General features: G+C 45.9%; 2 protein-coding genes across 4 annotated transcripts; both read right to left on the bottom strand.

Moving 5' to 3' along the window:
• Window positions 1-47,747: 47,747 nt before the first annotated feature.
• On the bottom strand, window positions 47,748-87,503 carry LOC119391189 (tRNA methyltransferase 10 homolog A). 3 transcript variants are annotated; one of them, XM_037658865.2, is made up of 7 exons: window positions 87,092-87,501; window positions 80,455-80,617; window positions 72,150-72,221; window positions 64,141-64,212; window positions 53,081-53,227; window positions 50,396-50,501; window positions 47,748-49,161 (listed from the first exon to the last, which is right to left on the bottom strand). In XM_037658865.2, the coding sequence occupies exons 1-7, from the start codon at window positions 87,328-87,330 to the stop codon at window positions 49,007-49,009; spliced, it is 954 nt and encodes a 317-aa protein (XP_037514793.1). In that variant the 5' UTR covers window positions 87,331-87,501; the 3' UTR covers window positions 47,748-49,006. The 3 variants fall into 3 exon arrangements, with proteins under 3 accessions (XP_037514793.1, XP_037514804.1, XP_037514797.1); XM_037658876.2 differs by lacking the exon at window positions 53,081-53,227 and having other exon boundaries at window positions 87,092-87,503; XM_037658869.2 differs by lacking the exon at window positions 72,150-72,221 and having other exon boundaries at window positions 87,092-87,502.
• A 10,996-nt stretch (window positions 87,504-98,499) lies between these two features.
• On the bottom strand, window positions 98,500-121,137 carry LOC119391179 (MOB kinase activator 1B). Its single transcript, XM_037658856.2, has 3 exons — window positions 120,866-121,137; window positions 113,394-113,788; window positions 98,500-107,988 (listed from the first exon to the last, which is right to left on the bottom strand). The coding sequence occupies exons 1-3, from the start codon at window positions 120,877-120,879 to the stop codon at window positions 107,729-107,731; spliced, it is 669 nt and encodes a 222-aa protein (XP_037514784.1). The 5' UTR covers window positions 120,880-121,137; the 3' UTR covers window positions 98,500-107,728.
• Between the last annotated feature and the right edge of the window lie 23,042 nt (window positions 121,138-144,179).

Raw genomic sequence — 144,179 nt, 5'->3', positions numbered from 1 at the left:
TTTTTTAAGATTTATACTGGCTTATTTTCGTGAATAAAACAAGTACATCGCTTACTTGTAATAATTCGATGGTACTTTTCAATTATTTGTACCCAAATAAAGAAATTGGTATGTCAACCTCAAATTCTGGTTAAAGCAAGAAATAAGTTTGGACAATAGCACCACCAAAGCCGGGGACACCGCGACCAACGGCTCCTGATGAAGTAACACAATGTAACCGCGGTACAAAAACGGTATGTATGTGTTACAAGCTGCCACTCTAGCGTCGCCAGCGCGAAGTCGGCGACGGGAATGGCAGCAGGTTAGGTCGTTCCGTACGTAAGCAGAGACAGTGAAGAGATCAGAGACGTGTGAGGGGAGGCGAACCAGAATGTGTAGGTGCCATGCCACTCACCTTCCTTGGGCATTGCCCAGTGGTAAAGGCGTCACTTTGCCCAGCGTTGACTGTAGAACAAAGGTCACTTGGAGTTGCACTGCGGCCACCATCATTTCCCGGCGGCGCATGGGTGTCCTGCTTGTGTTCGTTCTCAGGTGATTCATATAAACCGGTGCATTCTCCTGAGTCGCTACAGAAGTTCGGACGCGCTTGGCTTTCCACCAGTGCTGAGGAGGGCGAAGTTTTATCCTTCGAAGGAGGCGGTTCTTCTCCGTCCGCTTCATCGGTTCGAACTTTCTTGAAGTAAGACGCAAGACTCCTTTGCTTCGTTGTTGCAGAGTGTCTTTTCATTTTGCTGCCGCAATCCTGTGCACGCACACAGAAGTGGCCAGTGGCTCCAAAAAGACGTTTGCGACTGCTTCGACTGCCTGGCGTGAACGGCGGGCGATGTTTTCTTCCTCTCTTATCCACTTTACAGTGGCTAGAATGTAGAAGTGTGATGAACGCGCCGGCTCCCGCGTGGCGCATGTGTTTTCTGAACGCCGCTACAGCTGGTGTGCATGCAGGCCCATTATTGTACTCCAGCTGCAGCAAACTGGATTAACGCTACTTAAAGACCTTTTCACAGAAGACTCCATGGGCACTGCATACTCCCCTTAATATACGTGAACCCCCAAGAATGCACTGCCGAGACATTTGCACTCCCGTGGTACAGTCCAGAAAGGAGGTGTTGCTCCATTCCTGTGAAAAAGTCACCTTTTCACAGACGGCTCCCTGGGTGCCTGCATAATTCTCTCTGGGCTGCGCTAATTAAATAGCCGTGACCCCCCAAAAATGCACTTTGTAGGCTGTGACGTCAGCCTCTGTACTCCCGCGCACAGCCCAGCTTGGCGGCGTTTTTTCTCTCCTGTGAAAGTTGACCGCTGGTGCCGGATTGTGTGCCGGCTGTATCCTCGCTTTGTGCGCTTTGTAGGGAGGTGCATATACCTTCTGTGTACAGAAGAGGTAGATTTCCTTGCGTGTGGTTAAGGTTGTTCGAAGTTGCTCGGATATGCCAGTCTTTCAGTAGATGTCATCTTCGATGATTCGTTTCGGTGGCGAGGACTACAGTTTGAGAAAAGTTTACCCTGCAGCCTGCGTCCTCGGAATGCGCCGCTGAGTTTTTCCGCTTAGGGGTTTCGTTCCCTGGCAAATTTGCGCACGTCGTGTTGGTGTTGCCGTTGCTGTCGAACTGTTTACCTTCACAGAAGGAGATGCGCTTTTCGTAGGAACCCAAAGCCGACACGTGCGGTCCGCACAGATGGATAACTTCTCCAGCGGCAATGGACAAGGAAAGCATCTGGAATCGATAAAGGAGCTGCTACGGGGTGAAAGACGAAAAAAAAAAAAAGACTCGAAGGAACGCGAGGGCAAAGTGCAAAGCTGTACAAATAGGGCAGGTGCGCGTGCGGGGGAGGGAGCGCTGAGGTGTTCTGGTAAAAGGGTAGGTTTGAAGAAAGGAAGAAGAGGGAAGCAATGCCAGGAAAGTTGCAGTGTAACTTTGGCAGCTGGTGGTCGCTGTGAAGGCGTGTAAATATTTTAGTATCACCCGAAAAGTTAAAGCATCAAAAAAATTTCGGGGGGGGTCAGAACCCCCTCAACCCCCCCCCCCCCTAGTTACGGGCCTGCCTTGAACTCGAAGAGTCCGTCTGGTGTTATAAAGGCAGTCTTCCCTCGGTCTCTCTCGTCTACTTCTATTTGCCAGTAGCCGGTCTGGAGGTCCATTGACGAGAAGTACTTCGCGTTGTGTAATCGATCCAGGGCATCGTCTATTCGTGGAATTCGTGAGTTTGTTCGGGCGGCGATAATGAACGCAGAAACATAGGGTTCCATCCTCTTTCTTCAGTAGCCTCGCGGGTGACGTCCACGGACTTTTGGATGGCTGGATGACGTCGTCGCTTAACATTTCGTTGACTCGTTTCTTTACGGCCTAGCGTTCTCGCGTCGAAACTCTTCTTTCTTCTATTATGCATGATGCGATGTTTTGCGACTGGGGTGTGTCGAATTCTTGACGATGACGAGAAGCAGTCTGAATTGTAGTAGTAGGGTTTTGAGCTGTTTGCTTGTGCTTCGGAAGGCTCGAATTGACGTCGAAGGCTGATTGGGAACCCTGATTCGTCGAAGCAGGTTCGGTAGCGTCGAAAGGGGCGAAAGTATTGCTGGTGTCAACGATTTTACCCATGTATGCCACCGTCGTACCAATGTTGAGGTGCCTGTACTGGAGCACTCCACGGGCTCGGGCCTACCCGAAAACCCGGGCCCGGCCCGGCCGGGTAAAGAAGTTTTCACGGCGTGCCCGGGCCGGGCTCGGGCATGAAGCTCCGGGCTTAGGGTCGGGTCGTCCTTGGACTTTGCTCAGTTCTTAAGATTCTTCCACATACGTTGTGCATACATATATGTACCGCATATTTTATCTTAAAAAACGTTTCTTATAATGTGGGACTAGCTAATTGAAAGTTTTATGAGGGACAAGTACTGAACTTCTTTCTTGCATATGGGGCTACTTAATAGTCTAGGCGCTTATATAGTTAACATATCTCACTATTCGTTGCTTTATTAATTGCATTCACTATTATTTTATATCCGGAATTTTATTTTGTAATCACTGTAATAAATATAACATAACTGCATATAATAAATTTATATCTATAACTTATCATCGGAAGAGCGATCACGAAGCTCCAAAGCAGGGAAATGTTCGTTAAAGTTTCGCCGCCGTTCCACCGCCGTCAGCAGAGTGTGCTGATAGCTTGCATCGGGACGACGAGGAAGGAAGTACAGGCGAGACGGCGTTGAGAAACAGGACAAAATCATTGCTAGAGCAAAGCGAACGTTTAGGTTGAAATAGAACATAGTACAAAGCCAAGTAGCCGAGGGGCAGCACTCCGTCAGGGTCCCCATCAAGTATCTCCTACACAGTTTCTTCCAGGGGTTTTAAAGACGTCCAGACGCTTCTGTGACATGTTCCTTCAGACAGGACCAAATATGGACATCATATTTTTCTCACGCCGCGGATCACGCCCCTGACATTCCGACGCTTAAGAGCCCGGCGCGGATGAGCCATGAGCTCGCCGCATTCCCGCGCAAAGCACAAACGCACGCGCGCACAAGTGCGCCACTTTTCACAGCAGCGTCTGCAGTTTCTCGGGTGACCGGACGTCCACTTTCTGCGCTGCCGGCTTGGGAAAGCCTGCAGGCCCTGAAGTGTCCGCACGCTGTCTGCGTTCTTGCCTCTGGGGCTAAAGGGGGTCACTTAATCGAAGCCTAACAAGACCTTGGTCGAGTGGCAGCCAGGTTCTATCACGAACTGAGTTTACAACATTGGAAACTCTTAAGAAATTTCTACCATTAACAGAATGCTGGCCCACTCCGTGACCTCTAGTAGGAAGTTTTGTTAAGAACATTATATAGGTGTCAGAAAATGCTTCTCTAAAATTTTGTAGCTCATTACAACAAAGTGTCATGCACAATGTCCAGATGTAGTGACATTTTTAATGAGTTGTTACACAGTATTCCAACGGAAGCCTCCAGTTTCCGTTTCAGATGCATGCAGAGTTAGAGGGGGAGGGTGGGGGGTCAAGTTGAAATCTTAAAATTCTTTTATCAGCAGAGCTGTTTAAAGGGGCCCTGCAACACTTTTCGAGCATGCTCAAAAAGCGCTGCCGATCGGTAGTCGAGGCTCCCGAGAACACGCGAGCCAAATATTATAGCGATGCGCACGGCCTGGAATTTACAATAAATTATCAAAGTCAGCTGAAAATCGCTCCCTCTTCTCTCGACAAATGATGTATTAGTCCGCAAAATATGACGCGATTGTCGGCAGTTCCACCATTGGCTGATGTTATAATCACGATAACACCCTCATTATTACTTTCGTTGTTAATTTTGAGTTCAATAAGTAGATAATATGTATGTTTATATTCTGTTATCGCGTTAAAAACACCGAACAAACATTAATATTAGCACTTCCGGTCTCACCGATAGCTCGTCTGCTCGTAGTTGCGTGGTTCCGTTTTCTTCGCCATGCGCAGTGCCGAAAACATGAATATTTCTGTGCTTTTGACCATCGCCAGTTGCCGTTGAGAGTGGCAGCCGTTCGAGTGTTGCCTCGTCAGCTGAGAACTGCATCGTCGGCACGTTCTCACGACCGACCGAGGCACGGGCGCAGCGTGTCTCCGATAACAATGCTGGCGTCCGGTAATGGCGGCGCTTCGGGGTCGTCTGCCAGTGCCGTCTTACGAGGCGGTGTATCGGAGTATGGGCCGAAACCGATCTCAGCTGTCATTCGTTCCAAACGAGCGCGCAGGTTTGCTTCCATGGTTGGCAGAGCGATGAAAACACTACGGCGTTCGAGGTGCACCCAACATTACCAAACCGACGCGCAGTTTTCAAGCACGCGCGATATCGGCTCCGCTCGACGAGAACGACGCAAGCCGACCGGAAGTGGCGGCACAGACCACGTGGTTGCGCCCAGACGTCAGAGAGAAAAAATTGAAGAAAAAAACTCCGCCGGCGCTCTTGGGCGAAGCCTCGCTCCTCTGCGCTGCCTCCCTCGACTCGCTGCCTAGCTTTCCGCGCGCTCGCGGTGTTGAGTTGAGGGAGAAAGCTGCGGAACGTGATCTCTATAATTTGGTAACACCACTTAGAGTTGACGGATTGGAAAAATTTTTGCGGCATATGACTCGTGAAGAGTCATACGTCAATAACGAGACTATTCCAATATAACTAAGGAAGGTGTTGCAGGGCCCCTTTAAGCTTGACTTCTGGCCGTGCTGAACGTTAACAGAAAACTATCATCGTCACGAACGGCCTCTACGTTCGAACTATCATCATCATGAATGGTCTCTACCTTGAAGGTTCAAATAGGTGGATCGCAAACGGCGTGTCGTCTGCTACGGTACTTCCGGTTTGAGGCCTAGCTCTTCGCTGCCTCAAGGTGGATGCTCTTCAGTGTAATCGGGGAGGAAACACGTACAGTCGCGCTCAATATGACTTGCAACACGGGAGCGCGTGGTCCCACTACTTCAGACATTGTGCATGACTTCAACTTCCCCTCATTTCGGCAACTAATTGCTGTTTTCTCACTTGGGGATAATCCTAAATAAAAAAAAATATTGTTTAGTTGAGGAAATGAGGGTAAGTTGAAGCCATGCGCAATCTTTGATATAGTGAGGCCACGCGCTCCCGTGTTGCAAGTCATATTGAGCGCGACTGTAACTTCTGCAACATGGTTGTTACCGGTTGTGCAATGACTGTGTCCTTGCATTCACTTACGAATCGATATAAAATATTTCGCATTGCACACAACGAAGCGGGAAGTAGAAATAGGCAGTCGTTTTGAATGAAACACGGGTAACTGTGACAGCTGGGTCCTGAGCGCAGCAGCCAGCGTATACGGTTATGCTTTAAAACAAGCAGTAATATTTTACCGAATAAGCTTGATTATGTATTTTCGAGCACAAACGACGGCTACCTCAGAGTCACGCACATATGAGCACGTACGGTGCCAAACGTCAGCATACGTTCCCAAATCACTTAAGGAGTTCTGACATCAGCACAGGTGCTCTGCCATTAAGTGCACCGATTTAGTATACTAGCACTGCATGTACCACATTGTCATTCTCTACTTTACGTCAAGTGTATAGGAGATGCTGAGCGCGGAAAACGCCGCCTAATGGAGCAAAACGGCCCCTCAGGTACTGGTATCGGCTAGAACGTAAAACGATCGACGTCGCTTTTGAAACGACGAGTGACGTAATATGGCGTCTCTAGTATTTCATAGGCTTGCAAGCGTGAAGCGCCGATACCTCAAAGTTGAACTTGAAAAAAAAATGTGTGGAGTACGCGGAATTTCGCATGCCTTCAAACACAAATTGCGAGGGCGCGAGGGAACAAACTCTCAGGTAAAGAAAGATACAGAGTCGTAAAATAAAAAAAAAGAAAGCCGCGAAGGTTGACCACTTTTACAGTAATAAGTATTCTACCATCTCCATCCACCATATCAAACTCAAGATGGTAACTTGAGATGGTACACAAGTATAGTAAATAAATCCCTTTACCAGTTCGAAACACGAAAAAAGAAGTACAAATCGTACATCGGACGGATATTTCATGACACCAGGAAGTAGAACGAATCGTTATATAGCCCAAAACATGCGCGAAAATACTCTCCGCTCTGGAACGACATGCATGTGCGAGTTCCATGCCACTTGAATGAAGAAGGGTGATTCCACGAGAGATCGAACATGCCTGCCCGGTCGAATTCGCGTTAAATTCAGCCATGAAATCCGAAAATATTGCGATTAGCTAAAACAGGACGCCCGCGCGGCCACATTCAAGTATCTTTTTGGCGGGCTGGGAGAGTTTCTTGGAAATAAAATTTTCGGCTCCTTGCACTTACAATGTGCCCACATAGCATATAAAAAACCCAGGCAAAACAAAAATGTGGACCGGACAGGCGTGTTCGATCACTCGTGGAATCAGCCTGAAGGAACGGCCATTCCCACCTTTTATTACTGTACAGTGGTGATTGAACATTTTATTCAACTAATTTGCGTGGCTTTCGAAGATGTTATGCGATAATTTGCATGAAAATTATCACCACGACTGCTATGTGGAACACGGAGAAAGCAACGGCATAGGTAGCAGGGCCCGTACGGCGGGGAGGGCTCTCTAACCGGAAGTCGATGCTGATGGGCGTCGTAGCCCACAGTCCTCGAGTTGCTCGGAGGATTTCATGAAGAACGGTCGCATCGTCCGCTATGCCCTGGACCTCTCACCGATCGTGGTTCGCCCGACCGTGACGTACTCGTGCCTCTAGCCGATCGACGCCCCGTGACGGTTGCCTCGTCCGCCATGCCGTGTGCCTATCACCGACCGGGGCTTCGCCGCTCCGTCACCGATGTGCTCGTGCCTCTAGCCTATCGTGGTCCCGTCCCTGAACTCCTGTGACCGACTCCCACCCTATCTTTCCTATCTCTTTTTTCTCCGTCGCTCTGTCCTACTTCTTTCCTTTTCCTTTCTACTTTTCTTTTCTCCCCATCCCCCTACCCCTATAGGCGCTTAGCCGTGTTGCCTATAGGCAGACAGAAATTAGCGCCTCTTCCTTTTTCTCAAGAACCACTACAACAGTCATCTGCAAGAGTCAGGTTTCTTCTATCCACCTATTGCCGAGCGTCAGAAGAAAAAGTAGTAGCAGTAGCAAACTTTATTTTTGTTCGTTTTTCTTGTGAAGTCCCAGAAGGTGAAGCGCTCAGTCCGGGCCCCGTTTGCTGCTGCAGAAAATTCCACTCAGCGAAGTGGAGAGGATGAAGAGGGATAGAAATAAATAAATAAATAAGACAAAGCAAGCTCTTTTGACCCGAGCACCCACGCTCCGAAGAGCGAGCGTCAAAGACATTAGGCTATGCACGCACGCTTACAGAACTTGCATTTATGAGAAGCATGAGAGTGCGGTGTTGTACGGGTTCAATGGCGAACTTGTTTTGGGCGAGAGAAAGAGAAAACGCAGCAGGAAGAGAGAGAGAGAGATCGAAAGGAAAAAAAAAAGTAATCTTTTCTGGCGAGGCGGCAACCTAACCCGGGAAGTCACTGTTCGAAAGTGAGCACTAAGAAATGGCACACACTATAACATCATCGTCAGCCTGACTGCAAGGCAACGGCCTCTCCCATTTTCCGCCAATGAACTCGGTCCTGTGCTGCTCACTAACAGTTGCGTGCTAAAAGTTGGCTGTGGCTGTGCTAAAAGATCGCTTCTCCTTTGCGTGTCTTTGCAATAGTTCGCTAAGCCCCCGCAGCTCACATGGTCTCTGTGTTTGCAATGGCAGAGCCACGCCTAATTTTTTTTCCTCATAGAGTTTCATGCCATGAAACTCTATGTCTTGAACAAGCAGCGTACTAACAAATAAAAAAAACGCAGCTTAAAAAAAAAACTAGGTCAGAGGTGCTATGCAGGATGGCCCGAGCTTCTCGGGCACACGAGTTTGCTCCGAGCTTGGATTACGGCGGTCATGACAGGAAGACAGTGCGGAGCACGCGATAGCAGCGTTGATAATAACGGCTACAAGAACGAGAATGGCGTTACAAACGCATGTGCGGCATTTGCGGCGGTTTTCAATGCCAACACCGCGTGCGAACGCGTCTGCGCCGCCACTCAGTCAACATTTTGACAGTGCAGCGACGTCAGCGTTATTGTCGCGCTATCTTTTTGCCAACTGATCGTCGCGCTTCCCACGGGCTTGTTCGACAGCGTTTGTCCTCTTTCGGAAAATTCTTTCATTCCACCTGCAGCATGGAAATTTCCACTCTCGAAGGCAACAAGGGCGCACACGCAGCACTCTGGGGCAGCTGGTTTCGCTTCTCTCGAATATTACAGATAAATAAATGGACAGGTTGCTGCTATACTTACATTACACGTCTGAAGATTTTTCTGTAGTAGCGAATCGGTAGAAACAATGTCTGCACAAACAAGTAAATGGTAACATTTCTCGCCGCAAATCCCACCAGGGCCGCTTGCTTCATGGCTGCGAGCGGTACGTCAGGAGAGCGGTGAAATCGAATGAGAGACATCGTAGCCACGTGATGATATAACCTTTAGTTCTTCGTGCGTGTGTGCATAATCTGTGCGATTAAGCTCATATATAGATGAATCGTGCCGCTCGCTGGCGTTGCGGCGTGAGCACTGCTCCTCGGCAAGAGGAAACGCGGTGGGCACACCCGCTCTTCATCGCGGGCGTCTGTCAATCATATTGATTGACGCGCGAACTCGGGCACAAACTCGTTGATTCTGAAAAGGCCCCAGTTCAACTCGTGACTGTTATAGTGCCGGTGTGCCTCTCAAGTGTTTCATGCGGTGGACGCCACTGAGCAGCTTCTTTGCATATAAAATAATTTGGTCAGCTTGCACTAATTGTGCAAGGCTGGGGCCATCGGAGCAGCTTGTGATCACCTAGCTTCCTCCAGCTTTTTACGTAGCTCGTCTACTCACTATGCTTGGTCTGCTTTCGAGTAATGACCGTGTCAGTTCGGTGTCAATATTGGTGCTATTGATTAGGAAGGTCTAAACTAACATGACATTGAATAGCCCTATCTTAATTGTTAATGTTTTAATTACCACGACATACCGAGGTTTAATTCGCAAGGTCCTGAATAGCACAGAGGTAATTAGCATAATACTAATTAGAACGACCTAATTAACACGACATCGGTGAGCAAGGTCATGATTATCTTGGTTTTAATTACACGCTCCTAATTAGCGTCGTGTTAATTAGCATTATTTACTAATATTTCAAATACCGCGCCAATAATTACTCAGGATTAATTCGCAAGGTCCTGAATAGTTCAGATGTAATTAGCATAATACTAATTACCACGATCCCAATTAACGCGATCTCGGTGAGTAAGGTCTTGATTACCTTGGTATTAATTACACGTGCCTAATTAGCGTCGTGTTAATTAGCATGATCTTAATTACCTTGCTCCGAGCTTTACACGACTTCATTAGGATGGACTTACTAAGACGTCGCTTAGTTAGCTCGGCCTTAGCATGATTTGGCCTAATCAGCTTCGTCATAGCACGTCCTGACTTAGCTAGGTATACCGCCCAGTCAATTAGCTAATCAGCCGGGCGCACGTGCTCTGGGAGCGAGCAGACGATGAAGAAGAGAACGACAAGGGCGCACGCCGCTAGAATGTACTGGCCGACCATGGTGATTATACACGTGGCCTCGTCGATTAGCCCTAGCCGCCGTGTTATAAGGCACTCGGTCGGAACTTATCTCAGAGGACACGGTGCTGCTTATCCTAAAGGATACTTAGTGCAGACATTAAACGCTTGAAAATGAATTCAAACTGCCCGCGCACACATAAAAAATATAGTTAGTAGAGCTTTCTGCCACTTTTCTTGCATGGATGCACTTCTGCACTCAATGGAACGACAAACTAATGAAAGAAGGTGCCTCTAGTTTGACGACGCCACCCAACCTTCTCGACCGCCCTTGACGTGACGTCGCGTTCCATCGTAACCAATGGAACGGAGCGCGCGCTGAAGGATGGATTTCACCTTCTCGTACTGTTAGCTCGTTCAAAAGGTGGTGTCGCCAGAGCTCGGAAAGATACCGAGTTTCGCCAAACTCGGGCCATCCTGCATAGCACCCCTGCTTGCATTAGTGGCACAAGGCTGGATTGGTTGTTTGGTTGATTGGCTCCTAGAACAACGGCTCAACCAGCACGCGGGATCGGCCACAAATCGTGCGGCAGCAGAATTAGTGAAAAGAAAAGGAAAAAAAGGGGGATATGCGAGAAAGATCATTTATAGGGAAGCAAAAATATTAGGAGTATTTTTGTTTTATTTATTAAATCCTAAGTAAACAACCATTACGTAATGAAATTAAATAAATATATGCAGATAAGACAGATATATAAACGAAATGATGACATATAGGTGTACTTACAATATTGCTACGGCAGTCTCTTTGTTTCCCTTATATAATTAAGTGCGTCATCACATTTGAACCAACAGCCGAGCTGGGTGGCCTTCCTTCTTTATCTCCATTTATATCTTTCTTTCTCTCTCTCTCTCTGTTTTTCAGTGTCTTTCTTTGTCTCCGTTGCTTGCTCTTTCTTTTTTTCTCTCTCAGTCTATTTCTCTCTCCCTTTGTATCTTTTTTCTTTTTTCCCTCTCTTTCTTTCTCTCCATTTCTCGCTCCCTCTTTCTGTGTCTATTTCTTTCTCTCTCTTTATTTTTCTTTCTCTCTTACTCTCCTATTTTTTATCTCTTTTTTATGTTTCTTTATTTCAATCTCATTCTCTCTCTATTTCTTTCTCTGTATTTGCCTTTTTTTCTCTTTCTTCGCTTTCTTTCTCTCTATTTCACTCTTTCCTTCTATATCTTTCTCTCTCTCTCCTTCTTTTTCTCTCTCTCTCTCTGTACTCGGTCTCTCGCCAATCCGAATTATTGCATCTTACACAGGCCAAATCGGCGGAGCAGGAGAGTTCGCGCCAGTCGAGTTGTTGCGTTGCACGCGCTAGGAGCAGCTGTGCCACGTGCTAGGCGAAGCGAGATACCATATAAGGTAGAGGCCGTTCGTGATGATGATAGCTTCCTGTCGAGGCGAACCAGGGGTTTGACAAGGTTAAAAAGCTGTGTTAAAAAAAGTCTGTTTCAAGGCGGCGACACACCTTACTCATGATTACTCAAATATCAATAGCGATGGTAAAACATGCCACCTCGTGTCCTGTCTCCCACAACGGCTATGAGCCACTCACGAGGAGGAAGAAGAAGTAGAAGAGAAGGCAGTCGTGCAGCGCGTTCGTCGTGCACGCGCATATGGCACGGAACTCGTTCCAAACCCAGGCGAAGCAATGGTCGACTGGCTGGTAGACTGCACGGCGATCCAGCGTGGGATGGGCAGCGACGACAAAACTCTCGAATACATCGTTGGCAGGTGCTGCAAATGGGAATGCACGCAGCACCATCAGCAGTCCCGTACCTCCGACGGTAGTGCACCGTCGTCCTACTCAAGGGAACCTGATCCAGACGCGCCTTCGCGGCTGGGTTTGCCGCAGGACGTGCCTCGATCGAGACGTGCTTGGACGTGCCTGGATCGGGTGGTGCCCCAGGACGACCAGGATCAAGACGTCGAGTGGCGCCTCTTCCGCAGCGTCTTCAACCTGCGAGAGCACCAGCTGCAGCATGCCCAGGAGGCCGACAGCGGTCAGCATCGGTGTCTACAGTCCCGTGCCTTCCCCGGTAGCGCATTGTCGTCCTACGCAAGCGAACTCGATCCAGAGGCGCCGTCGCTTCTGCGTCTGCCGATACACGACCTGGACCGTGACGACGAGTGGCGCCTCTTCCACGGCGTTTTCTTCCACCTGCGAGAACGCCAGTTGCAGCTGGTTTTCGAGGGCGCCGGCAACTGTCAGCGTTCGTTAACCGCCACGGTTGAATGCTGGCCGCCACACCGCGACCCACATGGGAACTATACAGCATGATGAGCGCCGATTCCATGCTCCCGGCTAGCCACCCAAACTCGGCGGAAGGCGACCTGCACCGGGACCTTTGGAAACGCGCTTACTGGGAAGCGGCCTCGACTTTCGCAACGACGCTGCACGAGTTTCCGTGTACTGTGTTGCCGTATACTGTGTAAACGCGCGGAACATTCCCCTTTTTTTTGTGTGGAATTTTGTTATGAGTGACACTGCCACTGCCATACACCTTATTAAATTTCGTTTTATGACCGTAAAACTGCACAAAGCTCTTTAATATGCGATGGCCTTTGTTGATGATATACTTGAGGGAAGATATCGCATGACCAGCCTTATGTGGTTATTTTTCGCGATTCTATATTTGTACTACTTTTAGCATTTTACGTAATATCTGACGCCTTATCACTACTTTGCAACAAAAAACCACATTAAAGTTTCGATCTTGTGTCACGATGTTCAAACGCAACGTTCTTCTAGAATACAGCAGAAAGACGAGTATTGATGTTTATGCATAAATAAAGAGAAAACAATGAACCTGTGACTGAAATGTCGGGTTTTTTAACACCGACAACACGATTGCTATGTTATGCAGAATGCTTTATTGTGCAAGCATTCTAAGGCTACTTTGCGAGCAATACCGTTCGTGCTCCTGAACCACCACTAAGTGCGAAGCATTTCTTTGCGAACCAAAGGTACTTTTGCCTTTATCTATCTATCTATCTATCTATCTATCTATCTATCTATCTATCTATCTATCTATCTATCTATCTATCTATCTATCTATCTATCTATCTATCTATCTATCTATCTATCTATCTATCTATCTATCTATCTATCTATCTATCCGCCTACGTCTGGGTAACTACAAGACACGGCGTACGCCGTGTCTTGTAGATAAGACCTGCAAGATCTACAAGACATGATCTACAAGACAAGATCTACAAGACACGGCGTACTACATGCACTGCCCTAAGCCAAGAAGTACCAAACATCTCAAATACTATATACTTCAAAACACCACACTTTCAATATATAATCAACACACTATAGCACATCACCTCCCAATGAAGTGAATGAACAAAAACGTGTAGGTGTCACGACTGCTTCAAATCTCAGATGGTGCGCCCATCTCTAACATTACTTCAGTTGCTCTGCGCAAGCTGTTTTATCGTCGCAGATGCCTCCGGCTGGGCCCTGAATCTACCAAGGTTTTAGCCTATACTACCTACGTTAGACCGGTATTAGAACACGCTAACACAGTACGGTTTCCTTACACTGTCAGAAGCATAAAAAAACTAAAAAATGTACAGAGGAAGGCTGCAAGGTTCATCTGCAGCAAATATAAGCGCGCCGATTCTCCCGCAAATACGTTAAGAAGCTGTGGACTCCAAACACTGGCGATTAGAGGAAGACAAGCGCGCCACAAATTTCTTTTCTAGCGACGTGACTATTATAAAATTGAGACGTCATTGTCATAGGCGTGCGCACAGGGGTGGGGGGCAGGGGGGGCGGCCGCCCCCCCTAATCACCTAAGAGGGGGGGGGCGCAAAATCTGCCTCGTACATTGACCCTTCTAGTCATCAAGAGGGGGGGGGGGCGCTGAATCTGCCCCATACATTAGAAGGGTGGGGGGCGCTGCGACGACCCTTTGCCCCCCCTAATGGGGAACCCTGCGCATGCCTATGATCATAGTACATCCGTCCATCAAAATCCCGCAAACCCGGCGCAAACATTCACACACACTAAAGGAGTACCGTTAACACAACGACTCTTTCAAGCATTCTTTTAAATGCGAAGCATAATTTAGCGTAACCATGCAAGGCACTTGAGCGTTTCTATATATATATATATATATATATATTCCTCCGGGGTCGAGCAACGCTTGATTTTGATTGCTGAATCATCTATAGGAATACAAATGTGATGTTTATTAGACTGCTATACAAGCGGAGCCAACACTGGAACCACAGACGTTAACCTGACATCACGCATGTATTGTAGGAGTACATATGTAGTGTTATTGTTATGGTTATCAAATTAGATAGCCAGCACATCAACCACAATTGACGTTGCACCGACATTACGCCTGCATATGGTCTTTTTCCAAAGCAGTTTCTACACCTGGTGTGGCTCTTTGGTAGAATACCAGATTGCCACGCAGAATGCTTGGGTCCGATTCCTGCTGGGGTTTTAATTTTTATTCTTTGCATTCGTCGGGCCAACGCTGCCGGTGTCGGTTTTTCTTAACGCTCCCTCATTTAAATGACCAATGTCTGTTCTCGCCGTTCCTGGGTAGATATAAACTGTCAGTAACCTCTGGCGCATACCTCCCCTCGCGGGGCTAGGATAGTCGTCCGCCGGATAAACAAATAAAGTCTTTTAACTAACTAACTAACCCATATACAAAGGCCCGTGGTATACGGGTATGTGCCACACGTGACTGGAGGAATGAGTTTGACGACGTACGCGACAGGATCTTCACCTTATTCATGTCATGACCAGATAGTCATATTCGTCAAATCTTCTTACCCTCCCATGCCAATTTTAGATGCGAAGCATCTCTTGCTCGGGGGTATGTCCCGCGGCCTGGTTGTCCGCACCCACACTACGCATGCGCAACTCTCCTCCTTCCCTCTCTCCAAGAGCTGCGCGTTACTCTCTCCACTTCTCTACCAGCACCTGCTTGCGCTTCTCCTGCGTTCTCGCTTCCGCTCTCGCAGCGCATGCGCTACTCTCCTCCTCTAGTCTCCTCTTCTTCAAGTGGTAGAGCGCTGCGCGCGTTCAGTCCAGCGCTTGCTTCGGTTGACTCCTCAGAAATGCGGGCTCGACATGCCGAAATTCTCTCCTGCGCAGCGCCGCGACGAGCGCCAGCGCATGCGCGTCCCCTCCCCCTCTCTCTCCTCTCCTACGCTGCCTCCCTCTCGCGCGCCTGTCGACCGCGTTCCCCGCTCGCCCTGTGAGAATTAACGGCTAGGCTAGAGGGAAGACACGACGCGCGTAGTGTTCCTCTTCGCGTTCCACGACGCGAGGTTGATAGCATGCCCGAGGTCGGTAGCATGCCCAACGAACGCCAGCGGAACGCGATCGTGCAAGTGCTCCGGCTTCGCATCGCCTCATGGTCCCCTTTCACTTTCACTTTCACTTTCACTTTATTTCCTTAAAGGCCCCGAGTGGGGTCATTACATAAGGGGTCATTACATAAGGGACATTACATAGCGGGAGATGGCGTAATTTTATTGTCTACACTAAGTTAAGGAGGCGATCACGAAAGCACCCAGACGCAGACGTGGCTGGCTGGCTGGCTGGCTGGCTGGCTGGCTGGATGGATGGATGGATGGATGGATGGATGGATGGATGGATGGATGGATGGATGGATGGATGGATGGATGGATGGATGGATGGATGGATGGATGGATGGGTACGCTCAAAGTGCCTTGGGTTTGCTAAGAAATGCTTCGCATTTAACATGACACGACAGGCGCGCACGTACTGAAACTCTTTCCCACGGGACCAACCGGGTACACGACGAGTTCGCGTCCTCCCCAGACCTCCGCTGAAGTTTTTTCACTTACTAAAAGTCACGTGCGACACATACCCGCATACCACGGCCCACGGTCAACTCTCATTTGCGTTACACACTTTCTTTCGGATTCACTATTGTAAAGAGCGTCAATAAAGCAATCAAAGCATCACCATGTTTTAATGATGTGCATAAGACAATGATGGTGTTCCACTTACCAATTATTAGGGTAATATTTGTCAACTTGCTAGATATGCAGGGGCCACGGTTTTGATCCGATGAACTCCATTTTATCGAAATTTGCGCGAGACATAAAGGCTACAGATATTATATCCCAATGTAAAATATGAAGCAGATTGAGAAAGCAACTAGAATTTAGTATTGCATGCTTATATACAGAGAGGGTGGAACTTTTCGGCCGAAATGGAGAAACTTTAGGCATCCTGCTTTGTAGGCAAATCCTGACTTTGCATGCTGGTAAATAGACCAGAACACAGCGAATTCCATGCGCAGCGCCATATTTGCGTCGCGCGTTGCGCCATCTATCGCACACGCAACGAAACAACATGCCCGGGCTGCCATGCCAGCAGACGGTACACATATCAAACGCGAAACTCCCGAAACTCAGCCCGTCGGAGAGCGTGTTTCGCGTCTTTTCTAGCCGGGACATTTTCGCTGTTTTTATTAGAACATCAAGAACACCTTGCTCATGCAAGTTCACAATGTATACAGTACGTGCTGAGCAGGCTGCGGAAGCAATCTCATCAGGTACGTACGCTGTTACATTTGTAAAAAAAACGTCCTCGCTGTAGTACGCGTGAATCGTAATTGCAGTGCATCTCAGGAAAGAGTGAAACGATGTTTTGTTGCCCCATGCTACAAGTTGTGCACAAAGTTTTGTGAAAACTCGTCATTTCAACATGAATCGAGTAATAATTAGAGTATGCTTTACGGGTAGCTTCGCGAAATGTAATTTTTGTTTCACGAGCGCTCTTACAATAATGCGTCTTGCTCACAAAAGCGTGCTATCAGAGAGTATCCCTTGCAGTATAGTTCATCGATCCATTTTCGAAGCTATCTACGCGATTTTAATCTTGTAACGATGATGCTTTACAAGCGAAACTGTGCTACTCTTAGTTAAGTCGATATTGAAATGGGCGGAATCCAGCTGTCTTTCATTAAATGTGTGCTGTGTAAATAGGCTAAAAATTTAGCTGCTTGAGCTATCGCAACGCCTACGACGTAAAGGACAATGGCGCGAGTACTGTTTACTTACGTGGCAATATATGTATTATGTGCAGCTGAATGACTCGTGTCCAAATAAATTTGTGGGCATAAAACACTGAAATGAAAGCACGAAATTGTGGCCAGCTGTTCAGGAACACCGTACCATTTACTACCTTTCGAAGACGAAATCTTGAAGGCGTGGATGCCATCAAAAGCACTAAAGCTTAATACTACGTTGAAAGTGGCAAAGCATGCCGATTGCTTGTGCACTACCTGCGCACTACCTGTAGTGCACTACATTGCACTACATTTTCGTCAAAGGAAACGCTCAAAGGTATGAAGTGCACCTCCACACAAAGCTCGCGCCCGCCTTCAACCCAGCTGCGTGTCACTCAAATTAGGTCCGTAAAATGAAATGGGTGGGCATCACGCTACAGAATATACGCAGTTAGTGTACTTACTCGCGAATTTTCATTCGGCTCCTAGTTTTTCTGCTTCAATCACAGTAGTATCCACTCGCGGCAAAGCTGAAAATACCGCAACGGCACTATTCCCGTGGCGCGTCATGATCGTCGTAGACAGCGCTAAGATCCTCCTGTTGCGCTGCTTGTTTTGGCATCCAAAGACGACGCAGTAGTGCCCAGACGAGCTCTTACACGCTGAAGCGGCGTGAATGGGTACCACAACTGGTACAAGGCAGAAGCCAAGATCAACGTCCTCATCCGCAGGGTGTACAAGATAGCTCTGGGGCTACCCGAGTCTACCAGCACGCACCTGTTGCTTCAACTTGGGCTTCACAACGTGCTAAGCGAAATCGCCGAGGCGCAGCGCACTTTTCAACTAGAAAGACTATCGGGCACGAGAGCGGGACGCCAGATCATGTTAAGTCTCGGCATCCGTTACCACACACAAGGCCAGAAAGTCGCCGTTCCAGACACGATCCGACAAACGCTAAGGGTTGACCCGATTCCACGGAACGTTCACCCGGAACACTACCGAGGCAGAAGAGTGGCCAGGGCCAGAGCTCTCCTCCACACTTACGGAGGCGAAATGGGGACGCGGTTCGTTGACGCCGCTGAATACGCAGAACGCTCACGATTCGCGGTCGCGGTCGTCGATTGGAAAGGCCAAACGAGAATATCGGCTAGTATACCGTGCGAGCACGCACAAGGAGCGGAGGAAGTGGCCGTGGCGCTCGCACTCACGGATCCGACGTGCTCGACGGTCATCTGCGACTCGAGCCAAGCGGTCAGAAACTTCGCCAAAGGATGACTCTCGCGACGAGCGGCCCGAATCCTGCGCAATAGCCAAGTCCAACGGGCGGTAGAATTTCAAACCAGACTCATGTGATTTCGGGCTCACATGGGAGAGTTTTCGGAAAACCAACGCAACCTAAACGAGACGGCACACGCCAAGGCGCGCGAGCTCGCGAACCGCGCCGGCGACCGTTGTCTATGGGGCAACACCAAAGACCGCTTGACGAGCTATAACAAAATTACCAAGGCCTTCTACCTAGCCCGCCGATCCTTTCCTCCGCCCAGCGACAAGCTGAACAGGACGCGGGCGGCGGCCCTCAGACAACAGCAGACGCGCACGTACCCCAAACCCGCGCAGTGTAACAGACTCTACCCGAGTACATACACACTCTAAGCCGCAAAGGTGCGAAATGGGAGTAAGTGCTGCATTTCGTCCCCGCAACCGGTAGTTCGTCCCCGCAGGGATTAACTGCAAGACGAGGGTGCCGTGTGCAAAGTGAGGGAGGAACTGTTAGACCACAGGGAGCAACGTTTACTCCCATGGAACTTTCCGGCGCAGTGGCGACCTCGAACGAATGGTCAGCATGCGCGTATTCAAAGAGTCCGCTAAAGAAATGAACTGTTAACAGTTTATTTAAGTGTAAAAGGTCTTGTCAACTACGGCAACTGCGGCAGAAGTAAAGTAATATCGTTCATATGGCATAATAATAAACAAATGTGAAAAAGCTTTCACACACACACACAAAAAAATGTGCTCGCGCCCAAGCTGTATCAATGCGCTGCGTGGTGTTCTCGTCGTATGCACGGCAAGCTAGGACTCGGTGGTTTTGCGGTGTGTTGTGGATGTGTTCTCGTTTCGTGGTTGCGATTGCTGTCACTTGTGGTGCACTGAACCATCTTCGCGTTGTGGTAAACGTGATCTGCTACTGGAATGAGGTGCTACCCTATCGAAATGCTACGCGCCGACTGGGACATCGCCTGAGAGGTGAGTCTAAACAAGGCTGCCATCACTCCGCGTGATTTTACCTGTGTGCAGTTGATATGTAACGATCACCGCTTGTTTAACGTTCTGCGCGAACAAAACACGCATGATTAATGAGCTCGCGCGATACAGCGTCGCGAGTGCGCCCCGCCTGCTATAGAATTACAAGCATGATGGTTGGGCCATCGAAACATGGTAACCTCGGTGAAGGCTCAACATTAGCTGTAGCAAGTACAGCTGTTCAAAAATAGGTTTGTTTTCAGTGCTGCCCAAATAAGCGTTGTTTATCAGAAATATTCGCGACTTTTTAAAAGAACATTCACGTAAACTCCGCACAATATCTTCCATAGCAATGTAAACAAGTCATTTGGGAAGATTGGCTGTTAAAATAGTATGTCTAGCTAAAGGCTTAGCACCGCTAACACGGGCAGTCGGCGACGGCATCGGCGATTTCGCTCGTTTGTAGCGATGCTAGAAATCATTTATTTTTATATCTCTCAAATGAAGAGCAAGCTTCATTGATGAATAAGTGGGCCCACTAGCGTGTCGCTGTGAAAGCGTGAAACGTTAACCCCCCCCCCCCCCCGAGGACGGGTTTTTCGAACTTCATAACACATTCTGAACTGTTCCATTGCACTATATGGCAGGTTTTGTGAAAGAGCAGTTTTCGTCTAATTTTTACGCATGCAGCATTTCTAACAGGCGCCTTGTGACGTAACTGCAAGTGCACGAACAGTTCTGCCGGAAATATTGATGCTTCTGCAATTACTTTTTCAGGAAATCGATGAATGAGAGCGTTGCGCCTCCTGAGAAAAGTCAACATCTTGCTGCTATGAACACGCTCTCAGCAGCTGTCGATGGTGCTGTTGCACTTCCTGACGTCGGCTGGACAGCATCCATTCGGATAAAACATTGCACTTTTCATTGTCTCTTCTATAATGCAGAGAAGCCATCCTATCTTCTGCATTCAACAAAGTTGCTCAATTTATGTGTACACACGATGCTGCAGAATTGACACGAGTCGTTGAATAAACTTGGTTGTTTCTTTAGACGTTTTCGTTTTTTTGTCATTAAACAGACATTTTCACTGAACGATATAACCAACCGTGTTCTGTACAGTGAGAAGCGAGCAAACTTGGCACGTCGACGGGAGCATACATGAGACCGTTTATATATACATACATTCATCAAGCGCCCAAATTCGCTCGAAACACGCGCGCAGGAAAACCAATCCAACGCATTTTACAATTTCATGAACGTGATCACCGAATGGTTGCTTGCGAAACACTGAAGGCTGAAGTCTAATATAAGGAATCTTGCTACTTTGTCTAACATGGCAGAACGCGCAGCTTCCAGACGGTGCCTGTACATATATAGCCCCGGTAATATTCACTCTGCTGCGTACTGGCATGTGGTATAGTGGTTAGCGTACGCGACTGCTGATCCAGTGGTCACGAGTTCGAATCCTGTGTGTTTGTTGTGAATTTTCTGTAGTTTACTTCTGAATTTATTTCTGTATATTAATTGTGTATGTCGTCAAATGCGTGTATCAACCTCCAAATTCTCGGTAATTCAACCAGAAACTGTAATAAATTGATTTTTTTTATCCAGAAGGAGCAACTGTTAGTCCCATCAGGGGTAACAGTTCGTCCCTACGCAGCTACTATGCAATAAATCAGTTACTCCCTAAAGGGGTAACTTTTACACCCCGACATTTCGTCCCTCAAAACAACTGAGGACTAACAGTTCGTCCCCTGGCAGTTACTCCCTAAAGGACGAATCGTTCATCCTTTAGGGAGTAATGGTTGTGGCAGTGCAGTTACCCCCCAAAAGGACGAACCACAGACCCTTTTTCGTCCTTTGCGGCTTAGAGTGCACGACAAATATATGCAAGGTCCGCCACACTAAGCTCGCCACATTAACTCGCATGCTCTGGGACTGTTACAAAAACCGGAAAGGTGCTAACTCCGGAACCCTTCCGCTGCGGTGGGCCGCTGCCTTGCGCAGCCCCATCCTCAGCGACCAGCTTCGGGCTGTCCAGCTGGCCCGCGAGGCGGCGGTGAGGCAACGCATCGACGTCCCCACGTGGGAGACCTGAGGCCCGGTCGGCGAAAGCTCGGCAGGACTATCAATAAAGTTGTTACCAACCAACCAAAAGCCCCGGGGAGCACGTTTTGCGCGCGCGCAATGGGAAAACCAAGCAAGCGCGATCGCTCTCAGCGACCGGAGGTTCGGTCTTTCTTGGCTGGGGCGGTCGACGGCGCTGCGAAAACTTAAGCGTGGGAGAGGACGAATAGAGCGCGCGCCGGCCGAGTTGCTGCGTTGCACGCGCCAGGAACAGCTGTGCCAGGCGCTAGGCGACGCGAGATGCGATATAAGGTAGAGGCCATTCATGATGATGATAGTTTCTTGTCGAGGCGAACCGGGGCTTTGACAAGCTTGACAAGTTCCGCCGTTAAAAAAAGTCTGTCTGAAGTTTGCGACACAGCTTAATCATGATTACTCACATATTAATAGCGATGGTAAAACAGCCCGCCTCGTGTCCTTTCTACCATAGCGGCTATGAGCCAGTGAAGGCGAGGAAGAAGTAGAAGAGAAGGAAGTCGTGCAGCGCGTTTGTCCTGCACGCGCATATGGCACGCAGTTCGTTCCAAACCCAGGCGATGCAATGGTCGACTGGCTGCAAGACTGCACCGAGAACCAGCCTGGGATGGGCAGCGACGACAAATGTCTCGAATACATCGTTGGCAGATGCTGCACATGGGAATGCACGCAGCACCATCTGCAGTCTCGCACCTCCGACGGTAGTGCACCGCAGTCCTACGCAAGCGCACAAGATCCAGACGCGCCTTCGCGGCTGTGCCTGGATCAGGTGGTGCCCCAGGACGAGCAGTATCAAGACTACGAGTGGCGCCTCTTCCGCAGCGTTTTCTTCAACCTGCGAAAGCACCAGCTGCAGCACGCCCAGGAGGCCAACAGCGGTCAGCATCGGTGTCTGCAGTCCCGTGCCTTCCCCGGTAGTGCCCCGTCCTCCTACACAAGTGAACCAGGTCCAGACGCGCGTTCGCTTCTGCGTCTGCCGATACACGACCTGGACCGTGACGACGAGTGCCGCCTCTTCTGCAGCGTCTTCTTCCACCTGCGAGAACGCCAACTGCAGCGGACTCAGGAGGCGAACAACGGTCAACATTGGTGTCTGCAGTCCCGTCCGTCCACCGGTAGTGCACCGGCATTCTACGCAAGTGAACCAGGTCCAAACGCGCGTTCGCTTCAGCGTCTGCCGATACACGACCTGGACCGTGACGACGAGTGCCACCTCTTCCGCAGCGTCTTCTTCCACCTGCGAGAACGCCAACTGCAGCGGGTTCAGGAGGCGAACAACGGTCAACATTAGTGCCTGCAGACCCGTCCGTCCACCGGTAGAGCACCGGCGTTCTACGCAAGTGAACCAAGTCCAGACGCGCGTTCGCTTCTGCGTCTGCCGATACACGACCTGGGCCGTGACGACGAGTGGCGCCGCTTCCGCAGCGTCTTCTTCCACCTGTGAGAACGCCAACTGCAGCGGGCTCAGGAGGCCAACAGAGGTCAGCATTGGTGCCTGCAGTCTCATGCCTCCACCGGTAGCCCACCATAGTCCTACGCTAGTGAACCAGGTCCAGACGCGCGTTCGCTTCTGCGTCTGCCGATACACCACCTGGACCATGACGAGTGGCGCCTCTTCCGCAGCGTCTTCTTCCACCTGCGAGAAGGCCAACTGCAGCGGGTTCAGGAGGCGAACGGTCAACATTGGCGTCTGCATTCCCGTCCGTCCACCGGTAGAGCACCGGCGTTCTACGCAAGTGAACCAAGTCCAGACGCGCGTTCGCTTCTGCGTCTGCCGATACACGACCTGGGCCGTGACGACGAGTGGCGCCGCTTCCGCAGCGTCTTCTTCCACCTGCGAGAACGCCAACTGCAGCGGGCTCAGGAGGCCAACAGTGGTGAGCATTGGTGCCTGCAGTCTCGTGCCTCCACCGGTAGCCCACCATAGTCCTACGCTAGTGAACCAGGTCCAGACGCGCGTTCGCTTCTGCGTCTGCCGATACACCACCTGGACCGTGACGAGCGGCGCCTCTTCCGCAGCGTCTTCTTCCACCTGCGAGAACGCCAGCTGCAGCGGGCTTTCGAGGACGCCGGCAACGGTCAGCGTTCGTTAACCGCCACGGTTGAATGCTGGCGGCCACCTTACGATTCACATGAGAGCTGCAGCATGATTCCATGCGCCCGGCTAGCCACCCTAACCCGGCGGAAGGCGACTTGCACCGAGACCTTTGGAAGTGCGCTTACTGGGAAGCGGCATCAGAGTCTCGCAACGACGCTGCAGGAGTTTGCCGTGTACTGCGTACTGAGCGACAATGCCCTGCCATTGCCGAATGCGCGTACCACTTGGGAATGCCAGCAGTGGGAGCTAATGCGCATTCTGGTTGATCTGTGCATTGAGCAGGAGCTCTGCACTGCCAAGAAGCATTTAGGCGCTGCCACCGGGATACGCTTTAGGGTTCCAGCTGCAGTAATAATGTTGCTTATTGTGCTCGGATTTGGCAAGATTGAATAAGATGGGAGCGAGATTACAGTGAGCGAGTGAAACGCGCGAAACTTTCCCCCTTTTTTTCTCTGGCATTTTGCTATGTGTGACACTGCCACTGCCATACACCTTGACATTAAATTTCGTTTTATGACCGTAAAACTGCACAAAGCTCTTTAATATGCGATTGCCTGTGTCGCTGATATACTTGGGGGAAGATATCGCAACACCAGGCTTATGTGGTTATTTTTCGCGATTCTGTATTTGTATTACATTTAGCATTTTACGTAATATCTGACGCCTTTTTGTGAATACTTTGCGATAAAAACCCACATTAAAGCTTCTTGTGTCACGATGTTCAAACGCAACGTTCTTATATAATACAGCAGAATTTGGAGTATTGATGTTTGTGCACAAATAAAGCAAAAACAATGAACCTGTGTCTGAAATGTCGGGCTTTTTTAACACCGACAACACAATTGCTATGATATGCAGAATGCATCTATCTATCTATCTATCTATCTATCTATCTATCTATCTATCTATCTATCTATCTATCTATCTATCTATCTATCTATCTATCTATCTATCTATCTATCTATCTATCTATCTATCTATCTATCTATCTATCTATCTATCTATCTATCTATCTGGTTAAAAACAGCGCGAAGAAGACGCGGACAAGAAAGAACACAGGACTAGCGCTGTCCTGTGCAGCGCTAGTCATGTGTTCTTTCTTGTCCGCGTCTTCTTCGCGCTGTTTTGAACCATGTATTCTTACCAACTGGCTCGCATTCACTCGCTCTTAAATCTATCTATCTATCTATCTATCTATCTATCTATCTATCTATCTATCTATCTATCTATCTATCTATCTATCTATCTATCTATCTATCTATCTATCTATCTATCTATCTATCTATCTATCTATCTATCTATCTATCTATCTATCTATCCGCCTATGGTGCTCTCGTGGTCGCCTCGTTAGCTTGGTATAAAAGAAAATTGGCATAGGAGAATAGGCATCCATGGCGAACATGACACGTCTTGACATGAATAACATGACATGCCAGGCGCGTACGCGATGAAACTCTTTCCTACGGGACCCGCCGGGTGCGTGACGAGTTCGCGTCCTCGCCTGACCTCCGATGAAGTTTTTTTCACTCACAACAGTCACGTGTGGCACATACCCGCATGCCACGGGCCATGGTCAACTCTCGTTTGCGTTGCGCGTTTTCTTTCGGACACACTATTGCAAAGAGCGTTAATAAAGCAATCAAAGCAGCATCATGTTTCAATGATGTGCACAAGGCATTGATGGTGTTTCACTTACCAATTATTAGGGTAATATTTTTCAACTTGCCAGATATGCAGTGGCCACAGTTTTGATACGATAAACTCCTTTTTATCGCACAACCGTGTGACTATACAATGCCAGGCTGAAAAGCCAAAACAAATGGTGCGTAATGCCGGCTTCCCTTTGAATGCCTATAAGGCAGATTACTTACAAAGCTGCGTTTCAGTCGTCGCCAATATGGTACCTACGCGAAACCTGACAAACCAATAGTAACTCCAGCAATAAAAGCAGCATCGCGCCGAACTAGAGGAGCCTCGATATGCTGCGAAACGAAGCGCTCCTCTTTATGTACATTCCAAGAAAACTCCTTGGGCATACTGAGATATTTTTGATGATGCAACCAATATTCTAGGCAAAGGTTATCTAAATTATTCATTTCATCAAATTGCACAAGCACTAACTTCAGCTATTCTTTCGGCGTCTTTATGGCTTCTGTCGCATACAGATATGCATTCCGTGCCGTTTGAAACTACTAGAGCCCCAAAATGGTCCCCTTGGAAACTTACTAAGTAACTCATCACGAAGTGACCGTGAGCGTTACTTTAAAAAAAAAAAACACGGTGAGCCACCGTGAAGCGAAAATTGCATGGGTCTCTTACACTATCGTTAAGACGACTTGAAGGTGAAGCAAGACTCGATGGTGGTGGTCATAAACATTTTATTTAAGAAATTAAGGAGGAGTTGCTGCGTGCCTAAGTGGCAGTACCTAGTCCGGGACGCCATCGTAGACGGCCGCTGCCCGGGCGCGCGCCACCAAGGAGCGTTGCTCATCCAAGGTAGAGCAGCCGAGCAGGTACTCCTCCCAAGCCTCTCTAGTTGGGATGGGGCAAAGGGAGTGGAGTGGCAGGACACGAAGCCACGACGCGAAAGGTTTTGACGAGGACCTGACAAGTAGGGCACGGACGGGCATATATATATATATATGGTGGGGCGAAATTCTATGGATCCGGTGGAAAATGCGGTAGAAAAACAGGTCGACAAACGTGCGAAACACAAGTTTTACTAACGTAAAACAAGTCCATTGATAGCTCGACTATAGCCATATTACTTGAAATGATTCTTCAGTACAACAACTTTGAATTCAATGGAGTGCATTATGTTCAAGTAAGCGGTACGTCTATGGGTACTAAGATCGGGCCAAGCTACGCGAATATATTTATGGGATCTCTTGAGAACAAGTTCTTGTCGGGTCGTTCGCTGAAACCTTTTTACTATAAAAGATTTATTGATGATATATTCATGATATGGTCACATGGAGAGGCGGAACTGTTGTCTTTTATTTCGGACTTTAATAATGCTCACTCTTCCATATCCTTTTCGCACACATATTCACCAGAGACCATTAACTTTCTCGATGTCACAGTATGTCTGAAGAATGCGAAATTAACCACTAAGCTGTACCGCAAGCCGACTGACAGACAGAGGTATTTACATTTTCAAAGTAGCCACAAAAAACATTGCAAATCCAGCATACCTTACAGCCAGGCCTTACGCTTTAAGCGAATTTGCTCTGAGCAATCTGACTTCGATAACAACTGTAACCAACTACGCACTGCACTTCTTAAACAAAAATATCCGGCCAAGTTAGTCGATGACGCAGTGAGGCGCGCCGACGCACAAGACCGTGCAGCACTCTGCGTCACCAAAGAAAATCCAAAAAGTCATTCACAGGTTAACTTGGTTTTAACCCACAACGCATCGGCGCCTAACGTCGCATTTATTTTACGTAAACACCACAACATACTTATGCAGAGCGAACGCCTTACAAAAGCGTTTCCAGAACCACCGCGTGTTGTCTACAGACGAGGCAAAAATTTGCGGGATTTGTTAACTTCCTCCAAAACCAAACAGAACAATAACATCCAAACGGTTGGTTGCCATCCTTGTAAAAAACCCCGCTGTAAAGTGTGTGCGCACATGACCACGACAACACTGGCAGTCAGTACTGCGACTAACTTCAAATTCAAGATTAAGGGCAATTTTACTTGTGATACTGCAAATGTCGTATATTTGCTAGAATGCTCAATCTGTCATGTACAATACATAGGTCAAACCGAAACTGCTTTTCGATATCGTTTCAATAATCATAAAGCTCATGTGCATGCCCTTCCTAACTTACCAATTTCAAGGCATGTCACTGAGACAGGTCATTCTTTCAGTAACATTATGGCTACAATACTGGAATCGAGTTTTAAATCACACCATGAACGTGAAGTGAAAGAGTCATTCCTAATTCATAAATTCAAAACACTTTCTGACGGCATGAACCAGAGTCCGGGTACGCTTACTTCCATGTTGCCTTAGTAAATCGCCGTTTTGTGTTACTGGCTAGCGTCTATTTTTTGCATGATCTTGACCTTTTGTCAGTTATTACGTACATGATGTCCGTGGCCTTTATCGCTTCATGATTTTACTCGTATCCATTTCGCTTTGCGTGCTTTTTGATTTTCTTTTTATCTCTCTAACTTTTTTTTCTTTTTTAAAGGCCTGCTGAATGTCTTTCGGCTGCGATTATCCCGCTGCATTTATGGTCAAGTGAGCGACTGCGTGCGCAGTTTATCTTGTAGACCTAGTTAATTGCACACAAGTTCTAAGGTATCTAATACGTGCCAATTCACTATTGTATAATGATACGCGCGTTCAGTTGTATGTACTCTAAAGCCACGTGCCTTTGGTGATGTATAATCTTGTTTCTTAAACTAAAACGACTGATAACGACTTAGCCGTGTGATACGCAAATAAGCGGCTTATACATGTGCCCTGCGTGGCATCTGTAACCATTCACTCTGACGAAGGCAGGCCCTCCTGCCGAAACGTTAGTAAAACTTGTGTTTCGCACGTTTGTCGACCTGTTTTTCTACCGTATATATATATATATATATATATATATATATATATATATATATATATATATATATATATATATATATATATATATATATATATATATATGAGAACTAACAGACAATAATGCCAAGGAAAGTAAGGGGGTGTTTTTCGTAATAAATATAAGGTAATTGTGAAGAAAGAAAAGTGGACGAAAAGATAGCTTGCCGCGGGCAGGGACCGAACAACGCGTCCGATGCTCTACCAACTGAGCTACCGCGGCGGCCATCCCCCCGTCCACTTTATGGGGTATATGTGTGCATTCAAACGTGGGAGCGTCAGTCAGCGCCGCCAGTAGCATTACGGCGTGTGTGGAACACTCTTTTTCTGCCTGTTGGCGTCACGTAGCACGTGAAGTTATTACGAGCTGGCAGCTGACCAATAATCCCTCGCATACTACCTGAAAGCATCAAGTCTGCCAGAACGAGACCCTCGCTATGAATGAAGGAAAGAAGTGTTAATTTCAAGGGCTCGTTTTCTTTGTTATACACAATATTAATGAGAACTAACAGACAATAATGCCAAGTAAAGTATAGGGGATGTTTTTAGTAATAAATATAAGGTAAATGTGAAGAAAGAAAAGTGGACGAAAAGATAGCTTGCCGCGGGCAGGGACCGAACCTGCGACCTTCGAATAACGCGTCCGATGCTCTACCAACTGAGCCAGTGGCGCACCGACGGGGGGGGGGGGTTTCGGGGGTTGTAACCCCCCCCCTGAGGCCGACCAACCCCCCCCCCCCCCCCCATAACTGCCCCGCTGTCCTTCTCACCGGTAGTCCAAGGTTCATATCCAAAGGTGTCCTGAGGTCGACTTTTCCGGACTGGCTCTAGAAATGTGTTGTATTCACTCATCTACTCCTGAATTGAGGAGTGCTCTATGGCGTGCCCTATGGCTCTGCGTTCCTAAATTTCCCGGGAAGCAGCTTTCCAATAATAATATCTGGGGTTTAACGTCCCAAAACCACGATATGATTATGAGAGACGCCGTAGTGAAGGGCTCCTGAAATTGTGAACCCCTGGGGTTTTTTAACGTGCACCTAAATCTAAATACACGGGCCTCAATCATATTTTCGCCTCCATCGAAAATGCAGCTGCCGCGGCCGGGATTCGATCCCGCGACCTTCGGGTCAGCAGTCGAGCGCCATAACTTATCACTAGACCACCGTAGCGGGGCGCAGCTTTCCAAGAAAAAATATGCTTTCACGGGTTGTCAGTCTGGCCCCTTTTTTATTTTCTTGACCCTTTGATTACTACAATAGAGCATATGCCACGGCAAATATAAGAATGGAACACATCGAAGGACGAGCTCTCATTTCACTCCAGCCGCAACCAAAAATATTTCTCAGATACGTCTAAACGACTGTTTTTCGATCGCCAAGAGATCCTACGTCATAATTTTTCTCTCTCATATAAATTTCATTGAACGAGAATTCAATTCGCCCTTAAAACATAAGACTCTCGGCCGTGTTTGGATGTTCTCGTAGCCTGAAAATAAAACTCTGCAAAAACACCTACACAAGTCGATATCTTCGGTTTTCTTCAGACCCCCCCAAAAAGCGGAATATATTAGTCTTAGACATTAATACGAAGAGCCGGAACATACTGCAGCGCACAACGTGAAAAAACAAAAGAAAAACAGATGATATATTCAAGAAACTCACCAAGAACAGCTACGGAAAGTCATTTATTCAGAAAGCAGTTCACTTCCAAAAACACGACGCAAGCTGATAAATCCAGCAACACCCCCCCCCCCCCCTCTTTTCCAATCAACACCACCACAGAAATGCATCAGTCTCTACTATCCGAGTAGTGATCGAAACCATCGCTCCCAATGACCGGCCACCGAAAGAGAAAATTCAAGACACCAGCTGAACCGAGAACCTGAAAGAAAGGCGGGAACCAATTTTGCAAGAGATCGCAACTCATAGCCGAAGATTCCGAGGACGCGGACCGCCGAATCAATTTTCCTGAAACAACAGTTTTCGCAGTTGAAACCAACTACCGGAAATGAATCCTGACATATGTTAACGACCCAAACAGAGTGAACCGCGCTCAATGCAACCTAGCCCTTGTGTACAGCACACAAAAAAAAGAAAGAAAAAAAGAGAGAGGCATCTGCGTACCCACTTCGACGCGTCCGTCTAAAAAGCTCCCCACCCCCTTCACTGTTCAACTCATGCCTTCCGATCAAGCCCTTGCACTGCCACGGCCGCTCGATCTCCCGTGGCACTGCTCTGTTCTTTTGCCGACAAGCACCGCCGCCGCCTGAAGCACCCTTCCATACCCGCCGAACAAGAAAAGAAGCCCTATTCATGTGTTTCCCTTCCTCAAACTCCGAAGAGGGAACCGTATGGTTTCGGGACAATGCTCACTCAAATTTTGAAGATAAGAAGGCGTCGGCGGCATCTGATCCATCCGCCAAGCTTCGACGCACGTGTTTTCTATTTTCTTCGGAGCTGCTGGTGAATGGTACCGTCTGTCGCTTAATGGCTGCAACGGAGTTGTCGCGCATTTTTTTTTTCTGAACCTCGTTGACAGCGGACGAACGAGACGTGTTAGTGCGGCGAGAAGAAAGGCCACCTCGCAAGCGGCTCGTTCATCAAATCGACCGCGAACCCACGGAGGCTGTTTCTGAGCAAGACTTGGAGCAACTAGTGTGTGCGTCGCCAGCCATTGTCGCAGCATCGCACGCACCCACGGCCGGTCTGGAGGCGCGCGCCGGCCGTGGCATGCCATGCGGAGTCTGGCCGTCACAAAGATGGGAGGAGCAAGAAGCCGTGGCAGAAGAAGTAAATGTTTTTAACGACGTCTGCTAAGAAAAAAAGAACCTTGGGAAAGTGCAGAAGGTCTGTTGGGGCGGCACGTTTTCTTTTTCTCAGTAAACGTCTCTCGCCCTCTCTTTTTACCACTTCTTTTTTGCATGTACATCGGACGGAAACTACAAAGTTTGATGTGAACACATGCGTGCACGTTCAGTTTGCTTGCTAGAACTTGTTGCTGTGTTTGCTGCGTGAATCTGAAGCCCTCTCTCGAAGCGCCAGTCGAACGAGGCTATGGTCGAACACGTCCTCACCTACTACCCAAAAAGGATTTCGTGTTCATATTCAAGCGACGCAGCAACAACACCGGAATGCCCGATTACGTCCATAGAGGAACCGGTAACTCAGCAGATATCGTCGTCTCATGCGTCCATTAACCAGTCAATTTTTACTAAGGATGGTTCAGCCGCCGAACCTATATGCGCCGGAGTGACCTGGGAATCTACGCTGGAAAGTCAGTAAGTGCGGCTCTAATGCAGTTTATCCGTGAGCTGAGAATTGTACTGTACGTGTGCTGCATTGAACTGTACATGCTATTTATAATCAATACTATGTAGTTTATAAGTAATATTTATGGTGCGCTTTGAAATTTATTGTTTGGTGAGACTCCAAGGAAGCGTAGGAAATTATCAGCTGCAGCGTTTTTTAAGAGTTAAAGTTGCCATGCATGCGGGCTTGTTCGTATGGCATTTTCTTATTACACTGGTAGTGCAAATACACGGGACACAAGAAACGCACACGAAAACACACACACGGCGCTGGGTGTCTTCATATTCCTTTCTTGCGTCCTGTTTGTATGCGCTACCTACCATAATAATAAAGTTTTAACATCATTGCGCGACCGTCAGCCAGCCGACATGTCGGTTCAATTTGCAGTTTATTTTCCACGTGCACTGCTCCACTGAACGGTTTTTTGGCCTTGTCAAGTTATTTCAAGACCTTTCTGTAAAACGCTGAATAATCATCATCATAATTCATGTTATTATTATTATTATTATTATTATTATTATTTATTTGGTATTTTATTTGTTGTCGCATTACTCCAGCTGAAGCAAGGAAATGTCATATCATGCAATGTGCTTGCCCCCCCCCCCCCCCCGCACTCCTGTAATCTTGTCAGAAGTTCAACCACCCCCCCCCCCCTTAGAGAAATCCTGAGTGCGCTAATGAACTGAGCTACCGCGGCGGCCATCCCCCCGTCCACTTTATAGGGTATGTGTGTGCATTTAAACGTGGGAGCGTCAGTCAGCGCCGCCAGTAGCCATTACGGCGAGTGTGGAACACTCTTTTTCTGCCTGTTGGCGTCACGTAGCACGTGAACTTATTACGAGCTGGCAGCTGACCAATAATCCCTCGCATACTACCTGAAAGCATCAAGTCTGCCAGAACGAGACCCTCGCTATGAATGAAGGAAAGAAGTATTAATTTCAAGGGCTCGTTTTCTTTGTTATACACAATATTAATGAGAACTAACAGACAATAATGCCAAGTAAAGTATAGGGGATGTTTTTAGTAATAAATGTAAGGTAATTGTGAGGAAAGAAAAGTGGACGAAAAGATAGCTTGCCGCGGGCAGGTACCGAACCTGGCGGCCATCCCCCCGTCCACTTTATAGGGTATATGTGTGCATTTAAACGGATGGGGCAAAGGGAGTGGAGTGGCAGGACACGAAGCCACGACGCGAAAGGTTTCGACGAGGACCTGACAAGTAGGGCACGGACGTGCATATATATATATATATATATATATATATATATATATATATATATATATATATATATATATATATATATATATATATATATATATCCCATTGACCGCAGCGGTAGCTACATGGTTGAGAGTCCGCTTCCAATGCGGGAGGTACTGGGTTCGATTCCCAGTGCCGACCGGGAACCCACCGGTTTTTCTAAAGGGGTAGAGGAGTACACCTACCTGGCGCTCGGTTCTTAATGGGTACTCATCTCGAAAGGTGGCCCCATAAGGTTCTGCAAAGACCCCTGGGCGCACCTTAAACCACCGCAGCCTTGGTGAAATAGTTGAGCATCCGCCTCTGCTGTGGAAGGCAGAGAATTGCTGCCGCCGGGTACCTACCGGTAAAATAGGGACAAGCGCACTTCCGGCCTGGTGCTCGGCAGAACGAAGTCGCTTGGGAGGGCACCCACCCTGTGGGAAATTGGCGGCATGGGACCGCCAGACCTAAAAATAAGGTCACCCTTTCTTTTTTTGCACACATATACCCTATAAAGTGGACAGGGGGTTGGCCGCCGCGGTAGCTCAGTTGGTAGAGCATCGGACGCGTTATTCGAAGGTCGCAGGTTCGGTCCCTGCCCGCGGCAAGCTAACTTTTCGTCCACTTTTATTTCTTCCCAATTACCTTATATTTATTACTAAAAACATCCCCTATACTTTCCTTGGCATTATTGTCTGTTAGTTCTCATTAATATTGTGTATAACAAAGAAAACGAGCCCTTGAAATTAACACTTCTTTCCTATATATATATATGTATATATATATCGCCACTCCCATTTTCTTTTTGTGCGATTTCTCGCTTCCTAATCGTCTTCTCGCAGCATGCGCGGTGTTTCTGGTATCGTGAAAGAGTAGTTTACTAATATGAGAAAATTCGTTTTGCGTTTTTCGACGTGTGTCTTCTTTTTTATTCATGTTATTTCAGGCGTCCAAGAAGTCCCTGCAATTATATATATATATATATATATATATATATATATATATATATATATATATGCGGTCCAAGAAAAAATCCTCATCATGTGGCGTTTTATAGAAGACTTCATCGTTAAGTAATGAAGAAATTCTAATCACATAATTTTTTGTTTTAAAGAATAAAATAAATTTTTTTGAACTTGGCCCTCCGAATGCGCCCTGCATTTCTTTTTGTTGCCACTTCTCCGCAAGATTACCTCGCATTTCAGGTTAAGCAGAAGGACCTGCCCTTCCCCTAGTCCCAAGTTGAATAGGGCTCGGTCGGTCACGCTCAGGTTATTGCAGACGTGAACGTATCTCACCCACAGAGCACTTAATCGTCTTGATCCTGACTTTGCGCTGTCCTGCTCTAAATGCGAACACGATTCCTGCTCTCTTGATCATATGCTCTGGCTGTGCCCATTCAATGTAGGCTGTGGTCTGCCCAATAAGATGAAGTGGGACGAAGCTCTTCGAAGTTCACTCTTCAACTACAGGCTGTCCAGAGGGCCCGGGCCGTCGCCGAGAGTCCCCGCCTCCCGGTTCCGTCCTGGGTGGAGCCACCGCCTTCATCCTTTTCCCTCCCTTCATCATTTTCCTCAGGACTATTAAATAAAGTTCTTGTCACTGTCACTTCGCCGCAAAGCGCGTTGTCGCCTTTGCAGCTGAAAGTCGTCACAGGCGGCGGCAAGATGGGAAATGTATTTCAGTTGCTCGTGAGTGCTCGAAAGTCTTGTCGCGTTGATGTCAGGGCGACGAGTAATGAATTCGCGTTACAATGTGATCTTGCTTGGCGGGCCCAATGGGAAGTATGGAAGCCCGAGAGCAGCTTGTGGTATCGTTGGCACATTGTGCTATAGGGCCGTCTGCACAACACGTATACCCAAACAAAAAAGTGTATACAATGTGCATTATTTATTTCACTATGTGTATGCTGGTTGTGCAGACGGCCCCCTACTACAGGGCCGTCAGCACACTGTGCTACGGAAATTTAAGGGAAGAAATAGAAAAAAGATAGAAAGACCGAGAAAGAAATAGACAGAGAGAGAAAGAGATAGAAACAGAGAAAAAAGAGACAAAGAAACAGACAGCACGACAGAGAGAGAAAGGGAAGAAAAAGAATAAGAGCGAGAGAGGGAAAGAAAGGGAAGAAAGAGGAAAAAAGATAGAAGGAGCGAGAAAGAAATAGAGAGAAAAGGAATAAATAGAAAGAAACAGAGACAAAAAGGAGATAGAAAAAAGAGATAGAAAGAAAAAATAAGGAGAAACGAGGAAGGCCTCCCAGCTCTGCACTTCCTTCAGGCTTGGCACCACTAGTGCGAAGCTGCCTTAATTTTTTTTCATTGCAGATGCGATTTTGTTTCGCTACTTCTCCATACACCTAGTCAAACAACGGGTGTCAGCGGGATATTGGAGAACAAAATGGCAGAGGTTACCAACGTCCTGCAAAAGACTCAGATGAACACCGAGGCTTTTCGTGACCTATCGGCCCTTACGGACCGAATTATAAGCTGCTGTCGCCTAGTTAATCGGGGGCGCCCTCCGCCTCGCTAGCATCCTTTCAGGAATGGCAGGCAGTCGATTCAGTGACCCCGCGAATCTTGCATTTGACCACCGGTGGGTGCCCTTGACGCTGCGGTGTGCTGATTGCGTCCTTGACCCACGATTTCGCCATATATGAAACTGATCTGTACGCTGTAAGCTTTATTGCTAAGTGCGTGGGAACGGTTGCGGGGAAAATCTCAAGTGAGCACAGCTACTGCATTCAGGGCTGAGCTTGTGCGCAGCGCGTTAACGCATCCGCGACTTCAAAAAAGATAGTAATCAGTCGAGTGTACAATTAGTACATATTCATGAAACTGGTGATAAATTTTTATTTAGAGCTAGACGAATTTGTGGTGCCTCGAAACAGGGGAGCGCCAAAAGGGGGGGGGGGGTTTAGGGGTCTGAAGGTCCTCTTCATGCAGCCTCTCTCCCCCCCCCCTTTTCGGGGCTACTGTCTTGGAGGTTGGAGACGCGGGATTTTCAAATGAGCCCCGGTAGTTCGTTTGTTCAGGAGAATCGCTTTCATTCGCATTTTCGCTTTTGTTAACCGATATGCACTTTTTCTGGGCCTTTGTGCATGTACAGAATATATAAAGAGGGAACTGTGAATTCTACGCGATGGACGCAGTTCATAGCCGATCCCTCCCAGTGTGTGTTGCATGCATATATTTCACAGGCTTAACAATTAACCAACCGAAAGATTGCGCGATTGTCTCACATAATCAAACGTTTTACTGTCGAGCTGTCATTTACAATCATGGAACTCAAGCGTTTCCGATTCCATATACATATATGTTGTAAACGTACCAATTGGCTTTCACGGGCGTAGAATCATGTTCATCAAGTTAACCAGTTGTATAGTCGAAATCGGGAAACTATACGAGGCATGTACTAAGGAGAATGACTGCGGCAGCATATTCTTCGAGTATGGCCTTTTCTTACCTAATATGACGTACGCTCCCAACAACCTTCCGTCGACTGTTTGCGCCCACGCTTTATTCATCGTCGAGAGGCCGTATTTCCGATATGGCTTACGTTTCTTAATTACGTGTCCTCATTTTTGCAGTGTCCGAGGGCATGATTATTGAATCTAGCCGTTTCCAACTCCGCCTTTCTTCCTTAATTACGCGCTTATTTATCTACTCAACCAAGTATTTTGACGATTTTTAAACCATGCATGTGTAAAACATCTATTTCTTCGTTAGTTACGTATCGTATATGCCCTATGCTACTACAACAGCGTTTAAATGGCACGAACGCAGAGATCACGCTGTGCGCCGTCGATCCCTGTTCGTCGTAGATATCCCTGAAGTTCCCTTAGCGCACGTGTGTCCCTAAGTGCGCCATATATTCCCTGCACCTCACTTGGCAATCCACTCTACGATATGCGCACCAAGTTTTTGGAGCGAACGTGCATATCTCGGCATAAGACGCACGCATTGGACTGGCATGCGGATTGGTTCGGCGGCTCCCCTCCACCCACATCCGCGAGTCATGATTGGTGACGGGGTACTGGTTTCGATGCAACGGGATCGATATTTGGGCTAGTTGGTACGGTTACATGTTGAGTGCAGCACGAAACGACGAAGGCAGAGCAAAGAGAAGGTCGAGCGCTGGCGCAAGAACGAGCGCTTACAGCTTACAGACCCAATTGTGTGCACGACGCACACACAGCTACGCGAGCGACTCACACGGCTTCGAATGCACGCATAAGTAGGCGCCTGTCTCGTGCATTGCACCATTGCTGACATATATGACCGTTCGCTAGATGGAATATTAATGTTGTGTGCGTGCGTTTGCTAACAGTATAAACTAAAATTTTCTGTAGTACATATAGTCCCCACGAGCAAAAGTTGGAGACCAGTTGGTGGCGCAAGTAATTTATTTTGTTTGCACTCCGAGTATGTCAGTTGAAATCGAGTGGCGAAGCCCAAGTGCGCATGTTCGACCAATGCAATGCATTCAAGCAATTCTACGCTGCGTAGCTGTGCTTGAGGAAATTGTTATTTCTTGCTGGTGCCATGGTCCCCAAACTTTGGCTCGCGACTACGCATTACAATCCTCGCATGTACTATACTATTCAATTGACTATGCAGCTGAACCCTGGTACAAGTTTTCCACCTTTTTTTAAGTTAAATTAAAAGCGCTGATGAACATCCACTATGTCCTGATGTAGGCTGAATGTAAAACTTTTCGGTTACCATAGCTCTGGGTGCTTGAGAACCCAAGAAAGCCAAATATATCCACAGCTTGCCACTAGGTTATTTAGCCTGTGCGTTGCTTTGGAAATCATTAGTTTCGTCAGTCAATTTTATATCTACTGCAGAACGACGGCTTTTCTCAATGATCCCCATTAGCCTGTCTCATTTACATACACAACAAATTCTAAGAGATTGATATTTCTGCTGTTTAGCTAAAGTTTTCACTGTGTGCAAATCTATGAGAATAAAAGAAAAGTTTATTAAAACATTACTACGTCTTCTTTCTCTTCTGTCAAATGTACTCGTGTTTGTGGAAGTGTCTGATAACTACACATTCTAACTGTGCTATAACTTGGGTTGCAACATTGTGGAACCAGCTCTTGATCAGAGTCAAAAGAAGCATGCATGAGTCAAACGTGCAGCTGCTCACCAGAGCAACTGAAGGACAGAAGAGGAAACATGTCAGCTTCTCCAGCAAGCAAACGATGCACAGGCACCAAGGTGCTGTGGCCATGACAGAAAACAACCAAATGACAAAAGCTACAGGAGTCACCATGATAGTAACTCCACCAGATTTTGCGTTCAATCCCCTGTTGAAGGCAAGAGTGTTTCTAAGCACTCTGAGAGCACTAGCTTAGTGCGTTTCTAGAACTCTGTTTTAACTGCGCCATAAGTGACGTTCCAGAGTTCATGTAAAGTGTCACTATTACTGAAGTCATAGCGTCCCCAGCAGCATAGAGCAATGTGTCACGCACAGCTCAACATAAACCACGCACTGTAAACTGATGAAGGATATGAGCATTAAGAAATTTTTCTCTATACTATTATACTAAACCCCTCTTTAGCTGCTACTCTTATGTGTGTCTGCACTGTTTAACAGAATGATTATGTTTTTAAGAATGAAAGAAGGGGAATGGATCAAGGGCTCGTTTCCTTGTTAGACCCAACCTAATGAATCAAGCTGCCCACCAATACATAAGCTGCCCACCAAAGGTCACATGCTACTGCATGTGACCTTTGGTGGGCAGCTTATGTATTCTATAAAAGGTCCCAGAAAATAATTTGACATTCCTTCTAGGTGAATAACAGTTATCTCTACTACTTCCCAACAATAACTGAATAGTAAATTTTGACATTTTCCCTGAGCTACACAGGACTATGGTGATCTCTGAAAGCAAGTCAACACAGGGAAGCTGCCAATTTTTTTTGTGAATGTAAACCCTGAAAAATGGTAACCAAATTTGAACCTTTTGACAAGCTGTATGTTTCTTTTTGTCTGGCCAATCGTTGTCCTGTGAAAGGTTTTCTTATTTTGTCTTTGCATGTTGGATCAGCAGACGTACAGAGAATCTCCTACTTTGTCAGTGCTTTTCATTGCTTTTGTCTAAGTTCATTGGCAGTGTACAAATATCTTCATCTGTAAACTATGGATAGACCTGCCATGCTTGCTTGCCATCGCTCTGCTGCCAAGACAAGTGCCACCTGATCTGTGTGCTTAGGTGACATTTCTGTGGGTGGCACGATGGGTCAGCAATATTATTTTTGTACAAGTTGCTTCAGGAGAGTCAGGCAGTGTCAAGGCTGGGATACATGGAGTGATTTTACACCGCCATGGTGGGGATCTTTGACCGACAATGCACACTCGACGTCAGTACCCGCCGCTACCAATCTGAACCCTCCAAACATCTGACACACGTGTCTGATGCCGCCAGAAGTGGCCAGCAGGAAATGGCCAACATGAGGTGGGATGATTCTGTTCACATTTGTCTCCTATGACAGGAACCGCCTGCCATTTTGCACAGCATGGCCATACCACTCATTTCCTAAGAGCACTCTGCACCAAATATACGCACAAGGCTACTGAGGCATTCTTAAAAGTAATTAAAGTAACTTTCACACAAAATTTTTAAGATTCCTCCTCTGCATTTTTTTAATGTAAAACAAAAGAACAATAATCTCTAATCATGTTGACCAACGCATGTTCAGCTTGTCTGGCCATACGGAGGTGGTGCCTGCCACACATTCATTCCATGTATCTCCTTCAAGCACATTGGACATCACACTGCCATGACATTTACTGCTGCGCGAGCTTTGTCAAAAAGATTGCCACATCTAACCTGGCCTTAAGGGTCAATGAAGCGAAATAAAGTCAGCTGGTATCTGCAGTATGTGGTTGTGCACCACAAACTTGATGTCTCAACCCCTACATCTGCTGTGGCCATCACATTTTGATATCTTCTCTCTTCAAGAAGGAGGAAATTAAACAAGTGTTACCATCTTCACAAATAGGCATTAAAGCAACCTCATTTGCATTCGCACAGAAAGAATTCTGTGGAAACTGGAAACAGAATTTTGGACTTGCTCAAAACAAAGCTGCAGGTAGTGTTGCCTACATTTCTGTGTAGTACCGTATTTGTCATCAGAGAAAATTTAGTTTCATTTTGAGCAAGTGCACTTTGCTAGTAATGCCGTCTGTGCAAGCTGTCATGCAAGCGAGCATGTTCAGCAAAATCACCTCACTGAGTCAAAATTTGTAGCCTCAGTAGTAGAGGCTCAAACAAAAATAAAAAATTCGGCAGATCTCACGTACCCTGGGAGTCGATATTATGCGAAGCATGCGGCGGGTAGGTGACTGTGGCGTAAGTTTTTTACATAGCGACACGTTATAAAATGATGCTAAAGATATGTATAAATTTTATACGCACACACATATATATGTTGAAGAGCCTCATATGTGTTATATAACCAGTTGTTTACGGTTGGGTAACGCTGCCAATGGCAACGTGGGTATTACCAACACCAGAAGCGGTAAGCTCATATGTAGTTCTTATACGTGTCCCGAAAACGCACGCATGTTTCACGAAACCGTGTGCATGTGTACAAGAAGTTCTTGACAGTTCTTGAACAAGGGCATCATCACCGTGATTAGTGAGCACCAGCAGCTGGTCATGAATTGTTATAGGATCCGGTCGTGATCGTGATGACGAGGGGTCCACGTGTAGTGAAGTATGTGGTACAGTAGAGCTGTTGGAATTCGTGGATGCCTCGGTCATTGTGTCGACAAATTGTCTGTCGACAGAGCCGGCGACATGTTGGTACCTGAAGCCACCCTTCGCGTTGGTGAGGTATAGGCAGTCGAGGCTGGTAGGCCTGGATAGTGGTACGTAGACCAACATCAGTGGATGGTGTTTGTCGTATTCGTAGACTATAGCTGGGCGTAAGTGGCCTACGTAGCCTAGTCTACCAAGCGGCTGTCAGTCAATCTGGCATCGTCCTCGGTCAGCATGAGGCCATTGCTCAGCCTCGTAAGAAATGAAGAGGACACTGCGTCGTTCTGGCGGTCTAAGTGCACTTTACGGTGCGATGATGTGAATATCATACGTAACGTTCGTTGATGTATTCCTCCGGGGTCGAGCAATGCTTCAATATAGCTTGCTGAATAATAGAAATACAAACATATAGCTTATTAGACTGCTATAAAAGCGGAGACAACACTCGAACTACATGCGTTAATCTGATATCACGCCTGTATCGCAGGAGTACACATCGTAAGAGTATCATGCATTGTTTATTGCTTTCTTGTAAAATTAGATAGCCAGCACCACAGCCACAATTGACGTTGCACCGTTATTACGCCTGCGTAGGCTGTTTTTCCAAACCACTTTACAGACCTGGCGTGGTTCAGTGGTAGAATACCTGATTGCCACGCTGAATGCTTGGGTTCGATTCCTGCTGGGATCCTAATTTTCATTCTTTCCATTCGTTGAGTCAGCGCTGCCGATGTTGGTTTTCCTTAACGCTCTAGCATTTAAGTTACCAATGTCTGTTTGTCACCCTTCCCGGGTAGATATAAAGTGTCAATCACCTGTGGCGCATACCCGTACACCGCGGTCCGTGGTAAACGGGTATGTGCCACACGTGTCTAGTGGAAAGGGTTTGACGACGTACGCGGCAGGATTTTAATGTTATTCATGTCATCACCCGGCAATCATATTCGTCAAATCCTCTTACCCTCCCATGCAAATTTTGGTCTACACCAAGTTAAGGAGGCGATCATGAGAGCACCCAGACGTAGGCGGCTAGATAGATAGATAGATAGATAGATAGATAGATACGTAGATAGATACGCTCAAAGTGCCAGAGGTTCGCTAAGAAATGCTTCGCATTTAACAGCAGAGTGGCCAGTATTTTTAAGTAATAATTCTTGTTATTGGGAATGTTGGTATGTAACAGAACATGCTCAAATACAAAAATTATTTAGTATTCTTGCTCTCATGCTGTTTACAGCTAAGGTTTCCAGAGGAATGCCACTGTCTGTGCCATGTAATGGCCATGTTGTTTACACCTGAGCAGCCGGTGTCATAGCACTCATTCACTTCATTTGCGCTTAAGCTTATGCCCAGATTGCACAGGTAAATTTAGTGCCACTTTGAGCGAGTGCACTCATACTCCATAAATGTCCCTTTGGCGGTGCTGCTACACGAGAAAGGGAAGTGTACTTTGGAAATGATGGTAATGGCGATGAGTACTTAAGCAGAACAACATATATTTGTTATTTCAGGCAATGTTTCTTAAGTAATAATGTGTTATAGCTTTCTATAATCAGCCCTTAAGATGAAAACGCAGTGGATGTGGCCATTGCACGGCACGTGCTGGGTCGCCCATGGTGGCTGTGGCTGTAAACTGCCTGAGAGCAAGAATAGCAAAGTAGTTTCTTGTGGTACAGTATGTTTTAACATATAACAATATTTGTAATACCGAAAACGATAGTTTACGAAATACTATGAACTCATCTTCCGATAATAACTTACTTATTTTAGAGCCACTACAACCGAGGCAAGACACTCCGTCGCAGCAAAGTGAGTTTGCCAAACGCACTCGCCGGCAAGTGCGCTTTACAGCGAGTGTCACTAAGCGTTCCTGTGTGACATTGTGCAAATGACACAGGCAGTGAAGTGCACTCCCTCAAAGTGCACTTAACTTGGCCTGTGTGACAGGGGTGTTATTCTAAATACTGTTTACAAATATGGCGCACTATTATTCACGCAACACTGCCTAAAATAAGAAACATATATTTTACGTACCGATTCATCCATTGCCGTTAACACAAATTCTAAAGGATACTTTTCTTTCTTGTGTAGCAGCATGCTGCCAAAAGCTACATTCAGTGCCCTAAAGTGCACTTGCTCAAAATGTCACTAAATCTGCCCATGACAAGGGCATGAGCTGTGTTCAGTTGAATGTGCAAGCACAGTAAGGAAAACAATCCGAGGCCAAGCACCTCAATTTCCAAGGTCTGGTTCAATCTGACCTTTTCAATGTTTCAAGGCACAACCGTTTCTTGTCCAAATGAAGTTCAGATGCAACTGTCCTAAATAAATTTTCTCTGTTGTAGATAACAGTCTGTTATCAGTAGTAAGTCCACACAAAGTGCATTCCTTTACCTTGGTCAAACAAATGCACAAAATTGGTCAATTGCAATTGCAACATATAATATGAACTGCCCAAGATCTAGTACGCACTGTGAAGATGCTGACCTGTCACAACTGTATTCACATCTTTCAATTTACGTGAGAGCATCTTGGCCGCAAGAGCCAAACTGAAGGCTTGTGGTGTGTCGTTTAAGGGGGACTTTAGTACGACTACAAGAAGTGTGCGCAAAAAGCTTTTTGAATGTGGGAAAGCTAGCAAACAGTAGTTTTACAGTACGTTATAACAGACTATATATAAACAAAAAGTGCCTCGTCTACTCAAGAACAACCAATAGTACCTGTGAACTAGAATCTGACAGAGAAGCAAGTGCAAACGACTCTTTGTCTGCTTCTACACCTGCAGGTCATGGCCCTTCCTTGTCCTAGCACAAACATCAAATATTGCGACCTCTGTTTTGGGAAGCGTGTCCTTCCTACAAATAAACGTCAGAAGCATAATGAATAAGTGAGATGCGTTATCATCTGTCATTGACTCATGCTGTGCTGACGTGGCACTTACGAAAACATGGCTTTCCCCCGATGTAGCCAGTAGCGAACTATTTGACTGCGACAAAAAGTACACCATCTATTGCTGCGATCGTAGTACCGGAAAAGGGGGAGGTGTACATACTTATAGCAGTAGCGGATAACATAGATGAAAGAATCCGTAAACAATGGGTGGGTGCTCGAGCCGACGTTTCGACAAGTGGACTTGTCTTCTTCAAGGCTGGAACTGATTTCCTTAGCACTCGTGTGTATATGCTTCGTGCCCACTCCTCCACAAGGGGGAGGGCAACTGCGAGAGTGGGAGTGGGGGGGAAAAGGCCGCCGTAACGAACTGGGTGAATCAGAAGGAAAGGAAAAAAAAAGGAAAAAAAAGAGGGGGGGGTGTATACGTTTCGCTGAATAATGATTGTCAGAGGAAGCACGTGCCACTTAATGGTAGATTAGAAATTCCTACAAGAAGGGCTTAACTCTCATTGGTTTTCATTGTGTATGTACCATATCGAATGGATTCAAGAGCCCCCTTAGATTAATACTAGGGATGGGCGAATATTCAGGCGTTTCGAATATTCGAACGAATATTACAGTATTCGAATTCGCTTCGATACGAATTTAGATTATTCGAAATTTTCGAAGTATTCGAAATGAACGAATATATGTATACATTGGCCGGACATAACCCCCTGTAAAGGTAGTTTCACTGCAGCGTCTGGTTGCTGTGCCGTGAAATAACCTATCCAGGGGAAATCTGCACTGCCGCGAAGCCACACTTCAAGGTTAAATGCACATATTTTTTTAAAGTTTAAAAGCGTGTTATAAGGGCTTATATGCGCTAAGTATAGTAATTTTTAAATTGTAACGTATTGCACCACTTATAACTTGCACCCTACTGCTAATCAAATCTTGATAATATTCAAGCTTGCTTCCACTTCATTTCAAACCAAAAAGGTGACATTCACTCATACCTAGTTCCAATCCTTATGAATATTGTGCAAGGGTAATGAAAAAAATCCTCATTTTTCTTAATAATATGCGGTAAATACTATTCGAACTATTCGATTCGAAATTACTCGACCAAATCATTATTCGCTTCGGATTCGCTTCGAACCTCAAATTCACTATTCGCCCATCCCTAATTAATACATAAAACTAGTCTCAAGGGAAATTCTGAGCCCAACTAAACAGAGCTGAAAGCCGAAGGACTTAACTTATGCAGAACACGACGTCTTGAAACAACTTTCAAACAGAAAGGACACTGTTATAAAACCTGCAGACAAGGGTGGTAATATAGTAATCTGGCCTATAGAAAAATATAAAAACGAAGCCATCAGACAACACAGCAACGACACGCACTATCGAAAATTAGCCTCGGACCCGACTCAAGAATAAAGTAATAGCATACAACATACGATAACGGATTTTCTAGCCAGGGAATTAATCACACCGAGCACCGGTTCCTGATACCTAAAAACAAGCAAGCGGGCCGCTTCTACCTTCTTTCGAAGATTTGTAAGGTTTCCACAGATGAATTACTTATCGCGCAAATCCTGGGCAGGCCCATAGTATCTAATAAAAATACACCTACTGAGTCGCTATCAAAATTTCTAAATCATCATTTATCTAAAATACCATCTAACCTACTGTCTTTTGTTCAAGATACACCTCATTTCCTTCAAATAATAGATTAAAAGAAGGGCTTAACTTTTAATAGATTAAAAGAAGGGAGCCAGCTACCTTACGAGACCCGCCAAACCCCACTCCTTACAGTACACATTAAATGGAACTGAATTTGAGCAGGTTAGTACTTACAAATACCCTGGTGTTTACATGACTAATGATCTATTGTGGCATTCTCACATTACCTACATTATTAACAACGCTAACCGTTCTCTTGGTCACTTGCGCAGAAACTTTTGCCAAGTCCCAACGCACCTTAAGCCACAGCTATCTCATACATTAGTCCGTCAAAAACTCAAGTACACTTCTGCCATATGGGACCCAGCTCAATCAGCATTAATTGAAACTTTAGAAGCTGTCCAAAACCACTCAGCCCGCTTCATCCTTAACAATCATGCTCGTACTGCCAGCGTCACCCTAATGAAATCTAGTCTTCATCTTCCAGATCTGGTAACCAGAAGAACATTTTTCCGTCTGTCATTCTTTCATAAAGTTTTCTTCCATAATCAAGTACTTCGAGAGGAATTAACCCCAGAACCTGCTTACTTTTCATTACGTGTTGACCACCCGAATAAAGTTGCCATTTTTTTCTGCCGCACCAACCTCTTTTCATTCTTTCCTTCGAAAGACAAGCAGATACTAAAATTGCCTTTCCCCCTCCGTCGCTGCCACTAGGGACCAAGTGCTCTTCAAGCCTGCAGTTTTGGAACACTTTATGGTGCAACTGCAAACTATTGCTTTTTTTTCTAGTTTTTTTTTAACGATTGCTAGTTATTGTATTTGCTTCACTGTTGTTTTTATTTTCTGTGCTCATATTGTACCCACCCCCTCTGTAACACCCTCTGGGTCCTGAGGGTATACTAATAAATAAATAAATTACAATTATTTAATTATAACAGGCAGAAAATGGACTCGCAGTGCACAACATTATGACTGAGGCCAAGAGAAAGGCATGAGCCAGCCATAAGCACTGTCTGACAGCATCTACCCGACCCTGTATTCTGAAACCCTTTCTCATTGCATGGCATGTATTTCATCATTGTAACTGTCTCATTTCATTCACCAAAGCTGGGCATGTGCGAATATTCAAGCACTTTGAATATTCGAATGAATATTACAGTGTTCAAATTTTCTTCGACACGAACTTAAATTATTCAAAATTTCAAAGTATTCGAAATGAACAAATACATACTATTTACCGCATGTAACTTCCCTGTAAAGGTGGTTTCACTGTGGTGGAAGGGTGCTATACTGTGAATACACCTATCCAGAGAAAATCCGCACTGCTGCGAAGCCCCGCTTCCAGTTTAAATGAACATATTACCAGAGTCCTTCAATGCTTTTCTGGTCATGAAACTCCGCCCGCAATTTCATCAGAGAACATATATACAGTTTCATACAGGGACAGAGGCTGCCGCTAGGGTTGCTGTGGTCAACGCGGGCTGCACTCGGCGGTCAACGCAGGTCAACGCGGTCAACGCGGGCTGCACTCGGTCAACGCGGGCTGCACTCGAGTGCGCGCGAGCTGCACTCGGCTGAATGCTGTGCCGGTTCAAGGTGATGGTTTATCTTGCACCAAACTGCAGTAATTCAACTACCACTCATACTTCACCTGACATACAATGTGGTTGTTGCATACGCGTGTTAAAAACTTACTTTCGTGTACTTTTTATTTAACTATCAAGGCTGCGATAGATCCAGTCGTGCCGACGCAGAATACTAGCTGTATATGTTATTCCAGCGAGGTTCCTTACCTCAGGCAGTGGAGCACAAGAGTATTTCTTCAGGCACGGGATATTTACTTCGACTATTGACACTGCACAAGCCTTACAAACCCACCAACTCACAAAGTGAAGTCTCGCAGCGGGAGTTGAGCCAGCGCCAATCGCTTGCAATCAGGCTGTCTAACGCCGCGGGAGTTTAACACGGCCACATTGCAAAAATGAAAAGCTCTACATACCTGTGTTTACAGATTATAAAACCTAACTTTACTGCAAACTACCTCACAGAGCTTCTGCAACACTCGAAATCGGGAGTGACGGAGCTTTCGCAAGGTAACGTCTGTGTGCCGCATGAATCCGCTGATCTGTAGGACCTAACCTAGCCTTAATTCCGCGTTTGTAACCGCCTTTTGTCCATTTTTTACGAGTAACTTTGACAACTTCATGTTACGTGGACATTGCATGAGAGAAAGTGTGTCGCATTTTACATTGTGCAGAGTTGCAAGGGCACTCGGGTATCTCCAATCTTTGCGCTGGCGGCACCTTCACAAATCACAACATGCGTTCCTTTGACTGCTTAGACGGAATACGTCTCCACTGCGTGATGCAACGATTTTCTTAATAAAGACTGCACAGGGGAGACTTGATTAAGTGTAACGAAACCATGTTTCACTAATCTAGAGAAAATAAACACATGTGTTTACAAGCAGAGTTCTGTTGCGCTTTCAAATTATTGAGAACATATTTGGGTATTTTAGGCAAAATACCCAAAAACGTGTCAAGCTGAGGAAACACTCATTACGTCCATACTTCACTATAAATTGCTTATTTCAATGCACATGTTTGAGAACATCTCACTGTCAAGACACTAATTTACAGTAAATAAAGCAAGAATACAACGATTGAACGAGAAAGACAGAATAACTTTTATTGGAAAAATACCTCAGAAAACAGAAAGCTATGAGCGACATTTTCCTAACATAGGAAAACTCACTGCAAGGCAAGTACATGAAGGGAGCAAGCTATTGCAAAAAAACAAAGCGAACTCTGATGTACAATATAAAATTTTTTTAAGTTTTGCTTAGTTGACATTCATCAGTCAATAAAAATAGAAGAAAAAATGCCTTTAACAACGGCAAACAAGGAAATAATGCAACACACTTAATAAGCTGAAAAGAACCTAAAAAACCAACAAGCTGCGAAAGACACAGCGCCGGCCCACAACTTTGCCTTCTCACGTAGCAAAGACACATTTTCTCCAGTCACTATGAAGTCGTCCGTTCGAATAATGTCGGTGTTACAAGTGAAGTAACAAACGATATTTAAGCAGTCGGTGGCATCAAAATGTTTCTCGCACACTCTAACGTGTTCAGAATCGAAGGTAAATCCACCAGCTTCCTGTCGTGGTACTGCACATTTCCATTAATTTCTCTCATCGCCGTCCCTCGGCACACTAAATAACTACACCTTTCCGCTCATACCTCTGTAGCCGGAGCGACAACCCGGTACACAGCAAGCCTTCAACATCGTTGCTCATGTACACCATCCATATGTCCTCACACATTTCCCACAGGCGGCAGTTGCACAAATTTAGAAAAACAAGGAAAACTGAACGCCGATGCCGCCGGATTCCTCCGGCCCCCAGCTCTCTTTATGCAGCGAAGCCCTCCTAAATGCCCCCCGCGCGCTCCTAGCGCTGCTGTGCGGCAGCTGCGGTGCTAGGAGCGCTTCCGATAGCGTTATGGAAGAGTTTCGTGACCAGTAAAGCACTGAAGGACTCTGATATTACCCTCACGTCGATTCATTGTTTTTTTACGTTTAGAAGCTTGTTATACCTGCTTACATGCTCTAAGTATAGTAAATTGTAAAACGCAACGTATTTTACAGGTTATCACTTGCATTCTACTGAAAGTCAAATCCCGCTACTATTCAAAGTTGCTTCCACTTCCCTTTGAACCAAAAAGAATGACATCTGCACATGCCTTGTTTCAGTTTTAAAAAATATTGTGCAGGTTAGTTGGGGCATGACGAATATGCTCATTTTTCTTTATAATATGTGATATATACTATTCGAATTTGATTCAAAATTACTCGACCAAGTCACTGTACACTTCAAATTTGCTTCGAACCTAAAATTTACTATTCACACAAGCCTAACCAAAACATTTCTCAGGAGTCCTGCTGCTCGTCATTGTCACTGTTGTGTGGTGAAGACGAACTGGATTCCTGATCCAATGCCTTAGCACCCTTTCGCTGAGGGATGGCTGCCAACAAAGCATCTGTCCAAGACATCCCCTGGGTCTTGTTAAGCAGGATAGCAAACACTGCAAGGACAACGAACAAAAAGCGTTAGCTTTAGCACACTAGGAAATGTAATGGCTACATTATTTGTTGCACATTATGTTGGAAAAAGTAGTGAGTCACATATACATATTAACTTTTGCTACAAAGGCAAAAACATTCGTAGCAAGTTGCAGCCACTGGGGTGAATATTGAGGATTGTTGCAGAAGACAATCCTCAATATTCACCCCAGAGGCTCTAAAGAATAAAAGTGCAATAAGAATCAACTCTCAGTACCACAGAAAAGGAGCACCACCCTAATTTCTGTAGAGAAAAGAAATATGCTTCCAATGCACAATGCTGCTACATCTAGGTTGTGTTACAACACCAGCATCTGCTCTACTGTAACTCTATTAATAATGCAAAATGTATGGATTCCTTTCACTTTCCTAAAGTGCTACTAAAATACTATCAGAGCAACAAGTTTGAGACACAAAGCAATATTTAAGAATAGGTATTCTTAAAGAGAGGAACAGTGCATGCAAACTGGAGGTGCTTGTCTGTCTTCATGCCTCCACTGCACATAGGACAGTCGGGGCGGCGAGTGAACGTGTGCCTCAGGGAGCACCAAAATGCCCTTAAAAGGCAATGCGTGCTCTTCTTCACACTTGGCAACACAATGCCAAGAATGCGGGTGCACCGCAAAATTTGCTCAGACAAAGATTATTTTCCGCCACCCAGATCAATTGACGCATGAAACTTTTGAGGCCTACAGAATACAAAAAGCATGTCATAACTGTGTAAGTCAGCCTTCAATTGCCCTGTAGGATTAAGCCATTTCCTATTTAAACTACCCAAATTGTTTATAGCCAAGCACTTGCCAGCCAAGCAATTGTGGTTGTCCGAAGCGTCACAAGGTGTTGGTGCCATCGTCTGGCAACTCGGTATTCTGCAAGCACCCCTGCGTATACCGAAATGCCGTACACATTAAAATTCTCTATCAGGGAATTTTTGAGTGTGCTGAAAGCATCAGGCAGTTGCTCATGCGCACATGTGAGAGCAGACGACGCAGCGCTGTGTGCCTCACAGCTTTGTGGGCCCATGACGTCAGTGTCCAACTCGGCGCCCAGAAACCAACATAAGCCTAATGAACACAAGTGGTTGGCATACACATGGGCAGAATCAGTGGGCTGGCTTTGCACCACAAAAACTAACACAAGCAATGCTCGTTCTTTGGTGTTCCGATGACAGACATGGCTTGAATGTATTTAACTCACCCTGGTCAATTGTGAGCACTTGGCGTGTCTTCATAACGAGGCAGTTGCCTATGGGCAGCCGAGCATGTTCCACACCCTGTTCTGCAGCCAGCCTGTGGCACAAGCCCTGAACAATCAAGAATGAAAGAATAAAATATTAGCATTCTTGAACAAAAATCCTGCGCAATGTAGCTGTCACAACTTGCACACAAGTACCATGCATGACATACGGGGTGTTTTTCTGATACAATACAAATTTTTATAAACGTACTACAACAGTCGGGTACCTGTCGTCTTTACACACAACCTTTACATCAAGGCAGAAATAGTTTGCTGCAGCTAAAGTCATGTTGTAATGACTAATTAAAAAAATGATAATTAACTTTTAAATATTAATTTGAGGGCACTTGTTTCGTATAGAAAAGTTGTATGCCGTCACAATTTGTGGCACACCCATTTTTGACAAATCACATAAACTGCACATAATTAGAGATATTCGTAATCGGTTTAAGGCCCAGATATAGAAACCAAGCGTGCTGGGCACACAGGAACTGCAGCCACTTTGTTATGTCAGACTGGAACTACCCGCTATGAGGAAGCGATGAAATTTCAATCAAGGTGCGTCAAAGCAGAATCTGGTCAGGAAAAATAGCAAGTTGTCTGAAATACACAAGTGGGCTGCTTATTCTTTGCATGCGATGTGTGGTGCTTATGCATTTCTGGCACACACCTATTCATGATGATGATAGTTTTGGTACACACCAAAGTTTTTATGGCCAGCTTAAACAGCTTCGTTGTTAAAAAATCACCAGGCCTGCAAAGAACACGCAGCACAGTCACAGTGAAAGCTGGAAGGGCGGCCTTTCCAGAGCCCATTGTAGACTTTCTTGGGGCAACTAATACAAGTACACATGCAAGGTACCCACTACGCCATAAACTACCGTAACTTTCATGAAGTAAGGAAGCACCCACTACGCCATTATTCGTCATTCTGCAGATAAGGGAGGCACCCGCTACACATCTATAAGGCATTACGTGCACTTCATTTGTGCTGTAGCTGATGACGATGAAGTATTATGGCTTAGCTTTTTATAATGGTGTGGAAGCATACAACAACCCACTCGTTGTGCAATTCGCATTGTGTGATGCCTGGTTGTTATTTTACTCTTCTACAACACTATATTACATGTTAACACAATTCCTTTTCCATTTTGGTCAAACTGTGCGGTGGGATGAGACACGAAAAAACAAGTGAGACAAACGAGCGCAGACTAACAACTGGGTTTATTGAAGGATGGCTGCCTACCAATGGCTAGGTAAGTGGTGGGTGGAAACAAAGAATAACAGCCACTACCGGTGGTATTTGTCGGCCAGGTTGACGCCATCACTTCATCTTGAAAAGCGAGGTTGACGGCAAAGAACCTTACCCACTGCTAGCGGTGCTAATGCTTGGTTGATGATGATAGTAAGAGTGGCCGACGTTTCTAGAATTATTTTTCTCAATTCATTTTTGTCTTATTTCAGGGGATAGCGCTTACGGGCGGCGGCGGTGGACAACTACCCCACTGCCGCTGTGATCTGATAACAGCTTCCGCTGTAAAAAGCAGGCACATTGGTGTGTGCAAACCATGGTGCAAGAAATAGTTTAGGTGAGAGAATGCCAGGACTACCCGCTGCGCGACTACGTTCGGCTTCGCAAGCAGCCAGAGAGATGGCACTACCAACTTCAACCCGGTAGGCTGCCTTGATGACCGCACGCATCGAGACACTCTATGACCCGTCCGAGCGGACGCAACGCCACCGTGTGCACAGCAGCCGGAGCCTGCACCCACGGTTGCAGCTCTTCCAGTTAACCAGTGTGCATATAGCAAATGTGACAAATGCAACGGTGCCTGAAGTATTTAGTACAAGAAATAGCACCCTCTTATCACGTTCAGTCAACTGATACGGTCGCTGAGGCGAAGCACGTCCATTTGTCAAACGTTCACTACCGCGGCAGTTACATTTTGAAACGAGCAGAATGCAGAAATATCCCGTTTCTTTTGATTTCTCGTGCACCTAGGAATCCCTAGTAATCAATATTAATACAGAAACTCAAAATGCCACACCAGATCTGCAACTCTGAAGACCTTTGACATTAAACTTCGCAACTAGAATTAAACAAATGCATGCCAATGTTGGTTTCACTTTATTAAAGGAGCGTCCCGGTCCTATGGCTCCTTGCTTTTGCAAAACTTAAGTAAATCTCAGTCACAGGCACAACGCACTAGCCCATTTTTCCGCAGAGCAAAAACACTTGGCCACTATGAAATTTTCAAACACGAGCTCAAAAAGCGACGGGAGTAACAGGAACAAGTGCGCGCACTGCACGGCTAACGTAGCACGTGGACTGTGAAGGCCAAACCCCATATGCACGAAAATGCACTGTACAGTGACGAGCGGCGAAACGGGCCGTTCGTGCGACGAGTCACGTGGTCAATATCGCGCGATAACTCGGTTTTTTCAAATTTTGAAATCCACGTGCCGAAGGTGTATTGTGGAATTTGCCAGCAGCCCGCCATGGTCCTCAGTCCGGTGCACAATCTCTCGGCACGCGGAAAACGAAAACTTAATCCGCCTCTCCCCAACAAGCGCTCCCTCTGTGTCATTCGCTCTCCTAAAGTATTTCTTACACTGTGGGGCAAACCAGACAAGCAGCTGACAAACCTTGTTGCGGTTGTGGTCAACAAGACCCCCAATGACGTACGCCTTGTCTTCCTCAAGCTTGTGTAGCTCATTCTCCGACTCACTGGACAGGTAGACAACATTCTCTTTGCCAAAGCAGCTTATGTGGTCATCATCTGATGCATGCACCTGTCAAGAAATTACACGTCCAATGATAATGGAGCACACAGCCTTATGTGTTAAGTACCAAGTACACAGAACAGCATCATCCATTGGTGGCACACAATACAGTGAAACCTCGATGATACGAATCTCACGGGACTACCAAAAATATTCGTATCACCCGAAATTCGTATCACCTGAAAGCATGGAAAATTAGCATGCAACAAAAGAAAGCCGGCGTACATTTTCATTTATTGTTTTTCAGGGCCGCAGCAACGTCAGGAAGAACCCTGAATGATTGTCAGTTAAGTTTTTAGATGTCAGCAATCATAATAGACAAATATACGGCTCATATTCATTCATTCATAAATATACGGCCCAATTCATTTAATTAATGAACCAGGTGCGTTGTCACCCGCGACAGCAGTAGCCCCTTCCAAATTTTAGTATGCTTTTTTTGCAAGACAGCAGAGTGCTGCAGCAAAAGTAAGGAAAGAAGCGCTTTGACGCAATGAATCAAGGCTACAAAATTGCAGAACCACGATCCTGTGTTATGATTTTGCTATTGCAGAGGTGTTGGGGATGTTTTATGGGAGATTTATGGCCGTGCCCGCACAAGTGCGACCTCAGTGGTCGCACATGTTGATGTTGTGAGGCCTGACTCCTTTGCCAGGACCGTCCTCGCCTTCTTTCGGTCCTCGTCCACCTTTCTTAGGATGTCTGATGCACGAGGCAGGCACGTGTAAACACAGTACGACAGCAGCCCGCGTCGACGGGTTAGAAAAAGAAAAGCATGGCGCTAATGTCCTCTTTAATCTAAACGCGAAGGCACACGGAGGCACATAAGAGCCTCAAAGATTCGCGCACATGAACTCGGAGGCCGTGACGCGTCTCTGAAGGCTTATTCTGACCGTAAAAAAAGTGTTTTTCTTACACCGTGATTCTGGGAATTTGGCGATGCGGCGTGCATGCCTATGCTTGCGTTCCCACGCTCGCACGTGTTTGGCGCGTCTTCCGCGACAGCGCGGTCAGCACCTTTTCGTGCCTGGGGCGGTAGCGTACGTTCGTATCAAACGTCGCTGGGTGAAAATCAGTTCGCAACAACCATACTCTATTACATTGCAGGCCAATGGGCCTTGGCTGGGACCAACGAAAAATTCGTATCACCCCGAAATTCGTATGAGCTGTGATCGTATCACCGAGGTTTTACTGTATATGTATATATATCATACACACACACACACAACTAATGAAACCGACAGACAATTAAGCCAAGGAAAGCATAGGGGACATTATTTGTGGTTTCTGAACTGTAGTGTAATGATTCTCACTTAAATTGAAAGGACTTAAAGTGGACGGAAAATCACCCTTTCCGTCAGAGGCATCCAAACCCACAACCTTCAAGCTATGCATCTGATGCTCTACCATTTGAACTACGACGGATGGTGCTCCCTCGTCCACTTTTTTGTAGGATATTTATGTGTGCTTAATACCTGGGAGTGTTAGACAGTGCCACTCGTAGCCCAGGCGGCAAGTGTGGAACACTGTGTTTTTGCCAGAGGGAGTCACGGGGCATGTGATCTTTGCACAAGGTGGCAGCTGACCAATAAGCCCTTGCATGCTACCTAGGTTAATGTTTATAGATACTTTTTCAGTTCTGTATCTCCTCGCGGCGCGTGCAGGGGGGAGGCGGCCTGTCGCCGCACCGACCACCACAGTGCTGCAATCGCGCCTTGCACTAGGAGAGCGAGGGCCTTGCACTAGGAGCACGAAGGGTTTTGCATGAGTCTTTGCGTACGCCCGAATGAGAATTGCGCGAACACTGTACTTGGTCTTCCAGTTACTTAACCCTTTGAGGGATAATGGGACAAATCTGTCCCACTTTTCCATCTGCAGGAAGAATTTTCTCCCACATCACCCGTTGCAATTAGCGCAACGATAAGTCACTCATATCTTACCTAAGTCTTCATATTCTCAAGGAAAAATCTTTTACCACACTTTTGAAGGGCCGAAGTAGTGTTAAAATGGCACTTAATTTCGACAAATTTTTTTATGATAGGTTCTAAATTTTTCTCTTCTTCAGATAGAAAGACCAATCGAAACATCGGATAATTTCCTCTTTTTCTGGTTTTTCAGAGAGGCGATTTTAGCTTGCAGTCATCACGTTCTTTTGTAAATTTGCGCAATAATTTGACCGATAAATGCACCAAAACACAATACCCTGCGAAATTGCCACGCTCATCCCTCAGCGTAATTGCGGATATTGTCACGCTGTCGTGACGTCGACGAAGACAGCAGTCGGCCTTTGCAGGGTGAAACTGTTTATTTGGCCGAACTTGTGGCCGGAAAATAAGAACTAGAACTACAGCAATACACGCTGTACAATGATAGCAACGAACAGGGCGTCGTCCGTCGATCAACTGACAAGCGGTGAAATGCGTCGGCTTTTATACAGGCGCTATCGAACTTTCCAGCGATATCGCTGGTGGTTGCGCAATCTCTAGAATGGGCTCGAGCGTTCGCGTCTTGCGCGCAATCTTAACAAAATCATCTACAACAATCGTGAAGCTTCTCGAAGAATGAGGCGCGGTTTGTGCTGAGCGTTGCCGACAGCCTTTGTGGGCGAATGCAGCAAAAGTGATAAGAAACGTACGTGGCAATGCCCCCCTCTGAAAAAGCATCGTCCCGATGCTTAAATACAGAACATGAATACATGCAATACTAAAGAAAACTAAGCAGACAAACATTAGAGTCCTCAGGTGCGTTAACGAGCATAGTACGGTTTAAGGCGCACCACATGCACGACCTCGGGTCGAGCTCGGCGCCTCTGAGAGTTCGTACGTTTGCCACGTACGTTTCTTATCACTTTTGCTGCATTCGCCCACAAAGGCTGTCGGCAACGCTCAGCACAAACCGCGCCTCATTCTTCGAGAAGCTTCACGATTGTTGTAGATGATTTTGTTAAGATTGCGCGCAAGACGCGAACGCTCGAGCCCATTCTAGAGATTGCGCAACCACCAGCGATATCGCTGGAAAGTTCGATAGCGCCTGTATAAAAGCCGACGCATTTCACCGCTTGTCAGTTGATCGACGGACGACGCCCTGTTCGCCGCTATCATTGTACAGCGTGTATTGCTGTAGTTCTAGTTCTTATTTTCCGGCCACAAGTTCGGCCAAATAAACAGTTTCACCCTGCAAAGGCCGACTGCTGTCTTCGTCGACGTCACGACAGCGTGACATCTGGTGGAGGTGCTGCTTCATGATCCGGACGCCACCGCGGAGCGCTGACCCAAGCCCAAGCCGCGAAGAAGACGATTCTAAGGACAACCCGGATCCTCGAACCAGCCGCCGGCAGAAAGGACTACCCCCCCAATACGAACCCCTACCGGACAAGACCAGGATCACAGCGAAGAAGACAACAGCCACAATGACAACAGCCGCTGGGGCACCTACAACGGTCGTCATGCACCAACCGAGGGAGCCGCCGACATTCCGCGGATCACCATGCGAGGATCCAGAAAGCTGGCTGGAGGCATACGACCGGGTTTCCACGTTCAACAACTGGGACTGCAACGAGAAGCTACGCCATGTCTACTTCGCCCTTGAGGATGGCGCAAGGACCTGGTTCGAGAATCGAGAGTCCACGCTAACATCATGGGACCTCTTTCGCACCGGATTTCTCGACACCTTCACGAGCGTCATCCGGAAAGAAAGGGCTGAGACCCTTCTCGAGACCCGTGTACAGCTCCCCAATGAGAACATCGGACTGTACACCGAAGAAATGACTCGCCTCTTTCGCCATGCCGACCCCGCCATGTCCGAAGAAAAGTTCGATTCCTGATGCGGGGAGTGAAGGAAGAACTTTTCGCCGGACTTGTGCGCAACCCGCCGAAGACGGTCTCGGAATTCGTTTCGGAGGCCACCACAATCGAAAAGGCACTAGTAATCCGCACTAGGCAGTACAACCGCCGCATGCCGTCGACGAACTACGGGGAAGCGCATGCGCTGGGCTCCGACGACCTACGTGAGACGATCAGGGCGGTCGTACGCGAAGAGCTGCGAAGGATGTTTCCTGCATCGCAACCCCAGGTCCATTCCATAGCCGACGTCGTTCGCGAGGAGCTTCAGCATTCTCTAGGAGTTGCTGCACCGTCGCAACCTGAGCCGGAAGCGATGAGCTATGCTGCCGTTGCACGCCATGCTGTCGCCAATCCACGCAATCACCAACGACCCGTGCCGCCGCATTTCCGCCGCCACCTCCGATGCCATCCCGCCCGCCTACAGGCCAATGCTACACACCCCGAAAGACCGACGTTTGGCGTGCCCCCGACAACCGACCGCTCTGCTACCACTGCGGGGAGGCCGGCCACACGTACCGCCGCTGCCAGTACCAACAGATGGGGCTACGTGGTTTCGCCGTCAATGCGCCGCGCCCGCAGCCAGGCGAACGGCCTCGCGACATCGACGACTACCTCAACGGAACACAGTGGCAAGAACGACGACCTTCCCGCTCCCCGTCGCCCGGCCGCTACATGTCACCGCACCGCCGGCAGTACACTGACCCAAACCGGAGCCGGTCGCCTAGCCCGTATCCGGAAAACTAAGGGCAGCAAACGATGGAGGTGCGGTTGCTGAACGACGAAATGCTGAAGATCCTCCGCCGTCGACGACGACGCCGCGACGATGTTCTGAGCCCCCGCCGCACGCCGAACGACGTCCTGAAGACGAAACTTTGCGACCGGAAGCAGACCTGACAACGCAATGCGGAAGCAGCGGTGCAAACCGACGTAGCCGTGACCCGACACCGCGACATAACCGCAACGCAAGACGGCGGACTAGCGACCTCGACATTCTGCTCGACGGCCACAACGTCACCGCTCTCGTCGATACTGGAGCCGATTATTCCGTCATCAGTGGGCCGTTCGCAGCAAAGATGAAGAAAGTTAAGACTGCTTGGGAAGGCCCCGAGATCCGGACCGCTGAAGGTCATCTGATAACGCCGATTGGTGTCTGCACGGCGAGAGTCACCATCAATAACCAGACTTATCCTGCGAGCTTTGTAATCTTAACAAAATCATCTACAACAATCGTGAAGCTTCTCGAAGAATGCGGCGCGGTTTGTGCTGAGCGTTGCCGACAGCCTTTGTGGGCGAATGCAGCAAAAGTGATAAGAAACGTACGTGGCAATATTCGTGCGTGGAAATATTTTTCTTGATATCATGTAACTCTTGAAAAGTCAGCACATATGCAGGGACAACAGCAGTACTAGAAAATTTCGACAGCCAAAGCAAGGACAGGCAAATGGACAAAAAAAATGGTTGGTGCATGCGGTGAAGTAAGCTTTACAGGAACAGAACACGGCGCTATGAAGGCTCACAAGAGTCGCAGGTGCAGGTGGTGTTCTACTGCTGGAAATAATGTCAGCGCAACTTTCCTCAGCACAACTTGTGAAGTGCTACTCTGCGCCACTTGTTTCGGCCGTTGCCATCCCAAATACCCGTTGATGCAGTCTCGAGATGGTGCCGTCATGAGACAGTGGGACAGTGCTGTCCCACGTTTTGAAAACACTCTCATGAGTCAGTGGGACATATATGTCCCACTTTTTTTTCAGTAAACTACTGGCTTGATTTAGACGAAATTTGTTTTATACTATTTCTTTGTAGCGTATATGAATATACCACAGCTGGTTTTTATATCATCCTGTGAACAATATAGGCAAACCCACAAAGGGTTAACATTGGACATGTACTTTAATTTGTGCACGTTATATTGCTCACGAACTTGAAAAGACCTGTACACGCTTCGCAGGCATCCATTTTGTGCAATGACCACGTGCTCGTTTCACCCTGCACCTTTCCATGTCTTAAGACCACACTAGTTTGGCAACTGAGCATTTTCCAAAAATACGAATTTGAAATGTAGAAAACTCAGGGTTACATAACATCTCTCAAAGGCGGAGAAATTTACGGGCACAAAATTTTGTAGTACGAATCAAACATTGCTTGCTATATCAATATGCTCGAATTATTCACCAAGAATTTTTTGCGGTTGGCAAGCGTGTCCTGAATTTCACAAAAAATGACGTACACATTTTATTTCAGCAATTCTAGTGTATCTATTAACTTGAAAAAAAAAATGGTCTAACCAAGAGCACAGCATTTCCCATGCATAATAATTTCGCAACTTCGCGAATGTGATGTTTTCGAATTCCTTGCAGTGTGCTAAATGATACTGCGCATTTGGATTGTTCCAACACCCCAAGCAACTTGCATTTTTGTCAATATTAATGAGAACTAACAGACAATAATGCCAAGGAAAGTATAGGAGATGTTATTTGTAATAATTGGGATATACTACTAAATGTATCACATTTATATCCCAATCATTACAAATAACATCTATACTTTCCTTGGCATTATTGTCTGTTAGTTCTCATTAATATTGTGTCTAACAAAGAAAAACGAGCCCTTAAAAGCCATCTTCATTCTTTCATTCATAGCAAGGGTCTCGTTCTGGCAGACTTGATGCCTTTAGGTAGTATGCGAGGGATTATTGGTCAGCTGCCAGCTCGTAAAAAGATCACGTGCTACGTGACGCCAAAAAGGCAGAAAAAGAGTGTTCCACACTCACCGTCATGGCTGCGATCGGCGCTGACTAACACACCTAGGTTTAAATTCACATATATACCTTATAAAGTGGACGGGAGGATGACTGCTGCCGTAGCTCAGTGGTAGAACATCGGACGCGTTATTCGAAGGTCGCAGGTTCAGTCCCTGCCGGCGGCAAGTTATCTTTTCGTCCACTTTGCTTTCTTCACATTTATATCCCAATTATCACAAATAACATCTCCTATACTTTCCTTGGCATTATTGTCTGTTAGTTCTCATTAATATTGTGTCTAACAAAGAAAAACGAGCCCTTAAAAGTCATCTTCTTTCCTTCATGCACTTTTGTCAAGTAATTCAAACATGGTGACATCACAAAAAATATTACATTGTGAAAGCAAACCTAGATCCTTGGTATGTAAAATGAATGATGAAACTTTATTTACACATGTATAAACAGCATTGTTAGCAGGCAATAGACAGAAATTTTTTTCATGGGGGGGGGGGGGGGGGGGGGGAGGGGAGGATTGGGGTTCAACCATATTTTTTGTATGTTCGTGCATGTGTTTGTATGTGCACGTGTACATATACACATGCAAAACTGAAAAACAGGGGATGCCCCCCCCCCCCCCCAACAGAAGGCTACGCTTCTGTTGGTAGGTTCGCTGCCAACAAATTTTTTAAACTAACTTAGCTTTCTTGCGCTCTCTCTGTGTCCCAATGGTACTGCTGTTTTCCAAGCATTTGGCATAAGCAAAGAAGTGCATGGGAATATTATAACAGTGAAGCCAACAATGTTTGTGCCTCTCGTTATAAGAGCATCAGCACATCCCACAAAAGGCCACCCAAAAAAATGTGCCTTTGCTAGTATGCTTGATAGCATGCTCTACCATACGTGCTTACATGCAAGCAGTTTCCGTGATGGGTATGCAAGGCTGCCACTGACACATTCGCGCTCAGTGACCAGCATAGCCTCATGTGGCAAGGAATCCTGCCTACCAAGGGCATGTTCTTTGCAGAGCTCACAGCGCATTGTTTTCATCAATTTGAAAGACACGTAGCCTGCCAGGTAATACAAGGCTGTTGCTTTGATGATGGTACACAGTACCCATGGTAGTCAGAAGCACCCGAGAGGTCACGGAATAGCATGGACATAAGCTGTTGCTAAAATTTGTCTTTCATCCCACTTTTCTGGACGAAGGCCTCACAACGCTTTGCTCCGAGGCTTTCAAAAGCACTAAGCAAGGTACAAGTGGCTAAACCACTGTGAAATGGTCTTGCATGTTTTGTTCAGAGGTTTATCGGCGCGAGAAATAGCTCGCACCCAGCTTCCAACATGTTGCGGGTAGGTTTCAAGATGTTGCAGCGCGGCGGGTAAAAAAGGTGCCACTTCTCTGGGTTGCTTTTGTACCCAGAGCCAGGCAAGAAACAAGGTGGTATCGTAAAGCTTGAAAGCTGCCCTACTTCCTGTGGCAAGGAACGCTCGTTTGTCTGAATTCACCGAAGTCATCGAAAGTAACCTCGGGCATGCACAGCCAACACACCCAGAGAAAAAAATTCAATGCAGAGCATTGGGCACGTAATTCGAAGGTTGTGGGTTTGGATCCCACTGATGGAAAGGGTGATTTTTCGCCCATTTTAATACTTTTCCATTTAAGTGAGAGTCATTACACTAAAGTTAAGAAACCACAAATAATGTCCTCTAAGCTTTCCTTGGCTTAAGTGTCTGTCAAGTTCATTAGCTGTGAATAATAGAGAAAACGAGCCCCTTGGACCAGTCCCCTCACCGTAAGCATGAATGAGCTAACTGTGGATCAAAAGGGTACTCTGGTCATTCACCAAATCTGTATATCTTCTTCCTTCAAAGGGACATCAGGTCTTTTGTCAAACCACATGAACCTGAACAGGTCATGGTCCTCTTTTCGTATCTTGACTTGCAGGAACGCCTTCTCAATGTCTGCTGTCATTGGAACTAAATACCGTCTGAAACAGAGGAGAACCTGCAGTAGGCACGGGTTTAGGTTCGGTCCAGTTTCAAGGCAACCGTTCAGAGATCTCTCTCCTTTGGCGTGAGACGACGCATCAAAGACCACGCGGAACTTGGTGGTGAGTGAGTTCTCTCGAATGACCTCCCTGTGTCAGGGCCATCCATTGATTCATTGTCAAGTACAACTTCAGCATAGCCGGAAACAATGTACTGACGAATCGCTGTATCGTATCTCTCGAGCAATCCTCCTGGCTTCGAGGTACGTTTAACCAGATTTGGTAATCGGGTAAGTGCGACGCTGCAGTTGTCTTGCAGTAGCTCGATATCCGGGTGTTTACGTGGCACGGCTACTTGGTACTGTTTTCCGATCTTTGCCATCTTACTCTCGAAAACAGACAAGGTGTCTGTGTGCCCGTGAGTTGCTTCCGTTGGTGCTATTTTCATGGCATCCAACGTCCAAAAGGACTCCAGTATGGTTTGCTCCAACCTTTTAGTTTCTTCAGCTTGCACTCGCAGGACGCAGATCATCACCTCGGATGTTCCGCTTATGAAGCTCGTTTTTGTGACAGGACCTTGGAGCGTCCATCCAAGAGTGGTCTTGACCGTGACCAATCCTTGTACTTCTGTGCTGCGTATGATGTCGCCGCTCACGATCTTCCACAGTTGATCAGATCCTATGAGCAGACTAGTGCCTTTTTCGCCACACTCTCGAGGCACAGTTTGCTCGTCTGCCAGCCGGTAATTTTGCTCTCGCAATTCGGCTGCGAAGGAGCATTCCATAGCTGTGGCAGGGATGTCGTGGCAAATTATTGGCACAGCTATGGCTTCGATGACGTGCTCACTGTAATCAAACTGGCTACGTAGGCGAACCTCAACGACATTGCACTTTCTCACACGAGAAGGAGTCTGATGCAAATGTGTTCACCGCAAGGCAAGTCTCTCTAAGGATTTATAGTCCCAACCGTGTCACCAGGTCTTCCCTTAATGAACCTGCATTGGCTGCCTCCGTTGAAGATGCCTCTGACATAAGATGTCTCGTTGAAACCGACAATCCAAGAATGGAAGGTCTGTAAGTTGACGGCTTGCTACCTTGTCGAACGCCACCTTTTCACGGCAATGAGGTCAAGGAAAGGTTGGATTGCGACTAAAGGTTTGTTTATGAAACGCGTTAAGGTGCCGAAAAGGTAAGGAGGGCAAAAGATAAGGATAAGGTTGGTTTGTGAATACAGGCCTCAGACTCACTCATGAAATATATTTTGCCTCAGGGCTCACTCGGACTCAGACTCACCAAAATTTTCCTCATTCGGACTCACTCGGACTCAGATTCACGAAACTATTACACAACTCGACTCACTCGGACTAAAACTCACAAAAACATTACACAGACTGACTCAATCTGAGTCTGAGTGAGTCAACTCATGAGTGAGTTTGCCGACCTATGGAGCAGCCTAAAAAAAAAACTCCAATAATGCCCTGCTTCATGCTATGCTTGGGGACGAGCAGATTTGGTCCTATTTGGGCTGCAGTGACGTCGTCCGTGCGTTGGCAAACGCTGCTGCCGACCGTTGCGGGAGGCAGGAGATGGCCCCATGGCACCAAGTACATAAAATTTGAAGCCAGACACAAAAAGATGCACACAACATCTCGGTTGGTAGGTTTGTGGGATTTAACGATGCGGTGGTGGAGGGTGGGGGTTCTTTAACCTGCACTGACAGTACGCGGGCCTCCAGCATTTCATCTCCATTGAAACGCGACCGCCGCAGCCGTGATCGAAACCGCGTGCTTCAGGTCAGCAGCCGAGCACCATAACCACTGAGCAACCGCAACGGCAGAGAAAATGACACGCACAACGTCTTCAAAACATGCTTGACACACCACCAACGCATCCACGTGCGGAATGACAACCGAGAAAACAAATGCAAAAAATAAATAAATAAATAAATAATAATATCAAGTCTGAATTTTTGGAGTCCAAAAAAATCCATCGGCGACTTATTCGTCCATTTCGAATACTTCGAAATTTAGAATAATTTAAATCAGTTTTGAAGCGAATTCGAATACTGTAACATTTGTTTGAATATTCGAAGTGCTCGAATATTCGCACATGCCTAATAAATACGTTTCAGGCAACATCTGTTACTATGTTCAAGCATATAAACTGAAGCATTTCAAGTTGAAAATTGTCAGTCAGTCATATTGCCTCAAGCATGACCCCGTCACTGTTACTAAAAAGTAATGTGTTTCCCACTATTTAGTACTCTTACTGCACAGTCTAGTTGTAGAAAGTGAACATTGCTGGGCTGAATATGAACAAAAGGTGAAGCAAAAAAAAAAGTACAGCGACTTACATCCCACCTGTCAAAGCCATGCATGTTGGAGGAACTGTCCTTGAATGAGCCAGCCATGCCAGTAAGGTAGAACTGCAAGGGGAAAAAAAAAAGGGAATGGGTTGGGGCCTTATGGAAATTCTAGACTACCATTTCGTGGTGGCATAGAAATGAACAATTTACAGGAGGGTGTGTTGACTAACATGCATTTAATGTTGTTAAACAATCCATAACAGCGTACCATGGAGTTGAAGGTATGTTGAATGGAATGAATGTACGCTGTTTGCAGCGATGTTGAGAAAACACCAGTTTCTCATGTTGTGCCCAATAAGCTAATGCATATGCTTTGTGTGTCCACCTTCTACCATCCTGAATGTTTACATAGATATCTGTTACACGCAGTGGCGTAGCCAGGAATTTTGTTCGGGGGGGGGCTCACGTTGCAGCGCGACCTCCTCATTGAATTTTTAGAACGACTAAGTATATGAATAACATTTATTTATTTATTTATTTATTTATTTATTTATTTATTTATTTGTTTGTTTGTTTATTTATTTATTTATTTATTTATTTATTTATTTGTTTGTTTGTTTGTTTGTTTATTTATTTATTTATTTATTTATTTATTTATTTATTTATTTATTTATTTATTTATTTATTTATTTATTATATCCTCAAAGGTCCCATATGGGACTTTACATGAGGGGTGGGCGTCATAAAACGGCGGTATCGATGAAGGTGTATGTTAGGATGTGGTTGAGTCTGCTTCCTGGATGGCATTATTGAAGCGCGCAAAATCGCGGATGACTGCTGCTTCGTTCGGAAGGTCATTCCAGTCTCGGGTGGTGCGCAAAAAGAAGGGCTGCTGAAATGACGTGGTGTGGGCACATGGCGGAATCACAGCATTTGGATGACTTGTGCGATGACCTCGATGGACCGGCTGGATGAGGTGGTTGTCACGCGGGGTTGAATAAAAGAATCTGTGAAAAAGGCAGAGACGTACAATACGACGACGAAGAGCGAGGGTAGAAAGATTTAACTGGGATTTGAGGGCGGAGACGCTCGAGTAGCGGGAATAATCTGAAACAATGAATCTGGTTGCTCGGTTCTGTACTGACTCAAGTATTTCGATATGATTAGTTTGGTGGGGGTCAAAGACAGCAGCTGCATACTCAAGTTTTGGTCTGACAATGGTGTTATAAGCGAGTAGTTTAACGGACGGTGGTGTCATGGAAATGTTACGGCGTGTGTACCCGAGAGCGCGGTTATCGGAGTGAATTATGTGATTTATATGGTCGCCCCAAGATAGGTTACTCGAAAGATGGACACGCAGGTATTTAATCGAGTCAGTAGCAGCTATATGACAGTTGTTGATTGTGTAAGTAGCCGGCGTGTGGTTTCGGCGACGATGGAAAGAAATTAGTAATGTTTTTTTCGCATTAAGGGACATCAACCAGGTGGTACACCACTGCTGAATGCGTGAGAGGTCATGCTGTAGAGAGGAGACATCGGTGGGGTTATTTATAGGGCGGTAGAGGACACAATCATCAGCAAAAAGACGGATGTTAGATTCAACGGAAAGCGGAATATCGTTAATGTATATTAGGAATAAAAGAGGCCCTAGGACGATACCCTGGGGCACGCTGGACAAGACATGCGAGAGGTCGGAGGAGTGATCATTAACATGCACGAATTGTTTACGGTTTGTTAGGAATGCTTTAATCCAGTTAAAAACATGCCGATGAAGGTTTAGACGCGAGGTTTTTTGAAGGAGACGGAAGTGGGGTACCTTATCGAAGGCTTTTTCAAAATCTAAGAACAGTGTGTCAATTGGGATGTTACGGTCCATATGAAGGTGAATGTCGTGCAGGAATAATGTTAGTTGGGTCTCGCATGAGTGATATTTACGAAAGCCATGTTGGTTTGGGTGAAGGAAGTTTACGGATGATAAAAATGTAGCAACATGAGAAAAGATGGCGTGTTCCATGATCTTTGAACAAACACTAGTGAGCGAGATTGGTCGGTAGTAACCTGCAAATGAGCGGTCACCTTTCTTGAAGAACGGAAAGACCTTCCCAACTCTCCAGTCTAATGGGACTTCACCTGTGTCGGGTGACTGCTGAAAAATGATTGACAATATGGAACTACATACATGTTTAGTATTTTTCAGAATTTTGGCGCTTATGCCATCTATACCGCATGACGAAGAGTTCTTTAATTGGTTAATAACTTTTACAATTCCCTCTGAATTGAATGTAATCTTTGGCATTGGCGGAAAAGCAAAATGCGGAAAATCAGGAAGTTCGTTGTTAGGTTCGTTAGTAAAGACTGAACAAAATGCAGAGTTGACGGATGGAACGTCGCAGTCGGCAACTGGGGATCCAGAAGTGTCACAAAGAGAGGCTGTGGTTTTGTCGTCCGGTTTCATAATTTTCCAAAAGCGGCGTGGGTATGTACATGTATTACCATGTACATACATTGTCACTGGTATTACCATTAATATGTATTACCAGCGACAATTTGTATTAGATGCTGCAAATCACTTCTTGAATGCTGCCCTCTGTTAAGAACGAGTAAGAAATGTGTTTTTTCGTAAAAATATTATGTTGGCATGCCCGCAAAATCTTTCCAGGAATAACTGTCTTCAATCTTTTCAATATTTGTGTTTGTGTGTGTGTGTAACAGGTACGGCAAATATCACGTAAACTTCGGAACTGCATCAGCTTTGAACTGACAAAAAAATGAAGTCCACGAAATAACCAGGATTTTAATGCAGATTGTTTACGCAAAATGTTAATCTTTTTGCACAAATGATGCGGCCAGGGAAAAGCAAGAATGGGAAAGTACACCTCGAATACGGGCAAAATATAAGTCACCGGAAACAGTGCGCAGTATGCTTACGCAAAACTTCACAAATGTACATTTAAATATGCAATCAATAAACGGAACTAAGCAATGATCACTATACATAATGGCCAACTGATATGTCCTTGGGCCAAGCTGCTGTCTCGGACGCACCATGTAAACAGAACTATAAAGGAAGAGCGCAGAAATAACGAAAGAAACTACTTCAAAACTGTTTTAAATGTGCGAACCACTATTGTGCACTCAATTTAAAGGAAGGTTGCCGCTTCTAGTTCAAAAAGCAATGAAGAACAAAAACGACAAATGAAAGTAACAAACAATGCTGTTAGTACGGCTTCCCAATAGTTGAATTTGTTTGGTAACGCCGCGTATGCCGACCTCTCAGTGAACAAGGTGAAGCTGTCGATTGGCTGGTAATGTCCACCTGATGCCCGTATTCTTATGCTTATATTAGGTCACAGTGTTAACTGCTAAAAGGTACAAAATCCTCACGGCTTTAAAAGGTGGTGAACAATAATATTGCGTCAGAATTACGGGCTCATTGACCTGAACTCTGGAACAGTAGTGTCTTTTCCTTTCGTTTGCGCTGATTTTTGTCCTGCTCGGTATCAAAGGACAACGTTGACCCGGCGAGGAAGATTAGCGAAGCGGTCAATGACTTCCGACACGCTGATGTCGACATTTTTTCTGTGGGCGTACAGAAGTGCCTGGCCAACCATGCGTTCCTCAGACATCGTGGAGCGTAAGTCGTTCTTAAGTAACCTCATGCTTGAAAACGTTCCCTCTGCGCTGGCAGTGGTCACTGGAAGGGTGACTAGAATCAGGAGTAGCTTGTACACATTCGCACAGAACCTGCTGTCGCAATGAGAGAGGGCATCGGTTCCTGTACCGGGGCGCTGGTTTGCTGCTTCGTTCGCCCACTTTGTCCACCATAGTCGCAGTTCTCCAAAACCAGCCCTCGTTCCGACGTCATGCGCAAAAACGGTCAGGAGTTTTGCTGCTCCTTTCTGCTCCCGATCATCTTGCATTGATGGTATTGCGGATGGTACAATTAATGAAAAGTCCTTTAGAAGTACCCTGTGCTTTTAGAACCGTTGGTTTAACTGGTCCATGAACGGAATGAACAGGGTTCTGCGAAAATATTGTTCCGCGCTTTCGAATGCATTGCTCCCAAGGTGTTGCTTCCGGACACCGGCTCGACGGCTGGTGATCTCCACATTCAGTTTTTCTGCCAATGCCTGCATTTGTGCAAATATTTTTGAGAAAGAAACATTCGTGTTCTTGCGGTCACTTTCAATTGTCTGCTGTATCACTTCTATGTCGTCAATGGCAGCGCTCATGTCGATACTCCTCGTCTGCAGCTTCTTTGACAGTGGCAAAGTCAGTGCTAACACGTGTTCCGTCACATGCAGGCTTACAAGGAACGCTGGTGAAAAGAGTGCCAACATTAGACTGTTTGCCTGCACTGGACTTTCGCCATTTCCGTTAAACTTAGTCTCCTCTAGTGCTGCGATCAACGGCTGAAAGAGGCTCACAAATGAAAGCACTGCATCGTGCTTCTCGGCCCAGCGCGTTTCGCATAGTCCCAAAAGGCGCTGCCTTGTAGGCTCAGGACAGCTCAAACTTATCACTTTTCGCAAAACGTGTGAGCGGCTAGAAGATTTACACAAAAAGGCTGACGTCGCCTTCAGAGTCCCAAAACAGTTTCGAATGTCTGTGATGGAGCATGCTGCACACACAACTAGATAAAGGGAGTGACACGCGCAGTGAATACATAGAGTGCGGCTGGATATTTCTCACGGACAGCAGCTTGAACACCATTCGTTTTGTCAACCATCGAACTTGCACCATCGTAGCCTTGACCACGGAGATGCTGCATGTTAATTCCCATTTCTATAAGGAGCCTTATGATGGTGTCGGCCAGGGCCCGGCCATTTGGTCGTGAATTGGCACAAAGCCTAAGAACACTTCTTCGATTCCGTTCGCATCCTTATTAAGGTACCTTGCACAAACAGTAAGCTGCTCGATACCAGCAACATCCGTCGTTTCATCAGCAAGTACGGAGAAGCAGCCTGCAGCGTTTACTTTTGCGACTAGGCTTTCCTTGATGATTGCAGCAGAGATTTCTATAATGTGGTTTTGTACATATAAACTAAAATATGAGGCCTTATTTGGGCAACTTTCCAAATGCTTTTTTTTTATCTGTGTCGCCACAATCCGCGCGCATGCGAAGCAGCTCTTTGAAGTTGCCTGTATTTGTAGAGGAGGCTGTGCTTGAATCCATGGGACCACTGTCTCTATGTCCACGGAGAGCCACACCTTGCCACCCGCAAAAGAGAACTGTCTCAACAATAGGCTGTAACTTCCTTCGGATCTCTCTTATTTGAATTTGCCTGCCATGGTCCAGCTGATCAACAACACTGGGCACACATCCTGAGAAGGTCTGAAGAAAACTATCGGCTACCAGATGAGCGGCTGTGTGATATTTAGTGACTTCATGTGCACCGAAGACTTCGAGGGCGTGCTTCCACTTTTGAAATGGATTGAATACGAGGGCCTTAGTGCGCGCATGTTGGCCCTTGCCAATCTCACTTCTGCTAAAAAGGACACACACTCGGCAAAACGCACCCTCTTGAAGCGCTGAGAAGCTAAGCCATCGGTACCTGTCCAGCCAAGCCACGTAAACATTCATTTCTGCTTAAAATCGTTCATAGACTTAAACATTAGCATGGCGGAGGAATCCAAGGAGAAGCTAGCAGTTGATGTTTTGTGTCATCATCCACTTTTGAGCCATCTGTGTAGAGCCCGATATCAAACTTGCTTCTGCTAACATTTTGAGGGTCATAAAAAGATAAATAATTAAATAAATGATGATCAGGCTGAAGCCCAATAAATCCCACCACCCGGGTGACGCCGCTGGTTGGTGGTGTATGAGAGCACGAAAAATTTCGGGGGGGGCTGAAGCCCCATAAGCCCCCCCCCTGGCTACGCCCCTGGTTACACGGTACATTTTAAATACTTTTAGGTGCCTGTTTATTTTCACACTAAAGAGAAAGAAATACTTTATACTCGTGTACAAAGAGTGCCATCACAAGCCAGTGCCAAGGTGCTGCTTGCAGCATGTCTGAGTGGCTCAGTCATTGAAAACTGCAAGAAATTAGTTACTGGTCAAAGGAATAAAAACTGCATGCAATAATGAATTACTTCGTGCACTTCTTTTCCAATGGTCTGCCACTCAGTGGCGGGGGTTGCAAGGCAATAGATGTTTGTAGCTTTGTTAATGTGAAGTAGCACTGCTATCACTTTTCATCTTTCGATAACCTCCATGAAACACTTTGATTAATGCAAATTATATACATGTAACTCCCCACTGCCCTGAACACTCTACTCTGAAACTTCACGACTTCAACAAAATTCTTAAACACACATGTGCCACATTCCCACAATATATGACGTGCAATGTTTATGGCCAACCCACTTGTTATTTCTTTCACAGAGGGCCCCTAAACCACCCAGACGTCGAAATTTAGTTGTGGAGTTGCAGTTGTGTATGAGTCTTCAATAAATATGCAGCCGCGAGAATTTTTTGAAACGGTGTTGTAATAGCGGAGTTACACGCGCTTGATGACATGAAAGCGGCCCTTGCTCGTTTTGCTCTTTCCTTCGTTATGCTCTGTTCTTCGGCTTGTCTCTCCTCCTCCCCATGAGAAAAGGAAGAAAAATGAGCACGTGTACCTGCAAGCAGACAAACAGGTTCTTATTGTGGACGACATGAGCAGATGAGAATGTTGACGTCACGGCCAACTCTGAGGATTACCGAAAGGCCGGGAAAGAAGGAATTGTTTGCTGGAATTTGTGGCGTGCTCGCGGCTCGTAGCGCTGCCGCATTTGGCATTGTTCACCGTGACGGCATTTTGAACTCAATGTGCGTTTTAATTGAAATATTAAAAATTATCGGCGGTGGTTTAGGGGTCCTTTAAAACATAAAAGTGGCTCTCACAGGTAATTGACAAAGCTTTAGATTCCCCACAGTTTCACCAACCAACAGACTATTGCAACATTACCTTAACATCACCCACAATGTCCTTAAAGGGACGTACAACCGATTTTCATGGTACTTATTTTCTTCGGTGCAAAGGAAAGCTCACCGGTCAGAGTTCCTAATCACGGAATGGTAACGTGGAAAACGCCGCGAAACATTTGTAATCAGAATTTTTCCATCTGTGCTGAATATGAAGTCATTTTACACACGAGACAAAATATGCTGCAAACAGTGAGTGCGAGAGTAGTTCGTGTTCGAGCGCGGTGAGTAACTGCGCATGCGTGCACTTCACGCCCATGCGCCGCGGCTCGACATGGGCCACTGGCGGCCGCAAAGGCAGCGCCGCTTCTCACCGTGCAGCTCCTTTTACCTCGTAAGCAGCACAGAATTGAGTGGGGCTGGATAATAATATGCATACTCTAACTTTGAGGACTAATTATGGCACTCATGATAGCATCAGACTACGGACAGCAAAGTGATCGACTTCATAATCCAGCTTCAAGGCTCTTCCGCCAGGCTGAGCGACATACCGATTTTTGTTACTTTTCCACACGATTTAAAAATATAAATCCTACTCGCAACGTGAAAAGGATGTTAGAATCGGTCACTATATTTTACGATCTTTTCATTTATACCAGGATCTAATCCCATGTTCTGCCCAGTTGTCGGTCCCTTTAATATTTTTCCTGACTTTTAGCTTGCTATTTAGTTTGCCAGCAATTAATGCGGACACTTGATTGCCAGGCTTTCTCACAGGATAAGATTTTTGTAGAATGGGACAGCAAAGGGCACTTTTACTGCATTCATTGCATCTGAGAGCTTTGCCATAAAAGCCTATGGGCAGCTCACTTGTGTGCTTCAGTAGTGCTTCCCTCAGGCAAGTTCCAAGTGAACAGAATCTGCCTGACACTTGAATCAGCGACTGCACAGCTGTGACGAGATCCGTGCAATGGCATGGCTGACGTGTCCACGGTAAATATTGGTGTAGTTTGATGTGGCGTGGCAAATAAGGAGGGCCCACACTGTCAGACAGCCCACAACACAGCTTTGTGGCAGCAGTCTGCCATCTTTCTCAAGGTAATGTAAAGATCAACTAAGCATGAAAGCAAGCTGCCCACCTCACCTGTACAGGGGCTGAAGACCTGCGGTTGAGTGAGTAGCAGCGCTGAATCTGCTTGCGACACTTCACCTTCTCCTGAAATCAGTATACAGTGCTGCCGTTCAGTCTTCAACAATAAAATTCAGTCCAAATATGCATGCGAGTAATTTACATGCTAGTCAGTCATGCTAGCCATGCTAGTCATACCTTCAGCAGAAATAGAAACTTGAATGCAATGATACCTTATCGAAATACCCATTACACATTTTTACAAAGAAGCATGATGTGTAATCATTCCACAGCCTGTTTCCAAGCGTATATAGCAGTCCAAAATGTAACATACTGGAGTGTGAAATTAAGCCACTGCTACAAATGTAGTTGAACCTGGATATGGAAAAATGCGCTAGGACAGTTTCGTGAATGTTAATCATTAAGCTTATGCCAATAGTACAGTTTCCTCCTGACTAATTGCGCATGATAGGTCATACAGAAAAGACAGATGGAAAGAAAGCATGGATGTGCCATCAATATAACTGCACGAAACCGTTTACATAGGTAAGAATGAAATGCTTCTCTTAAAGGGGTCATGAACCACTTTTCCAAGTAATGATCTAATGACCTCAGTATCGGAGTTTACTGCCTCCCGAATCGATTGCCGCAAAAATTTCTCGAGTCCGTCAAGAATCAGCGGAGTTACGGGGGTTTGGCGCACGCTCCCAGCGCTTTCTCTCTTTTCTCGTGCCGACGAGCGCACTGGAAGCTAGACAGGGAAGGATGGCATGGGGGAAAGAAGTTATGTCAGCGCGCGTCACGAAACGCGATCGCTCTCCCGCTGTGATTCGCTTGCGCAAGTGCGGCTACCGTGTACTGAGGAGTGCAGCGCCGGCAAGTGGCGGCACCCCGCGGCAAGAAGCGCATCTGATCCGAACGCCGCTCGGCTATCGGCCAATAAGCATGCTATGTCTCTTGCGACGTAAACTGGCAGATCCCATCGTCAACGTGCAGACGCCCCGGCCACCGACGAGAGTGAGAACAGGCCTCTGTTTGAAAAGAGGGTGCCTGAAGAAACGGCAACTTCGCGCTCCGCTTGTGGCCTTTACGCGGCGCGCACGACTGTAATATTTGGCAGAGCAGTTCACAGCCGTGTCAGCTTTCCGAAAGATGTGTTTTTTCAACAAGCCCAAGGGGTGGTTCATGACCCCTTTAACAACAATGCATGTGTTATTTGCACGATCTTTCTTTTTACAACTAGTGGATCATCTTTCTCCTTTTTTGTGGCACCATCGTAACTGCCACCACCAGAATATGAACTCACTGAGTGTTTAAGAATTACCTAACATCTAGACCTATAAGTTTTGATGTTTATCGCCTTCCCACACGTGTCACATGCTTCATAAGTAGCAACGACCCCTCTCGAAATGCATACCTAACAGATCTGGATGTTCGATGTTTGACTTTTCACTCAACTAGTGGACTGCCCTCTCTTCCCTTTTCCGCTCATGTGATGACTGGTTGAGTTTGAGGGTTCAACCCCGGCACTACCAGTAATCGAAAAAGTTCCTCTGGTTTCTGCCAAATGGTGAAAGTCTCTGACGAGGTGGGCAAGAAAGTGAAATCAATAGCACTCTGCAAAAAATGGCTGCAACATGTTCCATGTTTGCTATAAGCATCTCGTGTGTAAAGGCAGTTCAAATGAGTGGCTTGTGTTTTAGTGCTCATCATAAAAAGCCTGGCAATGACTGAAGATAGTCCACTTCCCTTATTTACCAGGTCATGAGTTAAAAAGTCAAATCAAATTATGGGCTTCTGATGATGATCCAGCTGTCACGTTCTGTGTTACCTCCCGTGGGAGTGTTAGCCAGTGCAACTCGTAGCCAAGGTGGCGAGTGTGGCGAAACCCTCGCTTTACAGCAAGGGCTTTGTCCAGGCAGACTTGATGCCTTAGGTTAGCATGCGAGGGTTTATTGGTCAGCTGCCACCTCATGCGAAGATCACGTGCCACCCTCCGACAAAAGGAGTGTTCCACACTTGCTGCCTTGACTACGAGTGGCACTGGCTAACACTCCCAGAAATTAAGCACACATAAATACCCTACAATGTGCACAAGAGAGCGCCCTCCATCGTAGCTCAATAGGTAGAGCATCGGACACGCAATTTGAGAAGCGTGAAAAGCTGGGCCGGTTGGTTCATGTTTAGATGCGAGAAAAAAAAACAGCAAAAACTCAAGACAAGGACAAAGAAGGAGGCACATTCAAGCACACACTGTCGCCGGCATGTTGAAGGAATGAAACGGTTACGAGCCATTGTTTTGCCAAACCAGCATTCTAGGCAGGGGAAAATCAAAGATTGAACGTGAACTGCTTGAGGCGTACCACATCAAAAAGAATGGGCACGTTTGTATTACTGAACCTTCTGTGCATATCACAGAAAAAGAGTGGCTGTTTCTTTCAGGGTGTGGCTGATTATCGGGTGGATGACAGGCTTCAGCTTGTAGCGTGTGCGCGAGATAAGGAGGTTTAAGTATACGTGGATGCGCCAATCAAGTGGTTGGAAGTCCGGCAAAAAAAAAAAAGACGACAGTGTGTGCTTGAATGTGCCGTCTTTTTCGTCCTTGTCTTAAGTTTTCGCTGGTTTTTTTCTCTCATCTAAACACGTAATTTGAAGGCTGTGGGTTCAGATCCAACGGACAGAACGGGTGATTTTTTTGTCTGCTTCAATTCCTTTCAATCAGGGCTACCATCAGTACACTACGTGATTATATATGATGTCTTATGGTGCAAGAGCCATTTGATGGCCAAAGAGGACCAGTTCATGAGACAAAAGATGTGAACAATGATTATGGTGAGTGGCTATATAAGGGCCTAAAAAGTCTGCGCACTAAAGGTGCATAAAACATATAAGTATTAAAGTCATGAGAGTGACATGAAATGTGTGTAGTGAGAATGAGTGGCAAAAGGTCGTGATAATAAAACTATAAAGACATGGTATGAGCACAAGCCTCGTCAACGCCCTTGTGTCCAAGGGCCGCGAGACAGGTGCTTTCGGTAATGTAGCTACTGCAGCAGCGACCTCTGTTCAGAGGTCGTGCTGCAGACTACCTAGATATATCACGTGAAAACTATGCACATGTTTTAAAAACGCAAACAATGAATCATGTTTGAAAAGCGAATTTCTACCGATGAACATCGATGGGTGAAGTGGTATTTGCTCTCGGTAGGGTAATGGGAAGTGCCTTTTCCTTATAGGAACTATAATTCACTGCACTGAATGAGAATGTGAAGGACAGTAAGTGGTTCACCACATTTCTCACACTTGGGTGGATCACCACCAGACAGGAGGTATGAGTGTGTACTGTATGCGTGTCCTGTTCTTAGCCTTTTAAGTGTTACTTCTGTATGGCGTGACTTTGATACTGGCAGCCAGTTACCAAGGCGCGGCTTGAAAACGTGTAGTTTGTTTTGTGTGTGCCTATCCCATGAGCTCTGCCAGTAAGCCCTGAGCTTTCGTTTAAGGAAGGGTTTTAGGTCTAGTGCAGGGATAGCTATGAATGTATCTGCAGCGTATTCTTGGGCAAATGCAGCTAGCTGGATGCTCAAGCCACACGTCAGTCCAACTTAAGCAAGTGACTTTTTGAAACTGTTTCGAATCGGCTTTGTCAATGTGGCATTTGGGAACCTGTGGAGGACATTCATTCGCTATTTGTGTGCTCATAACTATAGGAAAGTGGTCACTTCCATAAGGATTGTTAATGACTTTCCATTTAACTAGGGGCAGAAGTGATGGGGATGTAATGCTGAGATCTATGGATGAGAATGTTTTGTTTGCGAGGCTGTAATATGCCGGCACTTCCTGATTCAAGAGACATGCGTCAGAAGGGAAAAGGAATTGTTCAATTAGATGACCTCACGCATCGCAACGAGAATCACCCCAGAGACTGCTATGTACGTTGATGTCCCCAAGGACCAGATAAGGTTCTGGTAGTTAATCTATTAAGGACTGGAATTCATGTTTTTGCAGGTGGTAGTGTGGAGGTATGTAGAGAGAGCAAATAGTGAAGAGTTTATTTAAAAGAACTGCTCGAACAGTCACTGCCTCAAGGGACGTTTGAAGTGGCAGATGTGTGCATGCTACTCCTGGATTAACTATAACGGCTACATCACAAGATGACGCCCCAGCATCATTCCAGTCCTTCCGGAATATAACATAGTGGCGTGGAAAATTGGTGTTCTTGGATTTTACGAGTGTTTCTTGTACACACAGCACTTTTGGTGAATGTTTGTGTAAGAGTTCTTGGACATGTCGAGGTTCTTTAGAAGACCTCTTACGTTCCATTGTATAATTTGTGTATGTATTTTGAGTGTAAATTAGTGCTGTCTGTACTGAAAGAACTGTTGCCTTAAGTCATAGAGCCCTTTCCAGGTCTTGTGATGCGAGTTTTTCTTTTTTGGCACGCTCCAATTGACACGCTTTTTTGGCATGCTCCTTCGGCGCCTGAGACGCTGTTAGGCTTGCCGTTGTGTCTATCGCCTCGACAGAGACGCTGGATGCCTGCTCGCGGGTTACGTGCACGGGTGTCAAGAGTTTTGGGGGCTTTCTGCCTGAACAGAAGGCCCTGGGCCTGCAGATCCAGAGGCCTGCATGCCTTTTGGTTGCGGAGCAGCACGGGCTGCTTCCGCTAAGAGGGCGGATGGTGCTGCCGCCCGTCCACTGTATGTGGTACGTGCGGTCGCCATGAACCTTTGTGGCACTGTTCACTTTCATGCGATGTCCGCGAACGAAGACCCCTGTACAAAAGCAAGGCATTTTCGCGCCTCCTTAAAGGAAATGTTCTCATTTAATTTCAATGTTATGATGTCTTTTTTTTTTTTTACATGCCGGACAGGCGCGAGAATAGGCAGGGTGCCCATCATCGCAGTTTGCGCAGAGTGGAGTTTTGACAGAGTCGTCTGTAGGGTGATCGTGTGAACTGCAGTTGACACAGGTTTGACGGCCGCGGCAGCTCTGAGAGCTGTGACCGAAACACTGGCACTTAAAGCAATGCCACGGGTTGGGAATGTAAGGTCTGACCTTTAGTTTCAGGTAGCCTGTTTAGAGATGCAGTAGAACCCCGCTGTTATGTTCCTCACTGCAGTGTTTTCCCTGCTGTTACGTCATTTTCTGCCGGTCCCAGCATAGCTCCCATAGGACACAATGTATGGGGAACCCCGGTGTTTCGTCGCAACTGCAGGACCGTTCCCGTACGATATGTCGCGAAGTGCGCTTCGAGCCGGCCGAGCGACCACAGAAGAGAGCGGCCACGTTGACTTTTCACGCCTTGCTTGGGCGTAAGATTAGCTGCATGAGTGGCACAAGCAACTCGCATAAAGTACCTTCTGTTGCCGCAAAGAGAAGCATAGCCTTCGAGATTTGTATTGTAGACAAGGTGTGTATGACGTAACTGGTTTTAGACTTGTTTTTAGCGCTTGCGAAAGTAAGGCCTTCGAGATTGGCTGTTTCCGCAGTCGCAATGGCATGGACTAATCATTGTTATTTGTCGGAGGAGTTCACGCGGTTTGCCATCAGACTCGTCACGCTGGTCATGTTACGTGTGCTTAGATCGTTCACGCCTACAACTGTTGGCGCCAAAAGAATCGCATACGTTGATTACATTTCTCTGCATGACACCGTTCTCAACTCCGTAGTTCTATCCATCAGCTACATCTTGGCTCAGTGCGCCAATGCGTGCAACAGTGACGAAGGTTAGAAGTTGGTGGAGCAGGGGTCATTTCCTTTGACGATCGCTTTCACGAGGCGTTCGACCGTCTAAAATGAGCCACGGTGGTCCCACACTATGCCAACTGTGCTACATTATTGCTCGGAGATACCGATGCATCCGGTGACAATCTCGCGAAGGTATCACCAAAAGCGATCGCTTGCCGAATGTCGGCCGCGCTGGTACTAGATTTATTAACACTGCAGATTGTCGAAAAAATTTTCGTGTTGCTTGGGCAACAGGCAACATAGTATGGTTTTTTTCAAGCGTAAGCATTGACATAAAATTCTGTACAACTAAATATTTTTTCGTTTTTCCTGTTTCTCAGCTGTTGTGTTTCCCAGCTCTTACAGTTATTTCTTACGCTCCCTTCAAAAACATATTGCGGGGTTCTACTGCATTGTGGTACGGTGCTTGTGGAAAATGTAACAATCAGGTGCATTGTCGGGATTTCTTTGTCATCACATCTGATTTTAATCAGCTGTACGTGTGTTCCACGATGTTCATTCCAGCCCTCAAGGACCTTACTCTCAGTCAAGTCGAGCAAGTCTTGGTCAGACGCCACACCTCGGGAGCTGCTGAGGGATCGGTGCAGCTCGGTGAGACAGGGGTGCTTCCAAAAGAGACAAGTTTTGAGAGGTTTTCATACCGAGTCTCACTTTGTACTTCAAGGAGAAGGTCCCCACTAGCCATTCTTGTGGCCTTATACGGGGGTTTCCATATAGATTTCCTTGTGGCTTCATGCTAAGAACGGGTGGTTGTCAGTTCCCTTTTCTAACCCTTCCACCACCTTGCGGGATTTCGCAGAACCAATTTGCACAATATGTGTCCATGTGCTTCGAGTTGTCAATAAATTCCCCCTCGCGCTGCCAACTGATAGCTTCCTGGTTAACTGAATGGGTAGAGTGACCGCCCCGGAAAGACGTTGGTCCTGGGTTGGATCCCCGACCAGGAGACATTTTTCGGCAACTAGGAAGCTTTCTTTCTGAGAAAACAGTAAGGATTTCCTTGTGGCTTCATGCTACAGATGAGTCAAAGACAGTTTGCCTTTTTTAAGGGACCCCTGACACAGAAATTTTTGTTTAAGTCTTTTTTACTGTAATTTGTAGCCTTGTGTCCAGCAATGACGAAAGTAAAGCGTAAATGCTCTAACATATCGTATAATTAATGCTAGCGTCGCTAATTGTGACCAATTTTAGCGTCACTTCGAAAAGCTCACCTAAAATTGTAAGAAACTAGCGCCCCACAGCGGGGGAGCGCCTAAGACCACGTGCGCTCAAGCTGTGGTGACGTTGGCAACGCAGTGTTCAAATTGTCGCGCGGTAGAGAATGAAACTATATGTGCTTCAGTACGAGTTAAGACTGTTAAGAGCATGTCCCCTCAGGAAAAAAAAAAGCATTCCCGGCGTAAGCAGCCAAAACCACCTCGAGAGCAACCCAACAACAGAGCGAGAGGGGCGAGGAGCAATAGCCCTCGTCGGGTGCCAGTCGCGGTATTGTGTGCGCCCTGCGAATAATATCTGAGGTTTAGCGTCCCAAACCACGATATGATTATCACAGACGCCGTAGTGGAGGGCTCCGGAAATTTCGACTACCTGGGGTTCTTTAACATGCACCTAAATTTAAATACACAGGCCTCTAGCATTTTCGCCTCCATCGAAAATGCAGCCGCCGCCGCCGGGATTCCACACCGTGACCTTCAGGTCAGAAGTCGAGTTCCCCGCGAATCTTCTGCTACGTCGACAATACTCACTTTTCTTGTGGAATGTTACACGGGGCCTTCATCTATGTCATACTAGTGGTGATGTCGCAAGGTCCTGCCAACTCAGGTGAGCACTCACACTTGCTTTAAAACCAAATTATTATATCGTAAAGGTAACGTTTGCCACTAATAATCAGCCAGAAGTGCCCACGTATGAAGGACAATCAAACAAAACAAACATCTTAAGGTCTTGATTTCGTGTCAGGAGCCCTTTAACTCAACATAGGATTGAGCGCCTCATGCTTGCGATGCTCGCTTTTCTTTTTGTGTTTTGTGTGAACATGACTGGTTAGGAAATGCACAAAAAGCACATTTTGCAAGAATAAATGGGTTTGCCTTCTGACCCTCTGTGCCGGTGACGAGCACCTCGACTACCAGCAGTCATTATGCTGCCAAATAAACAACAGATTGGTATTTTGGTGCGTAATTTGAAAAATAGAACTTTGACTTTCATTCCTTGTTCTAATAATGAACTTATGATTTCAAAATGATTTACAATACAGTTTCCAAAGAATAACTTATCAGTCAAAATTGATTTCACGTTTCTCTTTAGTGCCCCTTGAACAGTGCCAAAATTCCACTGCCAAGGATTCAACTATCAACATATGTGAGTTCTACAGTTTACCTTTAAAGCATTTATGGCACCATCAACAGCAAGCAATTGAGAAACACTGCCTTTATGGCTTTCTGTGCATGGGTGCACATGTGTGCCTGTTCATGTGTGTCTGTTCATGTGAATGTGTCCTAAGCCCTCAATTTAAGAGCTCAAACAATATTGTTTTTTTTCACACCCTTTTCACTAGCGCTTACTGTACCTTGTCGGTCATGTGGCTGTCCAAAGAGAGGTCAATGGCCACCCGAATCTTGCACAAGGATTCCTCCATCTTGGTGAACTTGGGCTTCTTGTGCTCTACCACTTCCCCATTTTTAGCCTTAGACTCCTCACGCTTGCGTTTTTTTTTCTCTTTCTCCAAAGCCCTGCGTCAAAACCAGAGAGTGACAGCACAGCATAAAAATGGAATGTAAAAACACTGAGCTTGAGTATACAATGGTAGCCCTGTGCCAACTACTAAAACGAGCCTTAGTTACAGATCTTTCTTAAACAGCCCACATATTTCCTTTGAAATCAGTCACAGGGGTTAAAGGGGCCCTGCAACACTTTTCCAAATAATCGTCAAATGGCTTCATTAAAGGAGTTCATTGCCTCATGAATCAACTGCCGCAAAAATGTTTAGAATCTGTCAGGTACGAGTGGAGTTACAGGGAGTTGTTGCAAGCTTGAAGCACTTTCTCCTTTCATACCAGCGAGCATGCTGAAAGCTAGGCAGGGGGAGGAGGGATGACAGGGGGGCAAGAAGCTACGTCCATTCGTCAGCATGCGTCATGACCTTGAGCACTTCCTTTTTTTTATATAGTAATCACCCTTCGCACCCTTTTATAGTAAGCACCCTTCGCGATACCTGTCTACCTGTCTTTAGCACAGTTGCGCATTGTCACAGTCAGCGAAATAGAAGAAAAAATCCAAAATTTATTAAGGTGAAAACCTTAGATGCCTCATCAAACGCAAAAATTGACCGGCGCCCCGCATCAGCGTCAACACGAGTGATGCAAAAAAATCACCACGTGATGACGTCACCATATGACGCCATCATTACGTCACATATCACCTGCATTTATGAAGTCATCATGACGTCACACAACGTCACATGGTGACGTTATCACATGACATCCTTGCTTTGTCAACAGTGGGCCCATCACGGAGGTAGCGCAAAACCAGCCGAGGTGTCTCCGATAATGGAGGCAGTGCAAAACCATGTTAGGCGCAGAAAGCTTTCAGAGGGTGGTGGGGCAGGATCAACACATCGACAGAGAAAAAGAAGTTGGCTTTCGCCTTTGAGTCGTTTTAGGTGAATGCATAAGGGAGCCTGCGAGTTTTTACCTTTGCTGTAAATAGACTAACCTAGATAAAAATTATAATGAACAGCGTGCGCCACGTGTACTTTTCAAAATACGTATAAATAGCCAAAAGGAAGAAACAAACTATTTGTCATATCATTTTTTTTTATATATCAAACCAATGCTAGAATGTACAATCTATAAGTTTTCAAACTTTTGGGGAGCAGCGCTAAAAAACACACGGACAGAGACACATAGCAGACACGACGGGCAGTGACTTACAACTCATCTTTATTGCAATCAGCAGTGCAAATATATGTGCCATAATCACTCAAAATTTGTTGTGTCAAGTCACGTTCTACCAGGAATGACAAAAAGCGACAAAAACAATCTTTTATGAATTTGTTTAGCTAGCAGAGGGTTCATATGGACCATGTGTGCAGGAATGAAAGAGCACTACGGGCAAACATAAACAAAAACGTAATGACTGATGGAAGCTTCGCGTGAAAAGGCAGAAACACGAAAAATCTAAAAGAGTTCAAAAACAGAGATCTGCAGGGGAAGTAATGATGCATTAAATAAAACCTCTGAGATAATCAATCTCTGCATCAGACAGAACAATGGAAGACCTGCTAACGCACTTGTCTCCTGCTTTATGGATTAAGAAAGCTTCCACAATTTCGCGCTGAACTTTATCTTTCCCTTTCTTAAGAAACAGCGTTCGTTGAAAATCAGGGGTGCAGCCACAGCACTTGCAATGCTCACCCAGAAAACCCCTCGTTTGATTGCGCACATTAAAATTATGTTCTTTAGCTCTCACATTAAAGCATCGGCCGGTCTGACTGATGTACTGGTGACCACAACTCAGGGGAATGCTGCAAACGTTCAAAACACGCAGTGTAAACTTGTTCCGGTGTTACGTGATGCAAACACAGCGCTTGTCTCCGTTAGTCAAAGCACGCAACTTTGATAGTTGAAACTTTATGTGGCATAGTTTACAATTTATTTCTTCACATGTTATTGTGCAAAAATGCAAAAATGAAACTCATATGTTATTGTGCAAAAAATGAAATTATCTAGACATTCCAGCTTTAAGCACGTCATATGCTGTTGCATTACATATCCTGCCACGCTAAAGTTTGCTGCACTGCTTCCGCCAGCCGCAGGGGAGCACACCTGCCTTGCGAATTGTGAATGCATCGGCAGACGTCAGACTTACACCTCTGGAACAAATTTCGGATGTCTTCGTGGAATAAACATAGCTGTCCTGCTGATCCCTTCATTCCTCTCGTTCCCAAATGTCGTGCCAATCTTCAATATCATCTATAAAACTCCTCTTTTAGGGCTTCTCCTTGTAGGTTTCAGCAGTGTATGTTATGCACCATTTGTACCGTGCTCTTTTTTTTTTCCATATTGTAACGGTGTATGCCTTTCTAACGATGTTGTACCTGTAGCAGGCGGCCATTGGACTATGCAGGTAGGACTAGCAGGAGGTGGACGAAGCGATTTCGATCTATTTTCGGGGTTCATTCCTGTTTGGAAATAAAAGCGCGAATAAGTTTCTCGATGCTTACTCATTGGATGCATATGGTTTGAGGTAAGGGGACATAACCCGGCATGGAATTGGTAATTGTCTTTTTTCAAGCCAGATATTTAGTCAAGTGAATATACTTTGCCCCATGCCTTGTTTAATGGATATATGCTATTCCTGCATATTCCAAAGCTGTTGCGGCAGTATCATGTAGCTCTCGCACCATATGGCGGAACAAGACAAAAGCTCGACCATCAACAATGTGGGCACACAAAGCAGGCTGTGCATGTACATGTCGCGTCACGTGACCACTGAGAGCAATGACGGAGCCACGGAAAAAGAATGTTTCTCTATAGTGATTCTATGTAACGAGACTGCGTGGTGACCTTTTGTTTGAGTGGACGGCTGGAAATTCCAAGAACGTTTCCCCGCTCTGGAGCTCTGCAATCGCTCTTGTGATGATAAGTTATAGGTACAAATTTATTATATTACATTTATTACTGCGATTACAATACAACATTTGAGATATAAAATAGTAACGACTGCAAATAACGCACAGAATAGCAAGATGTTAACTATATAAGCGCCTGGTCTATTTACTTGTAGCGTGCCCATTCCAGGTAAACCAAGGAGCCCTAGATGCAAGTAGCAAAAGAAGTTCAGTACTTGTGCCTCATAGAACTTTTATAAATAGCTTGCCCCACATAAAAAAAACTTTTTTTTCGAGATGACATATGTGGAACATATATATGTATGCACAACGTATGTGGAACAATCTTAAAGGGACACTGAAGAGAAAAACAATTTTTTATGTTGTCAGAAAACTACTCTTTTACAATTCCAAAATCACTATGCTCTGCACGACAAGACTCTTGGTAAGCGAAAAAACGCACAAAAAGAAAACGTGGGTGGCGATGCCACCTTGAAATTCGCGCACCAATGTCCGTGATGCCATAGATTTTGACGGTGTCTACTAGGGCCTATGTAGTTCCTAATCGGTAAAAATGTAGCGCAATGACCTTTGAGGGGGCCATAGACATAACATAACAAGTTTCGGAAAAGTCCGTTGAGTGAATGTCCCCGAAATGACCGTGCCGTCACGCGCGGAGATTTCGATCCGAAATTTAAAAATGGAACTTTGACCCTGACTTTCTGCTCTATTAATAAAGTAATGACAGTGAAATTAATGATATTAGAGTTCTCAGAGTACACTTTATCAATCTAAACCAATTCACTGTGTCTCTTTAGGAAATGAGCAAAGTCCCCAGCCAGAGCCCGCCACCTCAAGCCCGGGCCCGACCTAAGCCTGCAGGATCAGACCCGAGCGCGGCCAGGGCCCCTGCCGTGAAAACTACTTTACCCGGCCTGGGTTTTCGGGTAGGCCCAAGCCCGTGCAGAGCTCTAGTTTGCGCTTTCAGAATGGCAAACATTTCTCGTTCTCCCGCCATGAGCGTCAGAGAGAGCTGATGCAAGCCAACCGTGACGTCCGTGCACTAGAGGCCAAAGCTAAGCGCCAACGAAGGGAAGACTTGAAAAACATAGAAGTAGCCTGATGAAGGAGGGGCATCAGCTTCACTGTTTCGATAGTGTTCGCGAAGTGGAGCTGGCTGGATTTTTGTTCTGACAGCCCTCTCATGTCAACGGTGCACCTAGAATCGAAAGTACAACCACAGTCATGCTGCAACAATAAGTTAAGGAAAAAATTTTTCAACAAAAATGTTTCACAGTTGCCGCAAAGTAAATTCTTTATACATAAATGGCAGATAGATGTAAGCTGAACGGCGACATGGGCGTAAAAGTTGTGAGGTTATAAAGGCATGAACAAGACACAAGCTCCTTTTCTTGAAAATGCTATTCACTCTTGCACATACACTAACATGTCTCGCACAGCAATATTCCTGTGCAAGCAAATTTATAAAGGCAGCTTAAAATATTTCAATATATTATCCACGAAAAATCAGTATTTCAAGGAAATTTATTTACTTTTTATTTTTTTATCAATAAAATGGGGAGACAGAACATCCAATACGCAGATTTTGCAGTGTTCTTTGTAACAAGCTTTAAACAGTCCCAGGTTTCAATGTCACTGATGTTTACCTAGCTGCTAATGCAACTTCCGTAATTTACTCAGTCTGTGCAGTCACATACCTGCGGTTTCACATGCAAAAACTATATTATTGGGAAAGCTGTAGTGGGGGACTCCAGAATAACTTAGACCCCCTGGGCTATTTAACATGCACCTAAATCTATGTACACAGGGTGTTAAGGGCTGGGGGGTTTGCCAGCTATAACCTCAACGATCAGCTAAGGCCGGCTGTGAGGGCCCAGGACGCTGGCCGAGCTCAAAAGATCCTGGACTAAGGGCTACCTGGTAAATAAAGATGCTTATGCTCTCTCTCTGTAAGTACACAAGTGTTTTTGCATTTTGCCTTCATGGAAATGTGGCTGGGAATCGAACATGTAAACTCGTGCTTAGCAGCTCAGCACCATACCTGCTAAGGTATACTATGCTGGGCAAGCACAATTTCATGACTGCGCATACTCCCAACATATGTAAATCAAAACATCAGCGATCCAAGCTCATGCCTGAAAACATTTCTGCGTCCCAAGTGGTTCAAAGACAACTTGATTTAAAAACATACTTCTGTGCTTCCACAACCAGCACAACGCGCATGTGTTGATCTTTGGAAGCATGACCAATTTGTATGGCATCTTCGATGGGTATTTACACTGACAACTTCACCAGCTAAAGCAACTACACTGAACATTCACTGGCAATTTTTTTAGTTTTGTGCAGTGAGGACAATAATTAGTTTTTATTTTCTTCAATACGACAGGTGTCAGAAAATGAATGCATTGTCGCATTTTGAGCATGTACATAGTGGAATAACTAACAGCACAACAAGGTTAAAATACGGACAGTAAGAAGAAAAGGACACAGCGTTGAAGTCGATGAACATCCACCAACTAGCCCAACTCGCGATTCTGCTTCAGCATCTTTGTACATATGCTGAAGTCAGTCATTAGTTGTTGCCACTGCGCTTTGGGCAAGCACGTTATTTTTCGAAAATAGCATGCGTAACCAAGCAACATAAACCCTACACACACAATTCTAAAGCTCTCTGTTATTACTGGCATAATGATTTATTATGAAACGTAAACTAGTGTCTCTCGGCGACTGACGTGTGCCACTTGAAGGATTCTTAACAAATATTTGGCTATACCCCAAATTGATTGGCTATAATTATGCAGTTCCGTAATTGTGCGTCCTCATGTTTAATTATTATAATTTTCCAGATTGATTTGGGCGCACAAAATGCACGTTGAATGACCATTATCGGCTCCAATACAAAAACTTGTAATGTTCCCGAGAAACACGCAGCACATTCTCAACATGAAGAGATAAGAGGGCAGTGCTGGGACGAATACAAAGTACGAGATGAAGACAGGACATGCGCTGTACTCACAACTGAAGTTTTTTTATTGAAAAACGCCCTTTATATGCAACCAGGATCGGTCGCACAAATTGTCACAAAGAGTGCAAAGCGAACAACATCATGATAACAGCAGGGACACAGCTTTTTTTGAAAAAACATATACAGCAAAAAACTATAGCATAAACATGTGATAAAAGGCAGATAAAAACTAGAATATACGTGTGATATGTCACTGTGCTATACACGTGCAGATGAGGTAGTCACTCTTTAGGTGAGAGGGTGACAGAGGACTGGCTGATGCATTTGTCTTTTGATGCATCATTCGTCCTAGCGCTGCCCCCTTGTCCCTTCATTATGAACACAAACCAACTCGCCCACCTATCTGTGATTCTGCACATTCTCAACAGGTTTAACCAAGGTTTCGCGTTCATGACAGGAGGTTGTGGTTCGTGACATCAGAGTCGAGCATTGAAGGCCTCTGGTGATATTAAAAGGTAAATGCTGCCGCCGGCGCGTACCTGGAATTCGCTTAACGTTACGCTGAATTCCGTGAAACTACTGTGTTCTCAGTGACGTCCGAATACATACCTTCTGTCCGGTCTCCGCTTGAGCCAATCTATTCTTCGCAGAACACGTTTTCGGTAGCGTTTCGACACCGTGGAGTTCGGGTCATTTACCACGGCCTCCAGTTCGGAGATGGTCATCGAGTTGAACTCCTTTTTCACCGGTTTGTCACTTGCACCATTCGCATTTACAAGCTGCTCAACATCACGGCTGTCGGAGTTGTTTTCGAAAGCTGCGTCCCGTTCGCCGTTTTCATTCTCCATTGCTTCACTGATGCTGTGCGCACGCGGAGGATTTGTCCCGATCAAATACACTGCACGAATTATATTACTCGCAGAGGCAGGCAAACCACACTCAACACGTGGGTGAGCAGGAAAACACAGACCACGCGCAGCTTGCACGCACGCTTGCTCGCGCTGTCGCTGTCCATCGCGCAAGTAGCACAAGTAGCCCAAAGCAAGTTCCCATTGCTCTACGATTGCCGGTCTGTTTCCCCGAGTGACCGCGTGGTGGCGTCAGTTTATTACCCTCTCGCGCGTTCTCGCGCGGTCTCTCTCTGCTTGATTGCTATGGTTGAATTGGTTGGTTGGACCTTCGCAACCTGGCGCAACCCACTGTGGGGGATCCATAGAGTAATGGGGATCGGCCATGAAACGGGCGGCACCTTATTTTTGAGATACAATTGTTTTACATTTCAAATATGTTTGTAAAAAGGATATGTAGGGAAAAACTCACACTAATATTCAAGGCTAGAAAAACATTAGAAATATATATATATATTTCTTTTTTTTTTTTTTTGAAGCCAGTATGAATGAAAAATAAAATGAAATTAAATAACCTAATAAGCAATTCGCTTTGTCTCCCGTAGAAAATCGCATACGGCTTCGAAAACGTTCCTGTGGCTGTGGCCCAATTCAATTGCCCCAAAGGAAAGAACCATCGGAAGGGATAAATTTAATCCCATCCTTCGGAGGGGTTCCTCTAGCAGTCTTTTTCTTTGATTTTTGTACAATCTGCATGTTATAAAGAAATGGTGCAGAGATTCACTCTCGTTGCAGTGGTGGCATAAATGTGTCTGAGACAGACCAGACCTGTGCAGGTAAAAGTTCAGTGGGGGAACTCGGCATCGTAGTCTGGTGATAGATATTTCTGCCCTTCTGCTGGAGCACCATCGATTTTTCCACGAAAAGTCAAGGTGAAGGAATTCGGATGTTGACAAAGGAGATTTACCAATGTCAACCGACGTGGCAAACTTTTCAAATCGCGCCGAAGAGACAAAGGACAACGTCGGTAAAATAGAAATTACGGGACCATCGCGTGATGCAACTGCAAGCGCGTCCGCACATTCATTGAGGGTTAAACCTTTGTGACCTGGTACCCACACCAAGCGAATAAAACGTAAATGTCTTGGGACAAGAGAATAAAATACTTCTAAGGTACATGACATGTTAGGTGCCGTCAATGAAGAACAGACAGACAGACAGTCTGTTAAAATGACTACTTCTGTTATAGATAAGGGTAATTTACGTAAAGCTAGGATGATTGCAAGTAATTCCGCTTGATAAATAGGTGTAAAATCAGGCAAACGAATTGAGAAAGACCAATCCAAAGATAATGATGTAATTCCCACTCCTGCCTTTTCTTCACAAACTGAATTACACTGTAGTTGAATGCTGCGCAGCCGCTCGCATTTTCTAATTTTATGCAATCTCTTTCACATCGTATTCGGTACTTCCGAATTCGCCTATTTGTTTATGATAGCGTATCACGAAAAAGAGCGTCCTAAATGTGTATTATCATTCGAATGTAAGCGCTCGAAGGAAAGTACTCTGCTGACGACGAGATCGATCCCGATGAAAATGTAAATAAAATTCACAGGTTGAAGTAATAAAACGAGATATAGCAATTTCATAAAGACAAATGCAAAAAAAAAACGTCAGAACAAGTGAAGAAACAACCGGATACTGAAGCTTCAAAAACTTCCGTCTTTCCCCGTGACAACGGCTTCTTTTGATAAAGCCTGGCGTAGACAGCGTAGACACTAGCGCCAGATTCCCCTGTAGGTACTACCGATATTCTCTGGTACTACCACAGAACACTTAGTATTACTGTAAGAAACATAGCAGTACTGGCAAACGAGTCGTGTTTCCTCGTGTGAAAACGGACCGGCTTGAGAATCGAGCCCCGCTGCATCTATGTATGTTGACAAAATTTCACCGTTTCTTCCCAATTCTCTTGCAAGAAATTGCGATCGCATGTTTTTTGGATGCGACTCAGATCGAATGCCAGAAACAAACTGCGGCTTTTTCGGCGGGATGAGAGGTTTTCGGTTGCCCACCTGATAATATTTCCATTGTAGCGACGTTTATTTTATGGTTGTCAGTCACTCGAACTATCGCGAATCCCAGTTGTTCAGTTTCGTGCTTGGTGGTTTCCAAAGTAGTTCACCATGAAGTGCATGCTCTGGAAGTACGCCACTAAGATCCGCGGAACCGAGCGTGAAGGATCAAGAAGCACAAAAGCGAGCCACTAGTTCGCTCCTTTCCGAGGCCGGCATGTTTAGGGCGCCCATGTCTACATCTCCCAGGAAAAGATAAGCCTTTGCTCGATCTTTATTTCATCTACGACGAGGCTGTACATTTTGGCTTGCTCCGTCCCGAGGCACTCCATTCCAGTGTTGAGCTTTTGTTTCACTAGTTCAATGAAGCCTATTTCTCCGGCTGTTCCCAGGTATACTTTTGAAGCGTTCTGCACGGCAGCGCGAGGAGCAGATCTGTCCTTATATATTCATACGACTTTGTTGAGAGGTTCCGCAAAATTGCACACTGTCGTATAGTACGTGTTTTCCAGGGGCGTAGCCAAGGGGGGGGGGGTGAACCCCCCCGAAATTTTTCAGTTTTGCTTGTGTATATATACACGCACACACACAAACGCACGCACGAACATACATAAAGTATGGTTGAACCCACCCCCCCCCCCCCCCCCCCCGAAAAAAATTTCTGGCTGCGCCCCTGGTGTTTTCACACCACGTCGGTTTTTGCGCCTTGTAATTTAGTACTTGATATAATGACTCTGGCTTTAGTGCTGCCCTGATCTGAGTCCCTGGCGCGACTTGAAGAAATTTGCTCACGTTGCCTTCTTCCTTCAATTGTTGCAGCTCCTTCATCGACAGTGTTGCCTGCGGAAGTTTCTTTTTGTTACCTCCATGCGCTTTCTTTCTCGCGCCATTTTTTTTTTTTTTTTCGCTCCAAGAAGGCTGATGCGGAGCTCCTACTGTCGGCTTGAACACCTGACCTCGATCAAGGCACGCGCGCGCCTGCACCCTAGCTCTTCCGCTGGCTGCGCATCTGTTGGCTCAAGGAAGTTTGCGGGCTGACAGACAGTATAGTCACTAGTCGCTGTCACAAAAGGCAAGTCTTGGATGTCGCTGAAGAAACATTTCTGGTTGCTGCCAGCTACTGGGCTCAGTGGCTTCCTCCGGCGTGTTCGCGCGAACTTCTGGCACCGACGCAGGACGCGAATCGGTTTTTTGACTTGGCAGACTTAGCAACGCGTCCGTCGAGGAATCACACTTTCTCTTCTGCATGCTGCTGCAGCTCACCTTAGGTGGCTCCTTCTTCATGTACGATGTGGATAATGAGGAAACACACAGGCACTGCATCGGGCTTTAGCATACGCCTCTTAGTATTTTCGCGAAAGTCAGCTTCCCAAAAATGTAGGCTGCACACGGTCGAGTAATTTAAGGTGGAATTCGGCAGCCAGTTCTTTCTTGCGATAACTCGTAGCCATCGTTCACGTAGCTCCGTATTCGCTGGTATCTCGTGAAAGGGCACTCCTGATTCTTTCTTTCGCTGTCTAAAAGTGCATAAGAGAACGCAACAGCAGCGCATAGTGACCGATTAAAAGGCAGGAGGACATCACCGCTGAAGCAAACAGATGGACCTACAACTGCCTCTGCGACCAAATTTACGACGGGCTAAACCTGTCGTGTAAGGTGACTGGCACGCGATCGAATTATCACTCCGGTAAGAGTCATACTGACAAATTATTTCAACTTTATTTTTATTTACATATGAATACGAGTTATTTCAATGTGATGGCAACAATACCGAACAACGTTCGCGATTCTTTTTAGCAGACGACAGAAAAAGCACCAAAGGCCGGCGCGCGAGCGGCGGAGAGCGTCGTCTGCAAGAGGGTTCTCGAGGACAGAGCGTGGCGCCACCTACGTTGTGACGTCATTCATAGGATGCCGGCTTGTGTCGTCTGCTGGAACACTGCATATCTTGCGCTTTTGCCGTAACGCGTTTTTCTTGTGGGCACCGCGCGTGCTTCCCCTTTGTTTTGAAGCTCATTTGAAGCGATATGATCTGATAATCCGGGCAAGCAAACCATGACTCATTGCCCCCGTTGGCTCCCGCGTGTCTAATTAGCATGCTACAATCATGACCTGCCGGCACAGCTAGCTGACGCCCTGGAGGACGATGCAAGTGACGTCGTGAAAGCTAAGCTGCTAATACATTATGAAATACTTTTCCCGTAAGAATTCTCAGGAGAACGAGTGAACTTGCAAGCGAGTGAACTTGCAACAATAAAACGAACGAGTGAACTTGCAACAACGAGGGAAACGTACGTCGCACGCGCACTGGCATACACCAAGCAGAAGCTGCTAGCACGCAACTTAGCACTGTTTATGCGGCGATATCTCCAGCTGGCCAGCTTCACGCGCTGAGAATTGAAAGTGGCGCGCCGCAACTTCCCCCGAACGTCACGTTCCACATACGTTCCACATACGTAGATCATCCGTACGTCATAACGATCGCAGCGCCGGCCTCTCCAGTGGATGCCCTCACGGCCAATAGTAGCGTTGTAATTATAACCAACGTTTTTAGATGATTAGAACTATCGCCATGGCGCCATATCACAACTTTTCATTAATTGTTCCCCCCCCCCCCCCAAAAGGATATATATACACTTCGAGAATTATCGACTGTCTTCTTTTTAGGTATGTGTGTGTTTGTGAAATGAAGGTGTCACGCCGAATGTGCTGTGGTAGTGGATACGAGTCATGCAAAAGGTTCGTGTGTTTATGACATAGCGAAATCGTGCGCTCACTTTGAGTGCTTCCCAATGCACGCTACAGTTATTCAAGATCCTGCAGTTAAGAATCGCGCGTTCGTTGAGGTGTGACTGCTCATTATGTGACACGAAATCCTGACAATGCTGCAGACCTGAGTTTTTGAGCATAAAATACGCTCGGATACATTTTGTTTTTCCTTTAAAAAAAGACTTGCTACTTTCTCCACACTTCTCTTTAAATATAGGGACATTCATGGACAAGCGTAAGAACATTGGGGATTCGTAGGTACTTTTTGGCTTGAGCGGGGATTTTATGGCAAACTCGGTCGGCAACGCTGCTGCAAAGCGTGGCTGCGAAAAGCACAAAACACTGTAGTGCAAAAATTTCGTGCACTCTCGTTCTTTTCGAGAAGGTGCGAGAGTTATGCTTGAGAGCGCCACCGCTTCACTTTAGCGGGCTATTTGAAGGTCGTAAATTACAACGTTCGTTCGGCGACGATCTTCGTTTTGGCCGTGAATGTCATGTCGCACGCGGAAGCGTCAGTGAAATAGCGAGTGAATTTTGGGAAGCTGATGACCACGACAGCTTAAATATGTCTAAATGTTAACAGCGCATAGAAGGTTTCGAAAGGGACGAGACCAACAGGTACATCGACATTTATTGTCGTGACTGTGGGTGCACACCCCGTTTCAATCAGAGCAAAGTAATCGCGAGGCATAAGGTTTAGCTAACTCGAGAAGTTATCAAAGCTGAGTTGATACATAAGGTGGGTGATAGTTAAGTGCGTTAGCGCACCCTCTATCGCGCTTTCAAATCAATAACTGGATTACCTGGCTGTGCTTTAGGGCATACGTGGTGGCACGCTCGAAGCATTTCAGATGATGTTCGATGATGTGAGCATCTTTCTCTTCTTGTCTTGCACCCTCTCTCTTGCCTTGTATATATGCACCCTTTTTATCGAAATAAAGCTAGTTGGATGTCAGCGCTCTTTGCCTCTGTTTGTCTCGTCCCTTTCGAAACTTTCTATGCGCTGTTAACATTTAGAAATGAATCCCCACCAACTTGCCAAAGTGTCAACCCTTTTAAATATGTCGTCAAGTCTAGACAAACTGTTAGCATGGTGCTATATATCCAGCTTGACAAAAAAAAATAAAGAAAAGCCGGTGCGCGCGCTGTATCGCTTCAATAGCTGTCCCGCTTTCGGCAGAAAGCCAGTTCGCAGTCGCGGTCAGCTCGGCCGCCACATAGAGCACTCCATTCAGTGCAAAATACCTAAAGGAGTGTCTACAGCCGATCATACATACTCAGAAATGCAAACCTCCATGCAAAAAAAAAAAAAAAAAACGCATACATCGTAGGTTGCTGGACTCGCGCGAGTCCAGCAAATACTCCCCACTGCACGTCATAGGGGATATCATGACAAATGAGTGACAGTATTTTGACCTTTATATTCATTACAGATGATATTGTTTCAGGCTACAGTGAATGAGGTTGAAGGCATCATCAAGAAATGGCTTCAGCATATGTGCTTCACGCAGGCTCTGAAGCAGGAAAGATGTGAGAAGAGGGCAGAGGAAGCAGCATTTGAACTAAGGGCATTGCCTGTATGGATTCTGCATTGTGCTAGCTGGTATTTTGAAAAAAACAGCCACTTTTGTTTTTTGTGATTGTAGCATATATTAAGTTCACTTGATATATGTTTATGCTAGTTCTAATGTTTAGATGGAATACCTCATGGTAGTGACACTCATTATTGAAACATGCTGTTATTGCCTCGATGATGCTGTTGAGGTAATTTTTCCAAGTCCAGCTAGATTACCCCTAGCTAACATGCTTTTCCTTCATACACTACTCATTGAGCATCAATTTTACCCGCATTTATGTTAGCTGTGTGTCATTGTTAACACACACGCACATATATGCGTGAATTTTTATATTTTCAGGCTACCAGTGCACAGCACCACCATCATGAAGCCTGGGTGCTCTCGGGCCTTTGATATATCGAAGACAATAATTTGACTACGAAAGCAATCATATATGTATAACAGTCTCATTATATAGTAGCATATGGTACAACTCCCATGGGTCCCTGCACTTAAAAATAAATGTCATTTGTAGGCTTGTGCGAATAGCAAATTTTAGGTTCGAAGCGAATTTGAAGCGAATATAGTGATTTTGGTCGAATAATTTCGAATCGAATTCGAATAGATATCACATATTATAAATAATGGGGGTGCGCGAATATTCGAAATTTCGAATATTTTTCGAATAGTGTTTGCTATTCGATTCGATTCGCAGTGAAATTTTACTATTCGAACTATTCGCACTTCCCAAAAACAAATACAGTCAACGTCCAATTGAAAAGTGACCCCTACAGATTTTAAATATGCTTCACCTCATCACACTCCAGTATTGCGGCAAAGCTGTTTTTCAAGCTCCGTTACGGTCGAACTTTACAGTCAACCTCCGATTGGAAGTGGTCCCTAGATTTTCAATATGCTTTACCTCATCGCACTCCCGTATTGCGGCAAAGCTGCCTTTCAAGCTCCGCTATGGTCGCAAATGGATTAACTGAAGAAAACGCTGGTTCCAGCATGAAAGATGTGGCAGAGGTGGGGGCTCAGTTAGTGCTGTTTTGGACCAGAAATTTGGGCAGGAAGTTCGAAAAATCGGACGCTGAAGCTTTTTAGCATCCGAAATTTCAGATGTTCTATATATGTCTACGAGGCAGCTTTGGAACTCCGGACTTGTTGAAGGGAGCACATTGTCCGCCACATCAGTTGGACTTCCACAGAAGTTGGAAGAGGAGGAGAGGCTGAGGAAATGGCATCTTTGCCTATCACGTGTAAAGTGTTGTCAGCAACACTTTGGTTGCACCAAATCATGTACATAAATACAATTTGGCCTCTACATTCTTGCTAAGACAACTATGAAACACCACCCCGTGCCAGCGCTTCATCAATCTAGCAAAAAGAAACACTTTCATGTTGCTATCTCATATAAGAACATATACTTAGGGATTCTCTGCAACTTTTTCTGTAATTTCACTATTCGAAAAATGTTTGAGAAATAATTCGAAAATTATTCGATTCGATTCGCACTGAACATTTATTATTCGAATTCGCTTCGCACCCAGAATTTTGCTATTCGCACAGCTCTAAATAAGCATATTTGTCATGACCCAACCAACCTGCACAATGTTGTTTTAATTAAGGCGTACAAATGTCATTCTTTTTGGTTCAAAGGCAGTGGAAGTACCCTTAAATAAAAGCAGGATTTGGCTTTCGGTAGAATGCAAGCGATAACCTGTAAAATGTTACATTTTAAAATTTACTGTACTTAGGGCATATAAGCCGGTATAACGCTACCGCATTAATTCGAGCTCGGTTATTTTGAAATCCCGCATAATTCGAAGGATTTGTGCGGCCCCATATTTCGCAGTGTAAATTTGAGTGGATAATTTGAAGCGGCAGTCAGCACCAGTCCGGTTAATTCGAAAACTTTGCCATGTGCCACTTCCTGATCCTGATTTAGCCGCAAACCCGCAGAAACGATGGCCCTTAGGAGCCACAAGGCAATGCAGTGTAGCGATACTAATGAGTGACAAGTGAAGCATCCCAGCCTCGCTGCTGCCAGAGCAAGAAAAAAAAAAAAAAAGCGGTCTTGTGGTCAGCTGAAATGTGCGCCTGCGGAAAAGAATACGTGCTTCACTGCAACGTAGCGGTGACACGCGGGCAGCCTGACGCATGCTTCTGGCAACGTCGGCGCGTCATGATTTACCCATTCTTTCTGAGAAAATAATAGAGAAATGAATAAAGGACGATCTGACGGAATTCGCGAGGTATGCGAACCTCCGATTGGCGGTTGTTCCGGCAGTTCGCGCACTTGCACTGCTGGCGAAGTACTGCCTGCAACGCTGACTTCGAAAACTCAGTTTGAAAACTTCAATGGTCATTTTTTCCACCCAGAACACATCGCGAATTCCGTCTCACTGGTCATTATTAAATTCTTTATTTTACCAGAAAGAATGGGCGAATGGTAGCATCATGACGCGCTGACGCTGCGAGGAGCAGGTGACATGCTGCCCGCGTGTCATTACTGTGTTGCAGTGAAGCACGTCTTCTTTTTCGCGGGCGCGCATTTCACTTGATCACGAGACCGTTTTTTTTTCTTTTTCTTTTTTTCTTGCGCTGACAGCAGCGAGGCCCGCCGTTTCCCCGGTTTAGAGGCAAAACTGGGACCGGGGATTGCTGGAAAACATAACCCTTGGAGCCGCAAAGTAGCAGGCACAGCAAACAACCACCTCTGATTGCTTCCAGTAATTCAAAGTTCCTTGCATCCCACTTTTTGTATGTTTGGTTAATTCGAAAACCCATTTAATTACAAGATTTTTCACAGTCCCAGTGACTGAATAAACGAGGTTTTACTGTATGTTTATTTAACCTTGAAGTGGGGATTCGCGGCAGTGCGAATTTTTTTTTGAAAAGGTGTACCCACGGTATAGCACTCCTCCACTGCAGTGAAACCACCTTTACAGGAGGGGGTTACATGCGGTTTATATACATCTATTTGTTCATTTCGAATACTTCGAAATTTCCGATAATTTAAATTCGAATCGAAGCGAATTCGAATACTGTATTATTCTTTCGAATATTCGAGGTGCTCGAATATTCGCACAAGCCTAGTCATTTGATATACCAATGTTATATGTAGAACTGCTGTGGAACCTACGGATGTTCACTCTTGTCAAAATGGACGTGCTCTATTGTATTAATATTGCCGATATCTTATCAATGTTGTGTGTGGAACTGCTGTGGACAATCTATGTATGTCCACTGTCGTCAAAAGGGATACCCTCTAGATATTGTATAAATATTACATGAACTTGTGGACATCCTATAAAGATTAAATATCAGACGGTCGATATATATTTAATGTCCACTGGATATGAGATGGTTGGCTGGGGCCATTCTAAACATTCAGCAAAAAGCAATAAACTTCCACAGATCAAAGTTAAGTTGGGTTCTTTTAGAACTAAACCCCAAGATTGAGACAAATCTTAAATTGGCTGTTACACTTTTTGGTATACTGTCCGTCACTTTATTTGCTGGACTCTGAGATTAGACAAAGTTGTTTTAAACAGCTTGCCTGCATACTTTCCCTTCGAGCCTTTCTCCATAGCTAGATTCAATGAAGCAAGTGAGTCCAGTCATTTTGAATAACCATGTTGAATAACCAGAGCTTAAGTGAATCTTCAGAAGGTTGAACATTAGTGATGCAGATCTATCGATGGCACCATCGATAGTTCAGTCACTATTGAACTATCGATGGTAAAAAAAACTATCGATAGCGCTATCGATAATAAGTCTCATAGTACTACCCATAGTATAAAATCAGCCACGCGAACTCATTGCAGCATAAACTTGGTTCCCCAAGCGTGTGGTAGCAGGAGGAGCAGGCTGAAGGGCAAGATGTTAACATGCTTGCACACCTTCACCAGAATTCTTGGCTGACACGACAAGTTGATTTGTTCAGGTGTACAGGAAACAGATCGCGATACTAGACGGTACTGTACGACCTCAAAATTATACTGCATTTAGTGATTTCAAAATAAAAATATCAAGAACTAGGTTTGTTAATTGTAAGGTGAAAGTGGTTACTGTTGAATACGAATTTATTGATGGACATATTCCAGCATTTTCACTGCTGAAATAATTTTTATTTTGCCAAAAAATTGCTCATAAATTAAGTAAACTGGGTATTGCTGATTTTAGGCTATCGCATATGCTTTCTGGCAACATCGCCGGCCAGCAACAGTGCAATTTTTCACAGTGCTATTGATAGTTATGTTGGTAGTAATACTATCGACGGTACTGTCGAGTGCAGGGCTGTAACTAAGGGGGGGGGGGGTTGAGGGGGTTCTGACACCCCCCGAAATTTTTGCATGCTTTAACCTTTTGAATGACACTAGAATACTTGCACACCTTCGCAGCAACCACTAGTTGCCAAAGTTGGTCATTCTACATACAAACACCCCCAAAAAAATTTCTGGGTACGGCCCTGGTCGAGCGCACTATCGATAATACTATTGATAGTTTATCGATCGTTAAAAAAAAACTATCGATGCTATCGATAGTCGATTTGCCGATAGCTTTGCATCACTACTGAACATACAAAACTGCACTGCATTATCAGCCTTGTGTATGAAGTATTTTTACCCCTCACTCTGGCTTCATTTCATGCTCCCATCTGTGTCTCGATTACGGCACTTCAGTGATCTTTCACAACCACATTGTCATTCAGGCTTTTGGGATTGCAGATTGGAAGCAGTCAAACAACCAGGACAATGCAGTCATATATCAAATAATTTATTTACATCCTAGGTGCTCGTCAAACACATGTGAATGTCACATTCCATATTGTGCAGCGTACAAAAGGAAAGCATGCACTGTCAATGTGCACAGCTGAACACTGCCCTCAAAGGCAGCTGCATCATTGCCTTGTACAAAATTGAGTTCTGTAAAAAAATCTTTGCCTTTGTGCTGAAGACATTAGCAAAAAAGAGGAAACTACACTGTTCGTACAGAGTTCGAAGTTTACTGGCAGATCATGGAAGAAATATCAGTTCACGGGGCTGAACATTTCTGACAGCAGACATGTCATGTAAGGTCACTTCGTGCAGTATGTGGAGAAAAAAACCTAAAAAATGTGAGGCATGGGAGCTGACACAGCCATATGTCTACAGAGAATTGCCGCCACAGTTCAGCACTTTACTGTACACCGCATCTGCACTTTAACATAGTTCACTGCCCTTTAGCCAAGATTCAAGGAGGGGTCTTGTGTTGAAGGGCTCACACAACACACTTATTACTATGCTTGCTGCTGGGCTGGTTGGTTCATGCTTTCTTGTGACGTAAAAAGTGAAAACTATGAACAAAGAAATGTCACAACTGGAAACAGCTTTTCCTTTCATATTTTTTTTCTTCACATAATGTCCCGCCTTTCACACGACAAGAACACAAGGATTTTTAAGCTTCAATGAAAATGAAGAAGCAAACTATAACGAGAAAATTCATAAAGCTGGTGCAGTCCACATGCAAATTTCAGTTGGGTGCACATAAGCTTTCTAACATTGTAAGTTGAAGCCAGCTTGATGAGTGCTACTTGCAAGAAGAGATGCTTCTTTTTACGTATATCCCACCTGTACGATCAAATAAAGGTCTAACTGCAATTACTGTTCTTCCACATTCCAGGTAAAGCCTTAATGTGTGCGCATGTGTAGATGGTGTGGGCGGGGTGGACCTGAGAACATGAAAGCAAACAATAAGTATAAATGGTGCACATATACAATTGCTGCAATTTAAACCCAAGGCATGCATTAATTGCAAAAGCCAACTGCAGTAAGGAGCACAACTGCAGAACAGCCATGCCAAGACTGAAACAGCTCCAAAACTGCAGCTACACATGCTCCACCGACTGCGACGGCAGAGAAGGTAGGTCATTACACTCGCATACATACGAGGAGCTCAGAGTACAATGCCAGGAAAAACAACAAACATTTTGTGCATAACTCTGACAGCAAGCAGTCTACGCACATAAAGGGCAGAGACTCCCCAGTGTCCCAGTCATCAGCCAGTCATGCCCAACCTGAATTGCATTAGTGGTAAAGGTAAAAACGCCAGGAACAACTTTCTAAAACAAGGTTCACATCAAACAAAAACAACACAGCATACAGACCTTGCAACGATAACACACGAATCAAAACAAAATGACCGCACAACACTGATGGCCTGCAAGTACCCACAAGAAAGAACAATGAAAAAGACATGACATTACCATGGTGTAGAACGACTAAGTCCATTGGGAAAAAAAAAATTGCTCATAGGAGTTTACAAGCACAACACTTCATAATTAAAAATGTAGCACAGTACATATACCTTGGAACATGGCAAGACAAACAGTCTTCTATTAGTTTAATGCATGGTACAGGCAGCCACCGGCTATTCACTGAGGAACAGAGGAACCCATGCTTAAAGCTATCATAAGGCCTATAAAACAAAAAGCATTGCGTACTGCGTGGAAATGGGACCACGGTTATCACAAATAATGAAAATTGGGATTCAGCTAACCAAATCACAGCCACAATGGCAGATAGCGAGAGCAAAGGAATGGCAAGAAACACTACATGAGTTCCTGGACCGCTCACTGACAGCCATAACAAAGATCCTTGCACACAACTGACAGTTACCTCTACAGCCTTCCCATAAAGAAACGTAGGTGCAACAGTCACTTGAATAGTTAACAGTCAAAAACAGCACAATTTCCTTATAACGGAGAGCCAGAACCACACAATGGCCACCCACACTTATTACCACAACTGCTTCCCTATAAATAAAAACAAAAAGGTAAACAAGAAATAACAGCTTTTAAGCAAACAAAAAGCAGAAGTCAGAGGCTGGAAATGCAAAGAACGAAACATGCATTAGAAGAAATGGAGTATCTACCCTGTTGCTAAGGGCACAAGCACAACTTCAAGCATATACAGCCTGGAAAATAAAAAGCACCGAAGAGATGCACAGCTTTATACACATGCTTGTACTGCTGCTAGTATAGTTGTAGCAGCTTTTAGAACATGGAAGCTGTCAAAAACTTGGATTTCTTCATGGCCCATGTGAACAGCAAGGATTTTGAGATGTGCCTCTTCACACTTCTGTTGCCTACATTCCAACTTGAGGGCATCCACACAGCTCGCAAGAAAATGCAGTGACTGTGGTAGCCGAACGTTGCATGAAGCTTTGTGAACAGATGTGCACCATGCATAGCGTTACGCTTGGATCTCTTGCACACTGCTTTCCACACTCCTGGCACTGGCTGAATTTCAATCAGTGATCACTTTTTGGATGCACTGATGTTGATAAAATGCAGTACGCAACAAATTTTCCTTTCCTGCTTGTACAAAGAATAATTCAAATACAGAGCCACTATTTCGGAGCGATACCTTCAGCTCCATCCTGTGCTAGTCTTATCAATCGCTCACGGCCGGCTGATCCTATTGCAAATGTAGGCAGATGTATAAAAGCATGTATGTGTGTGTGTGTGAAAAGGGGTGGGGGACGATGCACTATTACTGCATAAATAAACCTCACAAAATACACACCGGAGTTTCAACATCATTGCATAGCTGACTTAATTTCTGAGTAAGGTGGTAACCACACGACAGGACCGCTTCATTTTATGCATTTTTTTTCTTTCTATGGTGGCAGTTCAGATTACTTCCATGAAAAGCGCACAACGTGTGCAAACCTTAGCGCCGTTTAAAAGCTCTACATGTCAAAGAAAACAGACAGTCAAGAAATCTTGTGACTGGAGATTGACCTTAAGAATGCTGCATGCACCCAACAATCAGATGCTCCCAAAGAAATGCCACTCATATTATTACTAAATATAAAAAAATATTAGTCACTTTTTCTGCATTTGCACAAACATGGTTCAGTCAAGACCACACATGAGGGGCACTTACAGCTTGGAAATACGGAATGTCACTGGCTCAAGGCAGTGACAAGTGGCACTACATCGAGCAATTTCCTTTTTGATTCCACATTGAATGACCACTGCACCACCTCCATATCTATCCCCTGCATCATGTAGTTCCTCAGCCAATCACACCTCTTTGACTAACTATTCATACCTAGTTCATGCTCCAAACTTTCACTCAGTGCAACACTCATGCAACAAGGTATTGATAATGTGTAAGGTCATGCAGTGCTTTCAATACACCCTCATCCATATGCCTGCAGTGACACGATGCACTTTCACTTTCTCGGCATTTGTTACGGTGTGAGGCACCTGCCCGAGTTTCATCAGGCCCTATGAATTTGCGCCGGTCACGCACAGCCATTAGGCTACGCTCCCCAGACACGAGTTTGTAAATAGGACAACATGCTACTCTGTACCAATGCTAGTGCTGCTATGCATGCGTTGCTACATGAAACTGCCTCTCAGCATAACTAAACACACTGGGAAAGGGAAGTGACCAGGATTACCACCTCAAAACTACTTGACACACGAAAAAAATAAAAATAAATAAAAATATGGGGAGTTACGTTCATACCATAATGAAACCAAGCCTCTGAGCTCAGAATAGGGTGTTCGAGCACAGAAACAGATTTATAACCATGACAGCCCACACGAGACCATTCGCAGCTGCCAAGGCCTGGGTGCACGTGCATTGTGGTAATGTCTATCCATTATGGTAGAAAAATGTTCCGTACGGAGCACTGTGCCAAGAAGAGAGATGTGTGTGGGCTGTAGAAGTTGCAGTCATGCGACAACATCACCGCAGTGGATCGGTCCATCAAGTCAAAAGCTGTTGCTGCAGTTGGACCCTTCAAAAGACATCAGCCCGCAGGTGGTTCGACCTGCCATATGTTAAACAGCTAGTGAATGAAGTTTACCTGGTGATAGAGGGGGAAGGGAATTGTGTTTAAAGTTTATAAAAAAACGTGAAAAAAAAAAGAACATTTCTGTAAATAAAACATACTTTGGAGAACCCTTAAAGCAAGATAAGCCATATTTCTCAAATCTATAGAAGTACTTTAAGCATCACACCTTTAAAACTATTCTGTAAAGCAATGGGCTAAGCTATATCAAGTAATCAGACCGTTTTAGCAACTTTTCACATACCAAAGACTTCAAGGGGAGCGAGTTATGAAGCAAATTCCCTGAACATATTTTTTTTTGTCATCTACACATGCGCTCATGCGCATATGTACAAGAACTGTGCAATGAAGCTACAGCAGTGTAGCGGCACTTAATTGCCATGCATAGGATTATATTGTAACACATGAATTGCATAATGGGATTAGCTGTACAGGCTTACAGCAACTATTCGCCAGATGAAAAAGCGAACATGAAAGCCAGCAGTTCACTGAAATTGCCCCAGCATGCATCTGGATCATCTCCCCACATGGCTGCGAGGTGAGAAGGACCAAGATGCACATCCAGCACGTAAAGAGCTCGAAAAATGGATACACCGACGCTTCAGGCAACAACAAACGAGAAAAAAACCTACCAGTGCTAGATGTAAGATTTGTCTAATTTAATTTCAAACCTAAGCGTTCAGTTATTTCAAGGCATACAACACTCATTACAAACACTAGAGGAAGCAGTCAGGCAGGCCAAAGTTTAGGGATTGAGCCAGAACAAAGAACAACAGAGCTAACACTAAGATAGCATTTAGGATACACCAAAGTATGATAAAATGCAAAAAAATTAGCTGGTTGGAGTCTAACCTTGTCTGAGACAAGTGATGAAGAGCACAGAATAGACGACAAGCCAAAAACACGGAAACAGCACACTAGTGTATGTGCCCCGCATCTTTTTGCACTATCCAATACCACCTTCATTCACATGAGACGCTGTGTCACTGCTGCTTTACATTTGGTTACAGCTACTTTCAGACAGGCGCACACCCAATCACACATTTCCAGTCTTCTGGAGCAGGTGATATTTTCACCCAGGAAAGACAACATAAAAGTGCCATCAAATTAAACTGATTCTACCCAATGAATGCTTATGACAGAGCTTGCAGGACCATAAATGTCAACATTCAGTCCTAACTAGAGGTTTTCAAGATGACCGCAATATATATGGAGTTAGAGGCACATTTACACCCAGTGTAATGACCCACGTAGGTGAGCAGGAGTGTTGGAGGTGGTGGCAGGCCTGCCAGGGCGATTGGACAAGAGAAACATCAGGAGCAGTTTGCCAAGTGCTGCTCCCATAAACTTTGTTACCAGCGTAACCTGAAGGGGCGACAAGCCAGTGACTTGTGGCATACAGGCACAGACGCTGGCAGTGTTTTGGCTTTGTCTCAGTTGCACTGCAGGCAAGCAATCTGCTACCACTACAGTCAGCACATTACAGTAAAACCTTATTAATACATGCCTTCTGGGAATGTTGTGTAAGTATGCAGTAAACAGTACTATGCAGTAACTGCCACGCACACCTTTGCATCTCTTGACGTACGCGATTGGTACCAATGAAGAAACAGATCCAATGCCACAGTAAATTTTGTCTAAAGTACCCATGACAAGGCCTCCTCTTACTATTTTACCAAAGTGCAGAAATTCTGGCCCTCTCCACCTGACTCAGCTACAGTGCATGGTTGCGAAGCCAAGAAACATTTTGAAATTGTAACAGGGAACACTCACCGTGGCAGATATGGCACCAAAGCAGCCAGACAACTCGTTCGATATTGCCCAGTACATATGAATAAGATGTACTGCGATCTGCTACTGAGCGAAAACTGGCGATGCTTATTACCCGCCGTATCTGCTGTTGTGCGGAGCCAATAGTCCCTAGCTAGTTGCGTGCAGTACGTCACCTTCTAAGCTCACACTGTCAAAGCCGGGGAGCTTGCGGTACCATATGTGCGCACTTGCCATGGGTGCGTTCATACCCACTCTTCTCATGACCATGCACGGATTATTTGGCGAGTATTTTGTTGGTTTAACGCAGCAATGGCGAGCTGCTTTCACTTCTGTGAGCAAAGCGCACTGCACACCTCCGCGGCACACTAGCGACCCTGTGGAAGAAGGTGATAGCGAATGGCAGGGCAGTCAGCGCAGCACGTGCGGCTTGTCACCTAATGAGAGTGTGCAGTTCACTTACTCAGCGCTACACCACATGCGCGGTTGAGCAGGTAGCTGTAAATGCTTATTGTGATAGGGTTGTTGGCATTAAGTCATACTGATGCATTTTTCGGTGGCTGCCATCAAGCCTTCATGCTTTTTCGTTCCTTGTCTGCAAAGTATGAATCTTCGGTGGACTGGTCTCTGCCCTTACCGCAAGTGCGGAAGACTTATTTGCAGGACATTCTGGCGCTGGCCACACCACGATTTAAGGGGCACAGTTAACATACAAGCGACAAAAAGCAATCATAGTATGCACAATGTGGTAGGCACAGGAAGAACTACTACAGCATACGTGGTCAGCAAATAAATTAGGCACAGTTGGTGATTCATCGCAACTGTGTTAGTGCATTTAAAGTGAGTATGTACTAACAAGGTTTTACTGTATTGCCACACAGCAGCAGCTGTGTTATTGTGCACAAACCAATATCAAGTACGAGGCTTCCAGAGCACATTGGCGCAGTAAAGTCTAGGGACCCCTAAAGCACAATAAGTTCAAGAACTGGAGTCAAGGCAAAAAGAGCATGCATCATGATGAGGTTTTGCCCAATTTCCAGACAACAAAGGTCTCCCTCAAGCAGTTGAGCATTTGTGTGCCGCAGTTGATGACCCACGCATTCCTAGGACAGGACAAATGCACAAGTCTCTTTAGTTTGCTGTGTGGAGTAATAAAAACGGCAAATTTTTAATACTGCCTTTCACAACGTGGGTCAGCATAAAAGACAACTCACTGAACACAAGGTTCTTTCAGCTTCTCTGTTGAGCAGACATTCCTGCATGGTGAAACACAATGGCAACGATTTGCAGGAGAGTCCATGAGCAGATTCTCAATGAGACCACCATAGACATGAGCATGGAGCAGAAGGTGTACAAAATGCAATGCTCACAACTACGATAGGTAAAAGCCAATAGAAAAGTACAAAATAGTCACGGGTTCAAAATGAGGCGCATACAGAATGCACAAATGTCCATTTCCATTAGAAATGTTGTGGTGAATCAAATCATTTGTGCAAAGTGATGCAAGACCAACACTAAGTCAACCACACATCATAGGTGACGATCATGTGCTATGTTCCTTGATAACTATGAGCCTTGTATTTTGCTATCTGAATGGTCATCTACAGCAAATCACAAAAAAATAGGCATTTAAGATATTTTTTATAAGTGTCATTGGCATGTTGGGGAAAACTCTGACCAAGAAGCAAGTGTGCACATCCAGATTTTATACCAGGCATATAGGAAGCTTAGCGTCACGCTGAAGGAGTGCTCTACACCATCAGTATCATACGCAGGCTGCCAGATGGAAAAGTTTAGTGACACTTGCCGATGAATGCATTTACAAAACTTACTTTTCCGAGTTGACATACAAAGCCTTGATAGCAGTTTTTCAAAAAGATATATTACTCAATGCAGGAAAAGCTCTACTTTGGAAACAACTTCTTTGAGATTTTAAATTGTCTGTGTATTCTGGCTTATGGACACCACTGTTCTTCCTCTGTAAATAAAAGGTGCCTTGTTTATAAGGCATCAACAAGGTGTTAACACGTGTGAACTTATACACATATTTATTAAGGTGAAAGCCTTAGATGCCTCATCAAACGCAAAAATTGACCGTAGGCGTCGGCGTCAACACGAGTGATGCAAAAAATCATCATCACACGATGACATCACAGATCGGCAAAATTTGTGAAGTCATCATGACGGCACTATGATGTCACCTGCTGACACCACCACGTGACATTGTCACTCGGTCAAAGGTGGGCCGATGACGGAGCCAGTGCAAAGCTAGGTGAAGGGCAGAAAGCTTTCGGAGGGGGAGGAGCAATACATTGAATGAGAAGAAGATGGCTTTTGCCTTCGAGTCACCTTAGGCGAATGCATAAGGGACCCTGTGAGTTTTTATGTATGCTCCCTTCTTTAACATCATATTGGTCTTTGAAGGTATGGGAATAAATAAATTCCTTCCTTAATGCCATATTGGCTTTGAAGGTATGGAAATAAATAAATGCTTTGCCATTAACACTTACAAATGTGCAGCATGTTCTTCAGGTGTTCGATGCACTGTCATCTTGTCATCACTTATTGTGACTGATCAGGTCAATGTTAATTTTGCAAAAATTGCTTAATATAAATATATACAACTTGCTGGCTCATTTACTGATCAACGCTGCTATTAACTCCATATGATGATTGCCTTTCTACTCTGGTAGCATATCGCCAAACTGACGCTGCAGTATAGAGCACTCATTCAAAGTGTCAAATTTCCACGTCTCACTGGGGTGCAACAGGCTTCTGTGGCCTTGCAAATTTGGCCAAGTAGCAAGTACAAAAAGACGATTCAGTCCCACGGTAGAAAGTGGCACAACAGATGAGCAGGACAAAATGGGTTGTTGACACAGAAGCTCTAAAAGTATGGACCAACACACAGTAGATGGAAGCATAGCAACTGACTGTGGCATGGGGATATTCACTGAAATGACAGGAGCACTTCCTTCAACTAAGGCCACCTGCAGCTGATGGCAGCATGTCTGATAGAATCAAAGTGTCAAAACGACATCTTTGAAAATTGCACAGTGTGCTTCTAGCCTCACGGAAACATGCATGGTAACGCAGAATACTTGGAAATCAACAGACGGTGGAAAAACATCTGAGCGGCAAAAGTGATGCAGTGAATCTAGGTGCCATCAAGGGTGCTTCCTTTTCATACCCCTGACGACAAGCATTCAAGGCAAACATTTGGTTGTTCCAGCAGTGTTCAAGGACAACACAAGGCAGAACGTTGGCTGGCGTTAAGCCTAAAGGAAGTCTTTACCGATGCAGAACAACAGAAAGGAGGGGGGCAAAAGTAGCGGTGGCGTGCGTTGTTTCAGGAAGGAAGACAGCGGTGCCCTAGCGTGACGGGTTGCTGTCCCTGTCCTTGCTGGTGAGCTTCTCAATGAGCTCCTGCAGGGGCACCAGCTCCCGCCGATCGATGAGCCCAAACTCCTGGACGAAGAAGATGAAGTGCTTGAAGCTGGTGTTAAGGTGCGCCTCCTCGCCCAACTGCACCACCTCCGAGAAATGCTGGTGGTAGATGTGTGCGTAGACTCGAAAAAGCCGCTTCAGGATTGTCTTTGCGATTGAGAAGAAGTTCTTGGGGAAGGGCACACCTATGTGTAACATGGATGCAAATTAGCACACAGTCACTCACAGGACTCAAGCACCAATGCTACGCAGGCTAGCCAAGTATCGTTTACAATGATGACAGTACTACGCATACACTTCATACCACTGATAATAATGCTAAGCCAAAAACAAGTGGCTCTGATAACCACACACAGTTGTGCATGGGATAGTTTTGGACACCTTCAATAGCAAGGGTGTATATAATAGGTGCACTGGTGCAGTAGGCAAAGTCTGTCGCTATCTATACTATTGTGATGGTTACAAATGAACTGCCAACATACCGATACAAATACAAGGGCCAGTAAAGCCACCAAATATACACTGTTAAACCTTAACACATTTCTGTAAAGATTTCTTTTTTTAACTGAAAGTGCTCATTTATGAGAGAATTAAGAAATTAAAAATATTTCAAGCTCTGGCAAAACAATTGGAACAGAAACAGCACCGCAAAGCATAAGAGCTCCAAAATGTGGTTCTTTGGCTGAGACAGGTGATAAGCATACAACTTGTCTTTCAAGACATTAGGCTGGTCCTAACCATAGTTAAACAGTGGATACTCAACACACACACAATCAAAATTAGGATTTGCAAGGACTTCTAAGTCCCCGCCAAAGGTTTTTCAAGGATGCTGAGCAGCATCCCAAGTAGCAATTTTTTGCTATAACAATGTTTTCAAAGCAGTTCACATAACTTAATTTTACGGCATCAGAAATTCAATAATTAGGTTAGAAATGTCCTGTCTCCATCACTTTAAGCCCCTAACAGGGACATAAGTTGACAACATTAAAGGGGCCCTGCAACACTTTTCCAAGTAACCATCGCATGGCTTCACCAATGGAGTTCATTGCCTCAAGAATCGACTGGCACAAAAATGTTTAGAATCCTTCAAGTACGAGCGGAGTTGGAGATTTGTCGCACACTGTAATTGCTTTCTTTCTTCTCTCGTGCCGACGAATGCACTGGAAGCTAAGCAGAGAGGGATGGCATGGGGTAAAGAAGATATGTCACGCGTGCGTCATGACCATGAGAAGGAAGGAACAGAAACTTTATGGTCAAATCAATGAGATTTGAGTCCGCCGCCTTTGTGGTAGGCCTGGGCACCCACTGCGGACGCGGTTCTGAGACCTTGTCTCGAAGCGGCTAGACGGCCCAGAGTTGTGCTATCAGGTTCGAGCTAAGCAGTGCAGTCTGCCAGCACGAGCGGAGGCTGGCGGTGGAAGAGACGAATGAATTGGCACTGTTCAATTTGTCTATTAACCCCTTGAGTGTTTTCGCCGTACATGTATGGCAGAAGCTTCCTGGTACCAAAGGGTTTTCGTTGTACATGTACGGCATAGCGTTTAATTTTAAAACGCGTGCCTTTTTCGATCATTTCTCTTGCTTGGCCTGTGCTGCCACACTTCGGGAATACGTGGAATTTTTTTCATGCGCCGATGTCTCTCCATTGTATTTTTTTTGCGTCCCAAAATGGCGCGCCAGCTATCGCTTGCCCATCCGAGCGCGTTCGCGGTGCAGCTGGTTTAAAGTGCGTACCTTTTTCGATTATTTCTCTTGCTTTGCATGTGCTGCCACGCTTCGGGAATACGTGGAATTTTTTTCATGCGCTGATGTCTCTCCATTGTTGCTTTTTTTATGCTTCGCAAAACGGCGCACCGGCTATCGCTTGTGCAACCGAACGCGCCCTCGAAGTGGTTGGTTTCAAACGCACGCCTTCTTCGATCATTTCTCTTGCTTGGAATGTGCTGTCATGCTTCGGGAATACGTGGAATTTTTTTAATGCACCGATGCACCTCCGTGCGCCGATGTCTCTCCGTCGTTTTTCTTTTTTGCTTTCCAAAGCAGCGCGGCGGCGTTCAATTGCACATCAGAACATGCGCACGAGGTCCGGCTGGTTTCGGTTTGGTCCTTCGGGTGGTTTTCGCTTCTTGCGCCCGCAAAGCTGATGGCTGTTTGGTTTCTAATCTCTCAAAGGGTGACTGCTTGTTACTCTCTCGTTTATTGCTCCCCGGGGCACGATTACATCTGTTTCTGTGCGGCGCTAAATTATACAAACGACGCCACCGTGATTGCATTTCCTGTTTTGGGGTCTCGGAAAAACTAACTACGTCGTGTTGGCGATAAGACGAAGGATTACTATAGCGTTTTCACTCGTTTTGCTTTCTGGATGGGCGCACAACCATAGAGTTTTCTTCCGTGCGCTCACTGACGCAGTTCGCTTACGCTATGGAAGCGCGAGCTGGTTGCTCTGCTGCCGGTGAGTTGAGCAGCGATTCTTCTGATGCGGACTATTCCCCAAGTGCCAAATCAGAATCTGATTCATTAGATTTCAGTTTGTCAGACGAGGATTTTTTGACGAGTTCAGACTCTGATGACAATCAAGGAGCGACATCTGAAAAGCGTGCGCGGCGGCGAGCCATGCTTGAAAGACTATCACTCGCTGAAAAGTTTTTAGTGTTAGAGCACGAACATTTTTAACCGGAAAAGTACTCTGGTGCGCTTATTTTTTGTATGTCTGTAAGCTATGTTGAATACAATGCATAATTTTTATTTATAAAAAACTTTTCAAGCTTTTTAGGATTTTGGTTGATTTTACTACGAATAAACCATGTGTATGTAACAACAAAAATGATTTTTTTGTCACTTTACGGTCACGGAAAAAAATTTTAGACAATTTTTTTCTTAAATAGAATCGTCTGAAGAATTTATTTCGGCAATAAAAAAAATTACACATTTTTGGAGTGGATTTCACGAAAAAATTCGACCCTCAAATGGTTAAGCCCCGACACTCCCACAACATGTGGCTAAGCGTGGCAACCTCGCCACACGAGCTGCATCTGTTTGTAGTGTAAATATCTGGATACATGGCGTGCATGAGTGTGGGGTTTCTGTACAAATCTGTTTGTAATTGTCTGTAGTGTACCGCTTGCATCCTGTTTAGCCTATCGTGAGGGGATGGGTATACGCGTCTCTGTAACTGGTAGTGTGTTGTGATATCATGAAACCTGGTCATACGATCCTTCCACGCCCAGACGTTTGCCGTACCCCGTCGGATGATGCTCGGTGAATGAGGCCTCGAAAACTTTTCCTTTTTTTTTCTTCGAAGGTGCGGCTTTCAGTGTGATCACGGGCGCACACGCGGGCACATCACTGCTTCTTGTGGCGGCCTCGGTAACTATGAAGCCCGTGATGCTCAAATCAGCCAATCGCCATGAATCTGGGTATATGGCGCGGTCATTCGGGTATATGGCATCATTTGTCGAGAGAAGAGGGAATGATTTCTAGCTGACTTTGAGAATTAATTGTAAGCTGCAGGCCGTGTGCTGCGCTATAATATTTGGCTCGCATGTCCTCAGGAGCCTCGACTACCGATTGGCAGCATTTCCTGACCATTGTCAAAAATAATTGTTGCAGGGCCCCTTTAAGGGAGGACGTGGCAATGAAAACTATTTTTGTAATTTATGGGGAAAAAGTGATGAAATTTGGCATGCAGATGCGATTTGTTATGCTGATACCATAAGTGAAATTGGCTTTGAGCTTTCTGTTGCAGTTTTTTAGTTACAACACTTGATAGACTCTCATTGTCAACCCAAAATTAATTAATGGATTTGGTTGTTTGTCAAGATTTTTGCATAAAGATATTCACAAGGACCCATTCTGTGCCATAAAGCTATTGGGTAATTTTTTAATACTATAAGCACACACACAAAAAAAAAAATTTGAAAGGTTATGTACATATTGTCTTATTAACAACTTTTACAAAAAGCCAATTATAAAAATCTGTATAATGTACAGACAAATATGGACAGCTTTACGGATTTCACCTGTGTTTCAGGATCTAAGCGCAAACAAATGGCATAGTTATATCTTTATATGTTGTGAAATGGCACAGGGATGACTGACAGCAACTGCACAAAAAATGAAAGCTGAGAAAACGGAGCTCAAAGCTAAGAAAATGGAACTCGGAAGGGAGATTATTTTATTTTTCATTGGAGCAATGCAGCATTGTGGCTACCTTGAGCTCCAATCCCTCCTCTTTGAATAATACGTAGAATTGCGATTCCCCCCAGTGCCGCTCCGTGACTCGCGTAAAGCGTCTGCTGACTATACATTGCATGCTCCAGGCACTGCGCAGCGTATACAAGCAATGTGTTCCCGTAAATGAAGCACCAGACGTACAGAGGCCTGTTTTATTTTATTTTTTTTTGCAAAAAAAAAAAAGGAGGCATGCCAGTCGCGCAGCGAAACGGCTGTCGACCGATACACCGGTTGTAAAGCTAAGCCTAAATGCTCGTTTAGCCCACAGCCGGCACGAAGCAACACCGCTTACGCTCGTTGCGCGTTTTGATTACAAAACCGAGCAGTGGCAAATCACCGCGTATGAAAACTGCGCCATGTGATTGCCGACGTGCCATGAGCCACGAATAAACACTGAGGTGCTTTATTCGTGGTCTCTCGCTACCCCCAGACACCCGATGTGCGGATGCGGCATCGATGGCTTCATTAAATGCAAAACGCAATACAAATTTGTTTGTCTAAATAAATAAATTAGTTGCTAATGGGGGTAAAATGGGAGCGAGTTGCATTCGTTCTGGCCGATCGTGGAACCCTAAGATGTCCTTCACAGAACCCCTGGGTTCCGTGGAACTCAGTTTGAGAACCCACGCGCTAGAGCATCACAGAGATGCGTTGCATGCAGGCGACGTATCTCTGCGATGTCTTGTTAGGAAGATATATCTTCCTGCATGCGCAAACGCGCGCGTAGGTGACCACACACAGCAGCGTCGACACGAAAACCGCAGCAAACGGAGGAACACGCTACGTGCAGCAAAGAACCTGAGAGTCAACCCCGCTACGCATGCCACTCAGTAGTTTTCGAAACGGCAGTAGCGCCAGAACACACAGCCTAGCGAGTAGAAGCAGCACGCTCGGGGCATGGTGGCACATTTTTTCGGGGTCACGCATATTCACAACAGTCCAGAAGATTATGGCAGCACCATGGGAGACTTCATTAGAAAGGTGTATAAAAGAAACATGCTTGGGCGCGTCTAAGTGTTCTGCGAACGTCTTATTTTCTTGGTATTCCTGGCACTGCTTGGAAAATCATGTTGTCAGCTCAGCTTTTTTTCTCCATTGAAGATCACGTGGGTATCAAAATTCTTGCTTTTGAGGCTGCTTTGGAGCAGTCTGGTGCAATTTTTATGCTTTTGGAGCAGCTTGGCAAAGGACAACGAAATTGCATCAAAAATGTGCAATATGCGCAGCTGTCTCATCCCTGGATTACCCTGGCATTGGCACATTTAACGAGGGAGAAAACGGTGCTTGTGTTGCTTGTTCTTAATGTAGTGAGGACATGAAAACAAGAAAGAAAGAAAAGCAAGAGTGTACACACCTATCTTGGAAGGGAACAAGGCTTCGTCATCAAGTTGGTCCTGCACCCATGTCATGAGGTAGTCAATGTACTTGGGGGCTGAGCACTTGATGGGCTTCTTGACCGTCTGTCCATCGGCCCAGTGGTACTCGTACTTGGGGCCCGCCGACATGACTGCACAGCTGCCTTCGGTGCAGAACTCGGTCACCGTGCCATACAGCATGTTGATCTGATTGAAGAAGTCCACCGTGTTGACAGCCACCCACTCGTTGAGGTCCTCGCCCTCGGGCAGCATGACGGCGAGCCGCAGATTGCCAGAGCCCAGAGTGGCGGCCGCTTGCTTCATCAGGTCATACTGGTGGGTGCCCTCCGGGATGTTCTTCTTTGGCTTGAAGGTCTTGGAGGAGCGACCCCCGCTGCATGCACAGGCAATGCCATGTGTTCTTAGTAATTCCAGCTAGTCCGCAACAAAGCTAAAAAGTTAGTATTGCGAAAATATCAACATAAAGACTATTCTTTTCATACCCCTTGTCCTTTACGAACCAATGGTATTCAACAGAAAATTTAACTTAAAAAAGATTTCGCAAAAAAACTGCAAATCTTCATGGATATATTGATACACTTCTGAAGTCAATATTTAAGTTAGGACAATCGCTACACACTTTGTTGCACGGTCCCCTTTTAAGAGAAGCACCTATTTAGCATACTAACCTTTCGTTCATAGCTCTTTGCATTGGGCATCATATGAGGCACATTTACACGTAAAATAGAAGACACTGCACATTTCAACAAGCCCAGAGCTATTAACAGCACAAGCACCACAGAACACATCCATGCTTGTCCATGTGGTTCAACCGTAGTAGATTTTCAAAGTTGCGTTAATTATCCGCACATAAAGCACGGACCCCACGTGTTCAAAGAGATAAGACAGTGGTGCTAAATATTCTTCGTACACATGCCTAAACATTCCTACGAAAACACTGCAGCCCACCTGTCAAATTCAGGCTGTGTATGCCTACATGAGCTGTGTATGCCTACAGTCACTTTTTTAAAAATTTAGATGTAAAGGCCGTTCATGATGATAATTTTCTGTTCAGTACTGTTCGCAGAGTTACGAATGGCCTAGTTATATACAGTTTGGCTGTAAAAGGTATTTTTTATGTTTTGTAAAACCATAGCAGTGCTGCTAGAGTGGTGTGAAATTACCTATTGAATATTGCCAGTTGGGTCATGCTACGATGTGTGCAAACACGTCACTTGTTGAAAGCCTTGTGTGTCAGGAAATGATGTGTACACTGTTTTGCCAACTCAGCCACAATGATTGTAGCAGTTGTAAGTGCAACTTCATATGGCATCATGTTAAAATTAGCGTGTAATTTTGCTTCATCTGTGAAGAACATGCTATTGCATTATCTAAACTCGCTGTTGAGGTAGCCTTACTATTTAGCAGATTGTCAAAAATAGGCACATAGGTTTGCAATGCTGATTTGTGACATGGTGAATTTGTTATGTCTTTACGTTGACATGTAGCTGCATGGTGTGTAGCTATAAGAGCATTTAAGTATTGGGCCAGATGCTAGCTATCACAGCTATGGGTCAAAATTAAATGAGTGCAAATTGAATAAAATAATTCTGTGTCGATAAAATCAATCAGTGATGTTGTCCACTCATTACCCAGGTGCCACCCAGTTCTACATTTGTCTGGTTTCCGCATCTAAAATTCCTCAATTTTAATAAAATGCAAGCAGTGCACACTGTTTTCACCTGTGCTACAGTCAATGATTAGGCAAGTGCCAAATTCCTTTTGGGAAAAAGAATTTCACAAGCTCGTCATCTGCCAACTCCTTTAATTTCCTCTAGGCACTCGTATGACTACTCACCACCTATAAAGGCAGCATTAAAAAATATGCACGGTTCAACCCACATTTGAAGGGAAAAGAGAAAGTGTATTCAGGCCAACATAACCTTGACACTTGAATGCTTCACATGATGAGTCAGTCAGAGAGGTATGGAAAGAAAGAAAGAAAGAAAGAAAGAAAGAAAGGAAAAAGAAAAAAGAAAAGTTCTTTCAAGCCTTTATATAAAAAATGAGCTGCAGTAAAGGCTGGAATGCTAGTTAAGTGCTCCCTTTACAAGGGGCACTGACATTTTCAATGCTTTCTTTTTTTTTGTTAAATGACAGTTCAAAACACTTTAAATAGACCGAAAACTGGTAAGTGACAGAGAGCCCTAAAGAATTCTTTCTACAATCCAGTCTCAGTTTTGGTTCTCAGGAGGCATCGATGTGAAACGACATTATGATATATTGACTCACCATGGCTGCCATACGCAAAGGCAGATGGAAAGAAATTTGTGCACCCGTTTATTTTTTTTTACTACCAATGTTGTCATACCTAGCCTCGCTGTTATATGACAGAAAATGTTCTGCTTCACGACATCATGACGTCAATGAACCCAAGTTGGGCATTTCGGGACCAAATTTAGTACAAAACGTAATGTTTTGCAACAGTTTACCAGCCTCCATACTTCCCAATTGTGATCCTTTTCTAACACATGAGAGCCATGCGCGAGTTTGTACAACGTCGAAAATATGTGTTGGTAAACACGTAAGACAATATCGCACAATTATACAAGTTCGCCTTTAAAGGTCCCCTAAACCACCAACAGACGCTCGCGTGCTCCTCTCCGTGCCTTTCCTCTATCGCCAACAGACGTCATGACGTCATCTGTATGGTTAGGTGACGTCGTGAGCAACAGACGCTGTCAGTGGGCGTACAGGAGCCTGTTTTCTGCTGGCGCGCTTCTTGCGTTTCCACCTCGGATGCTGAGGAAGGGCACTCGGAGAGGTGGACAGACGAGTCGACGAACGCGGCCCAGCGAAGGAAAGAGCGAAACGAGAAGACGCGTGCAACTCCGTCAGCGTTCTTTGTAGACTCGTGCACAACTGCAACAGCACAACTAAATTTCGACCTCTGGGTGGTTTAGGGGCACTTTAAGATGCTTTGCATCTTCTCAATTTACTTGTATTCTTCACTAAGCAAGGTATACTGCTGCAGAAGCCTCAAATGCATTGGCAATATAGTTCACTGTCTGCTCCGTGGAAATAACCGTGGAGTAAGCTTGGTTCTACTGTGCCAGCATTGAAGGACCCCAGTGTAAATGCGGATTGGCCACTTTTTTCAGAACACGACCTGCTTACTACACAGGAGAACCGCACCAAACACGTCTGCGTAAGCGCAGCTGATGTTTCGGCAATGTGCGAGAAACCATGGAACATTTAAATAATTTCCAGAGATGTCAAAACATTCATGAAGACTGCAACGTTCATAATCTCGGCTAGTGACAACTGCTAAACAAGGAGACTTTTTGGAAGATTCGAATACAATGGATACTGCTGGTAGGCAAAAAAAAAAAAGAGAAGTTAATTTTCACCAAACAGAATTTTTCCTGGAAAGAGTGCTGACAAGTCCACCACTGCTGTTCACAGCAGTACAATTTTCATACCTGGGCGCTTACACCAATGAAATTTTTTTTAAACATATAAGGCCACAAAATTTAACAAAGACTGCCACTTCCAGTCAAATTACAAAACTTTTACAATAAAATAGTGTAACACAGTACTAAAGCTTCCTGCATTGATAATGCAGCTCAACTTCTTTGAGGACACACTAAGTGGTTTCTCTAAAAGTTTCTATCAATACAAGCCTTTATCCCCTTTACAGGCAGTATTATAGTTGCACACAGAAAGAAGCTACAAGGGCAGCGTGCCCTCTCAGTACAAGAGCAGCAATGCAAGGGAATGCTGTGCTTCAGCTTCAGCTATGGAGGGTGTCAAAACAAGTGCAAACGCAAACGAGATAAAGACAAAAGCAAGCACCCGAGAGAGGTGAGTGGACTCTGACGCTCACACGATGCCTGTGTTGTCAGACAGCGCAGCCAAAACTTCCTGTAGGTGTAACGTGTACACCCAACACTGCTGCCAAACGCATGTTGTAAAAAGGCAGGCCAACAAACACTACAAGGAACAAAAAGGACAACATATATGCTGACTATCAACTGCAAGGCTGTACTGATGGCATGGCTTAAAAAAAAGAGCCCACAAAATATTTGTGTTTTTTTTTTGCGCTATCCCTGCCCCTCAGTAACACGAATGCTCTACAGACTTTCTGCACATTCAATTATTCTTCCACTGCATGTTTGCCTCTCAGAACTTTCCGCGCCCTTAATGTGGAGGATAGGCTGGTATGCTGCCTGCCTTGGCTCTTTTCTCTGTAGGACACCAGCTGTGCCCTTAATACATTAACAAACTTTCTCCTGCACAAATATGTTAAGGGCACAAATCATAACCCTTGAACGACTGAATCAAGTAGAATGCCAAATGAAATGATGCTCAACTGGCAGACATCAATGGAACTTCGGTGACAATGAAATAAAACAACTTGCCTAAAGGAAATGCCACAAGACACTAACAAACAACAGAAAGAACGCTGTTCATTTTGTGTGTGCATGAATGAAGCTACTAGATCAATGATAAATGCTTCTTGAATAAAATAAAAATAAATAATTTTTAAAGTTTCATTTTTTTTTATGTAACCTCTAGAAATATGTCAGGACAAACCAAGCGAGTTTTTACATTAACGAAGTCCTGCTTACAAATATAACAGTAAAAAATATTTGTATTTCGACTGCAATAACTCCTTGGACATCTGAACAACCCATACAGCTACTTGCAATTTTTATTTTTTGCACCACAGCAAACATGCTGCTGCAAGAGGTAAGCTCAAACCAAGTGAAAACTCCATTTCGTGTCTCCGCTCACAATCACATTTATGTGCTCACAAATGGGATGCCCAACCGCTCTACGGTGAAACTGTCAGCTATGGCGAGACAAGCCTTAATGATAGCAAGACAGATGGCCTTATCGATTCAGAGCACTGCTTATCAGGCAGCTGACAGCTCATGTTCACAGGGCAGAGTGTCTCAAGCAACCTGCGGGAACACAGATAAGGAGGAGGCATAACAAGCACATGGTGAAAGCAGGGTCACTCATTCAAGCCAAACGGTGCAAGGACATACAGAAACATACAGAGAAAAAAAGATGCAGATAATAATAATATTATCTGGGGTTTTGTGTCTCAAAACCTCGGTTGATGGACGCCGTAGTGGAGGGCTCCGGAAATTTATACCATCTGGTGTTCTTTAAAACGTGCAATGACATCCCACAGTACATGGGACTCTAGCATCTAGCCTCTATTGAAGTAAAGATGCAGATGAGCATAAGTTCAGTTGTCAATGCCGTCATCAGCAAGTACAGTGCTCAGATGCATATGTAACTAGACAAGATTTTCACTCTTACTGCATACCGCGAAAGACCTTAACCGGCACATTAAGCAAGGAGGCAGACAGCAGACATTTAAATGTAACTAACTTATCTTCTATTAGAAGCATGTTCCCAGCTCCCACAAATTTGAAGAATTAAAGGGTATCCGACGTTCTGAAAAGGCACCTATGTAGCAACCTTTGTTATCCCCATCCTCGATCATCACTGCAGTTTTCGCATGCCTTGCTATACCCACTACAGTGGCTCTATCATTGCCTCTTCTATCATGATTATTTTTCATCCTTCATTTGAAAGCTACGCCCATCCTGTGTTGCTTATGTAACACTTGCTGCTTACCACCACAAAACCAAAAAGTGAAGGATGTTTCTGGTGTGCATGCACAGCATGACCCAACTGATGGTAGGACAGGTTATGCCCACCAATGTAAGTACAGGGCTTCTTTGACGCCGGATTACATAACCAACTCTCTCATCATAGCCACTAGGTCCCACTTATTGAATAAAGATTCGCTACGCTATTGCACTAACCCCAAGCCTTTCGACCACTGCTGAATGCTGTGAATAACCTACCAGAAAACATGCCACCGGTATGATAGGCTGATCGGAACGCTAGATATTTCGCGAATATTTACGCGGCTCGTGCCATCAGCACAAAGGGAAACAGTTGCGTGCACTATGCGCTTCCGATCACTTAATTCCAAAATGCAGCACCGCATCCTGCCGCCTACGGGGCCTCGTGACAACAAATGTTGCGGTGTCGTCGGCTCACGGCGGGTGCCACCCACTTTCGACAACGGACGGGAGAAGGAGTCGACGCTCGGCCGGCTTATTTTTGGCAACAAAACGGGCCGCCAGCCGGGCACAGGTCAGCACAAGTTCACCAAGAGAAGCGTATTGTCTTCGCGCATACTGCTGATGTGCACGCAGGGGGGTGGACAGTTAGCTTCACCGCCGAAGTCCGCGCGTGGTAAGGAAAAACGCTTCATAACGTCGTCTGCGTGAAGCTTCGGAGGCCGCCTTACGTCACCGTACACTGACTTCGCTCGCATGACTCCTCACCGAAACGGCCTGCCAAAAACTCCTTGCGGGGTCGCAAGAAAAGCGACGCGAGCGATTACATGCACCGCGCGCAATAGACCCCGAAAAGCTTGCTTTCCTTTTTAACCTTATACGGAACGCGTTCCGCGAGAAAGCACGGAAAGGCGCTGGCGGTACGTTTTTAAAATAAGAACGTCAGACGAAGCGAACTTAGCGAGAACGTTACGAAAATCGTCAATTCTTCAGTTCATTGCCATGGCTGCAGAAGACGTCTCGAAGGCATCGCGACAGACGTATCAAACGCAAGCGCCAAGCATTCGGAAATAAAAATGAATGCAAGGCAATTCGCGAGAAGTTCAGCAACTGCTCAAATGCAAGAGTGAATGAAACACCATGACCACAGTTCAATGAAAGACCTTCCCATATCGTTGTAGTACCTCGGACTCTGTACGATGTTTCCATCAACATGCTCGAAAAGTAGCCAGAACGGTTTGTTGGCTTGCACACTTGGTTTTTATTTCCACGGTGACTGCCTGAACAATAAAGGCAGCACATTGTCAGACGTTGCAGTAAAGGTACCAGTTCGGTGAAAGTATGAATTACGCATTCTGTGTACGAAGCGAGCACCACCTCGGAACGCGCAATCTGAAACACAGGAAGCATGAAACCCTGCCGTGAATGTAGGTATACAGCCACGCCAAGGTCTGGTCCAGTTCGCATCCGAGACGTCAATTCGGTAATTACAACCAAACGATCGCACAAGACCGCTCGGCTCGTTTCCAAGCAACACGAATGCGCTCCGAAACGAGCCCAGCAGGTGAGGCATTGGCTACACTTCGCGCGCGTCGTCCACGTTACAGCATGTCGTACTTGTGCAGTTCCGTTACAAATCGCGACACAATGTAGGCGCGGAATGTCGACATTCTTTCTCGCGACTTGTCTGCTCAACTTAAGCTGATCTAAGCCTATCAAGCGACGTTTAATCATCGCCGTACTGAAAACAGTAGCTCGCGAGAGGCGACAAGACGGCGATTGCCCACTCCAGACAACAAAGGCATGCAAAGGTGCCGTTCAATACCGACGGAGATTCGCGCTTGAAGGCACGAATAACTTACAAAAGGAAGCTCATCTCGCCGCCGCGCGCCGATTGATGTTTCGCTGCAGATACCAAGCCGCAGACCAAGTCACAGCAGTCCGCGTTATCCGGAAGTGACCATGTTACGCACGAAACCGTGACCAAACACCACCAGAAGAAGCTGGCTGCTGCGTGCAGTTTCCGAAAGGTGTTTCCGGCAGTTCCGGCCGGAAAGGTGGTGGGAGTGTTCGTGACGTACACAACACTCCTGTCGCTTCCACCTACACAGAGGACGCTAACAGCCTTTGAAAACGCGTCGCTAAAACAAAGTGCTTGGAAGGTTCAAGTTTTAAGGAAGGTTTGAGACGTAAGTTTGCGATATGCAACATCAAAACTTATCAAAACATGACAACATGTCTTTCGTTTTGATGCTGCCTAGTGAGCCTGGCGCTCTTCGTCCTCCATGCTCTTCGTTGTCAAACGCATGGCCTCTGAGAGTAGTAATTGCGGTTTACACACACCGTAGAGAGGAAACTGGCGCTGCGTTAGCCAGCGAACTAAAGTACAGCGAACTGTCTACGGATCTTTTTCTAGTTTCAGTTTCGTTCCTCGCGAGGCGTGGGTAGTGGCGTGCGTTGCAAAGCACTCAAGCAGTGCATTTGTTGTTCAAAGAGGCTGAAGACTGGTATATCTCTTGGTGTGCTGCGACGTTGCAGCTTTAATGGTTGTATTTGATAGTTTTAGCAAAGCATCGTGTACTCACCGCTGCGCATAGGCGCTGGCGGTACGAATGCGAATGTAGCGTCCCATGCCAGTGCAGGATATATTGCATAGAGTTCACGTTTGTTTGATAAGCGCGTCTTGCCAAATCTCGTTCAAATCGGCTGCAAAACGACGACGAAGCTAAGTAGACGCATCGTCACGCTCCTCTGACTTCACTTCAAAACAAAACGAGAGATGCGTTGGGGGCAGAACACTTGGACAGACGCCCTGGCATCGCAGCAGACGACAATAGTGTTATTTCCATAAATAGATAATGCGTTTGAGGGAAAAACATGCGTATTTGTTTTCAAGTGTTATACGCTCACAGAAAAGATCAAGAAAAGAGGGCGTCTTTTTGTCGCACAACGATAGTCGTCATTTATTTTGCCTTCCTTTATCGCCACGAGCCCGGCACTTTCTGGTCACGAACGGCACGTGCGCTATCAGCGTGACATAGCATTCTTGGTAGGAAAGTGGCTAGCGCCGAGTTTTCAAGAAAGAAAACGCAAGCAAGCCAGATGACGATTATTGTTGTGGGACAAAAAGACGCCCTTTTTACTCGTTCTGTGAGTGTACAAAAATAATTCATTATTTAATGATGCCACAATGCATACCCCGGTGATTGAATTTGTCCAGGTTTCACTTTCATCTCACGGTCACGCATACTTTTTGTAATAAGTTTTACGTAGAAAAGAATGAAGCAAATTTTATTTGAAAATAACTTCATATCACTTTGTTTTACACTCGGCAAACAAGCATCGCGAATCTCAAGAGCGTAATCCATCCGAAGCAGATCCGCAGCCTGTACTATTCCCCTCTAGGCAGGCCCGTATCCAGATGATACATGGTGTTTTACTGAAAATAAGTTATGAAAATAGGCGTTTTTCTCAAATAGTTAAGGCTTTCAGCAAGTGCCCCCCCCGAAAAAAATTCCTGGCTACGTGCCTGCTAGGTATTGTAGTATGAAACTCTATGCATGTGCCCTACGGTCCCAAGTTCATGGAAGTACCTTTTCAGGACGTCTCACAGACTCCTTTTCTATGTAGACCGCATCTCTCGATACGAAATTCAGCGCGCCAGAACGAAAAAAAAAACCCACTGCAGCTGCAGGCGCGCGCATATCTTCCATACAAACGCGGAGCTTCGCACACATTTTCCTTCCTCCATGTTACCCTATCCATGTTCCCACATGCCAGTGGGTTGCCAGACCAGAGACGGTGCCGCCCGCTAGGCAATATGGCGGCGCCCACGAAAAAAAGGTCTATACGCGAATTAAACGTTGAGAGCACAGCAAGTTTACGACCCGTCTCCTGATGCCTGTCGAGATAGCGCTCGCTCCAGCGACCGCGCCCTTCGAGCTACGCAGCAACCCCCCCTCCCACTCCCGTCCCTTCATGCTCCTTAGGAAAGACGGGCAGGGAAATTTCCTCTGCTTGATGAGCAATCGACGGCAGGCCTCGCGCACAGCGTGATGTTATCACATGCGCCCTCCTTGCGACGGAGACGGCCGGCATGTTTCATCTCCGCTTCAGCCGCGTTCGTCGCCAGCGCTCACGAGCTTTTACTCGGGGTTAGAACATATGATGCACGGGGAGATGTATCATATGCGCGGGGTGATGTTATCAATTTGGACTTGAAATGAAAATGACGGCAACGGCGACGGCAAAAACCTGTCGAGAGTGTCCATATAATTGCTGTCGCAATAATAACAAAAAAAATTTGCAGTGGCTTAGCTCGAAAACATATTGAGCGCTTACAAAAAGGGACGTAAGGGAGACGACAACACAATGCGCTAACTTCAACAACTTTCTGGAAATAAAAGTTGTTGAAGTTAGCGCATTGTGTTGTCGTCTCCCTTACGTCCCTGTTTGTAAGCGCTCAATATGTTTTCGAGTTCCGTTTACCAACACGCCCAAAAAATGGCAAGGCTTAGCTCGGCTGTGCCAGGATATACGTAGCGTTAGCAAAGGTTCAGCTGATTATTCTTAGATTTCCAGACTGTCTAGGTTTATTAGCCTCCTTCTGTTCATTCTTCGTACGCTGAACCCAGGCAACTACTTCGGGATCCGATGAGATAAGCTTCTCGGCTCTCTCTCCTTCTCCATGACGTTATCCACCTGCAAACGCCAGTAAGAGGCGCTATCAAGCGGCTCCAGCGCAGTGTCAGACGGCGACTGCACAGCGAAGGCGAATAGCTGCGCGAGCGCCAGCGCCAGTGTGTCTGTCATGGCTAGACGTCACTCCTCTCGAATGCGCAGACCAGCAGCGGCGAGTCGCGCGCGGCGGTGGCGGAGAACGCGTGAGATGCCGGCTCCGGTGAGCCAGCTGTGTGACACCACTGATCCTCGCGCATGCGCAGCACAGCTCATGAGGATCCACGCGAAATCGGCTCCGGCTAGGCAAGTGTAGCTAACGCTACAAAAAGTTACGGCAGCTTCGCACTAGGGGTGCCAAGCCTGAAGGAAAAGTGGAGCTTGGCCTTCCTTGTTTCTCTTTATTGTTTTCTTTCTTTCTTCTCTTTATTTCTGTTTCTTGTATGTTTCTTGCCTCGGTTTTTTTTAGTATTTTTTTCTCTCTCTCTCTGCCTTTTCTCTCTTTCAGTAATGCTCTCTGTTTTTTCTATATCTTTTCGTATCTTGTTTCTTTCTATCTCTTTCTCTATTTCAATGTCTTTTTCGGTCTTTCTATCTTTATTCCCTTTATCTCTTTATCCCTTTCTTTCTCTCTCACTCACATGTTTCTCGTGTTCCACTTCGCCGAGCAGAGTTTACTTTTTCAGCATGGTCAGAAAACGCTGCCGATAGATAGTCGAGGCCGCAGGTCGCCAAAAAAAAAAAAAAAATTGGAGCTCAGTCAGACTCACTGAAGAAATATATTTTTGCTCTGAGGGCTCACTCGGACTCAGACTCACCAAAATTTTCCTCAACCGGATTCCCTTGGACTCAGACTCACTAAAATTTTCATCAGCCGGACTCACTCGGACTCACTCACCAACGTATTACTCAGCCGGACTCACTCAGACTCAGATTCACAGCTTGACCTGAGTCTGAGTGAGTCGACTCATGAGTCCGTTAGCGTAAAATTAGCTTTTTCGAACATGGTACCAATGCTGTTTAACGCCAATACCTCACATAATCGGTGCTCTACGATACGCCGTTTGATCTTTTACCTTCAAATATGAGTTATCAGTAGTTTCAATCCAGTAAGGACATTTTTTTATGAAATACACGACTCACATAAGATATTTTATCAAGAACTTCCCGTGAAAGAGTTTGCGGGGGAAAATCATGTCCCCCCTTCCCTTCCCAATTCACGCCTTTGATCAATAATTATTAAGGTGGTGCATGAACGCCCGTGCGTTGACATGTGTGAATAGACTTGATCATTAACGTAAGCCGATATAAGACCGATAGTAATGCTGAAGATGAGTAGATAGGAAAATAGATCGGCAATAGAAAGGGGGAGCTCACTCAGACTCACTCAAGAAATATATTTTGTGCTTAGGGCTCGCTCGGACTCAGACTCGCGAATATTTTCCTCAACCGGACTCACTCGGACTCAGGCTCACCAAAATTTTCCTCAGCCGGACTCACTCGTACTCAAACTCACCCAAATATTACTCACCCGAACTCACTCAGACTCAGACTCACGGCCCGATCTGATTCTGAGTGAGTCGACTCATGAGTGAGTTTGCCGACCTATGGAGGCTCCTGAGAACACGCGAGCCATACATTATAGCCAAGGCTCCGTGTTTTCGGTGTTTACATATCTTGGAAATCGGCGGGTGTTTATCGGAGTTTTTATTTTTGGCGAAAATTCGGCATTTATCATCGTTTATTTCTCGTAAATCATCAATTCTCCGAAATTCGGAGTTTTGCATTATTCTCCAAACCCCAAAATTTTAGATCAATTCATATCTGAATACTAAAAGATCAAAACACACGAAGCACATTTTATTTTTTCTAGAAGGTTTGAATGCACAAAAACATATACAGTAAAACCTCGGTGATACGAATCTCGCGGGGTTACCAAAAATATTCGTATCATCCGAAATTCGTATCACCAGAAAACATGGAAAATTAGTATGCGACAAACGAAAGTTGGCTTGCGTTTTGATTTAGTGTTTCTCAGGGCCGCAGCGACGACGTGAACAGCGTTGAATGAATGCCAGTAAAGTTTTTAGACGTCAACGATCATACTTGTACTCGTAAATATACGGTGCATGCGCGCCTGTGTAATTAATGAACCAGATGTGTTGTGCCCCGGGACCGCTAGTGGCCCCTTCCTAATCTTACTACGCTTTTCTGCACGACAGTACAGTACTGCGGCGAAAGTGATTTAGGAAGCGCATTACACATGATAGATAGAGGCCAAGCTCTTTCGCCAAGACCGTCCGCTTCGTCCCTTGGGGCCTTCGTCCACCTTTAATGGGACTTCATGACGGACCCGCAGCCCAAGTTTCAGTCTTGTTTCATAGAACGTCTGATTGCGGGGACATGGCTTGCATCGACGTGGCAGGCACGTGTTAACACAGTACAAGGACGCCGCTGGAGCACGCGTCAACGCTTTGGGGGAAAAAAAAAAAAAAGCGCGGCGTCAACGTCATCTGTAACCTAAACGCGAAGGCGCCTAAAGACCTCTAAGATTCGCGCGCACTATCTCGGAAGCAACGACGCACAGCTGATGGTCGCGCAGCGCGCATGCCATCGCCCGCGCTTGACTGCCGCGTCTTCCGCGACAGCGCGGGCAGCACCTGTTCGTACCTGTGCGCTAGCGTACGTTCGTATCAAACGCCGCGGGGTGCAAATCGGTTCGCAACAACCGTACTCCAATACATTGCAGGCTAATGGGCATTGGTCGGGACCACAGAAAAATTCGTATCACCCCGAAATTCGTACGAGCCGTGATCGTATCACCGAGGTTTTACTGTATGCACAAGCGAAATGCTTGAACACAGGACACCTGTATTTGAGCGAATGACAACCTTAGCTTAAAGCTTAGTGTAAAACATGCACGCATACTTTGCTAGGTTGCTGTTAGTGTTCGAAGCGCGCTCCTTTCGATTGACGACTCTCAGCTTTGAAAATGCCCTTTGAACGTTAGCGCTAGAAACAGGAAGCGCCAGAAGACGCAGCGCGCAACGAGAAAGCACTATTCATTCTAAAAAGAGACAGGGCGTGCAAACACGGACACAAGAAAGAGATCAGGACACCACAAACGCCGGCGTTTGTGGTGTCCTGATCTCTTTCTTGTGTCCGTGTTTGCACGCCCTGTCTCTTTTTAGAATGAATACGTACCAACTAGCTCAGCTCTCTGTTATTCTAAGAGAAAGCACTAGCCACTGGAAATTTTGAAGTCTCCAAAACGACGGGGGTTCAACAATGTTACATATTTCAGAGCACTGATAGTTCGCAAAAATACTCAGGAGCTGGCTTATGTCGTCAGTTTCAAGAAGCAATAAATGAAAAATAGGCACATAGGTTTGGAACGCGCAGGGCAACTCATGCTTCACATTTGGATTCATAATTTGAACACATGCAGTACCAAAACGATTCTTTGCTGTACTGGAGTTCACCGCACAGGTTCCTCTCAGATGTGTCTCCACTTTTCGGCGACAGCAGCGAATATCGTTAATGTCTGCGACAGTCGTTAAGCGGTCATTCTCGTCAAGGAGGTCGAACAGACTTGTGACATTTGATGCCAAGACCTCAGTTGATCATGCCATTGACTGGTGTGTACTATCGTGAGCAATATGAGCTCGAACGCGCGAGCGCGTGGCAAATAGCCTCGAACCCTACATCAGCTGCTTCGCAGCGGCCGTTGTCGGAAACAAAGTGGAAAGGGCGCTACGCTTCCGCTAGCTGTTGGCACTCCCGCCTCGATATCGTTGCTGCAAAACGTTAGCTTATAGCGTGGCTGCCAGCGGCGATATGAATTCATATCAACGCAAACAGCCACACCCAGTGGCCCATCAGCCTATGTAGCTGCTGAGATATCGGCTGTGACGTAGCATGCCGTGATGCACAGGCCATGCTTGTGTTATATCTAGATGATGTTGGCTGATCATTTTGATGCGCCTCTTTTATTTACTTTGTTGTTCGTGCAATTTTTTGTCGTTACCATTGCTAGCGTTCGATGGCACGCAATCAGGTGCTGTTTCGCAGCAACGCTAGCGAAGCGGGAGCGCCAACAGTCAGCGGAAGAGCGCCCTCCTTTCCCTTCCGATTCCGGCAGTGCCATCCACGTATCACGTAATCTCGCTTTTGAGGCTATTAGCCACGCGCTCGCGTGTTCGAGCTCATATTGCTCACGATAGTACGTGCAAACGAATCCCCAGTGTGGGATAAACTTGGTGTGCCAGGGTACTCTCTACCTCAAGTTCCTCAATGATTGAGAGCACGGCACACGAATTGGTCTTCAGAAACCTCACCTTAACGAACAAGTCGTGTGCAGCTTCTTTACTTCAATTAAAACTATCTTACTCCAGAAAAAAAAAACTTAAATTTTCAGCCCCGTTCTCTGCCCTTTACGGCAGAATGTCCTTATTCTTTTTTTTTTCAATATTTATTTTTGTCCTCTCTCTCTAATTTTCTGCCACCAATACTCTAACCGTCTCTTACTTATTTCAATCGCGGGTGTGTTCAGCTTTCCATTGTCTCTAAAACCCAAGGCGTCATGTAGGCTCGTGCCCAAACGTACACCTGGGTGGATATCTCCACATTCAATCAGAACATGCTCCGCCGTTTCCTTATCTTCCCCGCAGCAAGTGCATTGTTCTTCTTCTTTACTGAATCTCGCTTTATAACTAGCCGTTCTAAGGCAACCCGATCTCGCTTCAAACAGTAAAGCGCCCCTTGAATTATCGTAAAATGCCTCCCTCCTTATTTCATTTTTGCCCTTTCGGTAGTTACTCAAAGCCGTTTTTTTTTTCTCCATAGCTGCCGTCCAGTAAATCCTCTCCGCCTCTATGACTTTTCGATTAACGCTCTTTGTTGGCATATTGCTTACACTACCAGCCGTATATTTACTAGTGAGCCTCCTAGTTCTTTTTCTCCACTGTGTGTCCACGCTCCTCCTATACAAATAACGGAACACTTTCTCTGCCCATCTACTCTCCTTCATATTCCTTAGCCTTTCTTCGAACCTTATTTTGCTCTGAGCCTCCCTCGCCTCAAAACGCGCCCATCCCATATCGCCTTTTACAGCCTCATTTGTCGTCTTCCCGCGAGCACCCAACGCGAGGCGTCCCACAGTGCTTTGATTTATATCCTTTCCCGTCCCGATTGCACCTCTGCCCTCATGCACATCACTGAGTTATGGTGGCTAGATAACTGAGTTCCCAAAAGTAAGCCCCGGAACCATTACACCTTTCCACAGACCTTGAAGCACCTCGTGCCTATTGTATCCCCACAACGCTCTGTGCTTCATTATTGCAGCATTCCTCTTTCCTTTTGCTGCCGAGGCTTTTTCCTGTACCTCCATATACCTGTCACCCTCATTTATCCATACTCCGAGGTACTTGTATTCGCTCACCCTTGGTATTTCTTGGCCCTGTATTGACACCGCCTGATCGCAAGGATCACTGAATACCATCAATCCACATTTTGTTACACTAAATCCTAGTCCTAGAGCTTCCCCTTCCCTTCCGCATATATCCGCCAGCTGCTGTATATTCTCTCGACTGTCAGCAGTCGAGAGGACATGGCGCGCTCGGTAGTTACTGCGGCCGCCGCGGGAGGCCGTTGCTTGCCCGCGCGCGCGCACGATCGCACTGAAAGTACTCTGCGCGTTCGAAGAAAAAAAAAGAAAGAAAAAGTGCTCAAGGTCACGAGGTGCGGGTGACGTACCTTCTTCCCGCGTACCACCCCTCCCGCTTAGCTTCCAGCGCTTTTTTTCAGGACAAGAGAAGAGAGAAAGCAATACAGCGTGCTAAAAATCTTTGTAACTCCGCTCGTACTGGACGGATTCTAAAAATTTTTGCGGCGGTCGATTCGTGAGGAAATGAGCTCCTTCAATGAAGCCATTCCATGGCTATTTGGAAAAGTGTTGCAGGGCCCCTTTAACGCTCGCACCTGCTGTGCTTGGTAGTGGGACTTGCCCAATTCCCGTGGCGCATACCCACCTGAGGAGTTTTTGCACGACAGAGCACAATTAGTTACCGATAGCCAAGGGCGTCCGCAGAACTTTTTTCAGGGGGGGGGGGGGGGCAACCGCTGGGTGGGGGGGGGGGGGGGTATTGGTAGGTTAGCATTAAAAAGGCACTCTTTATGGTCTGAGTTACGCACGTGCGAAAAAAAAAATCGAAACAACGAATCATTGGATTGGAAAATACATTTGATTTTGTTAATGAACAAATAACTAAACGTAATAAGCAAAATGCGTAAACATAGCACCGCTCTCAACGTGTTAATTTTGGCGCAAAGCTAGAAACATGAAAAGTCCCGTAGTTGTCTCGGTGGGTCTGACGAGAGGCTTGCCTTGGCACAGATATCACTATGTTTAAGCGATTGGCTGCCTCACTTGCTGTTCTCATGATGTCAGAAAACTGCTCTTCGGCGTTAGTCCGGTGGTCGCGAAATATATTCTGCAGCTCAGCGATGTGGTCGTGTACAGGATGACAGTTCATGGTTACACTCTGCAGAACGTTCGTAACAGGTTCCCATTCGTGCGCTGTACTTCGCTACGATGTGCAAGCTGACAATGAAAGATGAGCTTGTCGTTGCACAGTAGAGGATGTGAGCTCGCTGCCTAGTTGCAGCATTCGAGGTTGATTCCATTGATGCGAGCTCCTCGAGGGCTTCAACTATGGCCACGTAATGTTGAGAGAAGATCCTATAGATTGACTTGTATTTTGCAGACTACCTTGTTTCACACAGCATCGGAATGCTGGGCACCAATTTCCTTCGAAGTACGCTCTCACGGAAGCAGTTTATGGTTTGCTTGATGATCCCTATTGTGTTGCGAATTTCAGAGTCTTCGTTCAAATCGTTGATCACGAGATTCAGTTTGTAGCTTGCGCAGTGGAAAAATAGTGCCTTTGGAAGCTCTTTCTGTATTATTCTGTTAACTCCAGCTTCTCTTCCAGCCATTGTGGAGCATCCATCATACCCCTGTCCAACGAGGTTCGAAAGAATCAGCCCAGCATCCCTTAAAAACTTCAAGATTGAGGCGGCGATGCAAGCTGAGTTCAGCTGATTCAACTCTACAAATCCCATAAAATGCTCTCGAACGCAGGCATCCGTTCCTCTCTTGTCAACGAAGCGAATGCCTATAGACATCTGCTCTGTTCCTGCAATATCTGGAGTTTCGTCCGCAAGGATGGAAAAAGCAAATGTTGTGTTAACTTCAGCCACTATTTCCTCCCTCAGGATGTCGCCACAGATTGTGATGATCTCGTTCTGCACTCGGGCGGAAGTGTACTTTGTATTACCAGGAGAAGATGCAAAGTGTTCTTGAAGCCGGGTATCTCCTGCTTCTACCCGAAAGTCAAGGAGATCATTGAAAACTCCACTGTCAGACTGCTTCCCGCATACTGGCAAGTCATGCGTTGCACAAAATATAATGGTGGAAATGATCGGAAATAGTTTCTGGCGGTTCCTTTCAACTTGCTCGTGCAGGGCTTTGTTTAGCTGCTGTACAACGAGTAATTTCTTGCCTGACATCACACCCATAAAGTTCTGTGAGGCGACCATTGCTTCCTGGTGCCATTGGGATTTCCCATGATCCCTGCAAGCCTCGTGCATTTTTTTGTAGTTACTGAAAGTGCGTACGATAAAGCTACCTTGAGTACCCCGATGAACATTTGGAGGAAAGGTGACGCAGAAACGACAAAGGGCGCCTTTCAGTGTCGCTGAGTACGCAAGCCAAGGGGCGTAATCTGCCAGCCATTGGTAGCGAAAAGTCCTCTTGCCAGGTGTTACATCTTTGTTAAAGTCGTATAGCATTTCAGGCACGTAGCCAGAATTTTTTTTCGGGGGGGGGGGGGCCCAGGGCCTAATTGTTCGAAAGAAAATATTTCCATGGCAAAAATAAAACAAAAGTTGCCCGGGAATATAGAAGGCCGGACGAATTTCGGGGGGGGGGGGGGGCCGGGCCCCCCGCCCCCCCCCCTTGCCTACGTGTCTGTAGCATTTGACGACCATGGATTAGTTAGTCAGAAGGCGTAACTTCAAATTGTCTGGGCTGCCCGCGAGTTTAGCTTTGTCTAGAAACTCTCCCAAATCATGTTCTTGCGAAATGTTAGTTGCTTGCTTGCTGTTGCTGTTATTTAATCCCAAGCAAGGAGAAGTATCATCGTGGCTTACTGTGTCGTGGTAGCTCACTGATGGTGGAACCTCTTCCATGGTGGCGACGACCTCAGGCACTGTCCGTTGGTGAAAGTCTGCATCACTAGGCTGGTCAACTTCTGCAAAATCGTCACACGCCACACTAGAATCGTCCGCCGGACAGCTCAGTGACACTCCGTCAGACATCCGTGGACGCTTGAAGAAGCGTCGGATATCCATAATTGGGAATCGGACGAGGCAAAGCTGTCAGAGTTCCTGGTGGTTGACCACTAGAAAATATACGCACATTGACTGGAAGGATAATTATTCAAATGCTCACGTTAAAAGCACGAAAGCATCATATTTACAAGGAAATCTTATTTACAGGCTAATACACACGCTCACAAATTCATTCGTCGAGCTCAATCTCGCTCGCGCACCCGCACAGTCGAGCGACCGGGCCATGCACTGCTTGCCGCTCGTTGCTCTCTCGTCCAGTGTCCTGGTTGTTTCATCTCCGCACAGCCATGTACTTAAACACATTGAACCACACAAAGAGAGGCGCACGGGTGCAGGCGCTTACTGTCGAAAAAACGGAACCATGTGGCCGTGTCGGCTCCCCTTGTAGACAGGACATTGAGCGCACCACAAAGTGGGAAGGTGGCTGGAATCGTTTACCCGCTGTCGGCGCTCTGGCGAGGTTCCCCGTGATAGATAGCGCAAACAAGACGCAGGGCTGGCCATCATAAATATATTCCGACTCGCCGAATTCGCTGCCTTGTTGTGGTCCCCCACACTGGAGGTGCACTCAACAAGATGCGTGCTCACAAGGGTTGCCGGCTCGGGAGTACCAGCGTATTCCGAACACAGTGAGCAACGAAGGCGAAAACACAATGCCCTGTACGGTGTCTCTTTTCGTGCCGCTATCTCTCTACAGAGCTGAACAACAGAAACCTCCCCTGAAGAAGGGTCGGAACACATGCGTGCCGGCACTGCTACCATCGGACTTGGAGGCGCCCGGCGCCTGAACGTGTCGAAATGATTAACAGATCGCCCTTCAGCCCTTTTTAACGATGACACCTTTCGAAGACGGCAAAACGACACGTGCCCGTAAAACCTATCGACACGCGACAGTCCAGAGGTGTCACCCAAAGCGTGAAAGCGGGGGCTGCTTTCACCCGTATCGCAGGGTGCGTCGCCGGCCCATTCGTGGCGGCTCTTTTCCTTTCGTCGTTGACAACCATCAGTCACGGTTTAAGTGTTTAAGCATAGGCGCGTTGCCATTAGGCTGTAATCATCGCGCGGATGGGCACGGCTGCACGGATGTGTGTCGGGGGCCAAAAAAGACTCCCATAGGAAGAAGGCTTGATAGTGCTTTCAAGGGGGACGAATAAAGCTATTGATTTTGCTTTGCTCTGTGCTGTTGGTCGGGCCTTAAAATGGGCCTAAACTTTAAGGTGGTGGTCACCTTTAATGATATTTGATTGGCTGATCTTCTGATGGCATTTTTGAATAACCGTCGCAACTGGCTTGTTAACCAAGTGAGTGAGTGAAACAACTTTATTGATGCTTGTTAACCAAGCTTTTCTTTTTTTTTTTAACGCGAGCAAAATCTCGATAGCCAGTACAGTCTGAGCTGAAGCTCCAGGCAAACCCTGTACCACGGCTATACTTAGGCTCTAACCAAATGAACAATGAGTACAGTAGGTACTGCAAAGTTTGTCCTCGTCAGTGTCGTCACTTCCTACGAGTACTCATCATGTCGCCTTCGTACACGCTCTACTTCACGATTATTTTGTCAGGGTTTGGACACATTCCTAAAAAACTAACATCCACATGCAGTAGTATTTTATTTTGAGATGCGTATGACATTGCCGCAACTAACAACAAGGGCAACTTGAGCTCCACAACAAAGCACAGCACGCAACTTGTACAAGCCCACAAGCTTTCTGAGTGACCGATATAAAAGCATTGTTTGGGAGCTTGGGTGGTGAGAGGCGCGACGCCATGGGATATTGTTACAGTCTTTTAACGAAGTGTAGCGGTAATGATTTCTTGCTAAATGTAGCCGTCAATTTTGTGAGAACTGAAGTTCTTTTGTCAGACTGCGTAAATCTCTTAGTTCAGGAAAAGAAAACATGAAACTTGTATCTCAGAATTATTCGCTATCTTCAATAGCCATCGCAAGCAGTCTCACTGCCATGACTTGACGTCTAGATTTGTCACAGTCTATAATGTGCAAAATTGGTTCGCAATCCTGAAAGTTGTTCCATACGGATATGCGAGACCGAAGTGTGTTATCAAGATTTGCAGCTTTTCGCTAGTGCAAAAAATTATCCCTATATATATATATATATATATATATATATATATATATATATATATATATATATATATATATATATATATATATATATATATATATATATATATATATATATATATATATAGGCATAAAGAGAACTTTTTCTGGCTACCGTCATAACAATTGTGAAAAACTTCTTCGTGCTACAATATAAGAAACAAAACAAATATTTATTTTATGGTAACAGTTTCGGCTGGCGCGCGGTCCAGCCTTCTTCGGAGGATGTAATTGAAATGACATGGCCCAACCTGCTGCACCGGGCCGCCCGCCCAGTTCGGGTGCCAAACGAGAATTTCAAAAAAAAAGGATAAAGAAAGAAAAAAAGGAGAAAAGAAAAGAAGAAAGAGAGATATAACGAAGGCAGCAACAGCGACAATTGCTTTTTTGGGGCATTCGTCAACAGCTGCAGAACGAGGGAGGGAAAGAACAGCGGTAGGAAAGACAGAGAGCCGCCGGAGGCGGGCGGTTTATCCCTGCCTTATCTTCGTAGGGTAGATTAAAAGGCGGCCTGAGCAAGCGACCAAGGAAAAGGAAAAAAAAAAGAGAATTGTCGCTTTTACACATCACACACATGGTCCAAGTTCAGATGGTACCACAGTTAGCCCGCGGCGCCGGGCCGTACACACACGAGAAGAGATACATACGACCCGCTCTAGCTTTGGGAAAACTTTGGCCACGATACAAGGCTAAAAGTACCCCCCTCTCTTTCATATATATATATCCCGAATTCCAGGGGCGGGGGGGCAGATGCCCCCCCTTGCCCCCCGTACGGACGCCCATGCCGATAGCTTAAAGAGCTTCGCCGTTAAAAAATGAGGAGCCATTCCAGTCTATAAGCCGGCCAACCAGCGAAGCTGTTGAGCGCATTGCACAGATATGACATGGTGGAGGCCAGTTTGGCATGTAAGGCCAGGTCGTTAACGGCGGGGCTGTTAACGTTGAATACGCATTGTTTTTTGCACTGCTCCCTAGAGGGCACTAGGGAATGACTTAGCCTAGAGTGCCTCGATGCGCGCGCCCCCGCTTAGAGTGCGGTCATTCTTTGAAAGGGTCGACGCCGCCTCGACTCGCGCGTCCGCCATGTTTTAGCCCACGCCGCGCTTTGGTTAAACGTGCATGCTGCGCCTACCGCCTTGTCGCCCGTCTGCTCCGCCGCGAGTCCCGCAGGATGACTGGATGTTGCGTGCCACAGTGCACGAACCATTCTAGGAATGGTTGGAAGATGTTTTCTTTCCCAAGGGATCCTAAAAGAAGACTTTTATGGACAGTGAGGATAAAGCGTGACAAGTGGCAGCCGACGAATGCCTCTCGTGTGTGCAGCGTGAGTATTGCAAGCTTTGTTGCTGTTTCCCATCACCTTTCCTTTGCTACGTCGGGTGCTTTTGGGACGATTTCTGAAACGGCGTATATGTTACTAGTAACGCAGTCACAGAATAGACTATTGTAAGTTATGTGTGTGCCGTGGTTTTGAGTGCGAGTTGGTGCCTCTTCAGCGCGCATTGTCGCACTTGAACACGATCGAACGTTGAGAGAACTGGTAATGCCAAATGGTTTTATCGCGTTTGAACCATTCGCATAAATTTGGCGCTGTTTTCGGGGTGTGCTTGGAAAACGTGCTTTCATTGTCGCGAGCATCTCCTTTTGTTTTTTTTTATGCACGAAGGTGTGATAATGAATATTGTCGCGTCTATAGTGAACTGCAAGTATTTGGTACGAGTTGTGATTTCTTTCCTAGCAGGAACTAGAAATCGAGAATGTTATTTTTCGTTATCCGGTGGAATAATTTGCCAGAATTGCTTTCTCTGAACAAACGCTTTCTTGTGTACATTACCATACGCGGTCATTAGTTTCAACGCGGCATTCACAGCGCTGAAAAACATTGAAACATTACATAAGTATAGTCGTTTCCGCTGCGATTAATAAACGACATTCTGATGCTTACTGCAATTTCGCTGGTATTTTTTCGAAGTGGGAAATACAGCCATATTTTAAAATAGGTATTCAATAAGAGGACACGAAGACGCATACATCCGGCAATCGGTCACATATAATAGCAGCCTCGGAACCTGCGCGCGGATTCCAATCGCTTTAAGATTTAGCTGAACAGCGAGTAGACCTTAGGACTCTCACGTCACCAAATTGATCACTGGTGATGGATGTTGGGAAATGCTGTGTGTATGGCACTCTGAAAATGTGCGTTTGCTAGGTTGACAACATTCTCTCTCTGCACATCAAGTGCAGAGAGAGCCCGTAATGATGAATGGGATGGAAACGTTGCGCTCCGGTATATTCCATCTAAGTTTATTTTCACTCCATATCTCTAATGTAGCCGTCAAATCTGCGCGCGCTGTCTTCAAATTTTTATATTTCGCTAATTCGTTCGCTTCACTAGGTGCGTTTCTCGCTCAAATTAAGAAAGATTGCTTAAGAAAGACGCGCAATTTGCATTGCGCGTCTCAATACTGCGTGTCTCGTTTCGAGAATTCGAGCTGGAATAATTTCAGACGTACATGAAAGCATACATTCTGCGCCTTTATGTAAGGCGCATTATTGCACCGCTTTTCGTTTCGGCAGTCCCGGGAATGATACCTTTCAATTATTGCTTTCTAATAGACAGTATTCCGCATCTTTAACTTTCCTGAATAAGGCTAAACTGTCGTGCCTTCAAAAAGACACCGCACGAACATATATACCCGCAAAGTATAAAAGTAAATAGTGATGCCTGCAGCTCTCAGGGATCCAAAGCAGCTGTGCGCCGCTCAGCCACAGCCCAGCGGCCGCGCTGGCAGGGAGTATCACTGCGTTCTGCGACACCTTTAGGCGCAAAGTATTCGATTACTTGTTCTGATGCATGCCTGGAAACTTTTAACTAGCGACTTCCGTGAACGATTTTGCGATTGCGAGGGCAAATCCGGCACAAAGTGTTTTTACTCGAGAGCAAAAGGCTGCGAATCCGCGCGCCGGCAGTGCGCGCCTTGACGATTGGGATCAGTAATGGCGACCGCTGTAGCAGACGACGCGCTTGTCTCCACCCTGAACAGAGCGGAGGCGAACGAGCGCATCGAGGCACTCTAACTTAGCCGTAAGTATACAACACAACTTCGCTGTAAAAGGAAAATGAAGTTTGCCATATCATGTAGTCCCCCGTTGAATGCACTTTCGGGCACTTTCGCGGATGCTCGGCTTAAATCAGATCTCCATCTCCCAGGCAACCCGGCGCATGCGCAAGCGATACTCTGGAAGCACTGCGAGAATGCTCTTGCTATAGCACAGAGAGGCCTCAGAGAGTCGGAAGAATGCTTTCTGAGCCCAGCTAAGTGATGTCATGTCGCGCCCAGCAATACAATCGATCGAGGAGCAAAAGAACCTGGCTTTCGCTTTTGAGTCGTCTTGCATTGGCGACAGTGCTGACTCCAGGGCATACATACAACACTGCAGTGAGGCACTGTTGTATGTCGCGGCGTTTGTCTGCCACTTCTGCTGATAACTACGTACATGTATTTAGAGTGTTATTTCATAAAGTACAATGTTCAGTATCCAGTATTTTGTTTATTTGCTACCTTAAAAAAATATCTGAAGAGGTTATTTTAGAACATTATCGAGTGAAATAATGCTTTTCTCCATGAGATTTGCAATGAATCGAAATATTTCTAGCTCTTGATAAGAGCCTCATTATAATTATTCAGCTGCTTCAATGGAAGTGCAACTTGCTTCTCCAGTGTACTCCAGAATGTGAAATTAGCTGCTTCAGAGTGCTCCAAGACGCAAAATTAGCTGCCTCAAAGTGCTCCAAGATGGAACTTCTTGATGCTCCAAAGTGCTCCAAAATGAAAATTGCGACTCCAAAAATTGCTGAAAACCAGAAGCATAGTCGGGACTATGCCAGAAGTCTTCAGTAGCATCACTGAGAATGGAGAGGGAAATGGACAACACGTCCGCACGCCTGCGAACGCCATCAGCCAAGCGACGAAGGTCAATGTGTTAATGTTTTCACTGGACAGAGGGATGAAAGAAAGTAATATAATTGTTGGGATTTTACGTCCCAAAACCACGGTATGATTAGGGCTCCGGATTAATTTCTTCCACCTGAGGTTCTTACCACCTAAATCTAAGTACACGGGCCTCCGGCATTTTCGTTTTCATAGAAATTGCGGCCACCGAGGTCAGGATTCGATGCCACGACCTTCGGGTCAGCAGTCGAGCACCATAACCCCTAGACCACCACGGCGGGTGAAAGAAAGGGTACGGAAATTAACAAAAAAAAAAATAAATTAGCGCAGCTTGCATTGAGTCGCGCAAGGCCGGGTCACAGCAGAGCTGGTCGGCACTTAGCTGGCCCTGGCTAGGCTAGGCTTTTACACTCTCACACCTCTGCCTTTCCCACCCCTTGCTATTCTATATACTATGCATGGCTATGCTTTCTGCCTTTTCTGAAATCTTTTTTTTTTGTGTGTCTTGTCTTTCTATCTCTATCGCTCTATGTCTATTTCTTTCTCCGTCTTTCTATCTTTTTCTCCCTTCCCTTTCCCTCGTTTTTTTTTTATCTTTCGCTTTCTCTGTAGTCGTTCTCTCGCCTTCTATCCTTTTCTCTTTCTTAACCTATCTCTCTCTCTCTGTACTCGTTCTCACCTCCCCCTCACCCTCACTTCCCTTTCCCACCCCCTTGCTATACTATACTATACAATGCTATGCTATGCTAGCGTGCCTAGTTAGCCGAGTGGTTACGACGCTCGCCTTCGGATCGTGGGGACGCGGGTTCGAATCTCGCCAAGAAATTTTTTAGCCAAGAATTTCTGTCTTTCTATATCTTTTTTCTCTCTTTCTGTCTCTCTCGCGTCAATCAGAGTTGTTGCATCCCACGCCGGACAAATCCGTGCATATGGTCTAGGAGCGAAGTAAAAGAGGAACAAGAAGGCGATGAAGAAGAGGACGAAGAGAGTGCGTGCCGGTTCATGATGATGATAATTTGCTATCTACGAAACACGGCAAACCTGCCCCGCCACGGTGGTCTAGTGGTTATGGCGCTCGACTGCTGACCCGAAGGTCGCGGGATCGAATACCGGCCGCGGCGGCTGCATTTTCGATGGAGGCGAAAATGTTTGAGGCCCGTGTACTTAGATTTAGGTGCACGTTAAAGGCCAACTCCGGCGATTTTTCGAGGTCGATGGATCTCAATGAAATTCGCTGGCTACGTTCCTTTGCACGTTTCCGTCGTTTATGCCAAATTACAGGCTTGAGACATGCGCAGATTGTTTGGAAATGAATTTTAAAGATTGTCTGCAAACGCCCTCCTGGCTTCCCACAATTACTGGCAACATTACGTCTGTGACGTCAGTATTGGGAAGGCGGCGGAAGTGACGCAGCCGAGGGCACCGCTAACTTCGGCGCTTCGGCCGCTACAGCGATCGTCTGCTGTGCACAAGGCGACAGACAGTGTTGGTTTGGCCGGCGCTTCGCTGGTCGTCCCGGCTGTCACAGTTTTCATACTCGGCGCCGGCGTGACCGGCATGCCTTGCATGACTTCCGGTTCGTTCGTAACAACGTCTACGTCATACGTAGACAGCACACTCGGTTGGGTTTCGGTGTTCAGCTTTTTTGCTTATTTAAAATTATTCTCCAATTTGCCCAGTATTTCTGCTGTCGGGCCCGTAACAGGAGCGTCTCAGGAACATAGAAGCACCATTACTTTAACATGGCCAAAAAATCGCCGGAGTTGGCCTTTAAAGAACCCCAGGTGGTCGAAATTTCCGGAGCCCTCCCACTACGGCGTCTATCATATTCATATTGTGGTTTTAGGACGTTAAACCCCAGATATTATTATAATACACACGGCAAACCTGGACCCTAACAGCTCTGCTGTAAAATACAGGTTGCTACCCTATACTAGGGGGTTAGAAGGATGCTAGAATTAGAATGATGCTTTCCTACTTAGGGGAGGAGAATGGTAAGACAACAAAGATGTATATTAAAAAATTCACCAACGATTACGATACTGCCTAATGCGAATTCTGAGCGTAGCTGTATTCAGACGAGGGAGAAATCGGCGGGGACACGGGGGAATTGCGGATGACGTGACCGCGACATCACGGATTAGTGAGTAGGCGCGACCCCCCCCCCCCCCCCCGTCCCCAGCACTTCCTCGGAGGATACGGGAACCTTTTCCTTGACAGGACAAACGATCCCCCGGCGGTGGCTTGTTTGGCCACATTGTTGCACTTGTTCCTGCAGATAGCGGCAGTACGTGGGTGTCCAGTCTGCAGCTGGTCGTCTGCAGCTCGTCATCAGCAGCTGGTGAAACTGGCGGCACAAGCCACCAGAGTAGCCTAACGTAACACTGGTCTCCCCTCCGTTCGCCTCGTCCTTGTGAGTGGGGGACATTTGTGGAGAATACTCCTCGCAAGCTGACGTCACTAGGCTCCGCCTTTATCCCCCGAGGATTTGTCCCCCGTGTGAATACCGCTTTAGATGTTTTGATTTTGCGATAAAGTGAACAAATGCGCATGCGTCAAGGCGACGTGGCGCGGCGCGATGGGAGTATAGAATTAAAGTCCCTGAAACTTCGTAAAGTAGCAACACTCTCTTCCTCCGCTCTCGTTCCTCCTCGGTCTCCTCTCCTTCACACTGTCTTTTCGAACGTGGCGCCACCTACCTTGCTCCAGCGTAGCAGACGGTCTTTTGCGGAGATGGCGCTTGCTTGCCAGGCAACGCGCTGTAAGTTTTCGCACCAGCCGTCTAGCTCTTAATATACCTTTTAAATTAATTTTTGTTTAGGAGACGTTAGCGCTTTTATATAGCACCGGTTGCTCCTTTTCGCAAACAGAATTCGGGAAAATCACAGCAATGAAAAAAAAATTCATAAAAGAGCACCAAGGTAGAGTCGTGTATCTTCTTCTATAACACGAAATTTCTCTCCGCTGGTTTATGCACATTTATTAACTGCGCCTTTTGCTCTTTGATAACTTATTCTAAAATTATGTAAACGAGCGTAACGGTGGCTCATGACAGCTCTGTAGTGCCGCATAGAATATACAATATGTGCAGAGAGCATGTGCTTGCTTTTCATTGGCAAATTTAGTAGTTTTTTCATTAGTAAGGTAGTTTTTTCATTGGTAAATTTCAACTCACAAGGCGCACTGCAGTCCCTGAAGTCACCGAGCGCGCAAGATCAACTAGACCTGGACATCAGGTGCTGAGGCAAAACTCACAGGATCCCTTATGCATTCGCCGAAGGCGACTCGAAGGCGAAAGCCATCTTCTTGTTCTTCTTCAGTTGACGTATTGATCCTACCCCGCACCCCTCCGAGAGCTTTCTGCATCTCACCTGGTTCTGCATTGTCTCCGTGATCGGCCCAACGATCACGGAGGCAATGCAAAGCGACGATGTCATCTGATGTCATGTGATCTCACGGTATGTGACGTCACCATGACGTAACCAGTTTTGGCGATCTGTCACGTCATAATGACGTCATTTGGTGACATCTTCGCGGGATATTTCGGATCACTCGTGCTGACGCCGCCGACGGTCAGTTTTAGCGTTCGATGAGGCATCTAAAGTTTTCGTAATATTATCGCACCAGAAGGCGTACATCAATTATCTCATTTATCTTGATATATCTGGACGGCGTTGGTTGTTTCGTTAAGTGATTAAACGGGCCAACGGTATTGCGCAAGTGCGCCTTGTAGATGTATCTGACATACGAACTATACAGGGGCGTAGCCAGAAATTTTTTTCGGGGGGGGGTTCAACCATACTTTATGTATGTTCGTGCGTGCGTTTGTATGTGTGCGTGTATATATACGCAAGCAAAACTGAAAAATTTCGGGGGGGGGGGGTTTGAACCCCCCCCAACCCCCCCCTTGGCTACGCCCCTGGAACTATAGGTTGTATTCACTGAGGACACGCCCACACTGGCGCGCGGGCTGATGGGAAGGGCGTGAGCTGCTTCCGCTTCCGTCGGCCATGATCCTGGCCACTTCGTGAAGCTCTTTCGGTGCGTGTGGATGTTCTGTGCCTCAGTAAGCCACCCTAGCCTCAGTTCGCGAAGCAGCAGCTGACCATGTTCTGTTGCAGTCTCTGAAATCATGGTAAATTGCGCCGTCTATTGACGTAGCAATAGGTCACGGCGAAAGGACAGCGTCAACTTTTATGGAGCCATGTACAACCAACGCAAGAATTGTGGAAATGTGTTGTGCCGAGTGGTTCGCCGCATTGTTCGCTCTCGCATCAACAAAAGTTGGACTAACTACGAAGTGTGCAGCGCTCATTTCATTGCTGGTGAGTACAAATTTTGGTTCCAAATGTTCCACTTGACGCATTTTATGCTTCAGAGCGTCCGTGTTTGTTGTCCCGTCCCACGCCGCTTGGAGAAGGGCAGTTAAATATCTGGTTGGCTGGGTGTTTACGTTTGCGTAGCCGCATTTTTATTGTTGTAGACGACACTAATACATAATGTCAGCGTGCACTGGCGCAGTTGCATTTTTTCGCTCCGCTTGCGACGTCTCTCCTGTAAAACGTTCGCTCTGAGATTTGCCTCGGTGACTGCTTCTCACTTCAAGAGGCGGCGCTGGCGTACTACAAGATCTGTAATTACACTTGTATTACTCACTTGCAGGAAAGCCATCCTTTTTGGTGGACGAGACCAGCCCCAACTGGGCACGAAGTCTTCGGGAGGCTACGAAAGCAACCCCAAAGAATCCTTGATGTCGGAAATTTTCACCGTCGGCACACGCTCGACGTCGAAGTGCAACTCGCCCATGCCCAGGAACAGTGGTTCAATACCGCCGCAAAGCTTGAATTTTTCCACGCAAAGCTCCAATTTTTTCCAACCTGCTCCCTTGCCGTCTCGTCCAAGCTTTTGCGCATTGCGCTCATAACTGATTAAAGGCGTATCGCCCACCACTTCGCAGCGTTTTCGACCGCGTTCGTCGAGGGTTATCCTGCGGTAGTTGCTAGTACACAGCAACAATTCCTGTCCTAAAAGGGCAGCACCTGTCAAATCCCAGATAAAGCAAAACACACAGTGTGGGGCACTACTACGGTCCCTAGGGACCGTAGCACTACGGCACAGACGCCATACAGTGGCCAGAATCATGGCGGACCGCCCGAAGGACGGCGTCACCATAGTTGCCAGCGCTACTCACAGCATCGTGGTGACGTCATGTGAATACAACCTATATCGCTGAATGAACGAGAAAGCGAATGTAAAAACTAGCGAGTCACCGCAAACGTTTCCTTCGCGAGACCTCCACTCGCGGATATAAACCTTCACACGAAATAGCACGTAAACCTAGGCGCGAAAAACACCTAGCGTGAGGTTTCTAAACGATGGACGCACCATACGACTCGGCTGGGAACGCATGCACGCTTTGCATAGCTACGTTCGCCGCGCAAGTCCACCGGCTGATCGGCCAACGTAAAAGAGCCAGAGAAAGCTATTTCATCTTAATTAAACGAGCACGGGGAAAAAAAAACGGAGAGTATAACTCCTAATGCGAGTTTTCACACTTAAGCTTTGTTTATTCAAAAGAGCTGCGCCGAATCTCTCAAGTTTCGCAATCACATTGCTGATCATCAGTCCGCGTGCATGATTCTAGCTGCGCACAAACCAATATCGCGAATTCGAACCAGTCGGCGCATCACGTCAAGCAGAAAACGTAACCACGTATTGTTGACAAAGAAACAAAAACAAAGTATAAGGACCCCGCAGAAGCAGTAATAAAACGTGCGTGAGATGGCGACGTACTGCAGTGCGATGCCCGCTCTACTATACGGCGTTAGAACGGGCATCGAACTTTGAGAACCTCGACACATACTTTTGACGCGCAACTTACCTCGCATAGTCAAGTCGAAAATGTCGGCCTGAAGCTCTTCCTTCCGATTGTGTGCAACCAAGACTTTCGCCGCGACTCGTTGCGCTTACCGGACGGCATCATGAGGAGCTTTTTGCCTTGGCTAGACTTGT

This window comes from Rhipicephalus sanguineus, chromosome 1 (genome assembly GCF_013339695.2).
Source record: "Rhipicephalus sanguineus isolate Rsan-2018 chromosome 1, BIME_Rsan_1.4, whole genome shotgun sequence".
Taxonomy (NCBI): Eukaryota; Metazoa; Arthropoda; class Arachnida; order Ixodida; family Ixodidae; genus Rhipicephalus; species Rhipicephalus sanguineus.
The sequence above is the reverse complement of the archived record's forward strand: the minus strand, read 5'-3'. Positions and strand labels throughout refer to the sequence as shown.

Coding starts and splice junctions, on each gene's coding strand:
- LOC119391189 (XM_037658865.2), bottom strand. CDS start 87,330: ATGGAGAATGAAAACGGCGAACGGGACGCAGCTTTCGAAAACAACTCC. Junction 72,222..80,454: donor ACAGCCACATGACCGACAAG/GTACAGTAAGCG, acceptor TACTGATTTCAG/GAGAAGGTGAAGTGTCGCAA. Junction 64,213..72,149: donor GGTCTTCAGCCCCTGTACAG/GTGAGGTGGGCA, acceptor TTCCCCTTGCAG/TTCTACCTTACTGGCATGGC.
- LOC119391179 (XM_037658856.2), bottom strand. Junction 107,989..113,393: donor CTTGTTCCCTTCCAAGATAG/GTGTGTACACTC, acceptor TGTTACACATAG/GTGTGCCCTTCCCCAAGAAC.